The sequence below is a fragment of the Ahaetulla prasina genome, chromosome 4, assembly GCF_028640845.1.
Source record: "Ahaetulla prasina isolate Xishuangbanna chromosome 4, ASM2864084v1, whole genome shotgun sequence".
Lineage (NCBI taxonomy): Eukaryota > Metazoa > Chordata > Lepidosauria > Squamata > Colubridae > Ahaetulla > Ahaetulla prasina.
Window position 1 is genome coordinate 88238477 of NC_080542.1, and position 144179 is coordinate 88382655.

The 144179-nt window shown below is 38.9% G+C and overlaps 3 protein-coding genes across 20 annotated transcripts in view; 1 reads left to right on the plus strand and 2 right to left on the minus strand.

Moving 5' to 3' along the window:
* NEK11 (NIMA related kinase 11) overlaps positions 1-8513 on the minus strand; it is a 290895-nt gene extending 282382 nt beyond the window's left edge. For 4 of the 5 annotated variants that reach the window (XR_009155188.1, XM_058184182.1, XM_058184186.1 and 1 more), the window contains exons 1-2: positions 8412-8513; positions 3955-4206 (exon numbers count right to left, since the gene is read on the minus strand). Coding sequence is in view for 4 of the 5 variants with exons in the window: in XM_058184182.1 (XP_058040165.1) it covers positions 3955-4124 (170 nt within the window). In the remaining variant the exon portion in view is untranslated. Of the gene's footprint in view, positions 1-3954; positions 4207-8338 lie in introns of all 5 variants that reach the window. The other variant, XM_058184183.1, reaches the window with a different exon arrangement.
* Positions 8514-8563: 50 nt separating this feature from the next.
* On the plus strand, positions 8564-18391 carry ASTE1 (asteroid homolog 1). Its single transcript, XM_058184181.1, has 5 exons — positions 8564-8675; positions 11004-12334; positions 14045-14255; positions 16156-16351; positions 17986-18391. Exons 2-5 carry the CDS (start codon positions 11024-11026, stop codon positions 18272-18274), a joined length of 2007 nt encoding a protein of 668 aa, XP_058040164.1. The 5' UTR covers positions 8564-8675; positions 11004-11023; the 3' UTR covers positions 18275-18391.
* Positions 18392-20117: 1726 nt separating this feature from the next.
* Positions 20118-120409, minus strand: ATP2C1 (ATPase secretory pathway Ca2+ transporting 1). Of its 14 annotated transcripts, XM_058184167.1 has the most exons (29): positions 120243-120408; positions 120040-120081; positions 119484-119668; positions 93775-93885; positions 85425-85541; positions 84364-84453; positions 81498-81533; positions 80342-80403; positions 69243-69351; positions 68268-68423; positions 67506-67574; positions 64272-64347; positions 64096-64162; positions 61440-61564; positions 59634-59731; positions 58859-58954; positions 58693-58782; positions 56778-56882; positions 41214-41370; positions 40494-40664; positions 33895-33992; positions 32517-32567; positions 31325-31491; positions 28630-28698; positions 25450-25566; positions 24767-24914; positions 22937-23032; positions 22321-22462; positions 20118-20983 (listed from the first exon to the last, which is right to left on the minus strand). In XM_058184167.1, the coding sequence occupies exons 3-29, from the start codon at positions 119487-119489 to the stop codon at positions 20850-20852; spliced, it is 2763 nt and encodes a 920-aa protein (XP_058040150.1). In that variant the 5' UTR covers positions 119490-119668; positions 120040-120081; positions 120243-120408; the 3' UTR covers positions 20118-20849. The 14 variants fall into 14 exon arrangements, with proteins under 14 accessions (XP_058040150.1, XP_058040153.1, XP_058040149.1 ...); XM_058184170.1 differs by lacking the exon at positions 120040-120081 and having other exon boundaries at positions 119624-119668; positions 120243-120409; XM_058184166.1 differs by lacking the exon at positions 120040-120081.
* Between the last annotated feature and the right edge of the window lie 23770 nt (positions 120410-144179).

Sequence of the window (144179 nt, forward strand, 5' to 3'; positions counted from 1 at the left end):
ATTACACCTCCCCATCTGAAAAACACTCTGATGCTAATAAGTTAGACTGAGGGAGAGAAGGGGATAAGATAGGAGAGGCCTCTGTGGAGCAAGCCTGAGGGAGAGAAGGGGATAGAAGAGGAGAGGATCAGTGGGGCCAGCCTGAGGGAGAAGGGGGATAGGAGAGTCTTCTGTGGAGCAAGCCTGAGGGAGAGAAGAGGATAAGATAGGAGAGGCCTCTGTGGGGCAAGCCTGAGGCGGAGAAGGGGATAGGAGAGGCTTCTGTGAGGCAAGCCTAAGGGAAAGAAGGGGAGAAGAGAGGCCGATCATAACTACTCATTAATTTTCGAACTATAAGAGTCGATTTATCAAGCCCAATCACATAGTTTTGAAGTGGAGCACGGGTATCGAGCTAGTATGCAAATATTTATATATGACTGACAATTTCTAAAAAAGATTTACCTTTTCATCTTAATATTTATTATCATGGTAATACAACAATACCTTGGAAATGTTGAGGAACTAAATGGTGGGAATATAAATTCTAAATACATAAACAATGTCAACATATAAATAATATGGGATGAAATATACAGGAGCTACATGGGCTGAATGAGGTCACAAGTAGGTATTATGTTATTACAATTAGTAAAATAGCAGATAATAGTTTCTTTCTATATAGAAATGCAGGTACTCCTTGACTTATAACAGTTCAATTAGTGACCATTCAAAGTTACAATGGCACTGAAGAAAGTGTCTTACAACCATCTTGAATGAGAAGTGAAACATTTTCAAAGAAAAAGCAGAAAGTCCAGTTACCTCTTGAAAAAGCATCTTTGGGACAATCAGGACCTGGATGACTGAGAATCTCCATTAACATATCTTACATATGTTAACCAATTTCATTGTATACATGATGTACAATGACAATAAAGGCTATACTATATTATGATCATTTTTCACACTTATGACTGTTGCAGCATATGTACAGTAATGTGATTTACATTCAGATGCTTGACAATTGACTCACATTTATGACAGTTGCCATGTCCCAGAGTCATGTGATCTTACGACAAGCAAAGAAATAAGATTCACATAACCAGTGTGTTACTAATTTAAGAACTGCAGTGACTCACTTAACAAATGTGGCAAGAAAAATGGAGCAAACTCACTTAATAAATTTCTCATTTAGCAACATAAATTTTGGGCTTAGTTGTGGTTGTAAGTTGAGGACTATCTGTACATGACATAGCCATCATGTTCTGAGATCTAATAGGAGCTGAAATAGCATACATGCAGCACCATATAAATTCTATATCAATATTACAATATAGAAAAAAAATTTCAGATGTATTTTTAATGATTGTCATAAAAGAGGAGGCATTCTTTGGGAGAAATGATACAACTGGATCGAAAATTGAAAAAAGGGAAAATAGTAGATTTAGTAAAAACGTATAGAGTACAGGTGAATACTAGTGTGATGATATGTAAATAGTCATAGTTATGCACAAGAGTTGAATAAGAATTGTTTAATTGTAAAAACTCAATTAAAAAATTAAAAAAGAGGAGGCATTCCTGAAAACAATAGTTGGAATGTTTTAGCAAAATGGATCTTGAGCTAAAATAACTCAGGATTTTCAGCAATCCATGTGACAATTCCTAGCTTTTTACCAGTTTTGCTAAATGACACAATATTTTCTTAAATTCAAAAATAAATATTAGTGGAAGATTTTCGGAAGCATTTAATATTCAAGCAGAAATAACACTGTATCTTTTCCTTCCCTCAATGTAATTTAGTTCAACTGCAAAAAAGAGTAATTTGAACATTAAAGAGATTGAAGGTCACTTTTGTTAAAAACTGCTGTGCCATCTTAGAAATGTCAGCTTTACTATTGTACAGAACTTTGGCTCCATCAAATGGTAGAGTGCTAAACTGCAGGTTTCTGTAAGCAGAAAAGTGTTTGCCTAAGTTAATGTTGATTTTTGGCAATTGCCTGGTCTACAATCTATAGTTTTCTTGACAATATTAGAATGAATGAGTTGGAAGGGACTTTGGAGGTCTTCTAGTCCAGCCCCTTGCTAAAGTAGGAAAACCTATACTATTTCAGATAAGTGACTGTCTAGACTGAATGTTTTCAGATTTGGTTTGCCTTTAGGGCTGAGAGAGAAAGATTGGTCAATGGTCACCCAGTTGGCTTTGTATCTAAACAAATACTAGAACTCCAAAGTTCCTCAGTTTTCAGCCAGATGCCTTAACTCCTACACCAAACTAGCTCTTTTAGATGCATGAAGAAAACTAGCCGTAAAATTTAAAATTAAAATATACAATTGAAAATGAATGTATAAGGCAATGTTGTTAACGACATCCTTTCTTCAGATTTCTGTGTTTCTTGTTCAGTTTCAATGGGGAATTATATTTTTTGAAATGAGGCAGAACACTTTATATAAACCATGTCTAATTTTATAAATATCTCTATTCTTACATACTGTTTTTTTAAATGTAACTATTCTAGATTGTACTCTTCTCCATAGGGAAATTGAACCAATTTAGCAATAAACTTTGTTGTATTTTTCTTAAACTTTTCCAACTTTACAATATAATTAATGAACTGTATCAATTGGAAGAATATATGGCATTCTAAGAGAAACATGCATAATAGATTTAGATAAAAGCACAAGATCTGGCAATTTATTTTTATCTTTTTTTCTAAGGCAGTCCTCAACTTACAATTACAATTGAGCCCAAAATTTCTGTTGCTAAGTGAAACATTTGTTACGTGAGTTTTACCTTATTTTATGACTTTTCTTGCCACAGTTGTTAAGTGAATCACTGCAGTTGATAAATTAGTAACACGGTTGTTAAGTGAATCTGGTTTCCCCATTGACTTTGCTTCTCAGAAGGATGCAAAAGATGATCACATGACCCTTGGACTCTGCTACTATAGTAGCAGAGTCCAAGGGTCATGTGATCATCTTTTGCATCCTTCTGAGAAGCAAAGTCAATGGGGAAACCAGATTCACTTAACAACCGTGTTACTAATTTATCAACTGCAGTGATTCACTTGCCAAGCATCTGATTTTGATCATGTGACTGTGGGGATGTTTCAATGGTCATAAGTGTGAAAACAGTCATGTCACTTTTTTAGTGATGTTATAACTTTAAACAGTCATTAAATGAACTGTTGTAAGTCAAGGACTACCTGTATTCCTAAGGGAAAGTTTAGTTTTATAGTCAAGGGTCTCCAACCACTGGCCATGAACCAGTACTAGCCCACGCCTGTTAGAAACTGCTCAGTGCAAGCAAACAAAGCTTCATCAACACATGCGGGATGTAGGCAGCATGTGAAACCATGCACAAACACACACCCGTTCCTGCTGCCCAAAAGGTTGGGGGCTGTTGTTTTTAGTAAATACACAATTGACATTTTCATCACACTAGTCACTTTGACCTTAAGATCTCTTTCTGGGTTACACATCACTACCTCAGAAAACTTTATAGATACATAAATAAATTTTGTTATGTTTGTTTCAAAATAAGCAGAAATAATTTATTTGGGGCTGCAATAATTGCTAAGGAGACACAACAGCTTCTCAAAGTTTATTAGCAGAAAACTGAACTGGTAAGCTACTATGCACTAGTTCAGTAAAGATCAAGCTGAATCATTTTACAATGAATGAACTATGAATAAAAAGGAACGTATTACAGAAGAACATATGCAAAATATGTATAATACTGGAATCATATATGTCCTTATCATGACATAACTATTTTGAAGCAGGTTAGGTTATTTTTGACAAGATGTATTTAAGACGAGATGTGCCAGTTTTACCTGTATGCAAATAATACCTGTGAAAATTGTCTAAATATTGTTTATAAATAAATATTATTACATTCTACCATTTTCGCAGAAGGCAATATTTAAACAAAAATACATATTAGCAGTTTTAAGTCAATTCATTTTAGGCAACACTTACAACTGTTCTTCTTCTTTTGCTTTCTTGTCAGAAACCAGATAAACTGTTCCAAAACTTCCACATCCAAGTTTTTGATAAATATTGTATCTTCCTGCAATCAGTGTTTTTGAGTGGATAGAAATAGGTGTAAATGATGTACCATGCTTAACTGCTTCCTGGAATTTCAGCATTACTCCATAGAATCAAGGTAGCTCAATAATTAATATTGAAACTACAACATTAATAATTTCTTGATCATGAAAGATTATTCACCTGCAAGAGGAAAAAGAATATTCAGTATATTGAAATTTATAACATATTTAATAATATATTTAACTTATTTATTTATTTATTTTATTTTATTATTTGAATTTATATCCCACCCTTCTCTGAAGACTCAGGGCGGCTTACATTGTGTTAAGCAATAGTCTCATCCATTTGTATATTATATACAAAGTCAACTTACTTCTTTTCCATTATATTATTGCAACACTAGTGCAGTAGAAAACCTTACAGAAGCAATTTTCTCTTATTCTCACAAAGTATATCACTAGGGGGGCTGATCGGTCATTTGAAGGGCAGGGGGAAGATGCACACTCTTAACTGTATGCGACATGGTCGGTGTTGGAGGAGGAGAGGCGGAGGATCTGGGGGTGCTGATGCTTTGGCCCTCTGCCCCCACTTCAGGCTGCCCCGGATAAGATCTCCACCACCAAGCTGTTTTGAGGGGGTTGCAGATGGCTTTGTAGTACTCGCTAAGTTGGCTCTTCAGCCACAGAACCCGGCACCTATATAAATTTTCTGAGACTGCAGAAAAGGAGGAGGAGGCACGTGGCTAGAGTGTTGCCTCCATGCATTGCGTTTTCCGACGTTTTCCTCCTCAATTCCCTGATGCAATTTGCAGAATCGCGCATCCTCATGAAAACGCAGCAGTGCGGGTTTTCAGCCAGTTCCAAGCAGCACCCTAATGTGAGAATTCCCGCCGCTGGAAAATGTGATGCACAACCTCCGAAGGGTGGGGGCTGGCAGGTGGGCGGGGCTGCATTTGGTGTATAAGACACACCCAGATTTTCACCCTCTTTTTTGGGGTAAAAAGGATAGAATAGAATAGAATAGAATTTTTATTGGTCAAGTGTGATTGGATACACAAGGAATTTGTCTTGGCGCATATGCTCTCAGTGTACATAAAAGAAAAGATACCTTCATCCTAAAAAGGTGCATCTTATGCACCGAAAAATACGGTATCTGATTATTGCCTAATGTAGGATTTTGAAGTCCTACTATGGCTATATTGCCAAAATGACCTGTTACTGAGATGAAATCATACAATTCAATATTTACTTTTTCAATAGGATTGTTTTATTATTATTTTACCAAGGGGGGTAACATACAAACATTGGGCACACAGTAAGGTGCGGGATAAAGAATATGTTATAAAGAATATAAAGACGCCTAGAGAGCAACTGGAGGGCCAGGCGTTCCGAATCTGACCGAACACTAGTACAGTCTTATGTTCAGGCCTACTTAGTGGCGATAGGGACGGCAAAGCGGGAATGCTTTTCCGCCCTTATCGCATCGGCAGATATCGCATCGGCAGATAACCGCCCAGCCGCCTTGTTTAGGGTGACCCACTCTCTGCTTTTCCAGGGAGCTCGGGAGGACCCCTTGCAAGGACGTGCTGAGGAGTTTGGAATGTATCTGCACGATAAAATCGCTCAGATCCGGGACGGGCTGGACGCTGATTGGGTGGATTTGGGTGGGACGGCGGAGGCAGCTCTTGAGAATATTATTTGGGGGGGAATTCGATTCTGTGACTCCCGAGGACATGGACAGGATACTGAGAGGGCTGAATGCTACCACATGTTTATTGGACCCGTGTCCCTCCTGGTTGGTACTGGCCACACAGGAGGTTACACGAGGCTGGCTTCAGAGAATTGTTAACGCTTCTTTGAAGGAGGGTATCTTCCCCACAGCCTTGAAAGAGGCGGTGGTGAGACCCCTCCTCAAGAAGTTTTCCCTGGATCCAGCTATTTTATCAAACTACCGTCCGGTCTCTAACCTTCATTTTGTGGCGAAGGTTGTTGAGAGTGTTGTGGCACATCAGCTCCCTCGGTACCTGGATGAAACTGTTTATCTAGACCCGTGCCAGTCCGGCTTCCGACCTGGATACAGCACGGAGACGGCTTTGGTCGCGTTGGTTGATGATCTCTGGAGGGCCCAGGACAGGGATTGTTCCTCTATTCTGGTCCTACTTGATCTGTCAGCGGCTTTTGATACCATCGACCATGGTATCTTGCTGCAGCGGTTGGGGAGCCTGGGAGTGGGGGGCACCGTTTTTCGGTGGTTCTCCTCTTATCTCTCCAACCACTTGCAGACAGTGTTGGCGGGGGGACAGAGATTGACCGCGAGGCACCTCACATGTGGGGTGCCGCAGGGGTCGGTTCTCTTGCCCCTCCTGTTCAACATCTATATGAAACCATTGGGGGAGATCATCCGTGGTTTTGGGGTGAGTTGCCAGCTGTACGCTGATGACACTCAACTGTACATTTCCACCCCGGATCACCCCAACAAAGCCCTCAATGTGATGTCCCGGTGCCTTGAAGCCATTCGGGTCTGGATGGGGACGAACAGACTTTGACTCAACCCATCCAAGATGGAGTAGCTGTAGATGCTGGCGTCTCGGTACAGTCAGCTAGTTCCATCGCTGACTGTGGGGGGCGAGTCACTGGCCCCCAGGGAGTTGGTTCGCAGCTTAGGCGTTCTCCTGGATGCACGGCTGTCATTGGAAGAACACTTGACAGCCGTTGCCAGGGGAGCTTTTTATCAGGTTCGCCTGATCCGCCAACTGTGTCCCTTCCTGGACTGGGATTCGTTATGCACGGTCATTCATGCCCTCGTTACCTCCCGCCTGGATTACTGCAATGCTCTCTACATGGGGCTCCCCTTAAAGAGCACCGGGAGACTTCAACTGGTACAGAATGCGGCTGCGCGGGGGATAGAGGGAGTGTCTCGGAGCTTCCATATAACACCTCTCTTATGCAAGCTGCACTGGTTGCCGGTGGTCTTCCACGTGCAATTCAAGGTGTTGGTGATCACCTTTAAAGCACTCCATGGCATAGGACCAGGTTACTTACGGGACCGCCTACTGCCACCAATAGCCTCCCATCGACCTGTGCGCTCCCACAGGGAGGGTCTCCTCGGGGTGCCGTCAGCTAAACAATGTCGGCTGGCGGCCCCCAGGGGAAGAGCCTTCTCTGTTGGGGCACCTACCCTATGGAACGAACTGCTTCTGGGGCTACGCCTTCTTCCGGACCTCCGGGCCTTTAAGCGCGAGCTCAAGATTTTTTTGTTTCAACGAGCAGGGATGGCCTAAGAGTAATTTTTAATTGAGTGGTTTTATTTCTTGTTATTTTAATATTCAGCCTTATGGTTTCAGATTTTTAAATTTCAAATATTGTGTTTTAATTTTTGTATATGTCTTTTTAACTTGGCTCTAAACCGCCCTGAGTCTTCGGAGAAGGGCGGTATAGAAATGTAAATAATAAATAAATAAAATAAATGTTATCTGCAATTATCTTAAGAAACAGAAATTTACTCAAATCTGCTCACTAAATAGAGATGAATTTATTAAGGCAGATTTGCCTAGCATTATTTGTCAGATATCATTGATAATCTGTATTTCCTTCATTTGGGATCATAATTGGTAACCTTCCTATCTTTTGCCATTGCTTCTTTCATCTTATTACTGCACAAATCTATCAAAGAGAATAATTATTATTTCAGTTTCTTTTATTGGTACCCCAAGAAGCCACCCACCAAGAATGGCCTTCTTTATTCAAAGAATTTTTATTTTAAAAAAGCAAGATCTCTAGGATGGCTTGTTTGCTCAACTACCAGTGACTATATGGATATATCCATGAAGTTTTCTTGGCAATTATACAGAAAAGATTTGATGAAAGAAAAGATCTTTTAGAATTTTTTTTCTACTTCCCAATTTAGCCTATAGCTGTGGAGTTTCCTAAAGATCTCTCATTCAAGCAGTAACCAAAGTCTGATCCTGCTTATCTAGATGTTGTCACTTGTTACCTGTCAGGAGACCCAAACAATATCAATCTCCTTCTGTAATCTTTCCATGATTTTCATTGCTTTTTTATGCATATGTTAAAATTACAATATCATTTATACTGGCAGGCACAGACGAGGATCCTAATGAAAGCGAATTGCCTATACCGCCAATAAAACTCCATAGAAGAGGGAACTGTTGAACAAAGAAAATTAGGGATGATTTAGGGTCCTCGAGAATCACTACATATCTAAATATCAAATAAAAGCACTTTGGGATGCGCAGGTCAGAAAAATATGGGATTCAGATTAAATCCATTTACTTTGTCCAGCAGTATCATACCGTACTGAGCGGGACGCGAGGATTATATCCTTCGCGTAGCTTCCCTCTGCCATTCCACACAACCAACACTTGCCTTGTTCTCTTCTCCCAATAAAGTTAGCCTTCTCCCGCTTCCTCAGTGTTTAGGCTTTGTTGCTAGGTGAGGGCGCGCTGCTGTGGAGCAACTATGCTTCCGTATCCTGGCTGAGGAATTCTGGGAATTAAAATTCACTGATCTTTCTCAACGCGGTACTGTAGAGACTGGCGATGACGTAGGTATTGTGGCCCGCCTTATTTGTCGCTAGCGTGGCCGCTTCCTCCATTCTAAAAGCCTAGTTCAAGAACGGTTTGCACGGAGGTACGTTGTCCAGGAGGTTAGTGGTGGCTTCGCCCACCACGGTTCTAGTCAAACGTTCGCCTCTCAGCTTCTTTAGAATTAAGGTGTTCGGTAATCCGGCGCCCAATATGCGTACTGGGTCAAAATGTTTAATTAGAAACATGGGTCAGGCGGGATGCTTCCGATGTTGCTGGGAATGGAATTGCAAGGTTTTCTTTGCTTGCAAGCTTACTAGGCAGCTGGAAATTCAGAATTCCAAGTTCATGCCAAAAAAAAAATTATTGCAAAACTTTAGTCTGTTATGGAGGTGTACTGTAAAAATACAAGAGAATCCGGACAAAAAGCTATGGCTTTCTTAAAGGAGGAACACCAAGAAGGAAGTCTTAATTTCTAGTGTTAAGCAAAGGGCTTCTTCAGAGTTACGACAGTCTTAATTTCCACTTTTGTTTTCAACCCCTGTTCACCCGTCTGTTTTAAAACAGGCACGCGAGACAGAAAGCTAAGGATTGACAGCGTTCATTCAGGGCTTGATTGGCTATTTCCATTGCATGTAGCCCAGACATACAGACACAGATATATTTCAGTTCCTTTAAGAATCAAAAGCTCACAACAGTGACTTATCAACAGGTTGCATTTATTTTAAGAATTGCAATCTGCAATAAGTTTTGATGTGCTGGCAATTGCTTAGGGATGGTTTTTTCAGTCATTTAGAAATTGGATCATGATTTAAACAAAATGCTTTTTCTGAAATTATCTTTGAAAGAACATGGATGGAGTGGTGCTCGAATCAACTAGATTTGACTATATTACAAAGGAGGGGAGCTTGTGATCAATATATATGTAGCACCTAAATTTTATTCATTTATATTCTGCCTTTGTTATTTTTACACATAACTCAAGATGGCAAACTTCCAACACATTTTCCTCCTCCTATTTTGCTCACAACTCTGTGAGATGAATTGGGCTGAGAGAGAATGATTAATCCAGTTGGCTTTCATGAGTAAGGTGGGACTTGAAGTCATGATCTTTTGTTTTTTCACCTGGTGCCTTAAATACTAGGCCAAATTGGCTCACAATGTAAGGCATATTCTTCCCCACTTCCAATTAAAATGGCCTCAACCACTTTTCCAGCAGAGCTCCTTTTAGATGATGCTCCCTTAAGATTGCTATAGGTTGTTTTTTTCCAAGGACAGGGATATATATATCCTTAAGTAAAAATTAAATAGTAAAAAAAAAAAATCTGCAGTGTTGCAGATAATCTAAGAGTCATCAAATTGAAGACTGTCTGTATTGCTTTCTCCTTCATTATAGTTTAACATCGAGTGCATATATGACTATTTGGCAGCCTAAACAGACAGGTTTCTGTTCCAATGAATTTATGAACTAAAATGTAATGTGGGGTAAATAGAGGAGGGATGTGAAGAGTTTATATTTATTTAACCTTGCTACGGATGTAATTACAGTAGAATATGGGAACTACTATTTATAGCATATGGCAGTAGACAACACTGGCTTCCCAAAGTAATTCTAAAAACTGATGTCATAATATTTTGCTTTTGGAATAAAAAGCCATGGAAATTGCTTGTACAGGAGCTCTAGATCAAAGTACTTCCCCCCCTGGTAATTGATACATACAATAAACTGTCAGTTTAACATCTAATGAAGGGGTGTCTGTTAGACCCAAAAGTCCATTAAAGGAAAATGGGATTTTAGTCATATATAAAATGGTGAATGGAATTTTTCACTAACCTAAAATGTCATTCAAGAAAACATGCAAAAAAAAGTGCATTTTTAATTTTGAAACATTGAGATTTTAAAAATATTTTTTGAGCCATTTACCCTGTTCTTCTCAAACTGACTAGGGAAATCTGGAAATCATGAGGCTCTGGGATTGCCACAAACCCAGACACTGCTAAGCATGCTTGAGGAAGCATTTATATTTCTAGCCTGAAGCATTAGCTTCCTAATAGCCTCATGAAATTTTGCATTAAGATGGTTGCCAAAACAGTTTTGCAGTGGTAATGGGAACAGAAAGGACTGACTCTGTTGGGCTCATTTTGAGGTAATTAGAAGAATGATAGAACCTTATTTCAGAAAGGGGCCAACTTTATAATTTGATTATTTTTTGAAGCTCAGTAGGTTACTCTCCAAATGAATACATTTCAATTGGCTTTATTCTTACAGCAACAAGTCCATCATGCGTATGAATTTTAGTCTCTAATACAATTGCTTTCTCATGTTGTTCAAATACTTTTAACTGCAGTATCAAATAATTAATCAATGTTGGTCAATTAATTCCACACCTTCTGCTTTTTCTTTGAAAGATTCTTTTTTTTTTTCTTTTAACAGGTACACTCCAGCTAATAAGAATGGGCATTCATGGTCTAACGAGTTATATAGGGGAACATAGTGAGTTCTTTGTTGATCTGCAGCTGAGAAGCACAGATGTAATAATTGATGGAAATAATTTATATCATCGCCTTTATTTTGATTCAAATCTGGATATTCGGCATGGTGGGGATTATGATTCCTTTACAGATATCACACATCAGTTTTTTCAGTCATTGGCTGTGTGCCACATAAAGCCATATGTTGTATTGGATGGAGGTAATGATGCATCTAATAAAAAATTTGCAACTTTAAAGGAACGAGCTCAGGAAAAGATCCAGGCAGCCCATTCTCTTTCTCATGGTGGTGGGGGGAGTGTATTGCCTTTGCTTGTCAGAGAGGTCTTCAAGCAGATTCTAATGGAACTACAAGTGCCTTTTGTACAGTCATTTTCAGAGGCAGACAGAGATATTGCATCTCTAGCCAATCACTTGAGTTGCCCTGTGTTAACTTTAGATAGTGATTTTTGCATTTTTGACCTCCAATCAGGCTATTGTCCTCTAAATTATTTTCAGTGGAGAAATCTTTGTAAATGCAAAGACTCAAAAGAATGCTACATCCCAACACGGTGTTTCTCATTAGAAAGATTTTGTAGACATTTTAACAATATGAACAAAACCCTGCTGCCTCTTTTTGCAGTAATGAGTGGCAATGACTACATAAATCTGCCAGCTATGGAAGTGTTCTTTAGTAAAATACAGCTTCCTATAGAGAAATCCCAGCGAAAGAGAAGAAAGCATGACCGCATTCAGGGACTGCTGAACTGGTTATCTCATTTTGCTGATCTTTCTGAGGCAATGGAAAATGTATTGAAGTATTTTAAAAAGCATGAAAAAGAAGACATACGACAGCTTCTCTCTTCTTTCATGGGAGAATATGAACCATCTAATGTCAATCTCAAAGATTTTTTCCAGAGTGGTTTGTATGAATCTGAGGAAGTGAAGAAATTACAATTACCACAGTGGATTGCAACACACTTAATTAAAGGACATCTAGCACCATTTGTTAGTGATGCTCTTAAATTAAGAAGAACAATCCTTCCTGTTCAGGTGGAGAATATGCAGAGAAATAGTGCGCATTCCATAACTCTGCCAGTTAGACAAATTATCTATTGGTTACTGTTGAACATTTCACCAAGTTCCCTTAGTCCCTCTTTGAACAAAGAGCCAACTTCATTTTCTCCTGTCTTCTATGAATTTGATAGACTCCAAAAATCACTCAAGAAATCATCTGTTTGTGTAGCAGAATTGGCACAGAAATTTCCAGACAGTCGGTTGGCTACATTAAATGAGGTAAATATCAAAATGATGTGCTTAAACATTTCCAATGCAGAAAACATATGAAACATACTGGGCAGATTGATAACAACCACTTTTGAAATCATTTTTCAAAGTTAGATTTTTACCTCTATAATTGAAGATACATATTGAAAAGCATGAACAATCCTGATATTTAAGAATGCTGATGCTTAATGCCCTGAGAGATAGCAATCAGTTCTCTGGACTATGATTCTTTTTTTCTATCTATGGCTAGCAAAATAATATACGCTTATGCTTTTCATATAAATTACACAACTTTTCAAAATATCTTCTACATTAAAGAAACTAGGGAAAAATATTTGCCATGGTTGCAGAACATTTCTTAGTGTAAAATTGAATGTTCTTGCAAAAATTGTCATCTAAAAAGAGTCATGTACTGTAATTAATGGATATGTTAAATAAATGATATACCGTATATACTCGAATATAAGCCGATCCGAGTATAAGCCGAGGTCCCCAATTTTACCCCAAAAACTGGGGTAAACTGGGGACTCGAGTATAAGCCGAGGGTGGGAAATGAGGCACCTACCGGTTGGGGAAACCCTCCCTCCCTCAGCTGAGAAGGCTGGCGGCTCCCTCGCCCCGCCCTCTCACTGCACCGGCAGGGCTTCCCCGCGCCGTCCGGTAAAATGTGAAAAAAAACAAAAAACAAAAACTCGAGTATAAGCCGTATATACTCGAGTATAAGCCGAGGGGCTTAAAAAAAAAACAAAACTCGAGTATAAGCCGTATAGACCCGAGTATAAGCCGAGGGGACGTTTTTCAGCACAAAAAACGTGCTGAAAAACTCGGCTTATACTCGAGTATATACGGTAATCAAGAATGTTTCAGTAACCCATGAGAAAGGATTTCCATTAAAACGTCTTTTTCTTGATTTCTCTAAATAGTTTTCTTATAAATCCTTGACTGGAAAGGACAAAATTTATAAAGAGATATCTGTGATAGTATTTTACAATAAAAAAGAAAAAATCTTGTGGGACATCAAAGACTAAAGCTTTATTAAAGTAGCTCTCAATACATTTAATCAGAAGTACAGAGGGAATTGGAGAGAAGAACTCTTTGTGGTTCAGCAGATGGGGTATACAAAGACAACTGTTTTTTTTTGGAGGGGGGATTACAGAAATGAAAATTTTCAATAAAAATACTTAACAGTTTTTGCACTATGTTATTTTTGCCATTTTTTTGGTACCAAAACTTTATGGGAGTCCAGCATTCCATAAATGCCAATGAATCTATTCTGTGACTTATTGTCCTGATAAATAAGCATATTTACATTTTTTAAAAGAAGAGATGGGAAGATTGAAACAGTGACTTTGAAAATAATTTGTAATTGATATCTACACTCCAAAATTTATACAGAAGTCCCCTTTAACTATTGCTGATAACTGAACAATGCAGCAGAATTCCTTATGGAATATGTATGACATAAAAGATAGCAATATTTGGGGTGGGGGAAGAGATTGAGGGTAATTTACTAAGACAGAATGTTTATTATTGTTAATAATTTTCTTAACTCCCCAAAATAGGTGAAATGGAAGAACTAATCATATACAAGTATTAATATTTCTGTAAAGAACCTTACTTTGAACTTGTAGATCCACTGAATAAAATTATAAATAAGTTTAAAATTAAAATTACTTAGGAAACAGTATTTTTCATGAAAGCTTTATCGTTTATTTGTAGGCACCCATTGCAGAGCGTCTTCTATTTTTTTTCGAGACGTTCGGAGTATCAGCCTGTATCCTTGAACCAGTTCCTTGTTTGCTGCAGCTCACTATTGCTGTAACCTGTTACTGGGCCCAGTTTTCAGAACCCAAAGTGACACTACAGCACATCAAGGCTTTACTTCTTGGAATAATATTTGGGGAATTAGATAAAATGTTGCACATTCCAGGTAGGTTTAGAGGGGATCAGGTTTAGTTGACACATGGATTTTTCCAGCTATTTCAGCCAAAGGCAATAGTTCATTTGATTCAATTTTGTTGGTATTTGATATATTTTAAGTAAAATTATGAAATGCATGTCAAGAGGCTTTGTATTATGTAAGCAACTTCATATTAAAATACATCATAAGAAGTTGGGCAAAACATTTAAATGTTATAAATATCCAGTCCAACTTTTCCTAAGTGATTACTGTTATAGAAATTATAAATTATTCTTCCAAATAATATTCTATTTTACTGCTCCTATTTTTGTTTTTAATCATGCTCAGTTTACACCCCGGAGCATGCAGAAACATTCTTTCTGATCCAGATTAGCCAGTCCTATTTCAGGATATCCAGTATTGTGGGCTAATCATGTGAGACATCGATAACAGTGTGGTACGGTGAGGAATTGCAGGCTAGAAGCCAGCTGACTAAAAGAAATGTTTTTACTTACTCTCCAAATGAAAATATAGAAATCATTTAACATCTAATTTAACATCTAATATTTAAAGCTGATGTAAGAATACTGGAGAATTTGATGTTTGTATCATGCATCTCATTAGAATTATTAATTCTAAAGTATACCTCCACTTTGTAGGATGTGGACAACAGTATATTGTACGGGTGTCAAACTCGTGGCCTGCAGGCCAGATGCATTACGCGCTGGCCATGCCCACCCCCAGTTTAATGGAGGGCAAAAAGTTGCGAAACGTCACATGACGATGATGTGACGACGTGAGTTTGACACCCCAGGTATATTGGCTTGTAAGTAATCAGTAAATTTGTCTACTAATTTCCCTAGAATATGCTTGTAAAAAAACAAAACTTGGGTTGCAATTGTAGCATAATGGCTGAAGTGCCAAAATTAATCAGTATTATATCTTTAACATTTAGAAAGAAGTGTAAACATGATATGGGTACTACTAAGGCTGGTAACCTGGTCCTATGTCTTACCATGAAGCATTATGTGATAGCCTTCATTAACCAAAACTGTGATGGGTAGTGGAAATCAGTATATACTGACCGTCTAGTAATAGTAACAACCATAAGAGATGTTTATGGTGATTTAGGTCATAGGTGTATCAAGATTTTTTTTATTTTGAAAAAGCTACTGGACTGTTTTTTTGAGGGAAAAAAAAGACATTTCGGTTCCTATCCTGAAATACAACTGGTGAAGCTTCCAGGATAGGAAGCAAAATGTCTTGTATTTCCTCAAAAATCAGTCGAGTTGCTTTTTCAAAAAAACAAAACAAAAAAAGAACCACTTTTGATGTAACCATAAAAGATGTAAATTTGTGAAATTAAAAGGAAGGGAGATGATATATCCCATAAATGAAAGTCTGATCTGCAATTGAGTTGATGACATGTATATTTATTTAATTTTTGTATCATGGTTCTTAGTCCATGTGTGCATTAATATCTGTGTGCATGTTGCCAACTTAACAGAAGAAGTAGCAGATAAGAGAAAAACTCATTGATACTACAGTTGGGTGTAGTAAGTATATATATTTGTATAGCAAATGGATTCTTTTCACAGCCATCCTGGAAAAAACTGTTTTGAGAAGGATTTTAAAGATTACAGGATATTATATAAGCTGTTCATGAAAAAAATAAGGATTAGCTAAGTAACTATTTTTCAGTAAAACTTATCAACAGTAAAAAAAACCAACAACTTTTCCAAACTTCCTTTGTTTTTGTAACACTATTCCAACATAAGGAGAGGTATCCAAATTTAAGATAGTAAATAAGGAAGAGCTATAATTTTGATATTCTAAAAATTTAGAAACTTTGGTATCAATTCTTACTTAGTATGCATTCAGAAAATAAAATAATTCAGTGTTCAGGAAATGTTTTTTTCTTTCAATCTAGATCCTGAAACACCACATGCTGAGGTCAATAAAATTGTACATGACCAATTTTTGAAATGGAAAGAAAAGAAATCCCCAAAAGATTATTTGGAATTAGATGTTGCACACAATTTCTGCCAATGGCAGTGCTGCCTGCAAGTAGGATTGTATCTCAACCAGCTGCTTTGTAGACCTCTCCCTGAGCCAGATCTCACACGGTAGGTATCCCCAAGAGATCATATTGTAGTGATTATTTTAAAGGATGCTCCTCTAATTTCAACACAATACTAGATTCTGCATATAAAAATGTTATTCAGAGGTTCAGACTTTTTCCAAAAGTATAGTTGTAATTAATTGCACATTTGTGGCATTGTACTGTTTCTGTACTTTTCAGGCTGATGAGCGGTATTGAATTAATAACTTCTAGCAGCAACAATACTTTCTATGATTACAAAGCCAAAAATGCTATTATATAAAGCTAAATCTTTTCAGTAGCAAATTTGAAGAAAACAGTATAAATAATTGAATTAAAAATACAGTATACAACTACTGTGGAGTCCTTGGTGCTCTCTGAGCTTGTTTGTTTGCGTGCAGATGTTTTATTACTTGACTAAGTAATAGCATCAGTTTCTCTGATGTTAGGTAATGAAATGTTTGCAAGCAAAAATGCAGATACGCTCAGAGTGCCAATGACTCCATAGTTCAGCCCTGAGCTATAGATATTTGCTTCTATTTTCTAGCACCACTACTTGCCAACAGTATCATTTTCTGATTTGTATCTATCGCTAGTAGCATTTGTTAAGCTAGTAGCATTTGTTCAGCTTTCTCCTTTTTTCAAAGATTGTTCATGTTTTGCTTTTGGGAAATCCATGATAATGAACATATTTTTAAACAACCTATTTTCTATCTAGTCTTATATAATGCCATTATGAGCAACTGTTCAAGATTAAACATACAAGCATGCTTCCATATCTTATTTACAGATTTGCATTAAAAGTTTCAGAATGTCAAGAGTAAATGTGAAACACAATGGCTTGCTTCAATTCAAATAGTTGGCCATACCCCATTCTGGTGCCATGGTTTAGTTTTTTAATTCCAGAAAGCTTTTTATGGTGCTTATTTCTTACCTAGATGTAATGGAATTTTCCTACAGAAATTTTAAAGTATGGGAGACAAGTCTCATTCTAAAATGTAGAATAATCCTCATAAGAACAGTATCTTTAGTTCTTTTTTTGAAACCTGCCCTAAAAACAGGCCACTCTATTCTCCATCTCCCAATGGTTGATGCTACTGAATAGGGATATTCAATACTCACTGATTTGGGATACATTTATAAAATTCTGTTTTCGCTGTCATTATGGGATATTGAGTGTAGATTAATGAGAAAAAAATATTTCGACTGTAGAATCAGGCTGCAGCACAACAAAATTGACAAAATGAAGGGGGTACTGAATACTTTGTGAATGCACTGTAGCATTTTCCCAAACAAGGATTCCCAAACAACATTTTAATTAGTGTTTATATAAAACCCAGTTAGGGCACAGCAACTTCAAAGATCTTGGAAAGCTAAAACTAGCAAATATGGCTAATTGTGGAATGGAACACCAATAGGAAATTCCAGAACTGAAGATCGATTTGGAAAGTGTGAATCATCTCAGAAAAAAGCAGTAATAAGTCACTTCCATATTATATAAAACAAAGCTTTAGTTCACCTTAATGCAAGAGAGTTTAGTTCTAAAACAAATCTGAAAAGGCGTTTGTTTGATTGATTGATTGATTGATTGGGTGTGGTTTTAACACATAGCTCCAAGTTCTCCTATACAAAACCACTTTTCTTTTTCATCTTTGACAGGCTTTATAATGGGACCCTTGTCCATAGGTTGTATCATCAGCTTAAATCCAGTTCCATACCAGAGAACCTCCTCAGTACATCCCCAAAGATCTACAAGCTTTACTGCAGCATGGTACAGATAGTCAAAGATTCAACACCACCAGGTTTCTTTCAGAAGAAGTCAAAATCACAAAGGAAAAAGGATAAGAAAATTGTTAATAAATTGCCAGAGACAAGAGTAAGAACTATGATGGACACTTTACCTTTCTGTAGTACTAACAGATTTGCAACACTGGCAATAGAGAACTGAAAGTTCAGTATTCCAGACTGGTTGTTGATATTTTTCTGTCTTTGGGTTTGAGAAGTTATTTCTCAAAAAAATTAAGGAAGTAATGCTATTACAATGGATTTATTCCTTTGATAGTTAAGGAACATGAAAAATTGCTGAATTGTTTCTAATAATGGATAAATTTTCAGAAGATATTTAAAAACTAATCTTACTTTGGAAATGTTTCTGAAAGATATTTCAAAGATGCCTACCTATTGTGCCATCTTTTTCATTGTTTTGTTGTATGCATTTATACATTTAAGGAAATTATGTACCTTATTTATGTTGTAATAATACTGTAGATATTTTGATTTATTATTTTTTTTTTGCTCTACATATCTTGTAAATCTTATTGAATTGTAAGACTACAATGGGATATATTAATGAAGAAATAAAGAAAAAAGCAGAACCATTGCAAAAGAGACACCTTAGTCCAGGAGTGTGAGGAAAATTGAGGAAGAGATTGAAAGCAACTCTGTCATAATCACATAATCACATAAATTGATCTGAAGAACTATTTTGACAGACTCTCAAGACTGTTACATTACCCTACTAGCAGTAAAGCTCTTTTCAGAAATCCAAGTGATACTTGTTTTCCGAATTTCATAGATTAAAACAGGGGTAGTCAACCTTTTTATACCTACCGCCCACTTTTGTATCTCTTAGTAGTAAAATTTTCTAACCGCCCACCGGTTCGTGCTCACTCTCACAAATCTAACTGCGTACTGACCAATGCAACTGCAAACAAAAGACCCTGCTCCGTATATCATTGTCTGCACATGCCTCTCACGCATCGTGGATTGGGTTTTGGGGGGGGGGCAGCTACCACCTCTGCTTGTCTGTTACAGCCGGGGGGAGTTGCGTGAGCTATTCTGGGACAAGGCTCTTTGTTTGCGGTCGCACTATAGCGCCATTTAGTTTCACTTATGTAACATGAACTAAACTTATGCGCAGGCGACACAAATAGTATATTTTCAGAAATTTAAATTGTCACGGGGAATTTTATGAAAACCTAATGAAAATGTTTTTAAATAATGCTATGAATTATTAGCATTAGTAATTAGAATTATTAGCATTAGAATTATTAGCACTAGTGGGCGATAGGGACCACGTTGACTACCACTGGATTAAAAAATGAAAAAATACAGAAGTCTGCTTTTTAAAGGCTTTAAAAAAAAGATCAGAAATCTTGAGTATCAAAAAACTCTGACATGCAGGAAAGACTTTTGTGGTTTAAAATTCTTCTGCTGAATAAAAAAAATGTACTGGTTTCTATCAGCCATTCAAGGTTAATCAGGAAACAAACTACACAAGCAGTAGTAGAACTCTACTTGCAAGATAAAATAACAAATTTGTGCCATAGACAGAATTTCTCTCCTTTTTATACATAAAAAAATCAAAGTAAGGTAATCCTAAATTGCTTGTTCACTTTCTTCTCTTGGGGCTAAGCTGCTGTTTATGTAACCCTCTTGCATTTTCCCTTCAAGTTTATATTAATAGTCCTTTACTGTGTCTCTGTAAAGTCAGATAATAAATCTATCTCCGTGATCAAAAGAAGTGTATCTCTGAGTACAAACATTGATGTGAGTATGCTATGGTGTATGTGTCCTATATTTGGGCCTCCAAGATATTTGATTGGATGCTGTGAGAATAGAATGTGGAATGGATAGACTTTTCGCCTACAAATCTTTAATTTGAAAGATAGGAGAGTAGGGGGACAATTGAAAAACATGGGTTAGTAACTTTGATTAAATAAAACATTTAGATTACCGTGGAAGTGAAAAACAATTTTGTGATCCAGTTCTATATAAAATACAATCACATATTTTAAGAAAAGCAAACATTTACTTGAAAATTGCAATATAGACTTTTCAATCACAAAAAGAAAGAAAAGACAGTGATCTGACAGTTACATCCTGTGCAAAAAGGATCAGGATACAAAAAGGAAAACCCATGGTACACAATGCAGAATAATGGAAATAAACACAGGATCTGAAAAATGGCACTCTTGTAATTCAGTCTAGATAATTCAATCTAGACCAGGGCTGTCAAACTTCCAGCCTACGGGCCAGATGCATCACAAGCTGGCCATGCCCATGCCTGGTTGAGTGAAGGAGGGGGAAAGTCCCAACATGTCATGTAATGCCACAAGTTTGACACCCCTGATCTAGATAAATGGAATGCCTCAAATATTTCCATAATCAAATCCCATCACCTTCACCATAAAACTTATTTCATCTAATTTATATTTCTATAGACATACTTCTCTTAACAAAAAAAGCTGTGCCAAACTCTTGACATAGGTTTCTTTTTATAGTAGTCTTTCTCATATTACAAAGTTCCATCAATCTGGAAAGTAAAATTACCTTTGATGAATTTTTTTTTACCAAAGTTGCATAATTTATTACTCCCTACCTGGAAGTTTAGAATTAAACAGTCTTTAATTTAACCAAAGTTCATTATCCTTCAGGGAAAAGGGTTTATCAAAAGCCCTTTCTATTATTTCTCCCTTGTACATAAACAGCAGTTTCTAGTTACGCAAAGAATGCAATGTGCATCATACGTCGAGAAACGATCCCAAGTGTTGTGATCTACCATGCTTCTGAGTCTTCTCCCTGCTTTTTTCAACCTTCTTTATGATCTCTGATATTATACACACGGAAGAGGTAAGGCCCAGAAGAAACTGCAAATCTAAAAATAAATGAAAACATGGCTTTTCAATTCACAGTTACAAAAAAGAAGTTATAGTTTGCCTATTGTTTAAATTGCCAAGAAATTAAAAGACGCTTGCTCCTGGGGAGGAAAGCTATGGCTAATCTAGACAGCGTACTAAAAAGCAGAGACATCACCCTGCCAACAAAAGTGCGTATAGTTAAAGCTATGGTTTTCCCAGTTGCAATGTATGGCTGTGAAGGTTGGACCATAAGAAAGGCTGAGCGCCAAAGAATTGAGGCCTTTGAACTCTGGTACTGCAGAAGACTCCTGCGAGTCCCTTGGACTGCAAGGCGAACAAACAAGTCAGTTCTAGAGGGGATTAACCCTGACTGCTCTTTAGAAGGCCAGATCCTGAAGATGAAACTGAAATACTTTGGCCACATAATGAGAAAGAAGGACTCACTGGAGAAGAGCCTAATGCTGGGAAAGATTGAGGACAAAAGAAGAACGGGACAACAGAGAACGAGGTGGCTGGATGGAGTCACTGAAGCAGTAGGCATGAATTTAAATGGACTCCAGAGGATGGTAGAGGACAGGAAAGCCTGGAGGAATGTTGTCCATGAGGTCGCGATGGGTCGGACACGACTTCGCAATTAACAACAACAACTTTTTAAATAACTAAAAGGATTGATGTAAGATTGGGTTTTTAATTTTAACCTGGAAGGAGTTACAATTTTTTCTTTAGGACTATTGAAAAATTCAAAATTATTTTTAATGTACATTAAATTGTTTTGGATAACTGATCAATTCAACAGTTTCCCAAAAAAATCTCTATGTCCTGAGTCTAATAACAGAAGTTGGTCAGAGGAATAGACCAATGCTGTTCTCAGAGCAAGCTAATTTTAATGAATTACCACAAGCTCATATTGCTGAACAGTCCAAAGAATAGAAGGGACATAATAACCTCCTGGTTTCCCATTTGTGAACATGCAAGAGTCCTCAGTATGCATGCTTTATTCACTCCTATCCCTCAGATCCTAGTTCGAAATAAATCATAATTTGCCATTTTTTAGTAGGCAATCTTCCTACAAATGGTAAAAGAAAAACTGCGACATGAAGAAAGAAGATAAAGCTTTTCCCTCACTTTTAATTCATGTAATGCTAAATGTGCAAGAAGGAAGAGGAAGAAATAATTTCAGGGAACAAACAGTAAGAGAGAAACAGGAAAATATAATTTAAAAGGACAACAAGATTCTAATACAAAATATGATGCTTTATATACAGTTTTATACATGTTCGAATGCCTTACTAATACAATACATCAAAACTAAAAAAATTCATTCCGAGAAAAAAACTTGGCTATGCTTCCTTACCCGTTATGCTTAGACTTTCTGTCTGAAAAACTTTCTGAAGTGGAGGGGAATAGATTACCAGCAGCTGACCCATTATAGATCCAAGAACTGCATAACAGAACATCTTGTTGCTGCAAAGTCCAATCTCAAACACTGATTTAGTCTGGAAGTTAAAAAAAGAAATTCCAGTTATATATTCCATAGTTAATTGAAAGCAAAATTCTTAATACACTAAATATAACAAAACATTTTCTATAAACTCCATAGAAATGTGAGCTAACTATGGTCTTAAACATACTAGTGATGATTTATGTATCTTAAGTTTTTCCAAAAATATTATATAAAATTTTCAAATTGTTCTGAACAAGGGTCCTTGAGTGGCTCAGACTGCTAAGACAGTCTGTTATTAACAGCAGCTGCTTGCAATTACTGCAGATTCAAGCCCCACCAGGCCCAAGGTTGACTCAGCCTTCCTTCCTTTAAAAGGTAGGTAAAATGAGGACCCAGATTGTTGTTGACTTTGTATATAATATACAAATGGATGAAGACTATTGCTTGACATAGTGTAAGCCGCCCTGAGTCTTCGGAGAAGGGCGGGATATAAATGCAAATAAAAAAATATCAGATGAACACATACCTGAGATCTAGAACTCAATGCATTAAACATATCAAAAAATACAAAGCAAGTGAAAGTCATTGTTGTATCTCTGGGTGTTATTACATTGTCTCGTAGCTGCCAAAAAATAAAAGAAAAATCTTAATTTATAAAGTTCAATAATAGTTTATGAAAACATTTTGAATGTAACTTTTCCTCAAGATTTGAGATAATAGCATCATAAAAAATATTTAACTTTGGGGATTTCCCACGACTGATTTGGGAGCTAATACTACTAGTAATAACTAACATTAATAATATTGTGATGATGATGATAATTATATCCATTTACTTCAAGTGCTTTGTGCAGCTCTGTTACAAGAACAATACTGATTTTCAGCCTTTTATCCTAAATTATGCACCTGCTCAGTCCATAAAGTGCTACTCTAGTGAGGGCTAACCTTTTTGCCATTATGTGCCAGGAGGGGGAGGGGGGGTTCATGGACATGCCCACACTCATAATTCTATGTGCCACGCCCCTGCGCATGCATACACGACCCCCCCCCCACTGCCAGCACACAATGGCCTGGTAGGCCCGTTTTTCTCTCTCACGTGGCTCCAGAGCCCTGAGTCTGGGGAGGGTGAAAATGGCCTTCCACCCCCCTAGAGGCTCTCCGGAGGCCAGGAATGGCACATTTGCCAACTTTTGATTGGACCGACATTGACTTTTTTGCAGTTCCCAGCCTCCAGAGACTCCTAGAGAGGCTCTGGAGGCTAAGGACAACAAAAAAAAGTCACTTCCTGTCCAACCAGAAATTGGCAAACAGTCCGTTTCTGGCCTCTGGTGGGGGGGAGGAAGGCCATTTTCGCCCACCCCAGACTCAGAGAGGCTCTGGAGCTAGGTGAGAGAGAAAAATGGGCCTTCCCCACCCCCCCAGGCTCTCCAGAGGCAGGAAACAGTCTGTTTCCCTACTTCTGGTGGGCCCAGAAGGCAGAGCTGAGCTCGCATGCCCACTCCTATGGCTATGGGTGCCACCTGTGGCACGCATGCCATAGGTTCAGCATCACGGTGCTACTCTATCTAGAGTCAAAGATTCATCTGATTGTAGTATGTGTGTGTGTCAAAATAGCCACTCTGTCTTGACAGATCCTTCCCATTCACACCCTTAGAGCTTCTAGCATTGTCAGCATCATCACTGCATCTGTTAGTATAGCTAACAATTCAGAATTTGCTTTATAAATCAACAAAGTATTCCATATATGTTTGACTAATTCCCCATTTTTTTAATTTCTATTTTCCCCACATTTTCTTTTACCTATTCTTAGACTGAAACCCAAACATCTACAGAGTGTAGAATTTTGTTTTGTGTTGTTATAATACATGATAGCTATTTCTTTCAACATCATGTAATTTAAAAAAATAAGCTATGAATCTATCAAATCTCAAAAAACTGCATGCTGGTCTTTCTCAGGCCATATCCTTTTTTTAACAAAAATCTGTCTTTAGTTAAAAAAGAACTTTAGGAAAATTTAACTATCAAATGTACTAGCTGGCATTCAAATGTGATTGTTGTTATTCGAAGAGCTGCTTGACGTTCCTTTTTCAGAAGTTAATATTTTTTGTATGTATTTATATTTTTTGTATGATACAATCCCATATTATTTCAATACTAATTTTGAAAATATTTCTTCCCTTAGAAATATGACATGGACATTTAAGGCTGTTGTTCAAACATCCTGAATCTATAGCACAGAACATATTATATGGTATTTTAGATCTCAGTCATAGCCTATCTATTTTTATATTTGTATTTCCTGTCATATAAACAATATTGCAAATAAATGTTAGCATTACAAACAGATGGTTCCTACCTCTCTCCAGAAGACAAATAGTGTTCCACATACAATAATTATAGATGAAACTAGAATTTTACTAATCAGATTTTTGGTCAAAATGCTGTCCTTAACATTTCGTGGAGGTTTTCGGATAACATCTTTATCTACAGGCTCAACACCAAGACTAAAAATTAAGAAAGCAAATAATTTTATAAAAGTTTACTTTATTAATATCACATAAATCAATTAATATTAAATTTGATATAAACTTTAGTTGTATATTTGTCAATCACCTTATCAAAATAGCCTGAATCCAGACTAGATTAGTTACTGGAATCAATTAAATGTGAATGTGACTATTCTGGCTTTAATCCAATTAACTTTATCTGATGCTACCTGCAAAATTTATTACCTATGCAATCTCACCATGTCAATATTTCTTAAAAGCCATCTAACCATTAGTAATTTAATAATTTCCTTCAAATGTCCTGCACTCTACTTGTGATATTAAAAAGCAGTCTTTTGAAAATGATGCAGAAATAAATATTTAATGCAACTATTTTCAAGTGCTGTCTTGACAGCTAAACCAAAAATTTGTTATAACTGCCTTTTGAATGCAGGGAATTGTAAAAAGTTCAACTATAGACTGCAAATTATATAAGACATCTTTAAAAATGCATTAGCTTTAGTTATGCAACCCTGATATATTAACAAAATACCTTTGAGCTGGAGGTCCATCCATGATAATGTTGATCCATAAGATCTGCATAGCATTGAGAGGATTAGGAAAGTTCATTAATGTGGCCAATGAGATTAATGTCAATGCAGCTATACTCCTGTTGAAAAAAGTTATTTTAAACAGCTGTCAGTATAACCAAAAAAAGGGAAGATGAGGGAGAATGTAGAACAGAAAAATATAATATAAATGAATAGCAAATAAATGTACATACACAATAAAAATCCAATTGCTTTAAAGCAGATCACATAAGTAGGGGTGTTATTTTGGGCAATATAAATTATAGCTTTCGCATTCAGCAATTCAGAATTTACAGTATCCTCTGCTACTGAAATAGAGCCAATGATGGTTTTGTCTACTTGATAAGAATATGCATTTTGTAACAACTGAAATAAACTGGACTTTTTCATGTTTATAAGAAATCAAGGAACATTTAGTTTACGTGTTTGAAATCAAATTTGAAGGCAATTCCAAACTTGGATATGCTTAGAGAATCTCTCCCAAAGCATTTTGATACATTATAAAATACACAGTGTTTTCCAACCTTGACAACCTCTCCTAAAATGCATAGACTTTCACCTACTTCCTGTGAAATTCTTCCTGTGAAATATATCTGGAAGTTGCCGAAGTTGAGAAACAATGTTATATAATTTCAAAAGGATGTTTGAAAGCTGTAACATATTACTTGACTCTTTTCTAGTCTATGAAAATTATAGCCAACTTTTTAAAAAAGTTATTTAAAAAGTTCCTGGTTTCTTTGTGAAACCTATGAAATACTGTCAAAATGCAAAATGTTTGGTGTATTTTTAATCTTAATAATTACTACATTGATAACATGTTTATCTTTGCCCTTTAGTAAAAAAAAACACTATATATGCTCCTTTACAAAAATCAGTGTAATTAAATATGTGTCCTCAGGCTCATAATAAATAAAACTCCAAAATGCAAACGGAAGACAGTAATAAGAAAAGACGAAAGAAAAAACATGATGGTGATGTCAGTTGTCTTGAAGCATGAATCAATATTTTATTTTCTGAGTCTATTCAGATTTGCATTGCATCACAGCCTCTTCTTGAGTTCATTCACTTTTCTCCTTTCTGTAATTGGGACTTTCATTATTTTTGCTGCCCCTCCCCCTGATGATTCTTCAGAAACTTTTTTGATAGCATTTAAGAAAGATACCAACAGTTGACTCACAGCAGTTTACTAAATTATTTTCCAACATACACCCATTTTCTGCTTTCTTTAAGGCTTATCATCAAGTGTGAATAGTACTGTGCTTTTTCTCATATGCACACCTGCCTATTTCAGAACTAAAACAAATAAAGCCTATGCAGCAGAGGGAATGAGAGGCATCATAGATATTAGTCAGTATCATAGTAAGTTTCAAGACAGATATGATGGTAGTGGTTTTTTCCATTCTCTGAATTCTGAGGTTTCATTTAGTACCTATAATTAATAAATCATCTAGCAGGAGCAATTTGTTATAAATAGAATACTGCTCCTTTTTACATAAAAGATCAATTAGTACTCAGAGAGTAATATTGTTATAGAGCTGCAAAAACAAGCTAGAAATCTATTGTAATTTCAAATTAATACATCTACTGTAGCAAAATCTTTCGTATATCAGATGGATGAACAACTTGGGCGTCCTCCTGGATGGACGGCTGTCTTTTGATGAACACCTGGCGGCCGTCGCCAGGAGGGCCTTTTACCAAGTTTGCTTGGTTCGCCAGTTGCGTCCCTTCCTTGACCGGGATGCCTTATGCACGGTCACTCACGCTCTGGTTACGTCTAGGCTGGATTATTGCAATGCTCTCTACATGGGGCTGCCCTTGAGGTGCACCCGGAGGCTCCAGTTAGTCCAGAATGCGGCTGCGTGAGTAGTAACGGGAGCCGCTCGTGGCTCCCACGTGACATTGCTGCTCCGTAGCTTGCACTGGCTTCCTGTGGTCTTTCGGGTGTGCTTCAAGATTTTGGTAACTATCTTTAAAGCGCTCCATGGCTTAGGACCCGGGTACTTACGAGACCGCCTGCTGTTACCCTTTGCCTCCCACCGACCCGTACGCTCTCACAGAGAAGGTCTCCTCAGGGTGCCGTCCGCCAAACAGTGTCGGCTGGCGGCCCCCAGGAGTAGGGCCTTCTCTGTAGGGGCAGTGACGCTCTGGAACGAACTTCCCCCTGGCCTGCGTCAAGTGCCTGATCTTCGGACCTTCCGTCGTGAGCTCAAAACATATTTATTCATTAAAGCGGGACTGGCATAATTAGTGATGAATTTTAATTGGGTATTCTTAATATTTTTAAATTTTTAAATTTAAATTTTAATAATCAGCCTTTAAAATTTGCTCTTTTTAAATGTTGTTTTAAATTGTATATATTTTGTTTTATTTTGGCTGTACACCGCCCTGAGTCCTTCGGGAGAAGGGCGGTATAAAAATTTAATAATAAATAAATAAAAAATAAAAAATAAATATCACAAAATAAATGTTAAGTCTTCAAGGTATTATATCTACCTCAAACAAAATATCTGTAGATTTACTGTTTTCTATCATCTTAAGAACATTGCTTAAGCAATAGGATGTAAAAAGAGCTTTGATTATGAAAACATCTGAGTTTATTAAGTTTCATATCAAGCAGTTATCATGTAATAAGACCAACCATTCTTATACAGAAGTGAAAGTACTTTCAGAGGGCCTTATAAGCCCTGTTCCTATTGAGCCCGTCTGCTACAATGTGGGGAAAATATGTACCTTATCAGATAGACAAAACTATCCAACTCTACAATTAAAAGCTGAAAAATCTACTGCATATGTATTATAAATCCAACATTTATTAATAAAAATACATAATTTATATCTGATTATTCATGCAGTTTAAATATAGGCTGCCAAAATTAAGTTTTGTCTGTACAAATACTTGGTTCAAAATCTTATGTGAATAACTTATATACAGATTTGAGCTGCAGATATGACAGTGAATTTTATTACTTAGAATCATTATTAGGAAATATTGCAGTTAGGGCTAAAGAGCAAAAAGCCTGCATGAGAAGCAATAAATTCAATTTATTTCAAAACTAGTTATGCCAACATCTATGTAAATGATCCTGTAAAAAAAAATCAAAATTTATAATAAGAAATATCTGACACTGTGTTTTCAAACTTACGTGCTAAGTTGAAATCTAACAAAATTTTTAATATTATTATAAATTCCTTTACCCTCTTCAATAGCAAACCTGAAATACAAAAAGAAAGATAAAAGGCTTAAAGAAAATGAATAGTGAAAAAGTAAAGAATTGGACATCATCCTGAAAACTCAATGCTGTCTTATGTTTTAATGTGTTCAAATAATTTTTTTTAAAAAAAATTACTTTATATTCAGTGTTATCTAAGAACTTAAAAAAATTAATTTGGTCTCTTTTAGCTTCTGTATATAAAAGTAATCAAAATCTGAACGAATGTGGTAACACTGTATATAATTAACAAATTTTATTAAAAGGCATAACACTTTGCCTGCTTTTTCTGAGATTCATTCATGACCTTTTCATTATCTGGACCCAGAAAAATAATTTCTCATTCAAATACATCAAGACTTCAACAATTTCAGCCCCCTCATCAACCTTAGCCTTTACTTGTATAATAAAAGGTTACAATATAAATATAATATAGGAAGGCTACAGACTGCCATGCATATTTACATGCTTTTTTAGCTTAAACCAAGAAACCAATATCATATTTGTTCAGAACCAAACTCTATGCTACAACTGTACTTGATACTGGATTAATCCAGTAAGGGATTAATCCAGTAAGAGTATTTTTTTAAATTAATCCATTAAACATTCAGTAGGTTAATGTATCCACCCAATGAAATCAAGTCAAATCAATTAAGCCAAACTGATTCCAAGGAATGAATTACCTATTAAAAGACAGATCAACAAAATCAAACATCAAAGCACCACTGTCTGTCATCTATAGTTCACAATTTAGGTCTCTCAATTAAGTTACAACCAAAACTAGATAATGACAGTGCACTTTCTGAAGGACTAGGTGATAGGTTCATACTTGTAAGCAGATAACCAACCAACCTGAAGCAAATTCTCACAAGAAACAAGCAACAGAATAATGATGCCAAGATGGAAATTTTAAATTTGAAGTCTTTAGTTTGCACCTGGTAATAACTCACAGCATAAGCATGGGTCTGCCAGCATTATATAGCATATTCTTCCATTTTTTGTATGGAAGGCCCATACAAAATGGGTTGTAGGCCCATTATAAAGTGACCTCAGCAACAAACTCTCACATTTGCCTCCACATTTACACCAATAACTTCATGATAGCCCCCCAACTTTATTCACTACATTAAAAGTATTTTCAAATCGTTTTCATATTTTGTGAGAGATCCTATTTTCTACCAGCAATGCTCCTTTCATTCTATACAGGACAAATAGGCTACACCTTGCACAAAATAAATTAATTGACACAAGTTTGATATCAGGACTCAAGACCAGGACACTTAGTATCAGAGGATTTTTAACTTCCCAGAGCATTCAGTACAGATCACAAAGTAGTTATTATGAAATAAATAAAATTTTCCAGCACAATTGAGCAAGTTTGCTGAACACACACCAAAAGATTTCAGCCTATCACAGAAAGTCTCAACAAACACAATGGCTTTTTAACACAATTGTTAATTGACAAGGAATTTACTGTGCAATCATCCCAATTTAAATCCTGTATCAGTTGAGCCATTCAATGCATCTAATGAAATAAACTGTAACTTAAAATAGCTTTAAATGCCTTTTAATACATTGTGTTAGTCTAAAAAGGTGGCACTAGATTTTTCATTTTAGCAGCAATGATAGCTATTTCCCCATGATGTGATAAAAGTCACTATTATTTCAGTTTTTTAACAGTGTTTCAGGAACGCAGGTTTTATTATCAAAAAAACATAAATATCGAAGCTATAGATGGCCCTATATTGATATTTGTTCCCAATATGATGTAAATATATTTAAATACATTTAATTTTTTAAAAGAATGAACTTTTGTTCAAATGAAAGAACTTAAAATTACAGAAATAAAGTGACATTTCACTTTGTATTTCTCAACCATGAATTTTTATTGGTTTATTGGAATATATATTATTATAGCAATATAATTTATCTGTAAAATAGAACAGAGAATGTTAAAAATTAATCTTTTCAGACCTAATACACTGAAAAACTTTATTTTATCCATTATTTTTTCTTCTTGTTCTATAATTAGAGATAAATCATTTTTCTTTTGGGCCTTGTACTTGATGACTTGATGATTTTGAATAGGATTAGGATTATTATTATTAGGCATTGTTACATTAGTCAGTAGAGTGCAATGCTATTGCAAAGTAGTAGCTTTGCTTCCTATTTACTAGGTTCGTCAAGTACACATTTGCATGCTTGCTATGGTGCACCAGAAGAGGACAAGCTAGCTTTGCACCAGAAAGACACAGCAGTGTCATCCAAACCCTCTCCTTCCCTCAGAGCTGCCTTACAAATAGGTGCCACAATGGGAAGGTAGGAAGCTACTGCCTGCACAGAGCACCAACTCATCTCTCCACCAAAGTGGTGCTCGTTTATCTACTTGCATTGGGAACTGCTAATGGAAAGAAGCCGAGGCAAATGGTGGGAATTCACCCTGGCATGCAGAACTAGAACTTGAACTGCTAGAGCAGAGACCATCTCCAGCATGATTAAGCCACTTAGCCACCACGCCTCTTTGAGTAGGATTATTCGATGGAATGCCAATTACTTCTACACAAATGACACCATACAAATAATAAAATTATTATGTTGCATACAGAATGACCCTATAATTCAAACGTACATTATTGTTTGAAAGTCATCATCCACCAGGATCATATCAGCTGCTTCTTTACAAACATCAGTGCCGGTCTGCCCCATTGCAACTCCAATATCTGCAGCTTTTAGTGCTACCGCATCATTAACTCCATCTCCTGTCATAGCAACTACTTCACCATTATTTTGAAGTGACTAAGAGAAAAAAAACATTCCAATTATGTCAAATATTTTACTAATCTAAGATTTTATAATGAACATACGCATTTAAACACTGCCTACCTCCTTTTATGAAGATGCATATTTCATGAACTCTCTCTACTATACACATCTATATACTAGTAAAACTCTTGTGCCTTTTTGCTTGTAACATCAACTCAGCCAAATCAACTGGGTTAATGTGGAAAGTATTATTAAACCAGGGCACCTTAAATGGACTAACTTATAGAATGCTGGGACCCATGATTCCTGTGGGAATGAAATTTGGGGAAATTACGGCCATTCTACAACACTGGATTTCTACCACTTCATTACATGTTAGTCAGTAGCATGTTTCTTATTTCCAGTGCTCCCTGACAACTTCCCAAAAGTCAATGGAGAAGCCAGAAGGAACTGTAAAGTTGATTGTTATTGCAAACCCTCCCTGCCACTTTCCCACTAGCAAAGCCTTTGCATTGAGAAGCTGGCAGAGAATGTCAGCAATGAGGAAAACAGCAGGGAAGGTCATCTGGCAGCAACCACTTTCCTGCGAGAAAGCAAAGGAGAGGAGAGGTAACAGGAGGGGAGGGGAAGGGGAAATGGAAGGGGAAGGAGAAGGAAAAGGGAAGATTTTTGATGCTTCCTGCAAACTTCCCACCGGGAAACTCATTGGGGAAGGCAAAAGTTGCTCCTGATTATTTTGCCTGACTACGATCATTCTGTTTCTCTGTTTAGATAAAGAAATATATCTGAAACAATAACCCAACAAAGAATGGGTTGTCTAGTATGAGATAAATGTATTTTATTAAAAGTTATTTAATTTTGTTTTTTGAAATTAATTATATAAATACTGATTAGCTTAAATCAATGTTTTAAAGAAAACATTTTAATTTTAATTATCCCAGGCTATTTTTAATATTGCCCTTTAAACCTAAATAGCAGCATTCTCTTCAACAGCTCTAAAGAATTTCAGCTGGTTGTTTTTGAACTAAAGAATGCTTGTTTTGAAAGTAGATACATACCTTAACAATTTTTAATTTATGTCTGGGGCTGGCTCTGTAGAAGACTGCTACCTAAGAGGTGGAAACATTAAGATTTTAACTATTGTAAAAGTTAGGCTTTACAACTCTTGCCTAGGGAGACCTGCAAACAAGAAGACAACTCAGTGGAAAACAGAAGACGTATTTTTTCCAGTTCTAAATATTCTATTTCTTTTTCTCTATATATGAACTACATTCATATGGCCTACCTAGTCTCTCTCATTCTGACATCTCCTAAAATGATTCCAGTGGGGAAAAAATTTGTTAAATGTCCCAAAATCTATAATGATACTATTTTCATTTTAAGGAAATACAATGCTCTCAGTAGGAAATATAAATAATTCCATACAATAAGAAATTTTTCTGAGTTAAGAGTTCCTGTATACATTACCCTAAAGGACTTTCTGGGAAAAGAGCAGTCTCACATAAATTGAGTTTATAAATATTTACAAAAATTATATAGTAATAGCATTTACATCCATACGAGTATAAAGAAATAAACAGAGGAAGGTCATAACCACTTTCTTTCTGTGAAATGATATGGAACAATAGTTGTTGTAGGGCAGGGGGTGTCAAATTCAAGGCCTGTGGGCCGGATCCAGCCTGAGATGTGATCGGATCTTGCCCACAGGCCCATCCTGGAAAATGTAAGGAGCCGGCCTGCTTCTCTTTGGCCCCAGTCTACCTGCATCGCTTTGCCCTGATCTACCTAATGCAAAAAGGAAATATCAGGCCAGCATCACTTCGGCCTGGTCTACCCAAGAGGAAACATAGGGCCAGCGTGGCTTCGGCATGGTCTACCCAGTGCAAAGAGGAAACATGCCAGCAGTTTGGAGAGTGGTGTCAAGCTGGCCATGCCCACCCAGCTGGCAACCCCTGCCCAGGTCAACCACAACCCTAATGCATCCCTCAATGAAATTGAGTTTGACACCCATTGCATGGGATGCATTATGTCAGTCAAAAAACAAAAACAAAAAACCCTCTTAAATCATTCTTACTGAAATATAAAAAAATATTCATCAAGATAAAAAATTAACAGGGTCCTCTGGGTAAAGAGAGAATATTTTACATTTGCACAATTTTGTCAAATGTGATTTTAAAGAATATTGTGTTACATTACTGAAACAAATGTTGAAAGAGAACATAAAACTATATTTATTTGTTTCATAACTAACAAAAATCAGAAGCTGTAAGTGAGAAAATTATTGTTTAGCTTTTTAATTAGTTAAGTAATACATTAATATGCATAAGCATAACTAATATATAGCTTTACTTAAATTGTAAAGCACTGAAATCGACTTCTGAACAAACTCAAAATTAACTATCCTGTAAGATCATTTCCCCTCCATTTATAATTAACCTTAGGTGCTATTTGTGAAAGTTGCTGTATATCCAATGCATCCACTTCTTCACCCGAGATTGATTGAGAACTTTTAGAATACAATCCCAACCGACTGGCTAGAAAAAGGAAACAAAATAAAATTACTTAGCAACTAAAGGACCCAATGGACTTGGATTCAGTGGAATTGCTAAATTCTCAGTAATCATTTGTTATCTAGTCATATGTGTAAAGACATTGAAAATACACATTCTACTATATACTAACATGTGTAGGTGTACTATCTATGTGTATTTGCGCGTGCACACACATACACACACAGAGAAATTTCCTTTCAGTATATCGTTAGAAAAGAGTTTAAGAAATATTTATAGTTCCACATTGTCTTTTGAAATAATACTAGCAAATGCACGTATTCTTGTAGTAGGACAAAAGACAATAATAAAATATAATATTTCACTTTGCAAGTATAAAATTAAATTATTAAAGAAGTTATCATGGAAATTCCTCCTGCTTGTACAATTGATTGGTCGTTTAAGAAACAGGTTCAAGTAGGTCTATATCCTAACTGTCTTGTAGCTTCAGAAATATTAAAAAATAGTTTCTTCTTAGTAACTTTCAATAACAGAATCTGAGACAAACGAACTAAAGGTGGTCCTTAAACTCTTACTGGTACAAGATAAAAGAAATGTGTAATAGGAAGGACAATCATTCTTATGAATTAGGCGCCTATAAACTCATCTACTATTCCAGATACGTTGAGCTAATTTCAGTACAGCAAGGCAAACCAACATCCACACTTTTCTCTGTTCTATGAATGTGGGATATTACCAATGGTGAAATGCACTTACCTTAACTACCGGTTTGGGAATGTGAGCATGCGCACCTCTTCTGCGCATGTGCAGAACATTCTGCACATGCGCAGAGGGTCAAAAATGGGATGTAATGATGTAATGACATCCCGGCGGGTGGGCAGAGCCTCCCATTGCCAGTCCTACGGGATTTCACCGCTGGATATTACAGCCAAAAATGCAAACTTCCAAAATTCTCTCTGGAATAGTGTGTGATCTGGAGACTGCCCATGTATACTCTAAACATCAGATTTTAATGACAAAAATTGACAATTTTGCGGCTGTTTGTGATCAGCTGGGAATCACGGGTTCCATTGTATTCTGAGAAAGAAATGCAGCCTTTTATAGAGTTCCATTTAAACACTTTGGAATTTTACTTTTTAGACTGCTTTTCTAAGCTTGAAAAACTTTCAGAACTACAAGTCTACCAACCACTGGGCAACTTTCCTTTCAATTCCTTAAAAAAGAAAGAACATTATTTTCAGCTTTGTAAAATCTTTATTTTTTCAGAATATACAACAAAGGGTGATTTAAGAGTTGTTTAGGGGAAGATTATAAATATGAAGGCTTCCTGAAACTAATTTAAAGACGGAAATTAATTAAAAATATCCTCTCATGTGAAGATGCATTATTTCAAGATTAATAGACAATTATATAATTTATAAATTATATAAGAATAGAAAATCTAACAGAACGGACAAATGAAATGGGTTTTAAGAATGAGAAAAAAGTAAAATTTCTGGTGTCACTATAATAAATATGAATTATGTTATTTCAAAATAATTATGTTAAGACATGAAATGAAGTTTAAAACTGGAAGAAAGTACAAGTATTATTAGGAGAATTTCTGTGATTAAAAATAAATTGTCTAGAACAGGGGTGTCAAATTCAAGGTCCACGAGCCAGATCTGGCCCGTGGGGTCCTTAAATCTGGCCCATGGGGCTGGCCTGGAAATAAAAAAAGAACCGCCCCACAGTACCTCTGTTGTCTCTACAGTAGTCTGGCAACCAAAAAGGGGTTTGGGGCCCATTTGTGGGCCCCATGGCCTCCTACAGGAGTCTGGCAGCTGAAAATGGGTCACAGGGGACCATTTCTGGGCTGTTTTTGGCCCCCACAGCTTCCTACAGCAGTCTGGCGGTCAAAAACAGGCTGCGGGAGGGCGCATTTTTTATGTTTCTTTCTCAGCCTCATGCACTCTATCTTCCTTCCGGTTGGATGTTTACACACGATTCCTGGTTTCATCCAGTTTAAAAATATGGAACAGACCTAATCCAAAGAGTTTGCTCACTTATCTGTGGCTGTAATGTAAGTTGCTTGATTTTGACTTACAATTGGATTGTGTTATCTCCCCCATAGTGCTCTGTAAGCAATATAGTGAGCCTAAAAACTTAAAATACAGAACATGATTGGATGTAGGATATGATAGTATGCACAAACTATAAGTTTTTTTTAAATGCAGTATGTCGTGTGACATCCAGCGGTTATTTCTAAATTGTGATTTAATGTGTAAAGCACAAATGGCTGAATTTACAGAACACAGAGAGTCAAAATCAAATCATATTATGACTGGATAGTGTGCAAATCTGGAAGAAAGAATGCAGTTTTTGTAAGGTATGCATAAAACTCAGTGAAGTCAATGAGATTTAATTGTGTCTCCAGTTGTAGTCCAAATAAACCTGGAAATGTTTCCACACAGCATGCATATTTTCTGAATCTTTCTAGACATTTAGCAATATATTGTGATGATTGTGTTGTGTTATACAGTGTTCCTCTTTACAATGGATATCTGGAATAAAATTTTAATGTTTTCAAAGAACTCTATTAAAAATGAAAAATGGGAGGGTCAGCTAAAGTATTCTACATAGTTAATATTTCAAAGGACAGATTCAACAGGGAAAAGAGAAGCTGAGTTGATATTGCCCAAGCAATAACAAAGACTGGTGGTCCGCAAGAAAATTTTGGTGGTCCGTAGAAAAATTATTTGCATTTTAATATTGCACTAAATACTATTTATCTTTTTTAAAAATTCATATTAGTGGTCCGCAGGATTTAAAATTATGAATTTAGTGGTCCCTGAGGTCCGAAAGGTTGGTGACCTCGGCCATAAATAAGGCAGACAGATTAATACATGAAGACAAAAAAGGAGATATGGATGAATTAAAGAGAAATGAATTGTTTTGTTTAAAAGTATTTTAATGTTCTAAATGTTAATTTATCATTCAACTCAGTAACTATAAATATAATGCCCTGGATGTTGTTTAGGTTGTTTTAATTCACATTAAGCTTTTGAACATCTCTGTTCTGACAGTATTATGCACATATTCAGATCTGTTCCTATACAAAAGAATCAAGCCCCATAGCAGCTGGGGATTCTAAATGTCCTTTATCTCTACATTATGGAATTGAGACTATTTGTGCCAGAAAGTAAATCTCCTTTGTTTGGAATAGCTGTTTTGATTGCAAAAATTGCATCTTGAGCCTGTGTCAAACACCCACCATGGCCACACCCATCCCAACCATGCCCACAATGACCACACCCACCCCATCCATGACCATCCTGGCCTCCAAAGTCAAACACAACCCTGATGTGGTCCTCTATGAAATCGAGTTTGACATCCCTGGTCTAGAAAGTGTTTTTGTTTCAAATACATGTTTTGACAACTGATACACTATTTAAACAATGACAGAGAGATGTATCTAAATATGTGTGGCAGAAGAATACAAGTTAAATATATGGTGTTGCAAGATGAAAGGGAAAGAGGATTGGATTTATCTGATTGTAACTGTATTTTGGTTTTTTTGTATGTTTGGATGAAAGGGTCAGTCCTGACTGCTGAGAAATAGAAGGCTCTTGGAGTTAGAAAAACATGAGCTGAGATTTGAGGGACAGAAATATTTGTTACAAAGTTAACAGTAAGGTGGATTTTAATAATCATTATGTTAGTCTAGTCATGCGGTATTGAGTATATAAAATAGATACAAATCCAGGCTGTGCTGGAAAACACATTTGTGGCTTTCAGCACGAGAAGCAGAAAAAAAATAAGCAAACATAAATAGCTAACTTATCATGAGGTACTAGAATTTTGTCAAGGGGAATATAAAACAAAACCAGAGAAGAACTGGTGGCAGAAATAAAATATCATTATAGATATTAATGGTTCCATTAATTACAATTATTTAAAGTAGACAAAATAGTTTAGCTTTTTGAAAACAAATATAATTGTTTATGAATGATCAACATATAATTGGTAAAACGTATAAACTTTTAATGAAATTTGAAATAGAAGAAGAAGTGAAATATTGTTTCACTTCTATTTCAAATTTTATTAACTTAAAATTCAAAAATGGGCTAAAAAATTCATTTATCACTTATGTACTTGTTGCATAAAACAGAAAAAAGTACCTTAGGATTTATGATTTTGATCATTAGATTGAGTACATTATATTGTAATCATAGAGTAAGAGATAAACTTATAATTGTATTTATATATTTATTGTATGTATGTAAAGAAAATCAGAAGCTATTTCATTGTATCTTTTTTTGCTCCTTTTCTATTTTTCCTTCTTTCCTTTCTTGAACTTTCAGCTTCCTCTTTTATTTTTTATTTTTATTATTATCTTGTATTAGTTTTTAATCTCCTTTTAAAAATAAAAAATACGCATCAGTGGTGGGATTCAAATTTTTCTACTACCAGTTCTGTGGGCATGGCTTGGTGGGGCAACACCTTGCTGTGAGTGACATTGAGCTGGCTACGCCCACTGTCACATGACCCCCACCAAACCACCCCCACTAAGCCACCCCCACAGAACCGGCAGAAAAGGCAACTCCTGCAGCCTGTCCTTTTATGGCTGCCTTCTAAGCAGATCCACTGTGACGCTGTCCTTCCAGCGCAGCCAGCATTTTCCTGGTTAGGTCTGGCAATGGGGTGCAGCCATGCATGCGCACCAGCAGGCAATGGGGTGCCTGTGCGTGACCGGTTGGAAGAACAGGGTGGTGACAGGACTTCAGGCCTCTTTTTCAGCCTATAGTTTTCATCGCAAGAAGCCTGCAGCCACCGCCTCTTTTTCGGCACAAGAAGCCTCTTTGCCAGCCAGAACCAAGCCGGTAGCAATGGCTAGAGGCTTCTTGTACCAAAAAAGAGGTGGCAGCTGCAGGCTTCTTGCACTGAAAACTAGAGGCCAAAAAAGAGGTCTGAAGAAGTCCTGTCAACCCCCTGCTCTTCGCACCAAAAGCGCACGCGCCCACACCCATTGCCTGCTGGTGCCATTCATGGCCTGCTGAGCAACGGAGCTGCCTGGAAGGCAGCCGAAAATTACTGGTGGGTGGAGGCTTGCTGGCCGAGCCTCACCGGGGATCCCCACCCAGGTGCGGATGAAGGTGAGTGAGGCAGAGAGTGAGCGGGTGGTATGCAGGCAGAGGCCCTGGGGAAGGCCAGAGCCAGGGAATGGCACATTCCCCAACCTGGCCAAGGCAAATGGTGAACGGGCAGGGGCTCCAGGGCAAGGTGGGAGCTGGGGAATTGTGCATTCCCCGGCCAAGGTGAATGGTGAGCAGGCAAAGACTCCAATCGGGACCCCGACCCAAGGCGAAGGGAAGCGGGCAGCATGCTTACCTTTGGTGAGCAGAGTGGGTGAGGCATGGAGGTGAGGTGATTAGCTGGGCCATGTGCTGAAGGCAACATATATAGGGCAGGGTGTTCTGGTCTAAGACCATAATAATAAATTGTACTTGTACTTATAGGGCAGGGTGGGGCAGGGTGAGCAGGCGGGCGGGGGCGAGCGGCGACTGGGTGGGTGGGGCTGAGGCCAGCCAGAGGTAGCATTTGCCGGCTCAGCGAACCAGTTAAAATTTCCGCTACCGGTTTGCTTGACCTATCCAAACAGGCTGAATACCACCTCTGATACACATGTGTGTGTGTTTGGGTGTGTGTTTGGGTGTGAGTGAATGAGTGAATAGGTGAGTAGGTGAAATGTTGCAATTGAGGAATAGGCAATAATAATAAAAAAAATATGTACGTTTTAATAAATGTAACACAGAAGCATATGGAATGTGATGTTCTATTTTAAAAAAGCTTCGCATGGTTTTTTTATTCTACATTTTATAAACACAGAATTAAAACTTTTTAAAAACAAGCTTTACTGGCCATTATCCAAACAATTATTTATTATAATGAAAGATGTTTTTACTTGCCCAGCATTGTTGGGTTTTTACTATGAATAACTAAACTTCATATTGTATTTATTTATTTTTATTTATTTATTTATTTTATTTGAATTTATATCCCGCCCTTCTCCGAAGACTCAGGGCGGCTTACATTGTGTTAAGCAATAGTCTTCATCCATTTGTATATTATATACAAAGTCAACTTTTATTGCCCCCAACAATCTGGGTCCTCATTTTACCTACCTTATAAAGTAGGTAGGTAAAAAGGATGGAAGGCTGAGTCAACCTTGGGCCTGGTGGGACTTGAACTTGCAGTAATTGCAAGCAGCTGTGTTAATAACAGACTGCTTAGTCTGTTGAGCCACCAGAGGCCCTTAGTATTCATGTTCATAGAGTATTTCTATAGCTATCCACAAAGTGTTTTCTCATGCACTGATGGAGCTGCTTAAAAAAACACACACAGCTATGAAAATGTTTCCTTAGGCGCATGGATTTGATTTTACAGTTCCTGTCCCCAGTTTCAAAATCAACTCAAAACCAACATATACCAGCAAAATAATTATTAACAAAAATTCACAAAAGGACAAAAAATATCTGTTCATACCAATGGCAACTGCAGTCTCCTGTGAATCTCCAGTGATCATTTTTATTGCTACTCCTGAAGTAATAAGCGCAGCAACAGCTTCTTTTACACCAGACCTAGGAGGATCAATAATACCAACCAGACCGAGGAAGGATAGCTGTCCAAGCTCAGGACCAGAAGCTAAAGCCAGAACTTTCAAAATAAAAGAAATAGTATTACTAACTGTGCCACTGATTTAAGGCAACAGAAAGTATATAATCATTTTCCTTCAATTATGAGAAGAAGAATGTTAATAGAATAACATGCAGATAGTATCACAAGAGACTCCAAGAAATTACAAAAAATATTTTTTATAAGCAATCAGTTAATGTTAATGTAACAAGAAATAAAACTAATGTGTTCTCCTAACCTATGAGGGAAAATATTATAAAAATCCATATTTCTGTTCTTATTTAGTAATTTTCTTTAATCTAGATAATTCTATACAGAGTTTAATCAGACTTCCAAGTATTCAACTCTCAATTTTAAATATAAATACATAAGACAATGCTATAAAACTAGTTCCCTGATTAAATGGAAGCTTTAATTTAGCCTTCTTCAACTCATTCTCTTTTTATATTCTGGAGAGAAATATTAAAGTTACATTGCCACTTGGTACAAGCTTGCTCAGAGTTCACTGTGTGCAACAAATAATTTGTTTTCAAATCACAATTCACAAAGAATAATGAGTGAAAACATTACCTCGAAGCCCTGCAGACCCCATAGATGCTTTCTCTTGCTGATAATGATCTCTTTCTTGTTGGTTAAGTGGTAAACTGTGCCCTTTGTTGTTGTAAGTTGTACAGTATCGAATCACTTCTTCATAAGCACCTTTCATAAAGCAAATCTCTGGTTTGTCCTAAAAAATATTTATTCATGCATTCATTTCTTCAGTTGTATACCATCCCAATTATATTGTTTGGGAAAAACATAATTAAAACACAAATCATAAAAACAATAACAAAAGTGCAGCAACTATAATAGCCGAACAAACCATTTTAAGGTTGATACTCTAGTCTTCTAAAAGAATCATCTTAACTTACTTCATAAAGATTAAATCAATAAGAGTCATCCTGATCTCTGTTAAAAGTTCTTCCAGGGCTGACACAGAGAATGATTATTTCTCAAATACCTCTTTAAAGGCCAAAAATACATAGGAAGCTCCTAATCCAATTTACCTACCTCAATTATGTTTTAGAGCAGATATTTCAGATACCTAGGACTCAGGTCATAAAAGGCTATATACTGTAGATAATAATGAGAAGTTTCACTAGTTACCTCAAAACCTGCTATAGTGCCTCTAATATAGATGTTATCCTCTAAAAGGCTTTTAGCTATCAGCATATAGACAACTGCATTTTGTATCGAGTGAAGTCTTCAATAATAGCCTTAAGGAGAGTGAATTATAGTAATTCTAACATGGGGTGGTTGAATGCATGAGTAACTATAATTAGCACAATCTGTTCCAAAAAAGATTGGAGTTGGTGCCCCCATTACTGTCAAGAAAAGATTCCCCTAGCTATAGCCACCAATTGCTACTGAAGTAAGAATACTCCCCATAATAAATTTTCTCCTTCAGGGATATTATGATTCTATCCAGAACCAATACGGGAATTACCATGGTGCTTCTAACAAACAACCACTGTGTATCTTCTCAGCCTCAAAACTTTAGATTAGCACTTCCCCATATCTTTATCTTGGTCTCAAAAGAATTGTATAGCTAGTAATAATCAACATGCTAATGACACTCAGTTCCAAACTAACAATTACCTCTTGCAGCAGCATAATATAGATATTAAATAAAGTTAAAAACAGGGGCACCTTGCAAAGGAGTGGCCAGGCACTTGATTTTTTACCCTTATCACTACCAAAGGAAATTGCCTGCTAAGGAAGGAGTAGAACCACTGAAATATAGGGATGCCTTCAAAATTTAATCCCTGAAAGATATCCATAAAAATAATACGAAGTTGCTGAAGGCTGTATTCTTTTTATCAAGACTTTTTATTTATTTATTTTATTTATTTGTCACAACAGTATATATAAGCATAAGCATGAAATAACTATATGATATATAAGCATATATATAAGCATAAGTATTTAATAACTATATTAATTGGATATAACGAAAGGAAGCATTAGGACAGGAACAGTAGGCACGCTTGTGCTCTTATGTACGCCCCTTACAGACGTCTTAGGAATGGGGTGAGATCAAAAGTAGACAGTTTTTGGTTAAAGCTTTGGGGATTTTGGGAAGAGACCACAGAGTCTGGTATTGTATTCCAAGTATTAACAACTATTACTGAAGTCATATTTTCTGCAATCAAGATTGGAGCGGTTAACATTAAGCTTAAATCTATTGTGTGCTCATGTATTGTTGCAATTGAAGCTGAAGTAGTCTTCAACAGGAAGGACATTGTAATAGATGATTCTATGACTTAAACTCAGGTCATGTTGAAGGCGACGTAGTTCTAAGTTTTCTAAACCCAGGATTTCAAGTCTGGTGGCATAAGGTATTTTGTTGTAATCATAGGAGTGGAGAACTCTTCTTGGAAAATATTTCTGGACACGTTCAATTGTATTAATGTCTGAAATGAGGTATGGGTTCCAGACAGGCGAGCTGTATTCAAGAATTGGTCTAGCAAATGTTTTATATGCTCTGGTTAGTATAGTAGTGTTTCTGGAGAAGAAGCTACGCAAGATTAGGTTTAAAATTCTTAAAGCCTTTTTTGCGATGTAGTTGCAATGCGCTTTGGCACTTAGATCATTTGATATCCAAACTCCAAGGTCTTTAATAGGGTGGGGGTCATCTGTAAGGTAATGTCCATCAAGCTTGTATTTAGTGTTCAGATTCTTTTTTCCAACATGTAAGACAGAGCATTTGCTGGCTGAGATTTGGAGTTGCCAAGTTTTAAATTACATGATAATTTTTTTCTGAAACCAAATTGTTTATTAGAGAGTGGGTTGTTTGTTTCTAGGTGGAGGATAATGGATTGGTTGATGATAGATTCCATTACTTTGCAGGTGACGCAAAGATCTTTTGATACAAAGATCGTTTTGTAGGTCATCTGTAAGAACAACTAAAGCAGACTTATCACAGACAAACAGTCTGTGACTTAAACACTTAAAAACTTAAAGACTTAAAGACTTAAAGACTTAAAAACAGTCAATATAATCTGCTTCATTCAGGCTCCTCTAATTAAGTTGGAATCTTCCCAAGAAAAAGAAAATTGGAAAATGGGAAGTTGATTTGATTCAGATAGGAGTGTATCATCATCTTTTTCAAGAAAACAGATACAATCCCTTTATTTAATAAAATATTAATTACCCCTCACATTCAGAGACTCTCCTTGGCAGCTAGTCAGCCAGGAAAAGCAGGAATCTATTTCACAGGACATGGTGGTGTTGTTGTTTTTGATGTTGTTGTTTTTGCACGCTGTTTAATGGATTTAGAGCCAGAGAGCCATCTACTGGAGGAAGAAGATTACTGCAGTGTGGGAACCGAAATGAAAGTGATACTTGCTTAAGGTATACAAAGAATACACAAAGAAAAGAAGTGAAAGTAAATAACACCTGGAAGGCCATTTGACCTTAATTCTATTTTAGTAGGTGACCTGGACATTTGGAAATAACTTTTAAACTGGTACAAAATGATTCAACAGGAGACAATAAAGTTCTATGAAGAAATGTCAGTGATGGTTACTAGTATTTATGAAAATGTGACAAAGAATCATATGAAGATGATGGGATTGTTCAAAAAGAAAGATGTGAGTGTAGGACCCTCAACCAATGGTGGGAAATGATGAACATAACATTCAGAAAACAGATGGGAAATTAGAAGGAGTGGCGAAGGAGACAAATCAAAATAAGTTATAAAGACAAAAACACTAAATAGACAGTAATAATAAATACTAAGAATCAAATAGATAATTCCTTAACAGTTTACAATAGAACAAAGAGAGAAAAAAAGGAAGATTTTCCCAAAGTAATGAAAGGGTTATGGATGAGTATCCAAATGAAGCAGCAGAAGGAAAGAAGGGGTAAGGCAGAGGGAACATTCAATATGTGCAAAAATGTTAGAAAGAAATATAGGATCCCAAGAGAGAAATATAAAAGAGTTACTAAAAAGTCAATAAATGATGAAATTCTAAAAAGGCTAAGATGACGGATAGAAATATAATAACTAGTGACTGTAGTAAAAACTAATAGAAAAAAGTACAAAGTACAAATTGGGAAAATAGTAGTACACATATGGATATATATATAATAGAATTTATTATAACCACAAATATACTAAGGTTAGGAGGTGGGAGACTATGATTAGGTATATTTAAATGTACTATTATGAGTAACAGTGTGTAAAAATATATTGGAATTTATAGCTTTCAAGGACTATAAATTTAGGGAATTTAGAAATATAATCCCAGGACTGATTAAACTTTATTAATAATTGGTTTTATTGGTGTTTATAGAAAACTGTGATATTGGAATTATGGGGGAACAATGAGTAATATACAAAATATTAGTGATTCAACAGGGGTCAATAAATACATTGAATGAAGAAATGTTATTGATATTTAAATATATTTATGGTGAAAGTGATAAAGAATCATAAAGATAGAATACTACTATTTAAAGACAAAGATGTGAATATAGAAGAACCCCAACAATTGCAGCGGTGTGTGAAGAAATAAGTACAAATTAGGAAAATAGTATTTATACATAAAATATATTATAATTATAATTAGCATATTAAGATTAGGAGTTGGAAGACAAAGACTTCCATGTATGTAATTGTATTACTATTGTTAGCACTGTGTAAAAGATATATTTATCCAGTCAATACACTGTCCACAAAGTATGTTGGTTGTTAAAGGAAAATACAAAAAAATATATACAAAAAAGAGGAATCTATTTCATAGTCATTACCCTCACACTACAGTGGGTCCTGACCTCTTTCCTATTCTCCATTGGCTTAAAGAAATCTCAGACAACCTCACAGGGTAACACCACAGTCATACCATGGATTCTGTTTATGTCATATCCAGTGCCAAGTATATGTGATTAAAAAACTAACAAGCAAGACAAAGCAGCCAGTAACTATCTCTTTCCTCCTTCCCTCCCCAACAGGAAGCCAATCACATTAAACAAGGCGGCTGAATGACATTCTGCTGACAAAGAAATTATCAACACTTCATTAATTTTACAACATTATACATCTGAACCTGGACTTGGTCAGGTATACTTTTCATATGAGTCTGATCTTTTCTTTTGCCATGTCCACCACAGCTGTTTTTCCTTATATTCTGCCTTTGTTTCTGTTGTTTTTATAATGTTCTCTGTTTTTACAGCCTGCAGCAATTTTTCTGTACTTTGGTTTACATAATCATTCAAATTTCGTTTTTCTTCTTCCACAGTTGGATGGATTTGCAATAGTCCTCTGTCCCCTATTTTTCTTGGCAGGTACAACCTGTTGATGTCACTTCATGGATGTAAAGCGTGGTACATATTCAAAACTTTGCGCGTTTTCCAGTCCAAGTTTTCTAGTTCAGCCAAAGTCAGTTGATGATTCCAGTTGAGTAGCATATCACTGGAACTGCTCATGTATTAATGCCTTTAATTATGTTTCCAACATTCAGCTTTGATTTTAAAAATTTGCGGATCTCCTGATGTATTCCTTTTGCGTTGACTCTTTGACTTTTCCATTCAAGATGTTATCTGCTTCCAATATGCCTAGGTATCTGTAGGCATCATCCTTTGCTAATGCTTTTACTATGTTTCCATTTCCCAGTTCTATTCCTTCTTTTTTTTTTCATTTTTCCTTGCTGCATGGATAATATAGCACATTTTTCAAGTCCAAAGTTCATTTTGATGTCGCTGCTGAACAGTTGAACTGTGCTGAGTATTGATTTAAGTTCAGTGGGGCTTTTCGCATACATTTTTAAGTCATCCATTCGAGTAGATGGTTTATCTTGCCAGGCTGGCTTGAGATTTGGTATCCCAGTTTTGTGTTTCATAGGATTATTGTCAATGGAATTAATGTGATGTTGAACAGTAGTGGTGAAAGTGAGTCCCACTGGAAGATTCCTCGTCTGATGTTGACTTCACCAATGTTCTCCCCATTTGCTGCTAGAACTATTTTCCATTTTTGCATATTTGCTTTCAAAAATGTACAAATATTTTTGCTGATTCCAAAGTTTTCCAGACAGGTGTTAATCCAGCTGTTGTTGTTGTTATTGTTGTTGTGATTCGCATAGTCAGCCAGATATTCAGACTGTGTTTTGCATTTTTGTGTATCTATCGAGTCCTTACCAAGGACCTGGGATAGCAGATTTGGATGTTTGATGGTGTTACAGATATTGTCACAGGATGGAAGCTATTCCAAGTAAAGCAGCCTTCTGCAATTGACTGGTGGCAAATTTGTCAATGCCTATGGTGTTCAAGTGGTGCTCCAGTTGTTTTGAAATTGCACCCAAGACACCTATTACTAGTGGTACTATCTTTGCTTGCCTTTGCCACAGTCATTCTATTTCTATTTGTAGGTCTTTGTATCTTGTATTTTGTTATCTTCTCCAATTCTTTCTCTTCTATTCTGCTGACTCCAGGCACTGCCACATCCACTTTTTTGTTTTTCTTATCGACAATTGTTAAGTCTGGGGTTTATGTGGCAGGTGCCTGCCTATTTGAATTCTAAAGTCCCAAAGCAATTTAACTTCTTCATTTTCTATTACTTTTTCTATTTTATGGTCCCACCAGTTCTTGCTTGCAGGTAAATAATAATTCTTGCAGATCTTCCAATGCACCATTGCTGCTACTTTGTCATGCCTCTGCCTCTAGTCTGTCTATGCAATCTTCTTGCAGTAACTTACCAGGTGGTCTGCTGTTTCGTCAACTTCTTTGCATAGACAGCACTTACTGTCTGTTGCTGTCTTCTCAATTCTGGCTTTGTATATATTTGTCCTTAAGGCTTGATCTTGTGCAGTCAGAATTAGTCCCTCAGTCTCTTTCTTCAACTTTCCTTCTCTTAGCTATTGTCTGGTCTTGTTGTTATCTGCTTTTCCTGCTATTTTTGTTAATGTATTGGCCATGTAGTGCTTTGTCTTCCCATTCCTCAATTCTGTTCTTCATTTGGTATTTATTGTAGGCTAGTTTGGTCTTTTCAGTAGTCAGTAAGCCTTCCTGATACACTAGCTTCAGTGCATCATTGTCCTTCAGATATTCTTCCAAAGCCATTTTTTCTTCTTCAACCATCTGATGTACTTGCAACATTCCATGCCCATCTATTTAACTTGGTAGATAGAGTCTATTAATGTCACTACATAGATGAAGGGCATGATTCATTGTCATTATTTTTCTGGTCTTCCTATCCATTGCTTTTAGTTCTGCTTGAGTCCATTCACTATTCCAGCTGTGTATCTAATGACTGGTACTGCTCAGGTGTTGAATGCCTTAATAGTATTTCCTCCATTGAGTTTGGACTTAAGATCTTCTTCACTCTTTTCATGTATTCACCTCTAATTTTTTTCTTGACTTCAGTGTGCTTGATGTCAGTTTGAAGGATAGCCATATATTTATAGTAATCATCCTCATCCAGACTCTTAATGTTATTTTTGTGGGGCATCTTGATTCCTTCAGTTTTCACTATTTTCCTTGTTTGATAGTGAGTGTTGTACATCTATCCAGTCCAAACTCCACTGCAATATCTTGGCTATATATATGGACAGTGTTGAGCAACAATTTCAGAGGGAGTTTTTCCATACAACTTCAGATATTCCATGTAAAGGAGGTGGGATAGTCTGGCAGATGTTTTTGATGTTTGATAGCCATGCCTGAGTTATTCAGTAGTGTTGACAGAGGAAACAGTGCAGTGACAAATAGTAGTGGTGATAGTGAATCTCCTTGAAAAATTCCTCTCTTGATATTAATTGCTCCCAGTCTATCACCATTGACCTGCAACTGTATCTTCCATTGTGCCATCGGTCTTTGCACAAAGTTTCTGATGTTTCTACAGACTCCTGTTATTTCTAGGCATTTGATTACCCAATCATGTGGCAGAGAATCAAATGCCTTTTTGTAGTCAATCCATGCTACATTCAGGTTGGTCTTCCTTCTCTTGCAGTTTTCCAAAATCATTTTGTCAATTAGGAGTTGATCGTTTGTTCCTCTGCTATTGGGGTGATTTTCTTTCTGTTCAGGTGGAAAGAGATTGTTTTCAATTAGATGCTGTTGGACTGCATCAGCTACTATACCAGTTAGTAATTTGAAAGTTGTTGGTAAGCAGGTCATTGACCTGTAATTGCCTGGTGCTGCTCCTTTTGCTGGATTTTTCATTATCAGGTAGGTTTTCCCAGATGTTAGCCACTCTTCAATTTCCCTCCTCTAGTATGTTGTTAAACTGCTTGGCTAAGAATGGGTATAAACCAGTTAGATGTTTCAACCAAAAACTATGCAGTTCACCTTCGTCTAGTGTTCATCAATTCTTGATTTTTCTTGCTTTTTTCTCTATCATTTCTGCTGTAATTACTAATTCTTCCATTTCAACTTCTTTTTTATTCTTATCCACCTCTTTTAATCAAGCTGTGTCCTTTCTTTGGGTTATCCCATATCTGCACCCAAAACTGCACTGTTTCTTCCTTGTCAGCTACTGACTAAGTCACTGCTGTTTCTCCATTTATAGATTGATAGAAATGTTTCTGATTAGATTGAAATGAGAGATTCTGCCTATAATTTGCAATTCAAGCTTTGTATCTGCTGATCTTTTTGGTTATAGCTGTTTTGCTGCTTTATTATTTCCAGTTCTTCCTTGATCTTCCTTGTTTCTAAGTGGTGTTTCTTGATTAGGTATTCTTTGGTCTTTTTGTTCTTCAGTTTCTTTTCTTTCATCTGTTCTAGCTTGCTTGGATCTGATTTCAACTTGCTGATCTTATTTTCCAGTCTAATCTTTCATTTTTGTGGTGCACTGTTCCGTTTTTTCTTCTTTATTGATTTTGCATCCCAGGTATACAGTTATAACTGCAGTTGTGTTATACATTGGTTGATTTGTTTCTTGCAGTGAGTTGATGCTTATACTTAATATTGAGTATTTGCATCTTTTAATGCTTGTGCTAGCTATTCCTTTGGAACAAGCTTCAATGCAGGCAACGTTATTCTGATGTTTTTATGATGTTCTAGATGCTCAGCTAATCTTTGTTTCAATTCCTTTACTTCTTTAGTTAGAGGGCTTTGTTCTTCCTTAGGCAGAGGAGAGGGTGCCTGGTTTTCAAATGAAAAGAGTTTTTCTGCTGGATTCCTCTACTGCCAACTCCCCCTGGTTTGTCTCTATATTCTGAGTTATTTCTGGCAAGGCTCTGGTTTCTTTGCCCTGGATAAACTTTCGCAGTTCTTCCGATTCTGCTTCTGTGAATACTTTATTTCGTATTATAAATCGACATTTGTTTGCTTGCCTCTGTTCTATTATTTCTGATTCTGGAATGGTGGGTTGTTATCGATTCTGTCCAGATCGTGCAAACCAGTAGTAACAATGGTGGGAGGCTCCGCCCACCCACCTGGACGTCATCATGAACACTCTGTGCATGTGCAGAAGTTTCTGCGCATGCACAGAAGCGCCATGTGCAAGCGAAGCAAGCGTGCGTGCACTCTCGTTGCAAAACGGTAGCAAGGGTAAGTGGAACCCACCCCCATTCTGGATGTTGTTCTTTCCAGAACTGGTGCATTTACTTCAAATATCCTCTTCTTGTAGACTTGATCTGTAATGATAGATCAATATGTCTTCGTTTTCAATCACTGTGTATTTGGGATGGGTAAACACCTTTTCTTACAGTAGTTCTGCAACTGCTGGCCCTGGTTATTCAGCCAACAGTCCTGTAGCCCATTTTTCACCAGATATCCAGGAACTCCAACATCTAGCACAGACCTTGTTAACCTGGGTGACATCCGAGCCGGTATGGCTTTCTGAAATGTATGTCTCACCATATTTTTTTATGGGAGAGATACTCTTTGTGTGACTCCTCTGATGAGACCTGTCCAGTATGGTTGAACCTCTGGCATAGCTCTCATCTTCCTCAGAGCACACAAGCCCCACAACCACGTCAGGGTAGTACCTCACTGGGGGTTGTTGCTATTGTTATTATTATTATCTGTTTTATTCACTAAACATGAAGCTCAGTCAACTGAACATTTAAAAATGTATCACAAATATTATTGATTTGCACTGATAGTTGCTGCGGGTTGCTGCGAGCATCCTAGCTATCAACCAAGTACCTTCTTAAGATGTACAATGTTCCGAGCAGCACAGTTTTTTGCAGTTCCTCTGGTCTTATTGCAGGAAGCTGCAATTTATTGATGTATTTTGTAAGATTCTTGGACATGGTACCAAATGCCCCAATGACAATAGGTATCACGTAATTTCAATGGCCAGGTCGTGATATTTTGTGATTTTTTTTTCCAGTCCTGATATGGCGATATCAGTAAGTTGTACGCTTCAGTTTTCAATAACTATGATATCTGACATGTTGTGTTCCAAATGATCTGTCTGTATTCGAAAGTCCCACAAAATCTTCACCTTCTCATTTTCAACAGCTTTTTCCACTTTATGTTCCCATGACTTTTTAATTACAACAACAACAACAACAACAACAATCCCGTGGCTGGGCCTGGATGGCTATCGGGTGTGGTCTGATGGTTATGGGAATGCCAGTCTTCAGTTCGGTAGTGGCCACCATGAATCAACCCAGGCACCTACCATCACCAATGATGAGAAGAAATCAACAAAATTCCATACCAGATGGTTGTCACCCAGGTCAACAAAGACCACGTCAGATGCTATTGTTCCTGGACCTCTGCCAAAAAATGGGCTACAGGGCTCAGTTGCTACTGCTGGGGAACAAGCGCGTGCAACTGTAAAGCGACTGGGACAAAAGCTCAAAACTTGGACAACCAAGGAAAATCGAGAAATCACTAAATGTTACTACCAGGTAGAACCAACAGCCAGGGGATTTCAAAAAAGAATGATGCAGCTGCATCTGAAATGAAAAACACCCAGAAAGTTTTTTTTTTTTTTTGTTTACATTTATACCCTGCCCTTCTCCGAAGACTCAGGGCGGCTTACAGTGTATAAGGCAATAGTCTCATTCTATTTGTATATTTTTACAAAGTCAACTTATTGCCCCCCCAACAATCTGGGTCCTCATTTTACCTACCTTATAAAGGATGGAAGGCTGAGTCAACCTTGGGCCGGGCTCGAACCTGCAGTAATTGCAGGCTACTGTGTTCTTAATAACAGGCTTTTACCAGCGTGAGCTAAACCGGCCCCTACCGGCCCCTAGTGACATAATTGAACAAAGATTAATGGATCAAAGACATTTCATCATTCATAATAAAGTTTTCACAGATGTGGAAATGCAAAATCTAGAAATATAGGCTAGAAAGAAAACAACAAGTAATGATGAACAGGCTGAAGAAACTATTCCAACACCCGAACAAACTGACCAACCAGTGGAAGAAACCAACATACAGGATGAAGATCTTCCTATGCAACAACTTGAAAGTGTAGAGCTAAGTGATCTAGCAAAAATGCTGAAAGAAGATTGAAAACCACATCAAAGAAAACACAGAAAGAAAAAGACTGCCTGCCATTCACAAAGTACATAGCAAACGATCTACTAAAGATCTACTAAAGATCTTTAGAAAGTAGTAGAAAGATCTACTAAACACTGTGAACAACATTTTAACTTCCATCCCATCCAGCGCACTACGTGAAACAAACCAACTAATGTACAGCACAGCTGCTGTTTATAACTGCACAATTGGGTTATAAAATGCCAAAAAAGAAACCCACTGAAAGTGGAAAAATCGATTTGAAAATAAAAAAAAAAAAAATCGAGATCAGCAATTTGAAATACTTGAAAGAAGGAAAAGTAAAGAAAAAAAGTTGAAAAATAGTTTAAACAAAAAACACAACCTGGAGGAAAAAACAGTAACAGAAATTATGGAAGAACTAAAACAGCATGTAATAGCAACAGCAAAGAAAATCAAAAGATACCAAGGATGAATAAAAAAATATCGTGAAAATGTCCAGTTTAGAAGAAATCAACACCTCTTCTACTGGTCACTTGATGAAAGTTGAGACCATACTAATGTTCACCCATCTAAAGAAAAAACCTTGAACTTTTGGAAACAACTGTGGGAAAACCCAGTGGAACATGATAAAACTATCTCCTGGATCAAAGAAACAAACAACATGAAACAACAAAAAAACAACAAAAAAACAAGCAACATGAAACAAAACAACAACTGATATGGTTGCACAATAAGTAAAGAAGGTCAAGAACTGGACCGCATCTGGCCTGGACAAACTTCATGGATACTGGTTAAAGCACCTAACCAGCCTCCATTACCGCATGGTCACTAAATTTGATGAAATGCGTCAAAATGTAACAAGCGAAGAACTGTTAATAGCTGACTGAACATACTTGATAATGCAAGATCCAAAAAAGGGCACAGAACCAAGCAACTTTCACCCAATTACTTGTCAGCCAACAACATTCAAACTTTTTACAAGTGTACTGGCAAATTCAGTATTCAGTCATCTGATGGAAAACAGTCTTTACCCAGTAGAACGAAAAGGAAATTACAAAAAATCAAGAGGAACAAAAGATCAGCTGCTCATTGACAAAATGGTACTAAAAAATGCAAAAACAAGAAGAACAAATTTAAATATGGCATGGATAGATTACAAGAAGATATTTGACACATTACCCCACAGCTGGATTAACGCCTGCCTGGAAAACTTTGGAATCAGCAAAAATATTTGTACATTTTTGAAAGCAAATATGCAAAAGTGGAAAACAGTTCTAATAGCAATTGGGGAGAACATTGGCAAAGTCAACATCACACGAGGAATCTTCCTAGGGGACTCACTTTCACCACTACTGTTCAACATCACATTAATTCCACTGATAATAATCCTACGAAACACAAAACTGGGCTACCAAATCTCAAGTCAACATGGCAAAATAAATCATCTACTATACATGGATGACTTAAAACTGTATGCGAAAAGCCCCATTGAACTTGAATCAATACCCAACACAATTCAACTGTTTAGCAGCAACATCAGAATGAACGTTGGACTTGAAAAATGTGCTATACTATCGATGGAGCGAGAAAAAAATGGAAAAAATAGAAGGAATAGAACTGGAAAATGGAAGTATGGGGAAAGCATTAGCAAATGATGATAATTACAAATACCTAGGCATACTGGAAGCAGGTAACATCTCAAATGGAAAAATCAAAGAGTCAATGTGAAAGGAATACATCAGGAGAGTCCTCAAAATATTAAAATCAAACTGAATGCTGGAAACATAATTAAAGCCATTAATACATGGGCGGTCTCAGTGATTCGCAATCCAGCTGGAATCATCAACTGAACTGTGGCTGAACTGGAAAACCTAGACTGGAAAATGCGTAAACTTTTGAATATGTACCACACTTTATATCTATGAGATGTCAAATATAATATTAGTGTTGTGACTCGTCCTCCCTCCTCTCCTCAGCCGGGCCCCTCCCGTCTCCAACTGGGCCTTTTATCAGACTCGGAGTCTGATAATGAAGATGAATGGCCTGTCATAACTCCAGCTCCCGGCCCTGGCCCCATGCCCGGAGAGGATTCAAAGAGTGAAAGGAGAAGCCCAATTAAACTTACTCATACAGCGTGTGTTCCTTTGGCTCAGCCTTCAGAGCAGGAAGCCAGCCAGGTGGTAGAATTACCTGGGCCTACTCCCTCTGACCCCTCCCTTTCCCACACGCTAACAGCAGATCCAGCTAAAGACAATTCAGGGCGGGTGGACCCTTGCTTCCGGAGATCTGAGAGGCGACGCCAGCAGAAGGAAGGGTGGGGCAGGCCTGGATAAATGCTGAGTCATGGAGCCACACCCCACAGCCTGTATAAAGGACCTGCTTTTGGCATTCTAACCTTGAGTCAAGCAAAGTCTTATCTAGTTTGCTGATATTGGACCCTATCGCTGAAGTCACAACTTGGACTCCTGCCTGCCCTGATAAACCTCGAAGGAACTTGGCAAACTGCAGAGGCTTCGTTGCCAAGTTTGTTACAGACTTCCTTGACTCGTTCGTCGGAGTGGGAGAGGAACACGACAATTTTCTTGTGAGTTGGTGTTCACTCACTCACCCAACTTCAACACTTTGTTCAAATCACCGCTCCTGTTCAAAATCTTGTCCGGTTGCCCCAGCTTATTGATGGCTGCCATAGTACTGCCATCGCCATTGAGTCAGAGAGCTTTCCTCTGACCTCCGAGGAACTTGCCGGTTCCTCTTGGTCATCCAAGCTGCCTCTCCCTCTTCACCGTCCCTATAGGACAGTTCCGGTCCAAAGACCGCTCAACAGTGGTTCATCGGCCCAGGGAATTCACAAAGCTCAGCGGAGCTCGCTATTCCCTGTCCATCTCAACACAATGCTTCCGGGTTCTCTCCCATGCTTTACATCCATGAAATGACACTGACAGGTTGCTAAGAAGAATAGGGGGCAGAGGGCTATTGCAAATCCATCAAACTGTAGAAGAAGAAAAATGAAGTCTGAATGATTATGTGAACCAAAGCACAGAAAGATTGCTGCAGGCTGTGAAAACAGAGAATATTATAAAAAGAACAGAAACAAGGCAGAATATAAGGAAAATCATTGGATGATAGATTAAATGGATGGAAAACCAAAGCTCTGCATGGACAGCACTTCAAAAACATTGAAGGAAAGTGTGGTAACAACTTGACATGGGCATGGCTTAAGAGAGGAACCATCAATAAAGAAACGGAAGGTTTAATACTTGCTGCTCAAGAAGAAGCACTACAAACTAATGCCATGAAAGTGAAGATACAAAAATCCACTGACAATACAAACTGCTGACTCTGCAACGACAAAGTTGAAACTGTTGCACTCACTTAATATGTGAGCGCAGCAAAATTGCGCAAACTGATTACAAAGCTAGACATGATCGAGTTGCTAAATTATTCCAGTGGTCATAAGGGCCGCGGTGTGGCTCAGGCTGTAAGAAGCCTGTTATTAAAACACAGCTGCCTGCAATTACTGCAAGTTCTAGTCCCACCAGGTCCAAGGTTGACTCAGCCTTCCATCCTTTATAAGGTAGGTAAAATGAGGACCCAGATTGTTGGGGGGGGGCAATAAGTTGACTTTGTAAATTTACAAATAGAATGAGACTATTGCCTTACACACTGTAAGCCGCCCTGAGTCTTTGGAGAAGGGCGGGATATAAATGTAAATAAATAAATAAATAAAATATAAAAGATATGACATACCTATATCTGAAAAGTCATGGGAACACAAAGTGGAAAAAATTATTGAAAATGAGACAGTGAAGAACTTGTGGGACTTTCTAATACAGACAGATTGTCATTTGGAACATAACATGCCAGATATCATGGTTGTTGAGGGCCAAAGATATCAGTTTACTGATATCGCTGTATCAGGAGATGCCATAATCGAAGGAAAAAGAACTGGAAAAAACCATGAAATATTGCAACCTGGCCATCAAAACTACATGGCTATGGATGAAACATGTAACAGTGATACCCACTGTTATCAGGGCACTTGGTACCACGTCCAAGAATTTTATAAAATACATCAACAAATTGCAATAACAGCAGCAAAAAAAATGCTACTTGGAACATCATACATTTTAAGAAGGTACTTGGTTGATACCTTGGATGCTGGCAGCAACCCATATCAACCATTAGCACCAGTCAATGGTATCTGTGATGCATTTTTAAATGTTCAGTTGACTGAGTTTCATGTTTAATGACGAAAGAAAATAATAATACTAATAATAATAACAACAACAACAACACCATATCAACAACATCAACAACAACAACACCATATTGGACAAATGATACACTGTTACAAGGCTGAAAATGGTGCTGCAATATTAGAGATGGTAGACTGTTACACATCGTCCTCAGATGAGTTTACTTATTCTTTTTCTCTCTCAAACAATTATAACATTATCTTCACTTTAAAATGAAGTATAACAATTTAGATTGTATGATTGCCTTTAAATTGTAAACTGCCTAGAGTTGCCTCAGCGAGATGTGTGGCATAGAAGTTTAATAATAAATAAAATAAATAAAATTTAGATCTTTTTCTTTTAAATATAATGGGGCAGAATTTAATCACTGCATTATTAAAAAGAATAGGTTGTAGGAAAATATTAGATTTCATTAAAAGTTTAATAATGGCCATACCTGTTGGGTTCTATGTACACACTTAACAGCCATCCATTTTTGCTCAGAACTGAAAGGATATTCTGCTTTTCTTATGTAATCCTGCTGGATTCCATCTAAACCCATCTATGAAAACAAAAGACATTGTACAACCTACTTCCTTCTGGCAATACATATTCTACTCATTTTACATATGTTATCTACATCATTTCACTACTTCGTTATTTCTTTCAACACAACATTCTTTACTTTTAATTTCCCTTTAATACTTTTTATTAAAGTTATAACTAGAGTTATGTACACTTTCAATTTCTCTATTTTACTAAAATTATTTCACTTGACTAGTAAAATTATTTTGCTAAAATTTGTTAGCAAATGTTAAAACTATAATGAAAGGGTTATTTTTCCAAAATCTTTAGGTGGTTATCAGAATTTTATAGAATCCAGACATGGGTTTTTTGAAGTATACTTTACCACAGTCAAGAACCACTGTTCAATTATTGATGCAGATAAGCTATTCTGTTATATTTTGAAAAATCAAGGGTTGAAATTATTGTAGAGTAATTATAAAAATAAAAAACATAATATATCTGAAGTTTTGCCTAACAGAAACATGTAAAGGTCCAATCTTAAAACCTTTGCATAAAAAGAGTTGTGATGGTATTTTTAATTAAAACTACAGTTTTATAAACACCTTTAATTGCTAATATGCTTTTTTAAGGTAATAAAAAGCCACTGAAAATTTTGTTACAGAACAAAAATGTATCCTCACATTATTGGCTTCTTCAGTGTCAGTAGCTGAACATATTCTGTACCCTATATTTAATTACATACACTTCAAATTTCCACCTAGTTCTTGTATTCTATTGATAGTATTATCTCCTATGTTAACAATGCCTATAATCAAATCATAACAAGATAATTTTCCTTTTAAAAAAAATGCTGTGCCTAAGCTATCAAGTAATTAACATTTAAGTTTTTATTAATTCTAGAACCATTTCAGCTTCTGGAGACTTCAAACCATCAACTATTCTTTATAACTCAAACAGTAATTTAACTGATTAATTTACAATCTAGAAAAACTGAAATTAAAAGCTTCAAATTTCAACAGATAAATTATAATAATCAACAAAATGGTTAAATTTGAAATCTTAGCATTTTAATTCCAAAAAGTGCAAAATATTTCTGGTTCACTATTGAAGAAAAATCAGAATAAAAGTATTTTTAAGGCTCTTGCTAAATCCATTCACCGTTATAAACTACTAGTTCAGTTTTTTAATTGGATTTTATTCACTGGGTTGTATTATATATTTATATATGTGTGTATATGAGCTTGCATATTGTTCTTGCATTGCTTTAGTTTTCATAGTAAGCTTCAACTAATAATAACACTTATACAACAAGTAGTCTTCGACTTACAACGGTTTGCTTAGTGGTCATTCCAAGTTACAACAGCACTGGAAGAAGTGAATTATGACCATTTTTCACAACATCATTGCATATTCCCATAGTCACATGATCAAAATTTGGATGCCTGGCAATTGATTCATATTTATGATGGTTGCAGTGTCCTGGGGTCATGTGATCCCCTCGGCAAACTTCTGACAAGCAAATAGGGAAGAAGCCAGATTCATTTTAGTCAACTGTGTAACTAACTTAACAACTGCAGTGACTGACATAACTATTGTGGAAGAAAGGTCATAAAATGCGGCAAAATTTACTTAACAAATGTTTCACTTAGCAACAGAAATTTTGAGCTCAATTATGAATGTAAGTCAAGGACTACCTGTATTACAATACTTTTATTAGTCTAACGTTACATGTCCCAAACAACAACAATAATAATAATACAATCAGAGCTTATCCTCTATGTTTTTTTAATATGTGTTTTATATTTTTAAATTAGTATCACCCACTGGTTCAGTCCACTTCCTACCTTCATAGCAAGAGCAATTAAGGCTCCTTCAGTTGGTTTTCCCATTAAAGTGTTGTTTCTAATTATAGCATCATTGCACACACACCCAGCCTACAAAGAAAACAAATGTTACTATAATAAGCTGTTACTATTTCAAAAGATAGTTATTTTTTTATGCGAGGCTTACCTCAACAATTCTGCCAATAGATGGTTTGCTAAATCCATGAGCAATATCACCTTCAACAATGACTTCCCCAAATCTATTATAGCCCACTCCAGTAACCTGTGACAAAATAATCAGCACAATTATCAAACCATATGATATTAAAAATAATGTAGGAAAAGTAATGATTTGTGAAACATAAATCCCTTGATTCTCCCTTATTTATTTAGTGCATGGCATATCATACATGGACTATTAACATTTCAAATAGATTGGTAAAACACTATAAAATATAAATGTTTAAAAAAATCTATGTTCAAATAACAATGACTAGGCCATCTAACCAGTGAAGTGCAGCATTTACTTATAGTTTTCAGTAAAAAATGCCAGTGGGAGAAAACTGTTTAATTTAATGACTGCAGCATTTACTTAACAACCAAAGCAAATCATTTTGAAAAACTGTGTCCAGCTATGTGATGCCTCAACTTACAGCTGCTACAACTTACAATCATAATTCCAGGTTCAATGACAAACAAGAACTATATGTATAAATATATATTTTTGAAACAACTATCCAATAGTCCAGGGTTTCTCAACCTTGGCAACTGATAAATGGACCAACTCCCAGAATTCCCTAGGCAATATGTTGTAAATCCACATATTTTACAGTTGCCAAGACTGAAAAATCCCAAATAGCCAGAAGATAATTTTCTCTAATAACAACCAGTCTCTAGGAAAAAGATTTCAGAACCATTACACTTTAGTAAACAAAGAATCTCTGACACTGATGCTCACATACCTCAGCATGTAGTCCATCTGCTGTGAATATATGAGTAACAGTCATTTCATTTTTTGTCAGTGTACCAGTTTTATCTGAACAAATTACATTGCAACATCCTGAAAAGCATAAACAATATTATCAATTCATTATTTGTAAGATTTGAAAAGATAATGGAATATAAGAGCAAAATGTCTATTAAGAATCTAAAATAATAGAAAAGAATCCTTGCTTAGGTCAGTAATAGGAAAAGTCCCATAATCTGTGGCGTAGCCATGTCATAAATCTACTCTAGGGTCTCAGGCCAGTTCATTTTTAAAGAGAGGCCCTACTCTCTCACTAAAGTTTTAGCATAATTCATGCTGGAGCTATTCTTTTCACATTCCAACGGCAACAACTGTAAGGGCAGCTGGTTCCACCGTTCTGCATCTTTGTCCAGAGGAAGAATTGGTATGGCCAAACTAATAAGCACTTGCAGGTGCTCTGGATGAAGGATCTGCAAGTGCTGCTCTGCAAAAGCCACCATTTGCCTTTTCCGTTTAGGAAGATGAAGACTATCATTATCCAAATCTGAAGAAAGAAACATTTCAAAATACTTCTAGTTCGTTTAGTGACTCCTCTCCATGACCTGGATGATTACTTTTGGAGCAGAACTTTGGATTGTGGCCTGACCTAATAACATACTCTAAGCATCAAAAAGGTTCTTAGGTCCAAATTTATTCCTGATTTTTGGATTTAGTTAAGGCAAGTCAATGTGGGGGTCATCTTGTTTTCTCCAGATAAACATACCAAATTCTCTCTTTTACACTAGATCAAACATTTTGTCTATTTAATAAACTTCAGATATCAAACAGATACTCTCATTCAATCTAATGCTTTGATTTTAGAACTGCTGTCTCAAGAGTATAAATGAAGGGGGCTATATAGATCTCCTGAAGAAAGGTTCCACAACTCTAATCATGCAAATATAGTAGAGTTTCCATTGCTATTCTAAAGTTGCACAGGATTTCTATTTGGGTAGGTACTATACACTGTGAAAAATAGTGAATACAGTTAAAGCTATTTTTAATATGGTCCAAAAAAAGGGATGCGGTGGCTTAGTGGGTAAGATGCTGAGCTTGCCAATCGAAAGGTCGGCAGTTCAGTGGTTGGAATCCCTAGTGCCGCATAACGGGGTGAGTTCCCGTTACTTGTCCCAACTTCTGCCAACCTAGCAGTTTGAAAGCACGTAAAAAATGCAACTAGAAAAATAGGAACCACCTTTGGTGGGAAGGTAACAGCATTCTGTGCACCTTTGGCATTGAGTCATGCCGGCCACATGACCACGGAGATGTCTTTGGACAGCGCTGGCTCTTCGACTTTGAAACGGAGATGAGCACTGCCCCCTAGAGTCGGGAACGACTAGCATGTATGTGCGAGGGGAACCTTTATCTTTAATATGGTCCAAAAGCTTCGCTATGGCCAATAGCCATACTGCTGAATTCTGTGCCAGTTCAATGAGTTATGTTTGCTCTTCCAAAAACAAGGCCTCATCAATATATTACAACTCAAGCTTAAGTCTGCCATTTCAACTGCCTGCAGATTGTTTCTTGCAATTTTTAAACACAATAAAAATATTTACCAGCACATATAGAAATCATAGCTATCCTAGAAATACAAGGATAGCTTATATTTTTATAATACTTTTTTACTATAGTGGTCACTTCAGATATTTTGGAGTACTGTTTTTTATACAATAACATGCCATTTATACTCAAAGTATTTTGATACATGTTTAAATTATCCCCAGATATGTTTAGCAGTTTTGCATATTATAGTTAATCTTACCTAAAGTTTCAACAATTGGTAATTTTTTCACAATGGCCTGTTTCTTAACCATTCTCATGACACCAAGAGCCAATGTTACTGTTACAACAATTGGAAGACCTTCCGGGATGGCAGCAACAGCTAAACTGCAATATTGAAAGTATGTGTTAATTAAGTTATATGTCAATATTAAATGCAGAAAAATGACTTATACCAGTGATGGCTAACCTTTTTGTTCTGGTGTGCCAAAAGCAGGGGGAGCACGGGGGGTCGCACATATACATGTCCCCACCCATAATGCAATGCCCCCCCACAAATGTGCATGTGATCCACCCAACCCGCGCATGCACACCACACACACCCGCCTGTTTTGGGTCTGGGAGGATCATGCACATGCGCAGGGAGTTGTATGTGCATGCGCAAGGGGCGGGGTTGTGGCATGTCCCTCCAGCAGTGAAGGGGAGAGCAAGGGGCGTCCGCACAACTCCATCCCACGATCTCTCAGCTTCCCTGTGGTTGTGACGAACATGAACCAGCACAGGGCATAGAAGCATGGGGTAGGCATGCTTCTGCCTTGATCTTCTGCCGGTGCCTATAAGCCTATATGTTTGCTCCATTGCCCGGCTAGGAAGGGACAGGGCAGAGCTCTGCGCAAGGCCCACAAAACTTTTCCCACTCCTGTCGGGTTCACACACAGCTCCTTGCTTTCACTCTCGCTTCCCTACCAGCTCAAAGAGCCCTCACTGCTTCTGCACAGAGAGCTTTTTACTGCACGCCAGTTTCCTTTTTATGGCAACCAGTTTAAGAGTGTTGGGTGTGGGAGAAGAGAGACACACATTTAAACTTAGTGAAAAGTGAAAAGACATGCACAGGAATTGAGAGGCTTTCCTCCCTTCCCTCCCTCCCTCGTTATTCTGCTCCTTTCTGGCCTGCGCATCTGCCCAACGCTTCCCGAGAGCCTTGATCGTCTGGGTGCCTTTAAAGCAAGGCTCTGGGAAAATATTGGGGAACCCAGGAAGGATCTCTTTCTTGCCTTGCTGCTCTTCCTAAGGGAAGTGCCTTTATCGCTTAATCCTCCGGGATTAAGCCTTTCTCTTCAGCTTCTTGGGCTCAAGGCGTCCAAGGAGCAAAAGGTCCGCGGGTAGGTTGGGGAGAAGAGGAGCAAGAGCGGGCAGGCCTGCAAGGGCCAGGGGGGTGAACTTGCCCAGCGCAGGGTTCCTGAATGGGAAGGGCAGGCTGGCTGTCTCAAATGGAGAGAGATCCTGTCCCTCAACCCTAACTCACCGGCAGGCCTTTCCCCCATTTTAAAAGGAGCAAAAACCAGAGAACCATCTCCTGATCACCCTTGAGGATCACATTGTTATCAATGCATGGAAGGGGGTGGTGGAGATGGGAGGCAGGAGGAGACGAAGCCTTTCTTTGTCACAATTTCTTGGAAGAAAAGTAAAAGTGATGAAAGGGACCCCGGAAATCTTAAGAGAGGAAGAGCAGCAAGGCAAAAGAGAGATCCTTCCTGAGTTCCCTAATATTTTCCTGGAGCCTTCCTTTAAAGGCACCCAGGCGATCAAGGCTCTCAGGAAGCGTTGGGCAAACGTCCAGGCCAGAAAGGAGCCCAATAACAAGGGAGGGAGGGAAGACAGCCATCAGATCATCAGACCAACCCAGAGCAGCAACAGCGGCAGGGCGACGGGTAGGAGCTACCGCCCGGGGGGGTGAGAGCAGTTCTCAGCTGCTGCTTCTGGCCAGGAAGCTGGAGGGGAACCACTGCTGCCCACTTGCCTGCCTCTTCTACCAAGGGAGCGCAACTGCTTCCCAGCTGGCGTGTCTCCAGTACAAACTCCACTCCTGCACAGCCCCTGCTGCTGCTGCTCTTCTGGGGCACCCCAGCTGGCCAGGTGCTCTGGACTGCGGAGGTGCATTGGTGCCATGGGCTGGAAGACTGGGGCTGCGCAAGAAGCCCACTTGGGGAAGGAGGGAAGCCCTGGCCCGCTTGTCCTGGCTGGCAGCTCTCCCCTAGGAAGCAACTGCCGGGATCCCTTCTCCATGTCTTTGGGCATGTGAGCTGGTCTTTGTACGCGCCTTCGCACCAGACACCAAACCAGCTGGCCAGTGCGCATGTGTGTGCATGCAGCTACTCTTTCGGTTTCTGATGCTCCTGCACACTTGAAGAGCAGCTGGCTGGTGCACCAGAACCCAGAAGAGCAACAGGCGATGGCTCCGCGTGCCCAGAGAGATGGCTCTTCCGGCACGCATGCCATAGGTTCACCATCACGGACTTATACAGTTAAGTTAAAACAGAGTATTGACAAATTTCACAAATAACTGCATTCAAAGAGGACTGGGGAGCTGACAGGTGTTTTGCTTTGCTTATCTGAAATTTCAGGTTGCTAAAGCAGAAGCATATTGTTAATCCAGAATTAATTCAAGTAGCACTGCCTAACTCTGAAATGTTTCTTGAGGTTACCAGAACTTTCAACTGTTTTCTCTCTATCACAGCAAGCTTAGAATTTAAAAATCTATAAGCAAAATTGAGATTTTTCCCCCCACTTATTTGCTCAGAGACAGAATCTATTCAATATATGGCAGTCCTGAATTTAAGTTCTGTATTTCATGATGTTCTTTAGGGAATGAAATCTGTTTTTTATACAATGTAGTGGATATAGAATAAAAATCTTACCTGACACCAATGGTAAACATGTCAAGGATATGTTTTCCTTGCAACCAACCAACTAACATAATTATTCCTATAAAAATAAACAGAACTTATAAACATGAATCCTTGTGCTGATATTGATACCCTTTCCCACAATGTGTCCCAAATATTTACAATCAATAACTTAATTGATTCCTTACCAATTATACCAAAAGAATATAAGGAAAGCTGCTTCCCTAGTAGATCCATGCTTCTCTGCAAAGGTGTCTTTGGTGCCTTTATTTAAAAAAAAGTGTTATTAATACACTACAATACAAATAGAATATTTGTATACAAATACAAATATACAAATAGAATGAGACTATTGCCTTATACACTGTAAGCCGCCCTGAGTCTTCGGAGAAGGGCGGGGTATAAATGTAAACAAAAAAAAAAAATACAATACAATACAATACAGTACAGTACAGTACAGTACAATACATATATATAATATTTAACTTTTAATTGATTTCCAGTCATTGATTTCCTGAATTTGTAGAATTGTTTCACATTCACTGAAATCATGCTAAAATTAAAGGATTAAACTGTTTTAAGGAATTCCTGAGAAAAGCCTTACACCTGAGAGATATGAAAGAAAAAAAATTATAAATTTAAATTCTAAATCTTAAAGAACCTAAATTCAGGCTAGTATCGACTTCAAATTTTGTACAATGTTTGAACTCATTTTTGTACATCTTTATGCAATGATATAAATAATTTTAAGAGTGTTTATATTAGTCTGGTATGCAAGTTTGAAATTATCCAGGAAAAACATTTATGTATATGTAGCACAGGTAGACTGTAAATTATGGCCCCAATTCGGACTGGAACTTCCATCAGTAAGCAATGCAGTCATTAGGTGAATCACCATGTGACAACACAATTTGTCAGTTCCAGTAGACCCAGTTGTGGTCCTTACGTCAAGACAGTGCTGTTATTAGGCGAGGATCTCACGCTTCTTCTGCCCTGCTCTGCTTGTCTTCACTTCAATTCCCCTCACCCTCCTATCTTCCCCATCTCTGCCTTTTTGTGTGTCCTTCACATCTGCTTCTCCCTGTCATTGCTGCATTCCACTGCCCACAGTTGCTATTTTTTCCCTCTTGCTGGTAGAAGGGGAGCCAGGTGCTTGGCAAAACAACTCTGGGGTGCACACAGTGAGAATGGGGAGAGTCAGTAGTGGTTTTCTGGACTAAAGTGGAGGCCCTTTGGGATGCATTGTTGGGATGGATTTGGAAGAAAGGGAAGATTCGAGTGAAATTTAAAATGTTTCCCTACCAGTTCTGTGGGTGTAGCTCGGTGGTCATGTGACTGGGTGGGTGGGGTGGATGTGCATGTGACTGGGTGGGCATGTCCAACTCAATGTCACTCATGTCAAGGGGTGCCTCACCTGGCCTCCCCTCCCAGCCATTCCTTGTCACACCCAGCCTCAATATATCTATAGTTCTGTAAAAATGTTGTTCACCTTTTTTCGACTTTATTATCTACATCCTATAGATGTGTGATAGGCAACAGGCTTTTAAGGGGCTGCCACAAAGATGGGGGGGGGGCAATGTATTTTCTAAAGAAGCGGAAGGCAAAACAAGAAGCAATGGATGAAAACTGAACAAAGAGAGAAGCAACCTAAAACTGAGGAGAAACTTCCAAACAGTGGAACTGCTTGTCTCCAGAAGTTCTGGGTGCTTGATCACTGGAGGTTTTCAAGAAAAGATTGTACAGTCATTTCTCTGAAACGGTATAAAGTCCCCTCCAAAGTCCCTTCTAACTGTTATTCTGTTCTTTTGACACCTTCCCCAGGTCCTCCACTCAGATCCAAAATGTGGCTGTGATAGTTGATCAGAGTTCCTCTGTTTTTTATGTGCAACAGTTTTAACATTTAGGATCAGAGCTAAGTTAGTTGCTTTTCTATTAATACATAATCCTTAAAAGGGCTCTCCTGTAGGGACTAATTCAGAGGTCCCCAACCTTTCTGGCACCAGGGACTGGTTTCACGGAAGACAATTTTATCACGGACCTGTGTGTGAGAGAGGGTGGAGGGAGAAAGACAAGTATACAGTTTGGGAAAGAGGCACAGACAGAAGTGGTAAATTAAATAGTGGGTGGGCCATGCATGGAGTAAAGTAAGTGTGGGATTGTTACTTAAGGCCTGCCACCAGATGATTTTGCTCCAATCCAGAGGAAAATCAGAATAAACACACGGAAGACTTCACTAGAAAGGGCTTTATTTTGCTTCAGGAGAAAATCAGAATAAAGAACTGGAAAACCCTTCACAGGAAGGGGCTTTTTTGTTTTGCTCTGGAAGAAAATTAGAAAACACAGAGAAATCTTCATTGGAAGAGGCTCTCCTTCCAGATTAGCCCTGTGACTTTCTGCTTCTAAGAAAGTGGAAAGGAAGGTGGGGGAGAAGAAACAATTCTAACTCACCCTTCCAGCAAAACAAACTTCTGGAGTAAGGCAAGGAGTTTCTACCAGCTATATTGTCTGAGTTTCTCAAGCCCTGAGCTGATTTGCAGCTTTGCAACATTTTAGGAGGGCCTGGTAACGAGGTGATAATTACTCTTGGCTGAACACCCAGATATCTCATTTAAGCTAGTTAAGAGCTGCCCGAGGGAAAGTAAAAAAAGTGGCAAAAAGTGTCCATTTATTATTCTACTGTATTTGCTTGCTTTTCTGTTTCTTAGCTGAGGGCAAATGAGACTAAGACTGACCATCAGCTGTTTCTTAGCTAAGCTGAGATAGCTCAGCTGAGATATGGCAATCCACTCTGCTGCAGGAATCAGCTGAGCTAATAAACAACAGAATATAGGAGAGATGAGAGGAGGGGGAGGGCAGGTGGGCAGGGCCAATCAAAATTTTCCCTACCGGTTCTCCAAACCAGTCAAAATTTTCCCTACCTGGACAGCCCAAACTGGTTAAATAGCACTTCTGGAAGGACTGTAGGCTTCCAGGAGTGCAGTGTACCCTTAGCAGCTCACATAGCATCCGCCTTTGCCAGGGAACTGCTCCCTGCCCTCAATGCATGCACCCGGAACCTGGACCACCAGTAGGAGAAGAAAGATAGCTAAGATCAGCCACCAGTAGTGGGAGATAGGGTAGCAGGGGCAGCAGAGGTAAGTGATGGAGTGCAGGACTACCCAAAAGATTGGGGGAAGATAGATGGAGGAGGTGAAGTGCCCCTGCAGTCATAAGTGTGGGTGGGCCCAAATTTTGATAATGTGACTCCAAGGACACTGCAATTGCCATAATTTCAGGCATGAGTTGTAAATCCTTTTATTCGATAATATTCTCACTTCTAACAGTCAACTGAATGAATGGTTATAAATTGATAACTAGTCAGGGTTTATGTTAGTTAGGGTTTACTTTATATTATTTAATATTATTTGTGAAATATTACTTACTTCTTCTGCTTGCATCATTTTGAAAACCTCACCAAATTCAGAGTTTTCACCAGTTCCAATAACTATCCCCTACAAAAAGGAAGCAAAAATATTAAATTGTTTAAGATTGCTCTATTCAGGAAGTCAATTTGGTTTGCCAAAATTTAATTTGTTAGGGAAAAAAATACAAACAAGTACTCAAGGATTCTGAACAGTTAAAGCAGAACTAATCTGTGTTGACTAAACTTCCAAACATTCTTAGAAATATAAAATGTACACTACAAAATGTAATAGATATTGGTGTAGTCTAGTTCTCTTTGCAAGAATCCCAGCAACAAGGAGGCAGTAAGTGACTCCACAGATTCTGACATACAGTGATCCATTTAAGTTTTTAGTTGCATTGATTTAAACATTATTCATTAAATAAATATATATTTCAATTGCTATGACTCCATCTTAATTAAAATATACCGTGTTTCCCTGAAAGTAAGACCCTGTCTTATATTTTTTTGAACCCTTAAATAAGTGCTTGGCATTATTGCCATACACTCAAAAGCCTGATTGGGCTTATTATCAGGGTATGTCTTATTTTGGGAGAAACAGGTTATTTAACACAAAGTTGTGAACAATCCATTTTTCAATACTTTCATTAACAGACAACTGAAAGTATTCATAATATATTTAAAATATATAGCACACAAAGTAAAGAAAATATTTAAAAATACATATTCTAACTCTGATCTTTTTTTTAGAATTAGTTTAATAATCTTTGAAGAAAATTACCTTGGCTTTTCCACATCGAACAAGTGTTCCCATAAAAGCAATATTGCTTCTTGATGTGAGATCTCCATTCATAGCAGCTGGTTGGGGAGAAGTGCATTTAGAACATGGCGTTGTCTCACCTGTCAAACTCGATTCGTCAATAGAGAGATCAATTGCCTTTGAGAGCAAACAGATAAAATTAAAAAGTTATATTATGTATTATACTTTTTTAAAACGGTAGGGGCTATATCCAACAGTTTGAAACAACTGTTCTATTAGGGGATGGAGCATGTTAAGCAAAATGGAGATGTTATTTAAAGAAAGTCCTTTCATTTGAAGTGCCCAATGTTGTACTTATATTATATGTTCCAGGGTAAGTTACTTTAGGTTTCATCTCCTTGACTTTATATTAACAAATCATACTATAGAAGCAACAGAAAAACTACATGTATAATCAGAATTCAGGTAATGCATTACTTTGGGAAACAAATCCTATCTCTGACAGTTTTCACTTTCACTTTTTCACTTATAAATACATAATAATACTGTTAGGAAATTCACAATAAGTTAGCTCTTTAAGATGACTGAATAAAATTAAATCTACCTAGTTGGACTTCTTGGACTGATAGTGAAATCTCTACAAACATTCTGTCTTGAAATATAAATGGTGTCTTTTGAAAATAATCAACAATTAACTCACCTAAACATCCTAAATTAAAACCTTAGATAAGTATCATCACTGTTCCCCAATTATTTACAAATATAATCACATCTGATATTTTCAGGATCACTTAAACCATTAGATGAAAATGTAATAGAATTGGATTATCAATAGTCACAAAAGGAGCATAAGATAGCTCCTACAAAAGGAGGACTTACACTTTTACTTGATACAACATTATAGCATTCAGCTGTTAAAATTGGCTTATGAGTTCATGTTGTTAGAAATTTAAAGAGAAGTCAGTTCTGTTATTTACTAAGTCACTGACTTCTTACCTCAAATAAGCGCAAATCTGCAGGAACTCTGTCACCCACTGATAAGCAGACAGTATCTCCAGGAACTAAATCTCTTGCAAGTGTATGTTCTACCCTTCCTTCTCGAACACTGGAGAAACAAAAATAGATAAAAAACTTAACAGAATATGATTCCTTCGCATTTATTTTAAGAATTAAAAGACCTTTAAATTTAACAGCTAAATAAAACCACAATTTACATTATTCCCATCCTGAGGGTATTCTAAAAAGCCCTAAAGACCTGTAGAGATAGATGGGAATGACCTTGGAAGACAGGAGGAAGAGCCACATACTAGGCAATTATCATGCAAAAGTATCTCAATCTACAGAAACAGAGGAGATGTGGGAAGCATTTTAGATTAGACCCCCTATTAGTTTTCCAGGAAATAGAAGGAAAGGAGGGGAATAGTACTTTTGATTGGCAAGATTTTGAAAATGTAACTTTACAGTAAGGATAGTGTATCTACGTGCTTCTTCACTGGACTACCTCAAACAGCTAATAAGACTTGACTATTTTCCAAAGCTTTGGGTTAAAGTGATTGGAAAATGTCAGATACATTTGCATGTATAGGTGTTGTTGACCAGATTTATCATTTTGTTCTCTCTCCTCTTTTTAAAAAAACATTTCTACTTATATTTCATTTTCTACCTTGTTTAGTTTTATGTAAACTACCCAGAGTCTGGGGTTATGCAATGCCTACACCTAATAAATTAAAACAAAATTCAAGTTATAATCTTTGACTAGCCTTTGTATATACTTCTGGATAAAATTTGCTTGCTTTGCTATACTTCACATTTTCAGATGTTATTTGTTCCATTTCAAGTAGAAATTGAGATTGAAGTTCCATCAATATGAACAGAAATCAAAATGCCAACTATTTTTTCTCCTTTATTAAAATTCCTTTGAAATTTGTATTATGAATGTAGAATATTAAAAAGATAATGTGTTTTTGCACAATTTCTTCATATCTATAATTTGCCAAATTTCTTAATGAACTCTACTGTACAGAACTAAAAGTATGGTCGGGTGCCATTTTATGGAATCTCTATAAAAATATAATTTTAGAGAGGGTTGGATTAAAAGTAGGTTTGTGTGGATTCCTACAAATTGATGGAACTTAAGGTATGCATTTCTGAATCCAGGTGAGTATAATTTAATAGCCATAAATTCTAGCAATTGTTTATAAATAAATGATACAAACCTTTAAAAATATTATATATTTGAAAGACTGTACATTTTTATTTATAGAATTATTTCTCTGCTGATATGCATAAACTAGATTCCCCCTTCAAAAGGGTCAACTATCATCTGGTGGCTCAAAAGTGCTGCAAGTACACACAAGATATGCAACAAGGCATAAACTCCCAAGGGAAGTTCATATCACTGAAAAGTAGATTAAAGCACAAATATTGCAGGTTGCAAGAGACAAAACACCGAAATATAAGGACAAGGAAACTGTGGTATTGAAACAAGTCCAGAGAGGAGTGAGAGAGATGAGAAGAGAATACCATTTTTTGACCAAAATTTTATTGCAGAAAGGCGTGATTTACTGATGGCTAGTACCAGAAGGCCTGGTGTTTACATGGCAACAACAAAAATAGAGAATGAATCACAAAAATGATTCAATAGACAAAGCTAGAGAATTTTATGCAGAATATCTTAAAGAGAAAGAAATGGATACAAGTAGAGAAGTCACACTGGTTGAATTGCAGGAGTCAGAATTGTTAGCAATGATTGAAAAAGAACAAGGCGCTGTGGGTGGCAAGGTGGAACTTAAACCACAAAATGAACCAAGATCGACTAGTAGTATTAGCATTTAGTATTTATTGGATTTTTATACCGCCCTTCTCCCGAAGGACTCAGGGCGATTCACAGCCACAATAAAAAACAATGACAATATACAGATAAAAACAAAGATTAAAAAACTTATTATATGTTTGGCAAAAATTTAAAACAGTATACCGTTAAAAAACCTCTAAAATTTATATCAAATATGAATATTAAAATTAAATTCTTTAAAATTATAAAATTTAAAATTACTAAGCCAGTCCCGCACGGATAAACAAATACATCTTAAGCTCGTGGCAAAAGGTCCGAAGGTCAGGCAGTTGACACAATCCAGGGGGAAGTTCGTTCCAGAGGTTAGGAGCCCCCACAGAGAAGGACCTTCCCCTGGGGGCCGCCAGCCGACATTGCTTGGCGGACGGCACCCTGAGAAGCCCCTCTCTGTGTGAGCGTGCAGGTCGGTGGGAGGTGTTCAGTAGCAGAAGGCGGTCCCGTAAATACCCTGGCCCTAAGCCATGGAGCGCTTTAAAGGTAGTGACCAAAACCTTAAAGTGCGCCCGAGAGACCACAAGCTCCAGTGCAGTCTGCGCAGGAGTGATGTTACATGGGAGCCATGTGCGGCTCCCTCTATCATCCGCGCAGCTGCATTCTGAACTAACTGGAGCCTCCGGGTGCTCTTCAAGGGGAGCCCCATGTAGAGAGCATTGTAATAATCCAGGCAGGAGGTAACAAGAGCGTGAGTGACCGTGCATAGGGCATCCCGGTCAAGGAAGGAGCGCAACTGGCGGATCAGGCGGACCTGATAAAAAGCTCTCCTGGAGACGGCCGTCAAATGATCTTCAAACGACAGCCGTCCATCCAGGAGAACGCCCAAGTTGCGTACCCTTTCCATTGGGGCCAATGATTCACCCCCAACAGTCAGCTGCAGCTGCAGCTGACTGTACCGGGGTGCCGGCATCCACAGCCACTCCGTCTTGGAGGGATTGAGCTTGAGCCTGTTTCTCCCCATCCAGACCCGTACAGCTTCCAGGCACCAGGATAGTACTTCGATAGCTTCGTTGGGGTGGCCTGGGGTGGAAAAGTACAGCTGCGAATCATCAGCGTACAGTTGGTACCTCACCCCAAAGCCACTGATGATCTCATCCAGCGGCTTCATATAGATGTTGAACAGGAGAGGCGAGAGAATCAACCCTTGCGGCACCCCACAAGTGAGGTGCCTCGTGGTCGATCTCTGCCCCCATCAACACTGTCTGCGACCGGTCAGAGAGATAGAAGTAAACGGTGCCTCCCACTCCCAAATATATAGACTAGAACTATAAACCCTAACTATAAAGTATGAATATGGAAGAGAGAAAATGGATAACGATAAACATGATTGGATTGGAACATGATTGGATTTAACTCAGCTCCAAAAGAAGAAAGACGTTTCACAAACTAGAGAAATTAAAATTGGATATAATTTGTTTACAAGAAGTACATATTACAACATGAACAATTATTGATACAGCCAAAATTGGGAAAAATTTTGAAAAATATTCACCTCACTGCCACTGTAAGAAAAGAGGAATAGCTTTATACATAAGAGACACAATTGAGGCGAAGCACAGATGAAAATGGTAGAACTTTGATGGTGGAAATAATAGATAATAACATGAAAGTACTCATAATAGCAGTGTATGCTCCAAAAGACTTCTACAGAAAATTACATATGAAAATCATCGAACTGGACTATGAAAATAGCTGTATGATGGGAGACTTTAATGGTATAGTTGATGGGAAATTAAATTATAGAACACAAAAGGCTACGAAACAAAGTAGAAAGATTCTTCCGAAATCCTTTTTTAAAATGGTAGAGGAAACAAATTTAAAAGATGTATGGAGAGGAAGAAATCCAGAAAGTAGACAATATACTTTTTACTCAAACAGACATTTTGTCTCTTTTACTTTCTAGAATAGATATGATATGGACAACAATGAAATTGATTCTTAATATAGAAGAAATTGACATAGAAACCAATACCTGGGCGGATCATAACCCCATGACGATGAAATGGAAAGGACAAAGGAGAAGAAGCAGATGGACTTTAAATACTACAGTACTAAAAGACAAGGAATTTGTATAGAAAATGGAGAAGAAATTGGCCTTCTTCTTTAAGGAAAATAAAAAAGAAGATACATCAGTACAAAATTGTTGGGATACAATGAAGGCCTATGCAAGAGGCTTAATGATAGACTATACAAGGAAAAGAAATGCTAAGAAAGGACAAGCCTACAAAATATTAGAAATCAGCCATAAGAAACTTGAGAAAGATTTACAGAAACTTCCAGATAAAAAAGATGTTAAAATGAAAATGGAATTAATTAAATACAAAATGGGTTTAATTGAAGAAGAAAATTTAGCATAAAAAATTAGAGGTGCAAAACAGAATTATTTTGAAAATGCTAATAAACCAGGTAGATGGTTAGCATATAAATTGAAAAAAGAGAAAGAATCCCAGAAAATATTATAGCTAGTGGATGACCAAGGTCAGGCTAGGCATGGGAATGAAGAGAAGAAGAGAACTATACAAGAATATTACAGGAAATTATATCAGCAAGAGACTACAAAGGAGGAAAATATCAAACAATACTTACAGAAAGCGAACTTACCTCAGATCTCCAAAGATATTGAAATGATGTTGAAAGGAAACATAACAATGATGAAATTATCTGAATTACTCAAAAAACAAAAAAAAATTGGGAACAGATGGGCTGCCAGCAGAATGTTACAAGACATTTCAGGAGTCATTGAGTCTCCCACTACTGGAAGTTATGAATGAAGTGATGTTAAAGAAGAACTACCTGAGACATGGGTATATTAGAATAGAATTTTAGAATAGAATTTTATTGGCCAAGTGTGATTGGACACATAAGGAATTTGTCTTGGTGCATATGCTCTCAGTGTACATAAAAGAAAAGATACGTTCATCAAGGTACAACATTTACAACACAATTGATGGTCAATATATCAATATCAATCAATATAAATCATAAGGATTGCCAGCAACAAGTTATAGTCATACAGTCATAAGTGGAAAGAGATTGGTGGTGGGAACTATGAAACGGTTAATAGTAGTGCAGATTCAGTAAATAGTCTGACAGTATTGAGGGAATTATTTGTTTAGCAGAGTGATGGCCTTCGGGAAAAAACTGTTCTTGTGTCTAGTTGTTCTGGTGTGCAGTGCTCTATAGCGTTGTTTTGAGGATAGGAGTTGAAACAGTTTATGTCCAGGATGCGAGGGATCTGCAAATATTTTCACGGCCCTCTTCTTGATTCGTGCAGTATACAGGTCCTCAATGGAAGGCAGGTTGGTAGCAATTATTTTTTCTGCAGTTCTAATTATCCTCTGAAGTCTGTGTTTTTCTTGTTGGGTTGCACAACCGAACCAGACAGTTATAGAGGTGCAAATGACAGACTCAATAATTCCTCTGTAGAATTGGATCAGCAGCTCCTTGGGCAGTTTGAGCTTACTGAGTTGGCGCAGAAAGAACATTCTTTGTTGTCCTTTTTTAATGATGTTTTTGATGTTAGCTGTCCATTTGAGATCTTGCGATATGATAGAACCCAGAAATTTGAAGGTTTCTACTGTTGATACTGTGTTGTCAAGTATTGTGAAAGGTGGAAGTATGGAAGGGTTTCTCCTAAAGTCTACCACCATTTCTACGGTTTTGAGTGTGTTCAGTTCCAGATTGTTTTGGTTGCACCACAAGGCTAGTCGTTGGCCCTGTCGTCTATATGCGGATTCGTCATTGTCTCGAATGAGACCAATCACTGTTGTGTCATCTGCAAACTTCAGTAGCTTAACAGATGATCATTGGAGATGCAGTCATTGGTATACAGAGAGAAGAGAAATGGGGAGAGCACACAGCCTTGGGGGGCCCCTGTGCTAATTGTACAGGTATTTGATGTGATCTTGCTTAGCTTCACCTGCTGCTTCCTGTTTGTTAGGAAGCTTGTGATCCACTTACAAGTCTGTTCCGGTACCTGTAGCTGGTTTAGCTTAGTTAGAAGAATGTCTGGAATGATGGTATTGAATGCTGAACTAAGTCTACAAAAAGGACCCTTGCGTAGGTCTTTGGAGACTCAAGATGTTGTAGGATGTAGTGCAGAGCCATATTAACAGCATCATCTGTTGATCTATTTGCTCGGTATGCAAATTGCAAGGGGTCTAACAGCGGATCCGTGATGGTTTTCAGGTAGGAAAGCACTAGCCTTTCAAAGGTTTTCATGGCTACAGATGTTAAAGCAACTGGTCTGTAGTCTGTAGATAAGTTACACTTATCCGGAAAGAGGACACTGATTTGCAGCAAATTAAGAACTATAGACCTATATCTTTGTTAAACGCAGATTACAAAATCTTGCTTTAATACTGGCAGAAAGACTTAAAAGATATCTAAATAACTTTATACATGCTGATCAAAATGGATTTCTGCCTAAAAAACATATTAAAGATAATATGAGGATAATTCTGGATACCCTGGAATACTATGAGGCCCATCCTGAAAAACAGATGGCTTTGATCTTCCTTGATGCATAGAAAGCTTTGGATAACGTGAATTGGCGTTTTATGATATTAAAACTGGAACAGATGGGCTTTGACAGAAAGTTTATTAAGGCTATAGAAGCTATATATTATAAACAAACAGCCAAAGTAATGATAAATGGAGAATTGACTGAATCGATTCAAATAAAAAAAAGGAACAAGACAAGGTTGCCCACTGTCACTTCTGTTGTTCATATTAACATTGGAAGTACTAAATAGAAATATTAGAGAAGAAATAAAAGGCATGAAAATTCAAAAGGAAGAATACAAATCACAAGCATTTGTGGATGACCTGGTCTTTATTATCGAAGATTCATTGGAATCTATAACTATATTGATAGATAAAATAGAAGAATATGGAAAAGTGGCAGGATTGAAAATAAATAAAGACAAAACAAAGATACTAACAAAAAATATGTTAACAAAACAAAAAGCTGAATTGGCAGAACGATCAGAGATGCAGGTCACAAATAAGGTTAAATATTTGGGAATATATTTGACAGCAAGATGTAATACACTTAAAGAAAATAATTATAGTAAACTCAAACAACAGATTGTGTCAGATTTGCCGAAATGGGAGAACCTACAATTATCATTGATTGGAAGAATATCCACGATTAAGATGAATATTTTGTCTAGAATTTTATATCTTTTCCCGACGATTCCAATTAGATTGGGGAAAGGATATTTTGAAGAACTGAATAAAATAATGTTGAAATATATCTGGCAAGGTAAAAAAGCGAGGATAAAATTAAAACTACTGCAAGACATGAGAATAAGAGGCGGCTTTGGTTTGCCCAATTGGGAACTATACTATACTACGAAGCAGCAAGTTTGATGTGGATTAAGGAATGGATAACCTTAAGAAATAATAGAATATTGAATTTGGAAAGACATGATTTGTATTAGGATGGCATGCCTTTTTATGGTATGGGGAAGCTAAAACACAGGGGTATTTTAGAAGACACTTCATAAGAGAGGCCCTATTATTAAACTGGGAAAGGATTAAGAAAAATCATTATTTAAAAATTCCAGTCTGGGTATCAACTATTGAGGCACAATAATATGTAGAAAGGAACAAATTGTTAGATATAGTGAATTGTTGAATGAAAAGGGTGAACTAAAAACCATGCAAGAAGTAGAAACACAAGGTATAAAACTGAATTGGTTTTCATATTTGCAAATACACTCCACATATGACAAAAACTCCAAAACAGAAGGTTTTTATAACAATTTGATTAATTTAGATAAAATGTTAACAAGTACCGATGATAATCTAATTAGGAAATTATATGGATATTTATTAGAGGTTAAATTAGAAGAAGAACAAATTAAAGAAATGATGATTGCTTGGGGAAAAAATTTTGGTCATGGGATTGACTTAGAAGCATGGCAAAAATTGTGGATGCAAAATTATAAGATGACAATGTCTACTGCGTATAAAGAGAATTTGTATAAGATGTTTTACAGATCCAACAAGAATAGCCAAAATGTTCAAGAATAAATCCGAAAAATGTTGGAAATGTCATCAGACACCTGGTTCATATTACCATATGTGGTGGACTTGCGTAGAAGCTGAGGATTTTGTACAGTATCTGTCTGATAAAATCACTCAGATCCGGGACGGACTAGACGCTGAATTGATAGATTCGGGTGGGATAGCGGGGACGGGTCTTGTGGATATTACCTGGGCTGAGTTTGATCCTGTGACTCCTGATGACATGGACAGGTTGTTGGGTAGGCTGAATCCCACCACATGTTTATTGGACCTGTGTCCCTCCTGGTTGGTACTGGCCACACGGGAGGTTACACGAGGCTGGCTCCTGGAAGTTACCAACGCTTCCTTGTTGGGGGGTAGCTTCCCCACCGCCTTGAAAGAGGCGGTGGTGAGGCCCGTCCTCAAGAAGCCTTCTGCCCAGTTACCATTTTAGAACGGTGGGGAGGGAGAAAAGAGAGAGTAGGAGGTAGGAAAGAGGAGAAGAGGAAGGAAGAGGGGTAGAACAGGGAGAAGGAAGGTGTAGGGTGGAGGGAGGAGAGGATGTAGATAAGAGAAGGAGAGGAAGGTTTGGATAGTAAAAGAAGGTAGAAGAGGGGAGTGTTAAAAAGGGGGGTGGTGACTGGGCAGGCCCGACTAAATATATATAACTGTACATTGAATGAATTGTTTGACATGATTGTAAAAATAAAACTTTTTTACTAAAAAAAAAAAAAAAAAGAAGCCTTCCCTGGACCCAGCTGTATTGGCGAACTATCGTCCAGTCTCCAACCTTCGCTTTTTGGTGAAGGTTGTTGAGAGTGTGGTGGCATATCAGCTTCCCCAATACCTGGAGGAAACTGTCTATCTAGACCCGTTCCAGTCCGGCTTCAGACCTGGATACAGCACTGAGACGACTTTGGTCGCGTTGGTGGATGACCTCTGAAGGGCTCGGGACAGGGGATGTTCCTCTGTCCTGATTCTTTTAGACCTCTCGGCGGCTTTTGATACCATCGACCATGGTATCCTGCTGCGGGGGTTGGAGGGATTGGGGGTGGGAGGCACTGTTTATCGGTGGTTCTCCTCCTATCTCTCGGACTGTTCGCAGACGGTGTTGGCAGGAGGGCAGAGATCGACCTCAAGGTGCCTCACTTGTGGGGTGCCACAGGGTTCGGTTCTTTTGCCTCTCCTGTTCAACATCTACATGAAGCCGCTGGGTGAAGTTATCCATGGTTTTGGGGTGGAATACCATCTGTACGCTGATGATACTCAGCTGTACATTTCCACCCCGAACCACCCCAACGAAGCCGTCGAGGTGATGGTCCGGTGTCTTGAAGCCATGCGGGTCTGGATGGGGAGGAACAGGCTCCAGCTCAATCCCTCCAAGACAGAGTGGCTGTGGGTTCCGGCGTCCCGGTACAGTCAGCTTACGCTTTCGCTGACTGTTGGGGGTGAAGTATTGGCCCTCAGGGGGAGGGTGCACAACTTGGGCGTTCTCCTGGACGATCGGCAGTCCTTAGAAGAACATTTGACGGCCGTCGCCAGGGGAGCATTTTATCAGGTTCACCTGATTCGCCAGTTGCGCCCCTTCCTTGACCGGGACTCCTTACGCACGGACACTCACGCGCTCGTTACTTCCTGCCTGGACTATTGCAATGCTCTCTACATGGGGCTCCCCTTGAAGAGCACCAGGAGGCTCCAGCTAGTCCAGAATGTGGCTGCGCGGGTGATAGAGGGAGCACCGCGTTGCTCCCATATAACACCTATCCTGCGTGGCCTGCCGGTAGCCTTCCGGGTGCAATTCAAGGTGTTAGTGACCACCTTTAAAGCGCTCCATGGCTTAGGACCGGGATATCTACGAGACTGCCTTCTGCCGCCGACAGCCTCCCAACGACCTGTGCGCTCCCACAGAGTGGGCCTTCTCAGGGAGCCGTCGACCAAAGAATGTTGGATGGCGGCCCCCAGGGGGAGAGCCTTCTCTGTGGCAGCACCGGCCCTTTGGAATGAGCTGCCTCCGGGGTTACGCCAACTCTCCGACCTCCGGACCTTCAAACATGAACTGAAGACTTTATTATTTCATTGTGCGGGACTAGCCTAAGTGTATATTAATTGTAATTTTAAAGGGGTTTTATGTCGGTCTCTGACCGTTTTAGTTGATTTGGCCCACTAAATATTTGTTTTTAATTCTTTTTAAATTTGTTATTTATATCCTGTATTTTAATATGGCTGTAAACTGCCCTGAGTCCTTCGGGAGAAGGGCGGTATAGAAATTAAATTAATTATAAATAAATAAATAAATAAATAAATAAATAAATAAATAAATAAAAAAATAAAATAAAAAAGATACTGGACAAAAATCCACACATGGTTGGAAAAAATGATAAAAAAATATATAGACTTTAAACCAGAAGTTTTTTTATTGGGGATAATACCAGAAACTTAAAATAGAGTTTGTTATTGTAGTCACAGCAGCTAGGATTGTATTTGCTAAGAATTGGAAAAGTGAGAAATTACCATTGCAAGATGAAATTATTAAGAAAATAATGGAATATGCAGAAATGAGTAAATTGACATTAGAAATTAGAGAACAGGAAGATAAACAATACTATAAGGTATGGGATTCATTTTACCAATGGTTAGAAGGGAAAATATGCTAAAAAAGATTTGAGAGAGGTTTTATAAGGAATGGATTTTTGAATGATACAACTGATTTAAGATGATGGAATAAATGATGTAATAAGATAAAATATTAATTTAGAAAGGAGAGAATAAACTACTATAGTCAATTAAAAGATGAATTGATTAAAATACTTGGATGTATGCTACACTGACAAAATGTCAGAATAGATAAATTAATGATATGTACATGTTGAAGTTGCACAAAAGATTTGTAATCAACCTATTGAATATGGATTGAATATGTTTTTATGTTCATTTGTATTAAAAAATAAAAAAAGTGCTGCAGTCACTATTCTTTCAATGACACAAGAACATAAAAATCTGTCATTTAAAAAACCACTGTTCATAATTTATTTTCAAAGAATATTTCATACTATTCTTCACTGTAATGTGCAAATGGGATTACATTTTACAATTAAATTGAAATCATTAAAATAATTACTGCTAAACAGAAGCCAATTCAAATAAATCAAGGTTCAGCCATTTTGCATAATAGAAATTAGATGTGCATCTTCAGATATGTCACATACATCTAAAATCAAAATAAGCTACTCCTTACCAGTGACATCCTGGTGGTACAAGTTTACTCAATTCTTCAAGAGATTTTTCAGAACGATATTCCTGCAAATACAAAGCATGAAATTGGAGACAAGACTTTGGTATATGCACAAGATTTGTGAATGTCTGTACTTCTGTAGTTGATCTGGTATTTTCCACATGTGCAAAATTATTAACTTTTTTTTCCCCTAAGAGCCAGGATTAAATTTTCAGCAGTGGATAAAGGATCTTCCCAGGTCAGCCTAATCCTAGGACAGCATGTGACTTTCTCATGGCAGCTGGCTGCCTTCTTTGAACAATCAATGTGACTGGTTATGGCGTGAACTGCCCAGCTCATTCCATGTGACTTACACTGATTTCTCCACTCCAGAGAGCTCTTCCATTTGGGTAAAGAGATCAGTACACTGCATCACTGCATGCTGTTACTGCTTCCAAAAGATCAGTCACGATTCATTTTAATTACTTGACAGTGTTAGCATTCCATGAAGAAATGACATCCAGAAGTTTTGTGTAGCACTAGTATCCTGTGTAGCGTCTTATACAGTGGATATTACTACAATCTGTATTACATGCTTATTAGCAAAAGTGGTATCTGTTGATTATCAAGTATTGATAAGCATCATACTACATTTGCATCAACTATGGAAATAAAAAGATGCTGCTTAAAAACTGCTATAGGTGAACTTGGAAGAATTTCTCATGGGAAAAAGAGAATTATCCTAAGCTCTGAGAATTAGTCTCCCAATTCCCAAATATTCTCGTTGTTAAATTTTATTATCCAATTTGGGGCTAGAATGGAACCCAAAAACCCAAGCTATATTTTTCAGTTTTAATTAGAACGTACTTTTTCAGTGCTGCTATAACTTTGAACGATCATTAAATGAACTGCTATAAGTCAAGGACTACCTGTATGTGTATGTATAATATGTCTCTGTCTGTCTGTCTGTCTCTCTCTCTCTGTGAATGTATATGATTATATGTACATGTACATGTATGTATGTGTGTGTGTGTGTGTGTGTGTGTGTGTGTGTATGAGAGATTCAATCTGGATAAAAAAAAATCAACCTACAAATAAACTCTTAAATATTTTAATTGGCATAACAATTGTAAATACATAACAAATAGTGACTGGAAAGAAGCAAATGAGAAATCCTTACCTGAACAAAGGCAACTGTAACAACAATAAGTATTGCCTGTATGAAAAATGATAAATGCTACTTATAATATATTTTAGAATCTAAGTAAATATGCAAGTTAACCAAATTTAAAAAGCAGACAACTTCAGTTACAATTTTCATTAATATTCCAGTATTACTGAAACAAGTGAAAAATTAATTATATTGTCATTATGTAAAAGAACAGAAAATGTAATGAATTAATTCTGGGATCTTTTAGACTACATCATTATTCACATATTATTTTTTTAAAGTCTCTTAGACTTATCACCATTTTAAATATATTTGAGTTTTTTCCAATGTGTCTAATAGTATTTTTACATAAAAGTTAGGGACACATCATTAATGGATGTACACTATGAAAACAAAAAACATTTTCCAAGGTTTTATTGTTTGCCAATATCCAGACAAAGATTTTTTTTCTTATCAAGTCTCATTCAAAAGAAAACCTGAACAAATGAAAAACATGTAATTTTTTCCTTTTACACCATCTATTTCTTAAGCTAAGTTACATACTGTAATTTAGTAAAATATAAAATTTAAATTCCAAAAATTGGTAATATGCAAAACAATCATTCATGAACCATTCCATGATGATTCCAGATAATCTGGAAGGTTATAAGGAAGGCTAGTTGAATAGCCAGGCCAATGTCCTTAGCATCAGTTATATCATAACCAATTCTCTTTAGGCTTCTTTCTTAATCTTTCCTTAGCTGCTGCTAAAATCTTTGGGTAGGCAGAAAAACAAAAGTGCTGGGGAAAAGTGGAAGGTGGGGTAAACACATCAATTGGAAGCTACATATATGAAGCCATGGTAAGGAAGGCAGAAGGCAGAACTGGAAACATTTGGCCAGGATGGGCCAGTTCAATATGCTGGACTTAAAAATAACCCGCAAGAGCGGCAAACAGAAAACAATGTACAGGTAGTCCTCAAGTTATGAATGTAATGGAGAATGTAATAAAGGCCAGGGGGCTTGAGGACAGCTTTGGCAACGTTTGCGCATGCCCTTCCAGGCCTCCTTTCTTTCCGTCAAAGTGCTTGAGGATCGTGTTCCTGTAGGATTCAGCAGCCCTTTGCAAAAAGCCTTTGCTGGTAGGAACAGAGCTTTGGAGGGAGGAATCTGCCCCTCCCAAGCTTCGCTGGTGCCGACAAAGGCTTTTTGCAAAGGGCTGCCAAAGTCTATAGGGGCACAATCTCCCTGCAGGCTTCAGCAAGGAAACGGCAAACAGAGTGAAGGCCTGAAGGACCAAAGCCTTCCCTCTGTTTGCAAATGTCCAGGCCTCAATTCACAGAGAATAGAGATCTAAAGTGTGAGATCAAACGACATCAGTAGCACAGGATCTTTGCATGATCTCGCGGTACATTAGGCCTCTGTTCTCTATGAATGCACCTAAAATCTGAAGCAATGAAGTAGGCAAAGAAACCATGGCAAAGAGATCTTCCCAAGGTAAGTGAGTCTCCACAGGCTGTGAAGGCCTAGCGGGGGAATATATAGGTAGGGTGAATGTTGGAGAGCCTCTGCGGTCGTTCGTAAGGGAAAACAATTGCCATGATGCTGCAACATTCATAATTTCGGGACTTGTTCGTAAATGCTAAGGGGTGCTTATCGCGTAACTCCAAACATTCTTTAAACCCGGAGATTTCCTGTACTAGCAAAATGTGTGTTGTGACCCAGGTTCCTGGACCCAGACTCCTGGACTCGGATGATTCAGAAAGTGAGGGAGAAGACCTGGCCAGCCCTGCTTCTCTTGAGCCCTCTCCCTCCCTGGCACCCACTCAAAGGGAGGAGGAGGGGCCGGCAAGGCCTGATTCTCCCGAGCCTTCTTCTGATTTGGCAACGCCCCAAGAACAGTTTTGGAGTGATGCAAGATTACGAAGACGTGATCGACGTGCGCAGCAGCGGAAGAGTTGGGACAAAGCCAAGTCATAATTGTCATGCAGTGACATCTGCAGAGACTATAAATAGGAGGCGGGACTTCCTGGTTTTTTGTCTTGGACAAAGCAATGAATTTGGGCGGGCAAACTGTATCAATGGAGGGAAGAATATATTCGTGAGTAATTCTGGCCTTATCTATAATTTCCTCGTTATCTCCAGAAACTTGGCAGGCCCGTGGGTAGACGTGGCCAGGACATGTATCTATGTAAATAAAAGGAGAAAAGGAGGCCTCTGACTGACTCTTTGCTGGGAGTATTGGGGGAGGGAAACAGAACAGTGTGTCAGGCAATCAGGTGGATACAGTCAATGCAGAGGAGAAAGGGAAATATAGCTAAAGTACATAAGCCTCGCCCATCCCATATGTTCTAGAATTGATTTAAACTATACAAGTATTTTTAATACATTTAGTAATAGTTAATGATCTGAAAATTTTACTTTGCCATGTATACAATCCAAAAGCTTACAGAAAAAAAGGCATTCTTAAAATTTCAGATGTACTGTACATTCTTTATATATATATATATATATATATATATATATATATATATATATATATATATATATATATATATATATATATATATATATATATATTCTTAAAACTAGTTAAAATGCATGTTTCAGTAAAACATATTATATGGAATAGACAAAGCAATTTGGGATGGCAAGCAATACAAAGCAATTCCATTTGATCTACAGCAAATAACTTTTTTAAAAATAGCTGAGAATATCTAAATACATACATATAGAGGACTGTGTTTATTTCAGCATAGACCTGAAACAGTGGCCCTCTAGATGTTACTAGAACTACATTTTTCATTATTTATAACCATTGACCATGATGGATAATGTTGAAGGAAGTTTATCATAGGTTCTATACCCTTCATTTAAATGCAAAATGACAATCTTACCACAGTGATACTGACGGCATCATCAAATTGATGCATTATAACACTGATGACTGCAGAAGCCAGGAGGAGCATAATCAGAGGATTTTTAAACTACAGAGAAAAGGGGGGGAAAATCAGAAATATCTTGGAATAATAAAGAAAATTCCTTTTCCTATTACATCAACAATGATGGTAACTTTATGGGAACAATTACCCGAAAATAACTCCCAAGTCCTAATGCCTCAGAAGAGAGGGCCTTAAGCGATATTATTAAAAATGTAACTGTGCTGGATTTTAATATGTTTTATTAATCAAATGTAATTAATACATCTATAAATAAAATATTTGAAGAAAAGTTTTATACAGGTAGTCCACAACTTACAAGAGTTCGTTTAGTAACTGCTCAAAATTACAACGGCACTGAAATGGTGGTTTATGAGTGTTTTTCACACTTAAGACCATTACAGCATCCCCATTCAGTATGTAAAATTCCCCATGCTGAATTTTGATTATCCCCATAATCAAAATTCAGACACTTGGCAAAAAACTCAAATTTATGACAGTTGCAGTGTTTCAGGATCATGTGATCATATTTTGTAACTTGTAACAACTAAAGTCAATTCACTTAATAATCATGTTACTAACTTAACAACTGCAGTGATCATTCAACAACTGTGGCAAGAAAAGTTGTAAAATGGTGCAACATTCACAAATGCCTCTCCTAGCAATGAAAAATTTGGGCTCAATTGTATTTATAAGTTGAAGACAACTTGTATGCACTTTTGTTATTAATCAGAATTTTATTTAGAAATATAATCATCACAAATATTGTGTAAATATTTATTTAAATAAGATTCGAAAGAAGAGGAGAAGAAAAATTCAAAGAGTCCAATCCTAAAATGATCTGAGTAGTGGGTGGAAACTATCTTGGAAGATTAAATCAGCTGTAATACATTTCTCCATTTACCACCATCATAGTACCGCATCATTAGCTGATTTTGATCCCATCATTCTTAGCTTGCATGAAGGTAGTTCATTTGGGTACTTAAAATAATAAAAGTGTTCTTGGAAAAGATTCTTACCTGAGAAATATATTTTTTCCATAGTGGTTCATCTTCAGTAATATCAAATTCATTCCAACCATGAAATGCCCTTCTATGGCAAACTTCACAATTTTTCAAGCCATTCTGAATATCAGCCTACAAAATATATATATATATATATATATATATGTATATGTATTTTAAGAGATGTATTTAATCTACACATTCATGTGAATGTATTCTTTCTGTTCAATCAAATAGTAAAATTCCATAAATCCGTATTGTATGAATACTATACTTGGGTAAAAGCCTTTTATCTAATTTTGTTTCATAATTGTGTACTTTAGGAATCAGAATGACACAGCAGAAGTTCTATTATTAAAACAAAGAAGACTTATTCCTGAATTGCTGGGTTTTTACTAACAAAAAGATTTAATGTTTACTTTCTTCTACTATTTTTTTATTTTTATTTATTTATTTTTCATATTTATATACCGCCCTATCTCCCTAAGGACTCAGGGCGGTTCACAGGCAGTTAAAATACATATAAATACAATTAAAAAACGACAATTAAAAAACTTATTCTATAGCCCAAATTATTAAAAACAGTATAAATAGTAAAAACCCCTTAAAACCAGTTACTTTAAAATCTAATCCAGTCCCGCGCAGATAAATAAGTGTGTTTTAAGCTCATGACGAAGGTTCGGAGGTCCGGAAGTTGACGAAGTCCTGGAGGGAGTTCGTTCCAGAGGGTGGGAGCCCCCACAGAGAAGGCCCTTCCCCTGGGTGTCGCCAGACGGCACTGCCTAGCTGACGGCACCCTGAGGAGTCCCTCTCTGTGAGAGCGCACGGGTCGGTGAGAGGTATTTGGTAGCAGTAGGCGGTCCCGTAAATAGCCCGGCCCTATGCCATGGAGCGCTTTAAAGATTGTCACCAACACCTTGAAGCACACCCGGAAGGCCACAGGTAGCCAGTGCAGCCACGAGGGGCTCCCTCTATCACCCGCGCAGCCGCATTCTGGACTAACTGAAGCCTCCGGATGCCCCTCAAGGGGAGCCCCATGTAGAGAGCATTGCAGTAATCCAGGCGAGGCGTCACGAGGGCGTGAGTGACCGTGCATAAGGCATCCCGGTCTAGAAAGGGGCGCAACTGGCGCACCAGGCGAACCTGGTGGAAAGCTCTCCTGGAGACGGCCGTCAAATGGTCTTCAAAAGACAGCCGTTCATCCAGGAGAACGCCCAGATTGCGCACCCTCTCCATCGGGGCCAGTGACTCGCCCCCAACAGTCAGCCGAGGACTCAGCTGACTGTACCGGGATGCCGGCATCCACAGCCACTCTGTCTTGGAAGGATTGAGCTTGAGCCTGTTTCTCCCCATCCAGACCCGTACGGCTTCCAAACACCGGGACAGCACTTCGATAGCTTCATTGGGGTGGCCCGGTGTGGAAAAGTACAGCTGGGTGTCATCAGCGTACAGCTGGTACCTCACACCGAAGCCACTGATGATCTCACCCAGCGGCTTCATATAGATGTTGAACAGAAGGGGCGAGAGTGAGGCGCCTCGGGGCCGACCTCTGCCCCCCTACTAGACCGGGTTTCAGCAATCTGCAACTCTGGAGCCACTTGTGACTCTTTGACCCCTTTCCTGTGGGTCCCTGTCAACTTGGTCACGCAACGTGCTCTCCGCCCTGAGACACTGGCCCAACCCAGCCGTGGCTGACGCCAACCTTGCTAACACGAGGGTTAGAGGAGTGGGAAGGGGATCCGAAAGGAGGGTACAACAGAAAAGGGTCAGGCCCGCAGCTGAGGAGACAGCATGAGCCCAAAGATGACCCTCCTCTTCCTTCTTAAGCAACCCCATGGCCTACTACTGCAGGGCCAGGAAGGCACGCACGAGTGGGGATACCCCCCCTGAAGTGAGCGGCCGGGCTTGGCCAGAGTGCAGCAAAGGTGTGCAAAGCAAGTAGGTTGACTGGCTGACGGGCGAGCTTCTTTGGCGAAGGCATTCATTTTCTTTGAGCCCGATTTCTGGGGTGGGTGTGCAAGGTTTGGTGTGGCCAGCCCCCTTTTCCTTGTGCCAGCTTCTTTACTTGGCCAGCTGAGCGGTGCTAGCATTGATTGAAAAGCATTCTCCAGACAGCGAAAGTCCCCATGCAAGATCTAAAGCCACTCGGAGGACGCTTTTTAATCAGTGCTGCCGGCAGCACCTCTCCGCTCACTTGCGGAAGGTATCCATGAGAGAGAGGGGGGGAGAGAGAGAGACAAGACAGAGACAGAGAGAAAGACAGAGAGAGAGAGACCCATTTCCCACAGAAAACATTGGGAGCCACAAAACCTGGGAAGGCGTGGCTGGGGGGGAATGATATGATTGGGTGGGAGTGACATTGAGTTGGCCACACCCACCCGGGTTTTGTGGCTCCCAGTGTTTTCTTTTCTGTGGGAAACAATCCAAATGGGTTTTTGAATGTTTAAGGTTGCAGACCCTGTACTAGACTAATAAAGCACTGTATTGTATTTGAGATTCAAGGGACTGAATCCAATTTCAATTATGTGAACTTGCCCGTGCAGGGAAGGGGAGAATATTTTCCAGCCTCCAAGCTTCTTTGTTCTGGGAAAAAAAAGATGTTCTAAAGGACCTGGTACTCCTTTAGAACATAATTACTGAAAATCATTTGGTTTTACACCATAAATATTAAAATAACCTTGTTAACTATTTAAAAATGAACATTCCTTTCCCAAATCAAAAATAACCACGACCACATCCACTTGGATTATTTATTGCTGTGACCTTTGGGCTTTTCTCAATGTTACACCAGCTATTCAGTCTCTCCATCAAAAATCTTCCATCTTAAAGGTTAGTTCTCACAGCAGATAAACTATAGGAGTACTATTCCTAGAGAATATTTCCCTTATGGATAGGAAAATAGATTTTCTGCAGATTTTTAGAAATCTTTCTTGCTTCTGCAATTAATTCATTCAATTTGCCATCTATATTATTTAGTATGAATTCATCAGGTCAGGAAAGAGCATTTGGAGAGAATCAAGGTAAACAGACACCCATTTAGATGAGAAAATGTCTTTATCTTAAAACATGACCGATGTATTAAAAGTTAATGATGCACATTTCTTAGACTGCATTACAGAATGTAACATGGCATTACTATTAGCATTATGTTTGAAGAACTGAAGGATCAGATTACTTTTAATTTAATTTTTTTTCTAGTTCCCTCAGTAAACAAGTCCCCATATTTTAAAAAAGAGAATCTTTTTAGAAGGCATAAAATTTATCTATCAAACCCATAGCATGAACTAACTGGTTATATACATAGGCTTTAAGCTGTTAGTCAAATTTGTTAACAGCGGCCTTCTGATTATCTATCTTTTTATCCGCCAGTGAGCTTGACTGGAAAGTTTATTATTGAATGAAGGTTTACTGTTAAATCAGGGGTGTCAAACTCAATTTCATTGAGGATCAGATCAGCATTATGGTTTCCCTCAAAGGGCCAGGTGGGTGTGACTGGGTGGTCACATGACTGGGTGGACATGGCCAACTCGACCTGGCCCACTCAATGTCACTCATGTCAAAGAGCACCTGTGATGGGCCAGACAACGCTGGGAAGGGTGATCCAGAGTGAGTGGCAAAGCCTGGGGGGAGCAACTGAGCATTGGTGTTTGCGCACAGCTGGGGAGGGTGACTGGGGGGGGGTGTCAAATGGTGCTAGGGCACAATTGGGGAAACAGCCGAACTGCCCATTCGGTTTTAGGCTGTAGTCCAGGTGCAGACACAATGGGGAGAAGTCAAAATGGGAAGCCTTTGCCCATTGTTGCCTGCCCATTGCCCGTGGAGGACTTCCCATTTTCAAACCCCCCCTCCCCGTTGCAGTTCTGGCAGTACTGTTCGACCCCCCAGGCACCCTCCTCATCTTTGCAAATGCTTTTCATGCTGTCCCAATCTTCCTCTGTGCTCAGGAAGGGAGAGAGAGGGGGAGAAATTGGCAGTGCTGCCACCAACCATGGCTTTCCCATATGGGGGTGGGGCAGTCCCAGTGAAAGGGGGCTGTGAGGCCAGGGTTAGGGTTGCAGGGCATGGAGGCTCTGGTGTGGGTGCAGCGATCTACAAGTTGTGGAGACAATCCAGGCCTGAATGCAGTGAGCCTTAGATCCAACCTGCGCAGCCACTCTGGAGCCAGCGAGGCAACCCCATTGCCTCGGCCCATGACCCCTGGGCATGCATACAAGAGATGGCAAGCATGTATGTCCTGGATAAAATGGGAGCACTTAGAATGCAGTCAGTGTGTGGGATAAGATGGAAGCCAGGGCCCATGCGTGCTCACCACCTCCTGTGAGCCTCTCAAGTCAGAATGCTGACTGCGTTTAAGCCTGGATGGCCATAGCTCGGTTGTAAATCAGCGCCCTGTCAGTCTGGTCTGGGCCAAGGTGTTGCAGGCCAGTCCTTTGTGGTTTCCAGGTCAGCTTCGTGAGCCAGATTTAACCACATTGTGGGCCAAATCCAGCCCTGGGGCCGTGGGTTTGACACCCCTGTGTTAAATTAAGAGACACTCCTGCACTCAAAGGAATAGAAATTAGATATTGTGACAGGCTTATAGGATCATATGACACTATATCATATACAAATTTTAGCAGCCTGAAAAACAGAAGTGAAAAAAGCAGATATTCTAAACCAAATGTTCAAATCTATTTCATACAGTTTTGATGGTCTCCACTTTCTGTACAGATAATCCTTAGATTATGACAGTAACTGGGAGTAGCATACAGCAAGCAGACACTACAGCAGGGGTGTCAAACTCAAGGCCCGCAGGCCGCATCCACTCCACAATGTGGTCGGATCTGGCCTGTGCAGCCACCCTGGAATTTGTAAGGGTCTGACCCACATGGCTTCAGCCTGGCCCATCTGGGCATGCGTACGGGCACACAAGAGGTGGTGAGTGCACACATGCACAGGTCTGGTGCATGCCATTCTGGCAGGTGAGCATGCGCACAGGAGGCAGAGAGTGCACGCGTCCCTGCCTGGATGACATGGGCTGGGCCTATGTATACATGCACCCATCTCTGAGTGCATACGTGCCTGCCTAGATGGCATGGGATGGGCTTGTGCACACAGGAAGCATCGGGCCAGAATTGCCTCGGCCCAGCCTACCCCATTTCGGCGTGGATGCCACCAGGTTACAAATAAGCACTGCACCCGCACCAGCATCTCCGACCTTTCAGTTGAGTGTGTGTCTGTGCATGCAGATGGTTTGGTAGTGGGCAGGGAAGTGCTGCATCTTCCCCCTCTCATTTGTGCTGTATCTGTTCGTGAAGTGCCACTCTAGTGCACTGAACACACCTCAGCACCACTGTGGGGCCGAGGTGCATTGGGTGCACACACTCCATGCTCAGGCCAAGGGCAAGACCCGAGAGGCAGCCAAGATGATCAGCAGTGACCTGCTTTCCAATCGCAAGCCAAAACAAACAGTGGGACCAAGTAAACAAATCCAGTTGTCCACATCTCATTCCTTCCCCTGCTTCTGCTGCTTGGACAGCCAGCTGCGGCTATAGCAGGAAACCATTCCCTGCCCCATACACAAAGGGTGGCGAAGGTGCTATGGCCAACGGTTGCCAGCTGTAGCTGCCCCATCCCCTGCCTCACCTTACCTTATATTGTGGGATGAGCCTCCTACCTACTGCCCCACCCACCAGAGACCCTTGGATTCCCGCTCCAACCTTGCTCAGCCCCCACAGGCACCACTCACATGAGTGACATCAAGCTGGCTACGTCCCCGGGCCACACCTAATCAGTTGTGACCATCCCAGTCATACCCTTCCTCACCCACCAGCCCCCAAAGGACAACCACAATGCTGATCCAGCCCTCAATGAAATCAAGTTTGACACCTCTGCACTACAGGGTATGACATCTACAGGCCACCTGAGGGCGTCTTGGGAGGAAAAAGTGGCAAGAATCGGAATGACCTGCACCCTTCTGACAGCTTTGGCATCGACTTTGCTTGTGGGAAATGTGCAGGGAAAGTTGCAAATAGTGATCACATGATCTTGTAATGGCTGCAATTTTAAGGACTGGTCTCCCTCCTGTAATGTCATTATAACTTTGAATGGTTACCGAACAAGTGATTATAACCCGAGAATTCCTAGTTATTCCCAAATATCACTACAAGACCTGAATATACTACACCCCTCTAGCCTTGTTATTATTATAGTAGGAAGAATATGACCCTGAATCAATAATTGTACAATAAAGATACATACATTGTTCCAGGTTAAAGTCCAAGTACTTGGAATTAATCAAGATATTAAGATTGAAGTAACTAAAAAGAATCACTATAAAATACTGCAAGCTAAGGTCTATATCAAATTGCAGCAATGGACTACTGATGTGTATTGTCAACATTTTAATTAAACCCTTTTTGACAAGGACTTTCAATCAATGTAGTCAAATATTTTGGAATTCTTCTGTTTATAATATAACTTCACAGCCTTCCCTTCCCTCCTGAACAACTTATTATTGTTAGGATGGTTACTGATACTTACTCATGAGTTGTGTGAGAACACCTATCAGATAATATTTATTGGAAATTAAGAAGCAACATAACATAGGGCAATTGTTGGGAGAAATTCCGAAAAGAAAAGGTTAAACAAGGGAGCATTTTAGCATTTCTATCTCATCACTATATAGGTTCATTCATATACAAATCATGTTAAACATTTGGTTGTATGTATCTTAAAAAGTATGGTTGACTCAATTCCTCTATACACATGATGGCCATTATGTCCTGATAATTTCCTACAGATATTTGAGACAAGAGAGTTATTTCAATTATTTTATGGAACACATATGTGCTAACTTCAAGGACATAGGTTCAATCTAATCTAAAGCAATTCAGTCTAATTTCCTACAATGTATTGTGATGCTAGGAATTGGTTTGTCTTTTCAGGCATGGTTAAGTTTATTCCTATGTTTGGATTATTACTGAGAGAAAAAAAGCATATATTTCCTATGAAAAATCCCTTCGCACACAAAACTGGCTCCAAAGCCTGGGAACCTTCCAAAGCAAACCAAAAGCATCTAGAAGGACAGAAGAATGAGTAATAGGTCTTTTGTGCTTCCATTACAGCACCTCTGTGAATCTTCATCTTCTTCTTTTAATGACCCCATAATCTTTTGTGGGGTGGAGTCTGGGCAATTGAATGCAGCTAGCAAAGTGTTTAATGGCCAAATGCCCTTCCCGTTGCTATAACACCTCTGTGAATGGCACTGTATTATTGGTTTTCATGTTTTTGGGAGCATTTGAAACATATTTTTATTATGCAAAGTTCCAAGACCTTCCAAAGAGGGTCCTTGGTGCTCTCCTAACTTGGTGATTTTCTTGAAGATGTTTTATTACCAAACTAGGTAACATCATCAGTGCTAGAAAGGAGTAGAGTTTATTCTTATTTTTATATACTAGTAACTTACCCAGTCAGTGTTGATGATTCACTTTCCAAAGTGAATCAGAAAATGTGCCCATTTAACAAATAAAATTCATTGATTCTATTCTGATTTTAATAATACTTGAACAAATGAGCAGTGTAGATCAGTGTTGAGTGTGGAATTCTGGAAGTTGAAGTCCATACATTTGAAACTAGTCAGTTGAGAAATACTGGTCTAGATTATTATATTAACAATACAAATAATAGATTAACTTGTGATTAGTATGTTTAAAATGGCAGATAAGCAAGTTTGTTTAAAGCGGGTCTAGGACAATTTGCTGCAGCTGACTCACCACAGCTGACCTGCTGTGGGACAACTCAACATGGGATAAATCAAAAGACGTAGCAGGCCTTTAACTTTGAACCGTCTCAATTTAGAAGTCCTCAAGGCTGGGTGCAATTCATCTGTCCCTCTCTTGAGTTATCCCTCACTGAATTTTTCTGTGGCGAGTTGGCTGTGGCAAGACGGCCATGGCAAGACGGCTCTAGCAAGTCAGTAGCAACAAATTATCCCATTTCTTAAAGCAACCCTTCCTATTCCTAGATGCAATCAACAGTCTGAACTAACTGAAGTTATAGGAGTTATAGTATCAAATCTTTGTATCAAGCTGAGTATGATTGGTAAAAGCAAAATTTTTCTAGCAAGACTAAAACCACTTCTCATAAAAACTCAAAATGGATCTGCTTTATCTATAAGTTTAAAGTTTAATCTAACTGTCCAATAAGTATTTACCAATCAACTATAAAGAAGTAGTCTTTAACAATTTTTAGCAAACCAAAGCATTATTTAAGCATCATAAAGAAATAGATTAACTAGCAAATTATTAACTGATCAGACATATGAAGTTAACAAATACTCAAGAATATTAAGAAAATGTTTTTACATATTCAAGTTGTTATTTACCTTAAGAATGCTTGCCACTTCATTGACTGGTAATTCACTTGCTTTTTTGGAAGTTAGAACAGGAATCATTATTTCATTTTCATCCTTAGGCAGCTGTTGAAAATGTGCAACCTAAAAAAAAAGGAGCTATCCATATCACTAGATACCATAGTTCAGCAGTTCCAGTAAAGAATATCTAGCAAAACAAAAATTATTATCAATTGGAACTATGTGCTCCTTTTGATTTGAGTACTAACACTTTAGAGCATTAAAAATACATTAATCTATACTGAGTAAATTGTATCTTTTAAAAAAATTAAATCATATCCAAATTGTATGTTATATATATTTATAACAACCTAAACTAAACATGCATTCTAATTAGCAATTAGTATATTTTTTTAAAAACATGATCAATTTAATGCATAATACAAAAAAAAATAATTTCCTGTCAAGTCGTGTCTAACCCTAGGAAGGAGTGTTCATTTCTGTTTCCTAGCCAAGGGCGCCACTTTAAATTTCTAGGTTCTATCATATCGCAAGATCTAAAATGGACAGCTAACATCAAGAACATCATCAAAAAAGGACAACAAAGAATGTTCTTTCTACGCCAACTCAGTAAGCTCAAACTGCCCAAGAAGCTGCTGATTCAGTTCTACAGAGGAATTATTGAGTCTGTCATTTGCACCTCTATAACTGTCTGGTTCGTTTCTGCAACCCAACAAGAAAGACACAGACTTCAGAGGATAACTAGAACTGCAGAAAAAATAATTGCTACCAACCTGCCTTCCATTGAGGACCTGTATACTGCACAAATCAAGAAGAGGGCCGTGAAAATATTTACAGATCCCTCACATCCAGGACATAAACTGTTTCAACTCTTACCCTCAAAACGACGCTATAGAGCACTGCACACCAGAACAACTAGACACAAGAACAGTTTTTTCCCAAAGGCCATCACTCTGCTAAACAAATAATTCCCTCAACACTGTCAAACTATTTACTAAATCTGTACTACTATTAATCTTCTCGTTGTTTCCATCACCAATCTCTTTCCACTTATGACTGTATGACTGTAACTTTGTTGCTGGCAATTCTTATGATTTATATTGATATATTGACCATCATTTGTGTTGTAAATGTTGTACCTTGATGAACGTATCTTTTCAAGGTACAACATTTACAACACAAATGTTGTAAATGTTGTACCTTGATGAACGTATCTTTTCTTTTATGTACACTGAGAGCATATGCACCAAGACAAATTCCTTGTGTGTCCAATCACACTTGGCCAATAAAATTATTATCCGAAGATACTTCCGTGGTTATTTGGTCAATATGATTATATACTGAGGCACATAGAACCTTTCCCACCAATGTGCTACCTATGTATCTACTTCACCTGCACATGTGAATTGTTAGGTTGGCAAGAGCTGGGACAAAAATGGGAGTTCATCCCATCAGATGTACTTGGGTCTCAAATTGCCAACCTTCTAATCCATAAACACAGTGTCTTGACCACCAGGAGCAAGCTATTCCACTGATTAATTGCTCACTGTCAGAAAATTTCTTCTTATTCTAGGCTGGATCTCTCTTTAACAAGCTTCCACCCATTATTCTTGTCCTACCCTCAGATACCCTGGAGAATAAGTCAATCTCCTCTTCTTTGTGACAGCTCTGAAAGTACTGAAAGACAACTACCATGTCACCTCTAATCTTTCTCTTCAATAAGCAAGGCATACCTAGCTCCCTTAATTGTTCATCATACAATTTGGCCTCCAAACCCTTTATCATGCATTATTATGTTTTCAAAAATGGATTGGACAACCATTTAACTTGGATGTTGTAAGGCTTTTACCTAAGGCAAGGAGTTAGACTAGAAGATTTCTTAGGTCCTTTCCAACCCTATTATTCTATGATCTAGTTTGTTTACCAGGAGATAATTAATGGATCTTCTTGGAGATAAATCTAAGCCTTTTTGAATTGATTAACTGGATAAATCCAATGAATTTTTTTAGGGGTTTTGTTATATTTAACAAATGGCATTTACTATGGCATGCAGCCTTTAAGAAGTAACAATAAGCAGAACAATCATAAAATTGCAATTATAAGAAGATAACCACAATCTAAAGAGCTCACTTAAATGTACATAGAAGATTAGGCCATCACAGACTGCTGACATAAAAGTCATGGCTTCATTTTAACATTGATTGAACTGTGGCTTTGAATGCAAATCCTCACTGAAATCTCCCTCTTCAAACTAAAGCCACAGGAATTTTAAAAATTTCTCAGTCCATTCTGTATGGTGCTAAGTCAGAAAAGTTACAATTTCTCTAAAGGAAATATGGAACTTGAATATTCAGTGTTTTTTCATTCCAAAATGCAAAATAACATGAAAATATTTTTGAGGAGTATATTTCTAGGCTACTAATAATTAGCACATTATTTTAATATAGATGGTAGTGAGATGGAAATTGGTCATCTTGTCAACCATGAGTTGATTTTATTTCTCATTATATTTTATTCCATCTACTATAACTGATTATTCTAAAACTCTTGTGATTGTTTTTCAAAAGGTAAACTTATTAGAGTAAATAATGCAATGATTATGTAAATATCATTTCTATGCATCACTAGATAGTTGATATAGATAGCAAATAGCTGAGAGAGGGATGACAGTAGATATGAGTAGATAGTATATAGATAATAGTATATAGTAGGTAGTAAATAGTAGCAGCTATCTATAAATAGGATAAATATAAACAGTTGATAGCAGATAACAGATAATAGATGATCATAAATAGATAGTAGATAGTATATAAATAATAGGTAAAAAATAGGTGGCAGATAAGTACATAGTAGGCAGAAAGGCAGATAGTAGATAAGATTGCAGATGGTTGGAGAGAGAGAGGGGGAGAGAGAGAAAGATTACAAAGGCACAAACATGAGAATGGCAAAGTATTTTTCCTTGCTATTGCCATACAACAGGAGTGTCAAACTCAAGGTCCAGGGGCTGGATTTGGCCCACGGGGTGCTTAGATCTGGCCTGTGGGACTGCCCTAGAAATAGCAAAGGACTGGCCCACGGTGCCACTGTCCGTGAAAACTGAGTTTGGGAGGGCATGGAGCCCTTCTAGCCTCCCTTTCTGGCTGCGACATCTCCTGCTGTCCTCTGCCAGCAAAAACGAAGCTCAGGGAGGAGGGGCATATGTGGCAGGAGGCCATCACGGCTGAAAATGGAGCTCAGAAGGCCGTTTTCGCTGGCAGACCACTCAGGCCACTTCAGATGATGAATGATGTCAAGCTAGCCATGCCCACCCCGGACACACCCATCCCGGCTTCTGAGGTCAAATACAACCCTGATGTAGCCCTCAATGAAATTGAGTTTGACACCCCTGATCTAGAGTAAGGTTGTCAAACTCTATTTCATTGAGGGCCACATCAGGGTTTTGTTTGACTTTAGGGAGGCATGGCCACAGTGGGTGTGGCCAGTTCGACATCACATGATGGGGGCACCTGTGGTGGCTCGAGTGCTCTGCCAGCGAAAACAGGCTCCAGAGCTCCATTTTCAGCTGCAATGGCCTCCTCTAACTCTCTGCAAGCAAAAACAGAGATTGGGAGGGCTGCAACGTTTTTGCTGGCAGAGGCACCACGGGCCGGTCCTTCACTATTTCCAGGGCATTCCGCATTCCAGATCTAAGCACCCCACGGGCCAGATCCAGCCCCTGGGCCTTGAGTTTGACACTCCTGCTATAGATACTATTCCTTTTGAGTCCTACTACTAGAGAAAATAATCTCTTCTAGTTGCTTTATTTCCACACACAAATACGCTTTCTCTTACCAACACACACATATATGTACAAACAAACACATATAAAGAATGTGAGAGGGCAGCTATTGACCTGCCTTTTTAAGCTCTCTCCCCAGCCAGGACAGCAGTGTTAACTATAAAGCTGTACTGAGAGATGTAATGGTATTGGTAGTGTGTGAGTGCGTGTGTGTGTGTATACTTTTTTAAAAACTAATTTTCACTTGTGATATAAGATGCTTTGTATAGCTAATGCATGTCCAGGCATGTACTCACAGCATATTACATAATATGGGCATGCTTAAACTGGATGGATGCTGCCTGGAAAGACTACTAAAACAGCTCACAAGGACAAAGGCTACTCATTTTCTTGGTGTCAGTTCCCATGCATTTTGATATGATTGTTTCAAGGCAAACATTGTCTATTTACAATTTATATAACAAGCCGGATATAGACTTATTATAGGATGATTAAATAGTGACAGAATGAATATCTCACCAACGCCAAAACAGCCATGATATACTGTATTTTTAGGACTATAAGATGCACCAGTGTATAAGATGCACCAAGATTCCGAAGAGGTAAGCAAGAAAAAAAAAGTGTTTGCCCTCCCCTGCCCCCAGGAGCACTCTGCAAGTCTCCCAAACCCTCTGCGTGTCCCATTTTTCACAAAAACCTTCGGCTGTGAAGTTGCCTGATGCCATGGTAAGGGCTGGGGCTAGCAAGAGTGCACTAGAAACATCTCCTGGCACCCAGAGAGACAGAACTAGCCTTCGCTGGATCAGCAGATCCACGGGCCGTGATTAAGGGGCCCAGCAGCCATGAGGTGGCCTCCTGCACCTCAAAAAAATTAAGACACCCCCAAAAAGAAGCCCTAGCCGGTTTTTGGGGGGGGGGTTAAAGTATAATAGTAATATTAAACACAATAGTCATTAATAGTCATAATAATAATAATAGTATTTACGTCTCTCTCTTAACATATTTTCTATATTTCATTAATCTTCTTTTATTTCCCTATTTCTAACTTCTGTTTTTATTTTCCAACCATTGAAAAAATAATTCCCATGCTGTATATTATTCAGTTTGTTCTTTCTCCTTAATTGCAAGTGTTAATCTATTCATTTCTGCACATTGTAATATTTTCCTAATCACATTCTCATCTGTAGGGATCTCTTCACTTTTCCAGTTGTATGCAAATACAATTCTAGCTCCAGTTAATACATGAATAATTAGATATGCATTCCCCTTACTATAGGTTTCAGGTAAAATCCCCAACAGAAATATTTCTGGTTTTAAGTCAATATGCTGTTTTATCATCTTTTCCAGCCATGTATGTATTTTTTTCCAGTATTATTTTGCTTCTACACATGTCCACCGCATATGATAATAAGACCCAGTTATTTGGTGGCATTTCTAACATTTATCTTTAAACATCTTTGCCAAACTTGCTGGCGCAAAGTGCCATCTATAAAACATCTTATACAAATTTTCTTTATACGCAGTTGACATTGTTAATTTATAGTTCTTGTCCCATATTTTTTGCCATTTATCTAGTTCTATTGTGTAGCCAAAGTTTTTTGCCCATGCTATCATTGTCTTCTTCATTTGTTCATCTTCCAATTTGATGCCCAGTAAGAGCTGTAGCTTTTCTTTATCAATCTTTCTTCTGTCCCTGTTAATATCTTATCTAATTCTGTCAATTCTTTATAAAAACCATATAGTCACAGGGGTAGTCAACCTTTTTATACCTACCGCCCACTTTTGTATCTCTGTTAGTAGTATAATTTTCTAACCACTCACCGGTTCCACAGTAATGCTCCATGTATTGTCGTCTGCGCATGCCTCTCACGCATCATGGATTGGGTTTGGGGGGGGGCAGATACCAGTTCTGCTTGTCTGTTACAGCTGGGTGGTATGGGGGGGAGATGCGCGAGCTATTCTGGGACGAGGCTCTTTTGTTTGCGGTCGCACTATAGTGCCATTTAGTTTCACTTACTTAACGGGAACTAAACTTATGCGCGGCCAATACAAATAGTATATTTTCAGAAAATTAAAATGTCACAGTGAATTTTATGAAACCCTAATGAAAATGTTTTTAAATAATGCTAAGATTTTTTTTTTAAAAAAGTCAATTAAATTAAAAAAAAGGAAAGTGCTTCAGTATCGGACAAAACCCCTACCGCCCACCATGAAAGCTGGAACGCCCACTAATGGGTGGTAGGGACCAGGTTGATTACCACTGATTTAACATCTTTCTCATATCTAGAATGTAGCTGTACTTGTGAATACCATGCCATATCAATCCCTTGATCATTCAGTTCTTGTTTAGTTTTAAGCTCCCCCTTTTCATTCAAAACATCTTTATATCTAACAATATTTCCCATGTTAATAATGTTTGGGTGAATCAGTGCTTCCATTGTTGAAAGCCAAACTGGTATCCTTAAGTAGTGTTGCTCTCTGATTTTCTCCCATACTAACAGCAGTGTGTTCTTAATATAATGTATAATAAAAGTAACCATGTATCTTACTTTTCCCATACAACAAGAAAGCATGCTAACCCAATTGCTTATCATGGCTCTCCAAAGTCAATAGTCTTGTATGCCTCAATACTATCCATTCTTTTATTCATGTTAATACTGCTGCCTGATAGTACAACTCCAAGTTTGGTAATCCAAAGACTCCTCTATTTCTTGAGTCCTGCAGCATTTTTTAAAAAATTCTTGCCTTTTTCCCTTGCCAAATATATTTTAATATTATTTTATTGTTCCTCAAAATATTTTTCTCAATTTTATCAGAATTGTTTGAAATAAGTACAGTAATCTCTGCAGTATATTCATTTTAATTGTAGCTATTCTTCCTACCAGTGATAGTTGCAAATTTTTCCAGGACAACTTTAATTTGTTGCATCAGTTTATAGTAATTATCTTCCTTAATCATTACACATTTTGCTATCAGCTGAATCCCTAAGTATTTTACTTTCTTAGTAATCTGAATATCTATTATCCCCAAAGTCCATTCTTTTAGTTGTGCTAGAATAAATTGCCAGTTCACATTGTCAAATGCTTTCTGTGCATCTAGGAAAATCAACACCATCTGTTTCTCTGGATGCACTTTATAATATTCCAGTGTATTTAAAATTATTCTCATATTGTCTTTGATTTGTCTCTTAGATAAAAAAACACCATTTTGATCTGAATGTATAAATTGATTTAAGAGTCTTTTTAGCCTTATTGAAACTTATATTTTATAATCAGTGATACATCAATTAGAATAGAATAGAATAGAATTTTATTGGCCAAGTGTGATTGGACACACAAGGAATTTGTCTTGGTGAATATGCTCTCAGTGTACATAAAAGAAAAGATACGTTCATCAAGGTACAACATTTACAACACAATTGATGGTCAATATATCAATATAAATCATAAGGATTGCCAGCAACAAAGTTACAGTCATACAGTCATAAGTGGAAAGAGATTGGTGATGGGAACTATGAAACGATTAATAGTAGTGCAGATTCAGTAAATAGTCTGACAGTGTTGAGGGAATTATTTGTTTAGCAGAGTGATGGCCTTCGGGAAAAAACTGTTCTTGTGTCTAGTTGTTCTGGTGTGCAGTGCTCTATAGCGTCGTTTTGAGGGTAGGAGTTGAAACAGTTTATGTCCAGGATGCGAGGGATCTGCAAATATTTCATTAATGGATGAAGAAGAAACCCTTCACCATCAAAATGATAAAAAGAAAGTGATTCAAAATTACTATGAAAAATTATATGATCAGGATACAATTTCAAAAAATAAAATAAAACAATATTTAGAAAAATTGGAACGACCTAAAGTACCTTAAACAGTGAAAGCTATGTTAGATGAACTCATGATGGAATTAACAGAAGCAATTAACAGAGACAAAAGAATGGTAAAACACCAGGCCAGATGGTCTACCAGCAGAACTTTACAAAGACTTACAAAATATTTTAAGTATACCAATGCTGGAAGTATTTAATGAACTATTGTTAGAAGCAAAAGTATAAAATTCATGGATGGAAGCATATATTACTCTCATACCAAAAGAAAATTTTGACTTTGTTGTTGTTGTTAGTTGCAAAGTCATGTCCAATCCATCACGACCCCATGGATAACGTTCCTCCAGGTTTTTCTGTCCTCTACCATTCTCTGGAGCCCATTTAAGCTCACACCTTTTGCTTCATTGACACCATCCAGCCACCTTGTTCTCTGTCGTCCCATTCTTCTTTTACCCTCAATCTTTCCCAGCATTACGCTCTTCTCCAGTGAGCCCTTCCTTCTCATTAGGTGGCCAAAGTATTTCAGTTTCATCTTTAGGACGTGGCCTCCTAAAGAGCAGTCAGAGTTGATCTTCTCTACGACTGACTGGTTTGATTGCCTTGCAGTCCAAGGGACTCGCAGGAGTCTTCTCCAACACCATAGTTCAAAGGCCTCAATTCTTTGGGGCTCAGCCTTTTTTATGGTCCAACTTTCACAGCCATATATTGCAACTGGGAAAACCACAGCCTGACTTTACACACTTTTGTTGGAGGGGCAATGTGTCTGCTTTGTAGTATGCTGTCTAGATTTGCCATAGCTTTCCTCCCCAGGAGCAAGCATCTTTTAATTTCTGGACTGTGGTCCCCATCTGCAGTGATCTTGGAGCCCAGGAAAATAAAATGTCACTACCATCATTTCTTCCCCATCTATTTGTCAGGAATTGAGAGGGCTGGATGCCATGATCTTAGTTTTCTTAATGTTGAGTTTCAAGCCAACATTTGCACTCTCCTTCTTCACCTGCATCAAGAGGCTCTTTACTTTCTACTTCCTCTTCACTTTCTGCCATTAAAATGGTATCATCTGCATATCTGAGGTTGTTGATATTTCTCCTGGCAATTTTAATTCCAATTTTTGATTCATCTAGCCCTGCCTTTCTCATGATGTGCTCTGCATATAAGTTAAATAGGCAGGGCGACAGTATACAGCCTTGCCAGACTCCTTTCCCAATTTTGAACCAATCAGTGGTTCCGTGTCCAGTTTTCACTATTGCTTCTTAACCCGCATATAGGTCACTCAACAGACAAATAAGATGGTCTGGTACTCCCATCTCTTTAAGAACTTGCCACAATTTGTTGTGATCCACACAATCAAAGACTTTAGCATAGTCAATGCTTTCAGACCGCCACCCAACACCGCAGGGAGACGGGACCAATACGGTGGTTCCGTCCTAGGTGCCTGATGGACCCAGAGAGGTTCCTGACGGAGCTTGGGCCATTCCCTGAGGATCTTGCCCATGGCACGGCTGAAGAACTAGTCACGGCTTGGGAACTGGCCGGGGCTTTAGACCGTGTCATGCCTTTGCGGCCTCTGACCCGGCATAGGTCTCAACCAGCTCCTTGGTTCTCTGAGGAGCTGAGGGAGATGAAATGCCGGAGAAGACGGCTAGAGAGTGTCTGGAGATCCAGCCATTCGGAAGCTGATCGGACACTAGTTAGGTCTTTTAGTAGGACCTACCTAGTGGCACTGAGGGAAGCGAGGCGTTCTTACGTCTCCTCCCTCATTGTGTCGGCAGATAACCGCCCGGCTGCCCTGTTTCGGGTGACCCGCTCCCTACTTCAACAAGGGGTGCGGGATGACCCGTTGCAAGGGCGTGCCGAGGAGTTTAGTGGTTATCTATACGATAAAATCGCTCAGCTTTGGGATGGTTTGGATCAAAATTGGGTGGATCCAGGTGAGATGTCAGAGACCCGTCTTGTCGAGATTGTTTGGGATGGATTTGATCCTGTGGCTCCCAAGGACATGGACAGGTTACTGGGGAGGTTGAATGCCACATGTTTACTGGATCCGTGCCCCTCCTAGTTGGTGCTGGCCACACAGGAGGTGACACGAGGCTGGCTCCGGGGGATTATTAATGCTTCCTTGTTGGAGGGAGTTGTCCCTGCCGCCTTGAAAGAGGCGGTGGTGAGACCCCTCCTCAAGAAGCCTTCCCTGGATCCGGCTGTTTTAGGAAATTATCGTCCAGTCTCCAACCTTCGCTTTGTGGCGAAGGTTGTAGAGAGTGTGGTGGCATGTCAATTACCCCGGTACCTGGATGAATCTGTCTATCTGGACCCGTTCCAGTCCGGCTTTCGGCCCGGTTATAGCACGGAGACGGCTTTGGTTGCGTTGGTTGATGATCTCTGGAGGGCCAGGGATAGGGGTTTTTCCTCTGCCCTGGTCCTATTAGATCTCTCAGCGGCTTTTGATACCATCGACCATGGTATCCTGCTGCACCGATTGGAGGGATTGGGAGGCACCGTTTATCGGTGGTTCTCCTCCTATCTCTCCAATCGGTCGCAGATGGTGTTGACAGGGGGGCAGAGGTCGTCCCCGAGGCACCTCAATTGTGGGGTGCCGCAGGGTCGATTCTCTCGCCCCTCCTGTTCAACATCTATATGAAGCCGCTAGGTGAGATCATCAGTGGCTTTGGGGTGAGGTACCATCTGTACGCTGATGATACTCAGCTGTACTTTTCCACACCGGGCCACCCCAATGAAGCTATCGAAGTGCTGTCCCGGTGCCTGGAAGCCGTATGGGTCTGGATGGGGAGAAACAGGCTCAAACTCAATCCCTCCAAGACGGAGTGGCTGTGGATGCCGGCATCCCGGTACAGTCAGTTGCAGCCGCAGCTGACTGTTGGGGGCGAGTTACTGGCCCCAATGGAAAGGGTGCGCAACTTGGGCGTCCTCCTGGATGGACGGCTGTCTTTTGAAGATCATTTGACGGCCGTCTCCAGGAGAGCTTTTTACCAGGTTCGCCTGGTTCGCCAGTTGCGCCCCTTCCTAGACCGGGGTGCCCTATGAACGGTCACTCATGCGCTCATCACATCTCGCTTGGATTACTGCAATACTCTCTACATGGGGCTCCCCTTGAAGAGCATCCGGAGGATTCAGTTGGTTCAGAATGCAGCTGCGCGGGTAATAGAGGGAGCCCCTCGTGGCTCCCATGTGACACCTCTCCTGCGCAGACTGCACCGTCTACCTGTGGCCTTTCGGGTGCGCTTCAAGGTTTTGGTTACCATCTTTAAAGCGCTCCATGGCATAGGGCCGGGTTATTTACAGGACCGCCTGCTGCCATCGACTACCTCCCACCGACCCGTACGCTCCCACAGAGAGGGACTCCTTAGGGTGCCGTCCGCCAGGCAGTGCCGACTGGCGACACCCAGGGGAAGGGCTTTCTCTGTGGAGGCCCCCACCCTCTGGAACGAGCTCCCCCCAGGACTGTGCCAACTTCCTGACCTTCGAATCTTCCGCCGCGAGCTTAAGACACATCTATTTATTTGTGCGGGGCTGGCTTAGAGTTTAGTTTAAAATTAGTTTTAAATGGGGTTTTGTATTATTTTAACGATAGTTTTAAATTTGGCCTAATGTAATAAGTTTTTTAAATGTTGTTTTAACTTGTATTTATTCTTATGTTTTTTATGTTTTATAAGGCCGTAAACCACCCTGAGTCCTCCGGGAGATAGGGCGGCATAAAAATTTGAATAATAAATAAAAAATAAATAAAATCAATGAAGCAGAAGTAGGTGTTTTTCTAGAACTCCCTAGCTTTCTCCATGATCCAGAGTATGTTGGCAATTTGATCTCTAGTTTCTCTGCCTCTTCAAAATCCTGTCTATACTTCTGGTAGTTCTCAATCCACATACTGCTGGAGCCTAGCTTGTAAGATTTTAAACATAACCTTACTAGCATATGAAATGAGTGCAATGGTGAGATAGTTTAAACATTCTTTGGCATTGCCTTTCTTTGGAATTGGAATGTAAACTTACCTTTTCCAATCCTGTGACCACTGTTCAGTTTTCCAAATTTGTTGGCAAATTGAGTGTAGCACTTTTACTGCATTGTCTTTTAAGATTTTGAATAGCTCAGCTGGAATACTGTCACCTCCACTAGCTTTGTTGTTGATCAGACTTCCTAAAGCCCATTTGACTTCACTTTCTAGGATGTCTGGTTTGAGGTCAGTAATCACCTGATTGTGGTTATCAGGGATGTTAAGCTCATTCTTGTATACCGTATTGTTCGTTGTATAAGACGCACCTTAATTTTGGGAGAGGAAAACAAGAAAAAAAGAATTCTGCCTAGCAGAGCCATACCGGTCTACTTGCCTTTTTTGGAATGTGCCAGTCTACCTTTTTTAAAAATAGAGGCACAAGTCTACTCGTTGCCTTTTTTGGGGAGCGCACTGGTCTACCTTCTTTGAAAATAGAGGCACTGGTCTTGTTGTGGCTCCTGCCCCTGAACCTGGCCCCATGCCCAAAAATGCCTTGGAGCCGGGCCTGTTGCCAGAAACTGACTCGGGGCCGGGCCTGCTGCCAGAAATGACTTGGACAGTGAGGGGGAAAGGCCATCAGGACTTACCTCGGAAGCACCGGCCTCCCTGGCTCAGCTCCAGGAGCCAGAAGCAGGCCAGGTGAAAGAGATAATGAGGCCTCCTTCCCCTGACTCTCCCCCCCACACACACACCTGCAGACCCAGCTGACAGCAATCAGGCTTGGCTGAATCCTAGGTTTCATAGGCAGGAGAGAAGGGAACAACAGAAGCAGGGGAGGGGCAGGCCTAGGAAGTGCTGAGTCATGGAGCCACACCCCACAGGATATAAAAGGCAGCAAGAGCTGGTGTATCTCTTTGTATCAGGCAAATCCACTGATTGACTAGAACTGAAGGTTGTGACTTACCAGCGTCTTGGCAGCTAAGGGCTCTTGGCAGACGCTGGCTCTTTTGCTGCCAGAGCTGATAAGAGCCGGCTAATTAAGCCATTGTTCGGACGGAGGCGAAGAGGACAGAACAGGTCTACTCATTGCCTTTTTTGGGAGCACACCGGTCTACCTTCTTTGAAAATAGAGCCACCAGTCTACTCATTGCCTTTTTTGGGGAGCGCACCGGTCTACCTTCTTTGAAAATAGAGGAACCGGTCTATTCATTGCCTTTTTTTGAGAGTGCACCAGTCTATCTTCTTTGAAAATAGAGGCACTGGTCTACTAGCCGCCTACAGTGCTGATCAGCTGTAGTGCGGCCCTTTGAAGTGCCGCGGCAGATGCAAGACCCTCTTCATGAGGACGTGCGGCTGTGCAATGCACAGAGGCCGATAACCTCTGAAGGTGGGGGGTGGCAGGTAGGTGGGGCTACATTCGGTGTATAAGACGCACCCAGATTTTCATCCTCTTTTTGGGGGTAAAAAGGTGCATCTTATACACCGAAAAATACGGTAGTTCTTCTGTGTAATTTTGCCACCTCTTCTTAATTTTTTCTGCCTCTGTTAGGCCCTGCCATTTTGGTCCTTTATCATGCCCATCTTTGCATGAAACGTTCCCTTCATATCTCCAATTTTCTTGAACAGATCGTTGATCCTTCCTATTCTATTGTTTTCTTCTATTTCTTCACACTGTTCATGTAAGAAGGCATTCTTATCTCTTCTAGCTATTCTCTGGAATTCTGCATTCAATTGGGTGGATCTGTCTCCTTGTCCTTTTCCTTTCGCTTCCCTTTTTTCTTTAGCTTGAGCAAAGCTTCCTCAGACAGCCATTTTGCTTTCTTGCATTTCTTTTTCTTTGGGATGGTTTTAGTTGCTACATCTTGTACAATGTTGCAAATTCTGACTTACAACGGTTAAAAAACTATAGACCAATATCTTTATTGAACTCTGATTATCTCATACTGTTTCTGAGCTTTTAAGAAAAACTGTGTACCCTGCTTGATCCCATCCAACTATTTTCTCTTTTTACTTTCCTCATTTAGTCTAGGAATCTCTTTTGCTGATTCATAGTCTGGCTGCACTACATAATCAGGCTGCATCAATGGCCAAAGTACACAAGTTTCTTCAAATATCAAATATCTGACTCATTCTTGATGCTTTCCGTAGTAGCTTTAATAATCATTTCCAGGTTATTAATAAAAACATCTACCTTGTTTTCTCCAACTTTTCTGTGTCCAGCTATCAAAATCTTACATTTAGTTTCTATAGTAGCTCTTCAATAACATAGGTTCCCTAGAAGAATCACAAAAGATTCAGGAAGAACTCTTAGCATAAAGAAACCCCAGTCATACCTAAGACAAGGAACTTCAAAATAAACCCAGAAAAAACCTGCAGCACACCATTCCTGTAATGTTGCCAAGAAGGCTGCATAGACATGAATTCATACATACTTTAGAATAGAATAGAATTTTTTATTCGCCAAGTGTGATTGGACACACAAGGAATTTGTCTTGGTGCATATGCTTTCAGTGTACATAAAAGAAAAGATACATTCATCAAGGTACAACATTTGCAACACAAATGATGGTCAATATATCAATATAAATCATAAGGATTGCCAGCAACAAAGTTACAGTCATACAGTCATAAGTGGAAAGAGATTGGTGATGGAAACGATGAGAAGATTAATAGTGCAGATTTAGTGAACAGTTTGACAGTGTTGAGGGAATTATTTGTTTAGCAGAGTGATGGCCTTCGGGAAAAAACTGTTCTTGTGTCTAGTTGTTCTGGTGTGCAGTGCTCTATAGCGTCGTTTTGAGGGTAGGAGTTGAAACAGTTTATGTCCTGGATGCGAGGGATCTGCAAATATTTTCATGGCCCTCTTCTTGTTTCGTGCAGTATTCAGGTCCTCAATGGAAGGCAGGTTGGTAGCAATTATTTTTTCTGCAGTTCTAATTATCCTCTGAAGTCTGTGTCTTTCTTATTGGGTTGCAGAACTGAACCAGATATAGAGGTGCTAATGACAGACTCAATAATTCCTCTGTAGAACTGGATCAGCAGCTCCTTGGGCAGTTTGAGCTTACTGAGTTGGCGCAGAAAGAACATTCTTTGTTGTCCTTTTTTGATGATGTTTCTGATGTTAGCTGTCCATTTTAGATCTTGCGATATGGTAGAACCTAGAAATTTAAAGGTTTCTACTGTTGATACTGTGTTGTCTAGTATTGTGAGAGATGGAAGTATGGAAGGGTTTCTCCTAAAGTCTACCACCATTTCTACGGTTTTGAGTGTGTTCAGTTCCAGATTGTTTTGGTTGTACCACAAGGCTAGTTGTTCGACCTCTCGTCTATATGCGGATTCGTCATTGTCTCGAATGAGACCAATCACTTTTGCGTCATCTGCGAACTTCAGTAGCTTAAAAGATGGATCGTTGGAGATGCAGTCATTGGTATACAGAGAGAAGAGAAGTGGGGAGAGCACACAGCCTTGGAGGGCCCCTGTGCTAATTGTACAGATATCTGATGTGATCTTGCTTAGCTTCACCTGCTGCTTCCTGTTTGTTAGGAAGCTTGTGATCCACTTACAAGACTGTTCCGGTACCTGGAGCTGGTTTAGCTTAGTTAGAAGAGTGTCTGGAATGATGGTATTGAATGCTGAACTAAAGTCTACAAAGAGGACCCTTGCATAGGTCTTTGGAGACTCAAGATGTTGTAGGATGTAGTGCAGAGCCATATTAACAGCATCATCTGTTGATCTATTTGCTCAGTATGCAAATTGCAAGGGGTCTAACAGTGGATCCGTGAGGGTTTTCAAGTAGAAAAGCACTAGCCTTTCAAATGTTTTCATGACTACAGATGTTAAAGCAACTGGTCTGTAGTCATTCAGTTCCTTGATGATGGGCTTCTTTGGCACTGGTATGATGGTAGAGCGTTTCTAAAGCTTTTTTTCATGCAAACTTCCTTCTCATCCTAATTCTGTTTACATTCCTATAGACAACAGATTCAGTATGCTTACAATTCATCAGTCATATTGCTTACAATCATATACGCTTTCAAATTCTTGTCACTCCCAAACCAAAGTTTGAGGAAACGATACTACTAATTTGGTGTTCAGCACCTTTTCTAGTAATGATTGCTGAGTTATCTTTTAACTAAATAATTCATCACAAAAATGTTAAATTTCCAAAAGATTTGATAATTTTATTTTAATTAAACTAATGCCGAAGTACATAAAAGGGGTAAAAATTCCTTTCTTATCATTTCTAATGTTACCACCATCTTGTTGCTGGGGAATATAGTCATTATCTTGCCTACCAACTAAGATTACTATACACCTGTGTGATTATAACTATTGTCCTAATCTATCCAATTAGGATAGGCAGGTATCCTAAAACATCAGGAATGGTATAGCAATAACAGTGACAATTTGGATACAGAACAAGCAGTAACCAGGAAGCATCACACAGAATACACAGAAATATCGAGGAACTAATGCCTTTATACCACACCGTATACATCAAGATCTGTTCTCCGAGCTTGTGGGTTGGTTTCCGAATGTTTCATTACCAGGCTAGGTAACATCTTCAGTGGGGTTTAGGAGATGTCATCAGTGTTCTTCTGTATAAACATTATATACAGAAGAACACTGATACTATTCTAGAGACCAAATAGCAAGAGATAGGTGTTGTGGCCATATTTTTTGGAGTATAAGACGCACTTCCCCCCCCCCAAAGAGGCTGAAAATTTGGGTGCATCTTATACTCCGAATGTAGTCCCATCCACCTGCCGGCCCCCACACTTCAGCCTCTGCGCATCCTCTTCCTTGCTGCAGAGATTGCCACTGACAATGACTTACCCATTTTGGGCATCACGTGTTGAGTTTTCAGCCTCCAAACACTCCATTTGAGAGCCCTTCTAGGCTTCGGAGATTGCCAAAGCACATTGCTGCAGATTGCCACCTGAAAATGTGACACATTTGGAGGCTGAAAATGCAATGCACGATGCCCAAAATGGCTACCCAGAACAGCTCCTGCCTTCTCTTACCCCTTCCGTGCTTTACCTGCTTTAGTCACTGGAGCTCCCTCTGACGATTAGCTGTTCTTTGGAAGTTGTATTTCAGCCCCAACCAGATGAATACCTGGTAGTAGAATTTTTCCCCCCTATTTTCCTCCCCAAAAACTAAGGTGCATCTTATACTCCGGTGCATCTTATACTTTGAAAATATGGTACTCAGATTAAATAAATCTGATGTAAGGAATCACAAGATCCCTAGGGAGAAGCATTTACCAAAAATCAATAAGGATTAAAATTCTAAAAAGGGCAAGAGATTATGGATAGATATAGAATACTTCTTTAATAGGGTGGCTATCTTATTAAGAATTAGAAAAAAGAGGTAGAAAGTAGAAACTGGGAAAATAGTATTATGTATACTGATATATAATAGAATACATTATATTACCATGTATAGACAAATGTTAGAAGTTGAAAGATTATGATTATGTATAGCTAAATAATATTATTAGTAGTAGTAGTACTCTGTTTAAAATATATTGACCCAGACAATACACTGTTCACCAAGCATTTATGGATGTTAAAGAAAAAACTACTGATATAAATAAAACTACCGTATATACTCGAATATAAGCCGATCCGAGTATAAGCCGAGGTCCCCAATTTTACCCCAAAAACTGGGGTAAACTGGGGACTCGAGTATAAGCCGAGGGTGGGAAATGAGGCACCTACGGTTGAAACCCTCCTCCCTCAGCTGAGAAGGCTGGCGGCTCCCCGCCCGCCTCTCTCACTGCACCGCAGGGCTCCAGTCGGGTAAAATGTGAAAAAAAAAATAAATAACTCGAGTATAAGCCGTATATACTCGAGTATAAGCCGAGGGGCTTAAAAAAAAAAAAACTTGAGTATAAGCCATATAGACCCGAGTATAAGCCGAGGGGACGTTTTTCAGCACAAAAAATGTGCTGAAAAACTCGGCTTATACTCGAGTATATACGGTATATAAGAAAAAAAATGATAAAAATATGACAAATTCTGTGCTGAAATAAACTAATTACAAACTTCTTTTCCCAGATTTTGAGAAGATAGAAATGGGAGTCTACTAAGAAGGAGTAGCATATCAATTTCTACCCTTACTGTGTTGTTTTTTATATCAAAAAGTACACATCCCAGCCAATTTATTGACAAATTTAACAGTGCGACATTAGTGTGCTTTAGGAAAAAGTGTATGTAGGCTGCAGAGTGCCCACTTCTAGAATAGAATAGAATAGAATTTTATTGGCCAAGTGTGATTGGACACACAAGGAATTTGTCTTGGTGCATATGCTCTCAGTGTTACATAAAAGAAAAGATACGTTCATCAAGGTACAACATTTACAACACAATTGATGGTCAATATATCAATATAAATCATAAGGATTGCCAGTAACGTTATAGTCATACAGTCATAAGTGGAAAGAGATTGGTGATGGGAACTATGAAACGATTAATAGTAGTGCAGATTCAGTAAATAGTCTGACAGTGTTGAGGGAATTATTTGTTTAGCAGAGTGATGACCTTCGGGAAAAAACTGTTCTTGTGTCTAGTTGTTCTGGTGTGCAGTGCTCTATAGCTGCTTTGAGGGTAGGAGTTGAAACAGTTTATGTCCAGGATGCGAGGATCTGCAAATATTTTCATGGCCCTCTTCTTGATTCGTGCAGTATACAGGTCCTCAATGGAAGGCAAGTTGGTAGCAATTATTTTTTCTGCAGTTCTAATTATCCTCTGAAGTCTGTGTTTTTCTTGTTGGGTTGCAGAACCGAACCAGACAGTTATAGAGGTGGAAATGACAGACTCAATAATTCCTCTGTAGAATTGGATCAGCAGCTCCTTGGGCAGTTTGAGCTTACTGAGTTGGCGCAGAAAGAACATTCTTTGTTGTCCTTTTTAATGATGTTTTGATGTTAGCTGTCCATTTGAGATCTTGCGATATGATAGAACCCAGAAATTTGAAGGTTTCTACTGTTGATACTGTGTTGTCAAGTATTGTGAGAGGTGGAAGTATGGAAGGGTTTTTCCTAAAGTCTACCACCATTTCTACGGTTTTGAGTGTGTTCAGTTCCAGATTGTTTTGGTTGCACCACAAGGCTAGTCGTTCGACCTCTCGTCTATATCGGATTCGTCATTGTCTCGAATGAGACCAATCACTGTTGTGTCATCTGCGAACTTCAGTAGCTTAACAAATGGATCATTGGAGATGCAGTCATTGGTATACAGAGAGAAGAGAAGTGGGAGAGCACACAGCCTTGGGGCCCCTGTGCTAATTGTACAGGTATTTGATGTGATCTTGCTTAGCTTCACCTGCTGCTTCCTGTTTGTTAGGAAGCTTGTGATCCACTTACAAGTCTGTTCCGGTACCTGTAGCTGGTTTAGCTTAGTTAGAAGAATGTCTGGAATGATGGTATTGAATGCTGAACTAAAGTCTACAAAAAGGACCCTTGCATAGGTCTTTGGAGACTCAAGATGTTGTAGGATGTAGTGCAGAGCCATATTAACAGCATCATCTGTTGATCTATTTGCTCGGTATGCAAATTGCAAGGGGTCTAAGAGCGGATTCGTGATGGTTTTCAGGTAGGAAAGCACTAGCCTTTCAAAGGTTTTCATGACTACAGATGTTAGAGCAACTGGTCTGTAGTCATTCAGTTCCTTGATGGTGGGCTTCTTCGGCACTGGGATGATGGTAGAGCGTTTGAAGCAAGAAGGAACATAGCACATCTCTAGTGATTTATTGAAAATATGGGTGAAGATCGGGGCCAATTGGTCAGCACAGACTTTTAAGCAAGAAGGAGTTATCTTGTCTGGGCCTGGAGCTTTTCCTGGCTTTTGTCTGTGAAATAGGTCCTGCACTTCCTTTTCTGTGATCACTAGGGGTTGTGAACCCAATGAAATGGGGTCAGTTGTAGGAGGCTTGGCTGTTGTTGGTGTGTCTGAGATGGGGGTTGTGGAGATAGGTGGCTGTAGTTTCCTTTCAAACCTGCAGTAAAACTCATTCAGGTCATCTGCCAGTTGTTGATTACCTTCAGCCTGGGAAGGAGGTTTGCCATAGCCGGTGATATTTTTAAGAGTTTTCCACATGTTTGCTGGTTCATTTGCTGAAAATTGATTCTTTAGCTTTTCAGAGTAGCTTCTTTTGCTGCTCTTATCTCCTTGTTAGTGCATTTCTGGCCTGATTGTACAGCATTTTATCACCTTTTCTGTAGGCTTCCTCTTTGGAATGTCGTAGCTGCTTAAGTTTAGGTGTAAACCAAGGTTTGTTATTACTGTGTATTCGCAAGTTCCTTGTAGGTACACATAGGTCTTCACAGAAGCTGACATATGATGTTACAGTATCTGTGAGTTCATCCAGGTCTGCAGAGGTATCTTTAAAAATATTCCAATCAGTGCAGTCAAAACATGCCTGTAGCTTTAATTCTGAATCCTCCGTCCAGGTTTTCACTGATTTAATTATTGGTTTTATGGCTTTAAGTCTTTGCCTGTAAGCAGGTACAAGGTGAATCATGCAATGATCAGAGTGTCCTACAGCTGCACGTGGTAAAGACCGATAGGCATCTTTTAGTGTTGTGTAGCAGTGGTCTAGAGTATTCTTGCCTCTGGTGGGACAATTGACATGCTGAAAGTATTTTGGTAGTTCTTTCCTTAAGTTTGCCTTGTTTAGATCTCCCAAAACAATGGCCAGTGAATCAGGGTGTTTGGCTTCAGCCTCCATGATTTGGTCAGCTAGAGTTCGTAATGCCTCGTTTACACAGGCTTGTGGTGGGACATAAACAGCAATTGTATAGACATATAGTGCCAGATAAATCTATCTAGACCCGTTCCAGTCCGGCTTCCGACCCGGATACAGCACGGAGACAGCTTTGGTCGCATTGGTAGATAATCTCTGGAGGGCTAGGGACAGGGGTTATTCCTCTGCCCTGGTCCTATTAGACCTCTCAGCGGCTTTTGATACCATCGACCATGGTATCTTGCTGCGCCGGTTGGGGGGACTGGGAGTGGGAGGCACTGTTTATCGGTGGTTCTCCTCCTATCTCTCCGACCGGTCGCAGACGGTGTTGACAGGGGGGCAGAGGTCGGTCGCGAGGTGCCTCACTTGTGGGGTGCCACAGGGGTCGATTCTCTCGCCCCTTCTGTTCAACATCTATATGAAGCCACTGGGTGAGATCATCAGTGGCTTTGGGGTGAGATACCAGCTGTACGCTGATGATACTCAGCTGTACTTTTCCACCCCAGGCCACCCCAATGAAGCTGTTGAAGTGCTGTCCCGGTGTTTGGAAGCCGTACGGGTCTGGATGGGGAGGAACAAGCTCAAGCTCAATCCCTCCAAGACGGAGTGGCTGTGGATGCCGGCACCCCGATTCAGTCAGCTGCAGCCGCAGCTGACTGTTGGAGGCGAGTTATTGGCCCCAAAGGATAGGGTGCGCAACTTGGGTGTTCTCCTGGATGAACGGCTGTCGTTTGAAGATCATTTGACGGCCGTCTCCAGGAGGGCCTTCCACCAGGTTCGCCTGGTTCGTCAGTTGCTCCCCTTCCTTGATCGGGATGCCTTGTGCACAGTCACTCATGCGCTCGTTACCTCCCGCTTGGATTATTGCAATGCTCTCTACATGGGGCTCCCCTTGAGGTGCACCCGGAGGCTTCAGTTAGTCCAGAATGCAGCTGCACGGGTGATAGAGGGAGCTTCACGTAGCTCCCACGTAACACCACTCCTGCACAGACTGCACTGGCTACCTGTGGTCTTTCGGGTGCACTTTAAGGTTTTGGTTACTACCTTTAAAGCGCTCCATGGCTTAGGGCCTGGGTACTTACGGGACCGCCTGCTATTACCTCATGCCTCCCACCGACCCATACGCTCACACAGAGAGGGACTTCTCAGGGTGCCGTCCGCCAAGCAATGTCGGCTGGCAGCCCCCGGGGAAGATCCTTCTCCGTGGGGGCTACTACCCTCTGGAATGAACTTCCCCCGGGTTTACGCCAAATACCTGACCTTCGGACCTTCCGCCGCGAATTGAAAACACATTTATTTATTCGCGCAGGGCTGGCTTAAATTTTATTGGTTTTAAATTTTTATAATGAATTTTTAATGGATTTTAGTTTTATATGTTCCAAAGTTTTAGGCCAATTATGTAATAAGTTTTTTAATTCGTATTTTAATTGTATATTGCACTGTTTGTTTTATCTTGGCTGTACACCACGCTGAGTCCTTCGGGAGAAGGGCGGTATAAAAAATCGAATAAATAATAATAAATAATAATAATAAAATATCAGCAGAAATGGCTGACATTCAAACATATACAGGTTGTCCTCGTCTTACAAGTTTATTTAGTGATTGTTCAGTTACAACGCCACTGGAAAAACTGACATGATCATTTTTTAATTACACCCTTTGCAGCCTCCCCATGACCATGTGATCAAAATTCAGATGCTTAGCAATTGGTTCATACTTAAGATAGTTGCTGTATCATGTGATCACTTTTTGTAACTTTCTGACGAGCAAAGTCAATGGGTAAACCAGTTTCACTTTACAATCATGTTACTAGCTTAACAACTGCAGTGATTCACCTAACAGCTGTGACAAGAAAGGTCGTAAAATCATAAAATCAGGCAAAACTCACTGAACAAATGCCTCACTTAACAACAGAAATTTTGGGCACAATTGTGGTCATAAGTCGAGGACTACCTGTATGCTTGTAAAGGAAAAGAAAGGCTTCCTTATCTAAGAGTATATCTTATCTAATCTGCCCCAACAGATACTTTGGTTATTTACAGGACAAAAGGCTGGGCCAGCTTATCTACAACATAAAAGACCTTCACCCTCAGGACATAATAGAATTAGTCCTCTACCCATCTCACCACAAGGCACCTGGGAAAATTGCATCACCCAGCAAGATTCAACCAAGCATGGGAGTCTGACAACCAATCAGGATATATTTCTTGCCACAGGAACAGGAAGCAAATTCAAAACCCAAGAGAGTTGTCTCTCACCCATGTGCTTTTTTTTGTCCAGGACCTCAAATCATGTGGTTCTGTCCACCATTAAACCCTCTTTCCAACCAGTCTCCATGTCTCCAGTGTCTTTCTTCCCACTTGGAACTGAACCCAGATGGACATTTCTTCCAACAATTTGGCACCCAAAGATGGGACTCCAAGCTAACCTGACCAATGGACCTGGCCCAGGTAAGCTTCCCTTACTGACAGCAGACCCACTGAGTCTGTAGCTGAGTTTTCCTGGACCTTGGCCATTTGGAACAAAGGTTTTAAAGGGGTTTTGAATGTTGAGCTCAAAGGCTGCTTGGAAAGGTGAGTACCTCTAAATTTTAACTTTTTAACCTCAGAAAAGTATGGGAAATGTGTGTACGCCTGTGTGAGTGAGATGATCCTTTTCCCAATCACAGTTGGTCTTGCTTCCTGTGTGTGTTCTATCAAGAGAGCCTGGAAAGTATAGGGGTCAGGCCAGAACACAGGACCTTCTGTTAGGGAAAGGAGGGTGTATGTGAAAATGGAATGGAAAAGTGAATGAGAGAGGGTAACTAGGTGGGAAGTCATTGAGCAAAGCCCTGTGTTAGAAAGTGCCCGTACTCAATTGCTTAGGAAAAGCAGCAGATTCTCCCAGACCCCCGAGGGTCTGAAAACTAATGGCTGTGTTAGGAGGTTCCTGTACTCATCTGTGTAGGGGGCAGCAGGTCCTCCCAGGCCCCTTTTTGGTCTGAAAACTGACAGCTATGTTCTCTAGAAAGGGGCTGCCCATACTCTGAGAGAACCAGTTTCCCCAGATCCTTTTTTTTATCTGAAAACTGACAGCTGTGGCCCAGCTAAGCGAATGTCAACCCCACGTCTGAGAGGGAACATGGGAAACTGTAGCTCAAGGGTAATGATAGGAACCCCCTAGAAAATTTAGGAAAAAGATGTGAGCAAATTGTGTAAAGAGTGGGCTTTGCTCAGGGACAAGATGAAGCTGGGAAATAAATTTGGCTAAATAAAGGTACTTAAAAGAAAAGGGAAAATGTTGGGGTTTTTTGTTTGTTTGCCTGTTTGTTTGTTTGTTTGTTTGTTTCGCTCTCTTCCTCTCTGTCTTCCAAGCAACCATGTAGTATGCTTGTTAAGATTTGTGCCTTCCCTAATTTAACTGAGATTTATGATGGGAATGACAAATGTATGTAAGCCTGAGAGTTCTGTTTTCCTCTCTTTTTCTTCTTGTGTATGTGTCAAAGTCTTTGTGTTCCCTTGAGGTGAATGTAACTCTTAAATGTCTCTGATCCCTAGGAGGAGGAGAATAATAATTAAATTGTTGGAAATAATGTTGAATTAAGCAATGGAAATGCCTTCACACTGAACTTGCCTGGCCAGCAGAACAGAGTGAAATTTTCTTCCTTCTCTGTCCTTTTAAGAACAGCCCAAGGTTATTAAGTTAATTTACAGGAAATTTTCCATCTTAAATTTACTGTGGTTTCATCTGTCCATCCTTTTTCTGAAGCATGTGAATCCAGTTTTTTCCCTCATCTGTGATATCCCCATTTTGTTATAACTGGCCTATCTGTTTAACAACTGTAGTACTGATTAGTTTTTCTGCCTGCAAGCTATCTACCCACCCCCACTCCATCTATCTCTTATTCTCCTACAATGCCTTTCCTCACCCACAAAGGGGGGAGGGGATCTTGTTCTCTGTGACTCTGCAACCTGTGGAAGCAGAAAACCCTGATCCAGATGCTTCCTCCAGAGGAGACCTTCCATCCATTTGAGTCAGGAATTGGGTTTCATCCATTTGAGTCAGGAAGTGGATCCAGCTCTCCACTTGAAAGTCATCACTGCAACCAGAGTGCAGCAGACCTTTCCAAGAATGACTGACCACCCTTACCACCAGGCCAAGCCTAATGCCACCCAGCAGACATGAAAGAAAGGACCCCCGAGATGGACAAGAAAAACTGAAAGACTCTTTTCAATCCCCAAAAGACAGCTGTAAAGACTATGGAGGGAGGGTGGAAATTCATTGTAAGGTTTTCTCTTTGCTTCATTCGCAATTGTAACTGATCAGTTAAATGGATTCATGAAGGGATGGCATTTGGGAGTAGTTGACACACAGCAAGTTCTAAACACCTTAGATTTCTGTCTGGTGGGAGGGAAATTTGTCCAGAATGTCTATATTGCCTATATTTTAGAAGTAGCTGCATACACAAACACACACACAGAGACATACCATTCAGAATTAGACTAAGGTTATCCCCTTAGACTAAGGTTATCCCTTTAGACTAAGGTTATCCCCTACCTCCATACAAAGCTGCTCCTAGCTTGCTGTTTTTTTTGTTTTTGCTCTGTGATACTAAGGCCCAGGCAATCATATCTTAACCCTTCCTTTAATGTGAACTTTCACATTAATTTGATGGTATTATTAAAATACAAATGAATTATTTTTATTAATATTAGACTAATAATGATATATGAAGCTAACTGGCATTTCTGGAGCTTGGTTGGACTAAACTAATTAGTGTAGAATCAGCCATGAGATCAGCAATTTCAAACTGTTAAGTTGTTATTCCCATATGATTATTTTCAATTTTATTGAAAATGCTGTTTATTTTAACATCTTGAGTTCCTCAAGAATTTCCAACTAAAGAAAGAACAGATAAACAAGCTGAGAATAAGCCACTTCAGCAAAGAATTTCTAATGACCTAGGTTTGGTACAGAAAAGAAAAATTTCATTTCTATTTTCAAAATTTTGAGACTAAAATTCAAAATACATGAAGATTTTAATTAATTTAAATAGAATTTTAATCATATTCAAACTTTACTTGAACAACAAATATATAACAGAAATCTTTAATCTTTTCCTAACCAATAACAACCACCAGATGTGATCTATAACTGATCACACTTGATTATTTTAAATAAACCACAACAAAAGAAGCTATAAAACAAGATTATGGTTCAGACAAAGCACTAGGTTTTATTAATTTAAGGCAGAACTATTGCAAAACAGAGATCCAATAGTCTACACAACTTTGTCCAACCACTATATGAGTTTATACAAGCTTATGTCTCAAGAATCACACCTGAAGACAGATTAAACAAAACGTAATTGCTGTGCTTTTGTTTCTTTAAGGCAGTTATACTGTTTTCCCCAACAATCCCCAAATAAACTCCATCCCTAAAATATTTACCTTCATTTTCCCATTGAAACCGCACTTGGGTTGATGGCTACAAAGACTTTAATAACAGCAACAAGCAGCCCAATGGTTGTGATTGAGCAGAAAAGTGCAGAGACCCCTATATTCCAGGAAGATGCTTTGTTCCCACTGACCTCAAACACAGCAACATCGGTGAGAACAGGGTAAGTGATGCAACGCTAGCAAAAGAAAGGGGAGATAAAGACATAGGAAACAAAAACGCTGCATATCCTGGCCATTCTTTCTCATCAGGAAGGCTCCAACTGGCAGAAAGCTCCCCCCTCCCCCAAGGTTTCAAAGGGAAACGCTCTGCAACCCAGCAGCTCCACAAACAGAAAGGCTCTTCGGAGAACCACCCACTGGGGACCTCTTCCGACTGAATCCCAAGCCTTCTCGGGAGCGCGAGCCACCAAGATCCTCCCTTATCCCGAGGGATCCTCAGGGATCGCTCTCCTTTCTTGACACCTGTCACTCGCTCCCCTCCAACCATCCCCAGCGCCCGCCGCCTGCTCCGGCTCCTGCTCGTTGCTAGCTCAGCCAGGACACCCACCTGGAAGGCGGATACGAGAAATCTGCTGAGAAGGGAAATTTCCTAAAGAGAAAAGCAGAAGGGATGGCTGCGGGCATGCACCAAGATCTCTCGCGAGCCTCCCAGTTTCTTTCACCAGAAGAAAGGAGGAGCCACTGGCACCCGCCCTTCCTCTTGTAGGCCATTCTTCAATTGCCCCATCCCTGCTACGCCTCAGAACCCACCTCTTGCAAGTTGTCGGCCACCTCTGCTCAGGGAAAGATTCCTTTTTCACTGCCTCGGTTCGGGCTCCTCGCCACCGCAGCAGCAGCAGCAGCGCCGCCAATCCAAGCGCATCCCCGCTTCTCCCTTCCAAATCGGGTTCTTTCGGTCTTCCTCTCCAACGCCGGTTCACTTCCGCTACCAGTCGCTGGCACGGAGCGGAAGGGCTTAGAAGAATGAGCGCGAGGCAGGCCGTCCGGAGGAGGTGCGCATGCGCGAGGGAGGAACCAGGCGCCGCCAGACAGACCCAGTAGGTGGGGCGTGTTTCCTCGGCGTTGTGGTGGTTGTTGATCAGCGCTTATTTTCCGCCGTCCTCCGCATCATCCCTTTCGAGGCGGGGTGAAAGGGCTCGGAGAACTTCCTGGTTTGGCCAGGGCGGGCGTGGTATCCGGAGAGGCATCCGTTCACAGCGTATTGGCCTTTAAACGCAACAAAGGCTACTGCCTTGTTCTGCTTCACAAGGCGGAGAGATCCCATCAGCCTTGTGTGGTTTGCCCTCGCTTAAAGCGAGAAAAGAATTGAACTGAAAAAGTAACGCGGGCCTGCGTTCATGCCCTTATATGCGTGCCTCGCGGCCCGGAACGCAAAATTAACACAAAACTTTTGTGGAAAAGGGGGAAAGTATGGTTGTTTTACTGACAGAGGCCAGTAAGGTCACACGAAGGCCTTTTTTTAAAGTTTTGGGTTAGCAACTCCAATCTGTAATAGAATGAAACTGCCCTTGTTTCTCTGGCTCATGTTGCAATCCATTATGCCTTATTTCTGTGCCTAAAATTGAATGACTTGCCTTGATAGAAATCAGAGCCCAACGGTTGTTGAAGACTAGACCAGTGACTTTTCCAGTAAGAGAAAACATACTGCATATGCTTTCTCAAGCACTGCATTCTCTTCATGTAGCAGTCTTCTCCCAGCATTGAAAATATTTTCTAAATATTATCTAGCCAGCTAACAATTCTGTTGTTAGACAGCAAGACGGTCGTGGATAGCGTGGCTCCCAAATCCCAGCCAACCCTTCTTTGTTAGGAGTCCTAAGGAGCTAAAGTCACCCTGGAGCGGGTGACGAAGAAAGGAGGGATGCCCTGCTGATCATGGGAGAGCAGCATGATCCATGGGAGAGCACCCTTTTAACCAACGAAAAAGAGAGAAGCCATTAATATACGTTGTCATTTAAATCATCATATCAATAGCATTCCCATCTACAACTTCAAAAAAGCCAATTATGACCTTATAAACAATGATCTTTTATTTCTGGACTGGCAAAATCTGTTCTCAACCTGTACAACTGCTGAAGACCACTATAGAGTTTTCCTACTCGCAATCAACAGAGTCATCGAACTATACGTACCACAAACTACCACCAAGATCAGGAAAAACAAACTACCCATATCAATAAAAAAGCTTCAATCTAAAAAAAGATCCCTCTGGAAAAGAAACAAAAAGGGCTATGTAGCTAATTTTAAAAATCGCTACAGAACTATATGCAACCAAATAAAAACTGAATGCACAAATTACCACACCAAGCAAGAAGAGGATCTTCTGCGCACTAATTCCAGTCGTGCCTTCTATAATTTTGTCAACAACAAGCTTAAAAACTCTAGATGCATGCCACCACTAAAAAATTCTGATGGCAATGTATACAATGATGAAGTAACTAGAGCCAACCTCTTTAACAAATTCTTTGCATCAGTTTTTGTCAACAGTGATGGCACTCATCCCACATTTCCTAATTGTACAAGCAATGAGCATGACAACTTAACTAATGTTGATTTTACAGAAGAAAATGTTGGTAAAGCTCTAAGTAAATTGAAGCCATCTCTATCCATTGGACCTGATGGACTTTGTGCTTACTTTTTAAAAAAACTCTCTAGTAATCTAGCAGAACCCCTAAGTATAATCTTGAATATAGCTTTTACTACCAGTTCCCTTCCCAGTCTCTGGTCACTAGCCACAGTCATTCCAGTTTTCAAAAAAGGCGACCCCAGCTTAGTTGATAATTATAGACCAATCTCCCTATGTTGCGTCGCCTGCAAGGTTATGGAATCCATCATCAACCAATCCATTACCTTACACTTAGAAATACACAACCTTCTCTCAAATAAACAATTTGGCTTCAGGAAAAAATTATCTTGCAATTTACAACTTCTCCACTGTAAAAACCTATGGACTACAAATCTTGATCTAGGTAAATCAATAGCTGCAATATACATAGACTTCTGTAAAGCTTTTGACTCAGTAGTACATGATAAACTTCTAAAATTAAAATCCTATGGCATTTCAGGACCCTTACACAACTGGATATCTGCTTTTCTGTCAAACAGACAACAAATAGTTAAAATTGGTAATGCTCTATCAAATCCTGTTCCTGTCAAGAGTGGTGTTCCTCAAGGCAGCGTTCTTGGATCTACTCTCTTTATAATATACATAAATGATCTTTGTAATCATATCTCAAGTAACTGTGTTCTCTTTGCTGATGATGTCAAACTATTTAACACCACATACAATACATCTACCGTTCAAAAAGACCTTGATCATCTAACTGCTTGGTCTAAAATTTGGCAACTACAAATCTCAACCAGTAAATGCTCAGTCTTGCATATTGGAAGAAAGAACCCAATCACAAAGTACATGCTTGATGGACATTGCCTCGCAGATGACCCCCACCCTGTCAAAGACCTTGGAGTTTTTATATTTAACAATTTAAGTTCCAAAGCCCACTGCAACTATATAGCTAAGAAGGCTCTAAGAGTTGTTAACTTAATTTTACGTAGCTTCTTTTCAAAAAACACCACGCTACTGACCAGAGCATATAAAACATTTGTTAGGCCAATTCTTGATTACTGCTCTCCTATCTGGAACCCATACCATATATCTGACATCAACACAGTTGAGCGTGTCCAAAGGTATTTTACGAGAAGAATTCTCCACTCCTCTGAAACTAATAAAATACCTTATTCCACCAGACTTGATAGCTTGGGTCTAGAAAACTTGGAACTTCGTCGCCTTCGACAAGATCTGGGTTTAGCATATAAAATCATCCGTTGTAATGTCCTTCCTGTCAATGACTTTTTTAGTTTCAATAACAATATCACAAGAGCTAACAACAGATTTAAACTCAATGTCAACCGCTCCAGTTTAGATTGCAGAAAACACGATTTCTGTAACAGAATTGTATATGCTTGGAATGCATTACCTGACTCTGTGGTTTCTTCTCAGAACCCCAAAGGCTTTACTCAAAAACTGTCCACGGTTGACCTCACCACTTTCCTAAGAGGACTCTAAGGGGCGTGCATAAGAGCACAAACGTGCCTATCGTTCCTGTCCTACTGTTTCTTCCCCTATGTATATATATGTTTTTAGTACCTCGTTTCTCCTCATATATACGTTCATATATTATATAACCCTTTATGCAACGCTTGTATATATATATTGTTATATTGTTATGACAAATAAAATAAATAAATAAATAAATAAATAAATAAATAAATAAATAAATTAATTAATTAAGGCCACACCGAAGCTGGGGCAATTAAAGAAGAAATACTAATGAGCTGGAGTGGTTTGTGAACAGAGGATTGGAACTAGGTGAGATGATTTTCAACTTCTAAATTAGAAACTCAACCACAAGTAAAATAATTTTTGAAAGAAAGACTCTTCAAAGCAGTGAGTGAGCACATGGAGATAGACCCAAAAGAGAAATGAAATTTTAATGGAAGACAATGAAATTTTAAAATATAGAAAGACTGGACTGGAACTCGCAGTACTGTGAAAAGTGATTAAATTTTACTAATAATATTGTTTGACTACTGGGGGAAATTGTAAGAAAAATGGACCTTTTGATCATTTGACAATCAGCTGTTATATCTTCCACTTTGTTTTAATGTTGGAATTTAGAGCTGGGGTGCCATCTCCTGATGAAAAAATATACTATACTACTAAATGGTTGAAAAAGAGTTTTGACAGGAAGCCAGAATTGATAAGAAGATGGGAAACAAGGTGAAAGGCAAACAAGACCTGGGAGACTGTCTTTTTATTTTTTGTTCTACATCTATTTGCTTTCTGGATGTTTGGGAACTGGTGAGCCTTTTGAAGATCTTGAAAGTAGTGTGGATTATAACAATTGCCCTTGAAACTGAATATTTGACTTTATGGATTAATGAGACATGGGAAATTTGGTGGGCCATTCTGGATTATAAATATTGTTTGATAGAACATCTTACAAGGCAAAAGAAGAAAAGTTCTTTTTTACAAATTTGGATAATTCACAGGGAGTAAATTGGCAGATTTTGAGGACTATAAAAAGTGTGGATTCTGAGGAACAATTCTGGGATTGAGCAAATTCTTCTAATATTGGCTTTTTGGTGTTCTGGGCAATTGGGATATTGGGATTTGAGTGGTTTATTGAGTAACTTTTAGCCCATTAAATTAAAGCAACAGGGAAAAACAAATGCATTTCAAAAAGAAATATTGTTGAAGCTTCAGTGTATTAAGGAAGCTATGAAAAGGAACCATAGGGTGATGAAGAAACTGATGCATAATACTCTTGAAAAAAAAAGTAAAAACTCTTGAAATGTAGTATTTTAAAAGGAGCTTATTATTAAGCAGAAGTGACAGCAATGGATTCAAAGCACCGTCTGAATACCATTAGGCAAGACAAGTAGGATTAAAGCAGTAGAGACTCTTCCCTTAAGCCAGAATGCAGATTTTAGCCAATACTCAAGTGTGAAAATGTTTTCTTTACCAGCTACCCTGAGAACCAGATAAGTATGTATTCCCATCGTTATCCCCCATTATCCTTTAAAGTGAAACAGCCCACATGGCTGTCATAAACAGGGGGCAGAGATCGACCCCTAGGCAACTCACTTGTGGGGTGCCGCAGGGGTCGATTCTCTCACCCCTCTTGTTCAACATCTATATGAAGCCGCTGGGAGAGATCATCCGTGGTTTCGGGGTGAGCTGCCAGCTGTATGCTGACGACACTCAATTGTACATCTCCACCCCGAACCACCCCAACGAAGCCGTCAATGTGATGACTCAGTGTCTTGAGGCCATTCGGGTCTGGATGGGGACGAACAGGCTCCGACTCAATCCATCCAAGATGGAGTGTCTGTGAATGCCGGCATCCCGGCACAGTCAGCTTACTCCATCACTGACTGTGGGGGGCGAATCGTTAGCCCCCAGGGAATCGGTGCACAATTTAGGTGTTCTGGATGCACGGCTGTCTTTAGAAGACCATTTGACAGCCGTCGCCAGGGGAGCTTTTCATCAGGTTCACCTGATTCGCCAATTGCGCCCTTTCCTGGACCGGGACGTGTTATGCACGGTCACTCATGCCCTCGTCACTTCCCGTCTGAATTACTGCAATGCTCTCTACATGGAGCTCCTCTTGAGGAGCACCCGGAGGCTCCAACTGGTGCAAAATGCGGCCGCGCGGGGGATTGAGGGAGCTCCTCGTAACTCCCATGTAACACCTCTCCTGCGTAGGCTGCATTGGTTGCCGGTGGTCTTCCGGGTGCGCTTCAAGGTGTTGGTTATCACCTTTAAAGCGCTCCATGGCATTGGACCGGGATATTTACGGGACAGTCTGCTGCCGACAGTTACCTCCCATTGTCCGATACATCCAGTGCGCGCCCACAGGGAGGGTCTTCTTAGGGTGCCGTCGGCTAGTCAATGTCGGCTGGTGGCTCCCAGGGGAAGGGCGTTCTCTGTGGGGGCCCCGGCTTTATGGAATGAGCTGCCGGTGGGACTCCGTCTCCTCTCTGATCTCCGGACCTTTAAGCGCGAGCTCAAGACTTTCTTTTTTCACCAGGCGGAGCTGGCCTGATTGATTTTAGTATGGGGATTTTAGTGGGTTTTTTATAGGGTTTTACCTAGGTTTTAGTTTAGGTAAATTTTAGCTAATATTTTAATGTTACAGCGATTGAATCAATTTTTTTAATTTGATAGTGTATTTTAAATTTTGGGGGATTTTTGTTGTTTTATTGGCTGTACACCGCCCTGAGTCTTCGGAGAAGGGCGGTATAAAAATATGAATAAATAAATAAATAAATAAATAAATAAATAAACGTTCCTCAACATTAAGGAGATCTCAGGGCACTTTGGTGCCAGGATATTGATGTAAAATATCTGTTGACACAGGCAAATCGAATTTAAGCCTCCCCCCCTTCTCCCAATTGAATGGCAGTATCACTTTTAGGGATCTGACATGCTACCTTCCTTAGAAAACGAAAGGGTCCACTGTGAAAAAATATAAACAAAAAATTCATGCTAGTATATTAACAAGGTTTGTTAGGGCGTTGGGAGTGAAATTTTCTCAGTAAGGTTGGAGCCCTAACATGGTATTTAGCAACCCATTCGTTTTGGGCTGAGGGTAAATGTTTCCAAGCAACTAAGTATTGGATTTTCCCTCTGTGGATCCTAGAGTCAAGGATTTCCTTGATTTCAAAGTGTTGTTCACTTCAATCATGATGGGAATAGGTGGTGTAGATGCAGGATGAGGTTACCTCTCGTTTGAATAAACAAATGTGGAATACTGGGTGGACTTGCCTGAGTGTCTTTGGAAGGAGTAGTTCAATTAGTACTGGACTGATAATCCTAGTGATAGGGAACGGTCTAATGAAATTTGACCCTAGTTTCTTTGATGGCTGTAATGATTTCAGGAATTTTGTAGATAAGAATACTCTATTTCCAACATGAAAAGATTTGGGTTCCATCCTTTTCTTGTCATCTTAAATTTTAAAAGCCTCTCTAGCTTCCTTTAAGGCTAATCTAACTACTGGCTATGTGTTCTGCAAATTATCTATCCTTAAGTGAGTGGATTTTTCTGTGGGTAGTTCAGGCATGGGGCTGAAATCCTGGCCTGTCACTACTCTAAAAGGGGTAAAACCAGTGCTTGAGTGTACAGAGTTATTAAATGCAACTTAGCAAAAGGTAAAAGTTCGGTCCAGTTATCCTGTTGAAAATTAATAAAACATCTTAAATATTGTTCTAGCACCGAGTTCAGTTTCTTAGAATTTAGTACACACATGATGTGAAAAGTTCAACCCCTGGTCAGTACCAAGTAAGTCCAAAAATGCCCTCCAAAATTTGGAGGTAAATTGAACCTCTCTGTCAGAGATGATCCTTTGTGGAACTCCATGAAGCTGATAAATGTGTATTAGGAATAATTTGGCTAAACTTTTAGCAGTTGGGATCTTTTGGCAAGGTATAAAATGTGCCTGTTTTGAAAACCAATCTGTCACAACCCAAATGACAGTATTTCCTGCACTGTCTGGCAATTCTACAATAATATCCATAGCAGTTTCCATGGCGCTGAAGGCTCGGCTACTTTCTGCAAGAGACCTGGGGTTTTCCCCTGATGTCTTTTTGCTGCTGCACAAATGGGGCAGCTAGCTACATAGCTTTCTATGTCCTTTTTTAGTGATGGGCACCAAAATTGTCTTTTAATTAGGTGTAAGGTTTTCACAAAACCAAAACCAAGCTAATTTGGAGTCAAGGCACTTTGCCATTAAGCATAATCTTTGTGTTCTGTTTCCCCCCCAACACTCCCAAGAAAAAGTCAGTCAAAGGCCTTCTGCCAACATTTATTTACACTTGGCTGGATTCCTTTTGGCACAGAAATGTTCTGTCCATGTTTCCCCACATGCCTGCCAAAATCTCTGAAACAATCTGTTATCGAGGTAACCAGAAAATTACAGATAAAGCAAAAGTCACTCACAAAGAGATTCTTCCATCCATGAAACAGAGTGCCCGTGAAATTCGTAGCTTTGTCCAACACAAAGAGCCAAGAAGCTCCTCCTCCTGCTTTTATCCCCTGTGGGTGTCGCTCCATGACTCAGCACTCCCTGGGCCTGCCCCACTGTTTCCTCTTCTGCGTGCGCCGATCACATCTTCGCATTGAGCCAAGATTGGTCTTGGGGCGTTGCCAAATCGGAAGAAGGCCTGGGGGAATCAGGCCTTGCCAGCCCCTCCTCCTCACTCTCTGATTCATCCTCCTCCAGGAGGCCAAGTCCGGGGGCCTGGGTCACAACTTTATCTCTCACCGCAGGGCCTTTCTGCCGGGGCTGGCGGCCGGGTTGGGTTCTACTCATGGAAGGCCTGCACCAGGTCAGGGGCATGAACGTGGGAGGCATCTACCCAGGAGAAATCAGTCTCGTATCCCTTCCACATGATCAAATACTGGAAACGCCCCTTCAGCCAGCGGGAGTCTTGAACGCTGTGAACTTCGTATTCCTGCGACCCATCCTTGGCGATGGTGACAAGTGCAGCCGGGCACCGAAGGGGACTCCGTGTGGCCTCAGGGACAAGAAGGGACCGGTTAAAGAAGGGGTGGAGCCGCATGGATCGCAGCAGGGTCAGCCGATAGGCCACCGGGTTGATGACCGCCTCAATGGGGAATGGGCCAATGAATCGGTGGTCCAACTTCTTTACTGGATGGTCGGACGGGAGATGTTTGGTGGAGAGCCACACCCGGTCTCCAACCGCCAGCAGGGGCGTCGCTGTAGTCCTCTTTTGCCCAATCCAGCTGCCGACGTACCAGCTGCTGGACCGCGTGCAATTCCGTTAGGAAGGTCTGCGTTTTGGGAACAGAAGAGTCTGGTGGTGCCAGAGGGAAGAGCCACGGATGGTATCCCACGTTGGCAAAGAACGGGGTCGTCTGGGTGAAGGTGTGCTGGGAGTTGTTAAAGGCAAACTCCACCAGGGACAGGTAATCAGCCCAATTAGAGAAAAGTGGGAAAGAAAGAAAAAGGAGAGAAAGAAGAAAAGGGAAGAAAGGGAGGAAAATACTAAGAAAAGGGGTCTGGGAGAGACTGAAAGAAAATGGTTAGAGATAGAAAAATGGACCAAAGAAAAGGAATTAAAGTAGTGATAGATTTGCTTCCTTATCTTTATTTTTCTTTTTTTGTGTGTGTGGGGGTTAATGCATGGAATGAGGGAAAACTAAAGTTGATGAACCAAAATCCAGCAGAGGAAATTCGGAATGGTACAGTTTATAAATGAAGATAATTGAATTTTAAGATGTAAAATGGGATAAAATTGAAATGTTAGTAAATGATGTATATTGTTGGAAGAAAATAAGTATTGAACTTTGAATAGAAATGTTAAGACAATAAGAGGTGGAAAGTTATATTAACTGATTATATGATATAAATGGAATAAGATGAAGATAATGTTAAGGTTTAAAATATAGGAGAGGAGGTTGGAAAAATATGCGTAATAAATAAGATAATTGGGGATAGATACAGCAAGAGATAGAGATAAGGAGAAGGTGGAAGGGAGAAAGAGGAGAGAGAAAGAAGAAAGGGAAGAAAGGAGGAAAATACTAAGAAAAGGGGTCTGGGAGAGACTGAAAGAAAATGGTTAGAGATAGAAAATGGACCAAAGAAAAGGAATTAAAGTAGTGATAGATTTGCTTCCTTATCTTTATTTTTCTTTTTTTGTGTGTGTGGGGGTTAATGCATGGAATGAGGGAAAACTAAAGTTGATGAACCAAAATCCAGCAGAGGAAATTCGGAATGGTACAGTTTATAAATGAAGATAATTGAATTTTAAGATGTAAAATGGGATAAAATTGAAATGTTAGTAAATGATGTATATTGTTGGAAGAAAATAAGTATTGAATTTTGAATAGAAATGTTAAGATAATAAGAGGTGGAAAGTTATATTAACTGATTATATGATATAAATGGAATAAGATGAAGATATAGTTAAGGTTTAAAATATAGGAGAGGAGGTTGGAAAAATATGCGTAATAAATAAGATAATTGGGGATAGATACAGCAAGAGATAGAGATAAGGAGAAGGTGGAAGGGAGAAAGAGGGAGAGAGAAAGAAGAAAGGGAAGAAAGGGAGGAAAATACTAAGAAAAGGGGTCTGGGAGAGACTGAAAGAAAATGGTTAGAGATAGAAAAATGGACCAAAGAAAAGGAATTAAAGTAGTGATAGATTTGCTTCCTTATCTTTATTTTTCTTTTTTTGTGTGTGTGGGGGTTAATGCATGGAATGAGGGAAAACTAAAGTTGATGAACCAAAATCCAGCAGAGGAAATTCGGAATGGTACAGTTTATAAATGAAGATAATTGAATTTTAAGATGTAAAATGGGATAAAATTGAAATGTTAGTAAATGATGTATATTGTTGGAAGAAAATAAGTATTGAACTTTGAATAGAAATGTTAAGACAATAAGAGGTGGAAAGTTATTAACTGATTATATGATATAAGTGGAACAAGATGAAGATAATGTTAAGGTTTAAAATATAGGAGAGGAGGTTGGAAAAATATGCGTAATAAATAAGATAATTGGGGATAGATACAGCAAGAGATAGAGATAAGGAGAAGGTGGAAGGGAGAAAGAGGGAGAGAGAAAGAAGAAAGGGAAAAGGAGGGGAGGTAAGGTGAGGGAGAGAAGTGCAGGAGAGAAGTTTAGATAGGGAGGAAGTAGGGTGGAGGAGGAGAAGGGAAAGGGAAGTAGGGAAGGAATAGGAGAGGAGGGGAGAAGAAAGTAGGAATGAAGAAAGGAGGGAAGGAAAGGCATGTAAGAAAAGGTTGCTGTGAAAAGGAAATGGAGAAATGACAACCCTGAAAATATTCAAAGAATAAAAATTGAAATAGTAAAAAAAAGAAAAGGAATGAAAGGGAATGAATATGAATAAAAATGGAGAAATTAGAAAACGAAGGTCGAAAAAAATGTAATTTAATAAAATAAATATTAGGAAAGGAATAAAAAGGGGAAAATAATATTTTGGCAAAAATTGTAATGAAGAAAAATATGTTTGAATAGTTTGAATTGTATAAAATAAGGTCACTACTTTGTTTATGAATTGTGTTTGTGTGGAGGGGGGAAATAAAAAAATCAATAAAAACTTGTATTAAAAAAAAAGTGGATTCAAGATCCCAAGGGAGGAGCATGGGAGATTTGTCAAAAAGTCAATAAGAGTTGAAATACTAAAAAGGGCAAGAGATGATGAATAGATACAGTATACTTCTTAATCTGGGATTTGCTTTATTAAAGGATAGAAAATAGAGGTAGAGATTAGAAATTGGGAAAGTATTATGTATACAGCTACATAATATATTACAATTACTATGTATACTTAAATGTTAGAAGTTGAAAGATTATTACTATGTATACCTAAATAGCATTATTATTGTTATTAGTATTGTGTATAAAGTAAATTGGCCCAGACAATACACTGTTCACTAAGCACTTATGTATGTCAAAGAAAAAACTATAAATAAAATTATATATTTAAAAAAATTCTCTGCGTGTCTCCAGCCATCTGTCTGTCAAATTTTGTTTAAATTCCTGAAGATTAATTTGTGAACTAGGAATATATTTAAAAAGATTAAAATTTTAGTTTCTACTCTGAGTAATTTCCATGAACAGGGATTTTTCATCATGAATATTTTCTAAGGTGGGCTAATTATTCAACACTAATTTCTTACTTACTTCCAAACTCCATGAGCTGTTCCTTATCTCAGAACATTTTCCATTTTTCATGTGTTGGCAGCAGTTTAAAAAAATCATATTTATCAAGACTACGAGGTACCGTTTAAAGTACATTGGGTTTACAGTGTTTGGAGATGAAAAATCATTAGAAATAGCAGGTCCCTAATTAAGTATCAGCATCATGCAGAAAGTCATCAAATTGTAGTATTAATTTGAAGATTAGAAGAACTTATTTTACTATCGCTGCAATGTTATTACTAGTTATATAACTACCACTTCTAAGCATGTATGTGTTTGCTTAGTTTTACTTGCTTCAAAAGACTATTCATCAAGCAAACAACTCAGCAATAATTCTCTTTGTGTTTAGGACCAAAATGTAAAAGTACTTACTCGTGAAACAGCATGATACGACTATTGTGGTTATCACCATTCATGTCACAATCGTAATAAATTGCAGATATAATAGTTTATATTTTTGGTGCTAATAAATTATATTTGTTAGCCACTTGATTATTTAAAAAGTTTACAGAATTTTGCGTGATTTAGTTTGTTTAAAATATTAAAAGACTAAAAGAAAATTATAAAATAGGATACATACAATCCAAAACAGCAAGCCCCAACCTTTATGGCTTGGCAGTCCGGCTGGGAGGAGAAAGAGGCATGAGAGTGGACCAGCGTGCACGCGCATAAGCACGCAGTTCAAGTTGAGCGAGAGGCGGGCTGGGGCACACAAGCATGTACATACAGCTGAGCTGTGCTCATGCATGTGTGCATGCACACCAGCCTGCCGCTCACACAAGTTGAGCTGCATACACATGCACACCGGCCCATTGCTTATGTGGCTCAGTTCCAAATAAGCCATGGACTGGTAGTGGGCCATGGTCCTAAAGGCAGCTTAAGTCACCCTTACCAAAAGCCTATACCTGTGATGGTGAACCTATGGCACATGTGCCAAAGGTGGCACACAGAGCCCTTTCTCTAGGCATGTGTGTTGTCGCCACCTGATCTTTGAGTTTCCAGTGCTCTGGCAAGCATGAATACCAGCTGGCCAGCGCATACACTCGCGCCCGAGTACTGGAAACCCAAAGACCAGCTGGCCAGTGCATGCATATGCACTGGGCAGCTGGTCTTTGGGTTTCCAGCACTCTGGAAACCCAAAGACTATGCTCATGCACATGCACACATTCTGGTTTGGGCACCAGTGCCGAAAAGGTTCGCCATCACTGGCCTATGCCATTTGAACCAGCTGTAGGGTAGAAGCAGTTAAAATGCTGGGGAGAACAGACATCCCAAAGAACAGATTCTGCTACAGAGAAGACACATTTCTGGATTCCTGACAGGCATCTTTTTTCTATTTTTCTATTTTTATTTTATTCAAAAAGGGTAAAATACAAATATAAAACTTCAACTATTTTTTATTTCAAAAAAATTGACCCAGAACAAACAAAACAGCATGTCTGTTTGTTTTTTGAATGACTATCTGGAAGTGTGCCCACCATTCCAAATCAGATTGGTCAGGGGGATACAATAGGAGACAGAAAATCTCTCGAGTAACCTAGCCCTATCCATATGGCCGTATAAGCAATTACTACCAGTAGCACTTTGAATCACAACTGGAAACACTGGCAATGTGCAGCTTGCAAAGGAGAGGTGTATGTAGGATGTAATTCAAGGTACTGGGTGTCATCTTTAAACCCGTACATAATTGGGCCCAGGCCAAGGGTCTGCAACCTTAAATACTCAAAAGAGCCATTTGGACCCGTTTCCCATTGGAAAGAAATCACTGGGAGCCACAAAACCTGGGTGGGCGTGGCCAACTGGGTTTTACTCCCAGTTGGTCACTCATTCACTCCCACCCAGTCACATGACACCTCCCCACCGCCACACTTACCCAGGTTTTGTAGCTCCTTGTGTTTTTTTTTTCTGTAGGAAAGAATTATCTCTCTGTGTGTCTCTCTTTCTTTTTGTCTCTCTCTGTCTCTATCTCTCTCTCTCTCCCTCTCTTCCTCTCACATCTCATTCTCATCTGTGTGTGTGTGTGTGTGTCTCATGTGTGTCTCACGCATGTGTGTGTGTGTGTGTGTTCCCTTTTGAACTATTTCCAAAAACAATTAAGGGTTGGTGTATCTTTTTTTGCTGATGTTCTTTCTTCTTTGGGTGTTTTTTTTTTACCATATTTAAATCAAGAGTCATTTCAGGTTCCCAGATAAATGAAGCTCTTTTGTCCCCCTGCTGTGGCTCCCTGTTGGCTGAACCCACCACTGGCTGGCCCCGCCCTTGCCCTCCCTTCCCAGTCACTCCTCACCTGGCCTGCGAAGGTAAGGGCGATGGAGACTCACTCCATATTCCAGACCGGAAGTGAAGCACCCCTGTACTTGCCATATCTCACAGGTGCTTCTTCCGGCCCTTGTTGGTGCTGTGCACACCTTAGTCCAGAGGTGGTATTCAGCCAGTTCACACCAATACACACAAACCATTGGCGGAAATTTGGTCAAGGTTGCTGAACCAGTAGTGATGGCCAGCTGGCCATGCCCCCGAACTGGTCGCCCCTCGCTCACCCTGCCTGCTATATTTGTCACTACCATGTTCTTTATGCACGCGCATCCCATTGCCTTGCAAGTCCAATGGGATGCGCATGCAGAAAGAACATGATGGCAATGGCAGCAGCTTTTTCCATGACATCGGGTACTTTTCAGCACTCTGCGGACAGGTGCTGCCTCTTTGAGAACTGCTTTGTGGCTGTGGCGGCTGGCTGGGGGCCGCCAAAAACTCCAGTCAGTTTGCCTTACGGACTCTGTACCAGCCGCTGTGGAAGGTAAGCAGCCTGAACAAAGGGGGGGAGGAAGCAGGGCTAGGACCGGGGCTCCTAAAGGAGGGGAAATGGGGGCAACTAGCAAAGGGAAAGCAGGGGTAGATAGGTGGAAATTCCAAAAATTTTCCTACCTTTTTCTGTGGGTGTGGCTAGGTGGGGGGCAAGTGACTGAATGGGCATGGCCATGAGTGATGTCAAGTTGGCCATGCCCACTCAATCACTTGCCCCCCACCTAGCCACGCCTACCGAACTGGTACCAAAAAGTTTTGAAACCCACCACTGCCTTGGTCACTTGGTCACGCAACTTGCTCTCCATGCCAAGACACTGGGTCGGCCTGGCTGAGCCAACGCTGCTGTTATTGCCGCTTCCATAGTCTGCCCACTTCTCTCAGAGCGCCTTGTGCAGCAGAGTTAAACTTAGCACGCTTCACAATGGAGGAAACTGTGTCCCCACCTCCTCCTCCTGGAGCTCATTATGCTGCAGAGCATTGGTTGGAGCCGGGCTGAGCCATAAAATGAACTTCCTGTCTCGGTTTGTCTCATTGGAAAATATACAGGCCAAGGCACAAGCCTGAAAAAGCTATATTTGGCCTTCAATTTGGTGAATTGCCAGCCAACAGAATTTTGCCTCGGAGTACTTATTTCCAGTCAAAGATAAATAATAGGCAGGTGCATCCATGGCCTTTCTTTTGTCTTTGACTGGACACATTGCCTCAAAGGTGCTTTTAAGAAAGAGAAGATCATTGAATGGGAGGGATCTGAGAGGGAATGAAGCAGCCATCTCTCCTTCCCAGAGAAATTGGCGAGTCTTGATTTGATTTGATTTCTAAGAAGCCTCAAATACCCCTGTATGTGATTTAAGCAGCTTCTTAATTAATTACTTTCCTTTGTGAGCTAGAGATAAGCTAGCAAAAGCATGAAAAGAAATGTAAAGGCCCTTTAAAACAGAGGTCTCCAACCATGGCAACTTTTAGACTTGTGGACTTCAACTCCCAGAGTTCCTCAGCCAGCAAAGCTCCCAGAGTTCCTTAGCTAGCAAAGCTTTAGAAGGATCTTAGTTGTAAAGTACGGGTAGTAAAAAGGGGAAAAAAGCTGAATACACATTATTTCAGTCCCACCCCAGAACCTGTGATTTAGCAAATATTCAAGTTGCACATAAACTCTCTCTACCTGAAACTATTGTATGTGACTTGTCCACCAACACCACACTTAGATTCATACTATGCTACAGAGCCCCTGACTACGACATCGCTCATGCAAATATGTTAACTTCGCTACTAACACAGGCTACCTCTTGCCCATATCCTCTCATCTTTCTGGGAGACCTAAATCTACCTTCTATAAACTGGATAACAAATGAATGTACAACCGAACCAATCCATACTACACTATACAACGCAGTTACAAACCTAGGTCTTGAACAACTAGTAACTAACAATACTAGACTCATGAACTGCCTTGACCTCATCTTTTGTAATAACACGAACTCAATTTATGGACTACAAGTAAAAGAACCCTTTTCCAACAGTGACCACTGCATGATAGACTTTTATCTAAACATACACCCTCGCATAAATCGTCACAACCAATAGTACTCCAAACTACAATTTTAAAAAAGCCAACGATGACCTTATAAACAATGATCTCTCATTTCTTGACTAGCAAAATCTATTCTCAACCTGTATCACTGCAGAAGACCACTATAAAGTATTCCTATTTGAAATCAATAAAATCATCAAACTATACGTACCACAAATCACCACCAAAATCAAAAGGAAAAGCAAATTACCCATATCAATAAAAAAGCTGAAATCCAAAAAAAAAAAATCCCTCTGGAAAAAAACCAAAAAGGATTATGTAGCAAACTTCAAAAACCGCTACAAAAATATTTGCAACAAAATAAAAACAGAATGTAACACTTACCACACCAAGCAAGAAGAAGACCTTCTACACACTAATTCCAATCGTGCTTTTTATAATTTTGTGAACAATAAACTTAAAGAAACAAGATCCATTCCACCACTAAAAGAACCTAACGGCAAAGAATGTACTGACGAAACAGTTAAAGCAAACCTCTTTAACACATTCTTCGGCTCAGTCTTTGTAAACAGTGATGGTTCATATCCAACATTCTTCAAACGTACCAAAAATGTTAACAATGACTTAACACATATAGACTTCACAGAAGATAACAACGACCTAACACATATAGACTTCACAGAAGATAATGTTGAAAAAGCCCTTCGCAACCTGAAACCATCATTATCTATTGGACCAGATGGACTATGTGCATACTTTTTAAAAAAACTTTCAATTAATATAGCTGAACCCCTAAGCATAATCTTCAATAGCCTTCAAAACTAGTTCCCTTCCAAAACTCTGGTCTCTAGCCACAGTCATCCCTATCTTCAAAAAAGGAGATCCCAGCCTAGTTGAAAATTATAGACCTATCTCTCTATGTTGTGTCTCATGCAAAGTAATGGAATCCATCATAAACTAATCCATTACACTCCACCTTGAAACAAACAACCTTCTCTCTAATAAACAATTTGGTTTCAGAAAAAAAATGTCTTGTAACTTACAACTTCTCCACTGCAAAAACATATGGTCTACCAACCTTGATCAAGGAAAAGCAATAGATGCAATCTACATAGACTTCTGCAAAGCTTTTGATTCAGTAGTACATGATAAACTACTCCTCAAACTAAAATCCTACGGCATTTCGGGACCTCTTCACAATTGGATAAATGCCTTCCTGTCAAACAGACAACAAGTGGTCAAAATTGGCAACGCTATATCAAATCCTGTTCCTGTCAAAAGTGGCGTTCCCCAAGATAGTGTTCTTGGACCAACGCTCTTCATACTATACATAAATGATCTCTGTGACCTCATCTCAAGTTATTGTGTTCTCTTTGCTGACGATGTCAAACTATTTAATACCACTAACAATACTTCTACCCTTCAAGAAGACCTTGACTTAGTTTCCGATTGGTCTAAAACTTGGCAACTCCAAATCTCAACCAGCAAATGCTCAGTCTTACATATTGGAAAAAAGAATCTTATCAACAAGTACAAACTTGATGGTCATTACCTTACTGACGACCCCCACCCTGTCAAAGATCTTGGAGTTCTCATATCAAGTGACCTTAATGCCAAAGCCCATTGCAACTACATAGCAAAAAAGGCTCTAAGAGTTGTAAACCTAATTTTACGCAGCTTCTTTTCCAAAAACTCTACACTACTAAGTAGAGCATACATAGAGCCAGACCTATTCTTTTTTTTTTTTATTGAAAGAGTTTTAAAAAAACAAAAACATTTTTCCCCCTTTTTTCCCCCTCCCTCCCAAAAAAACAAAAACAAAACACCCCTCCTCCCCACCCCCGGCTTCCCGGGTCAATCACAAGGTAAAGTTATACATAAACCAAACATAGAATAAAATTTTCCCTTCCAATCCAAATAACCACATCCAAAGCTTTTCGTCTCCCAACCCCCTCCCCATTACATAAAATAACTTTCTAATTATTCAAAGGCAATCTGATATTTCTTAATCTGATATCTGTTTTGTAAATAATCAATCCATTTTTTCCATTCAATTAAATATCTTTCCTGCGTATTGTCTTTTAAAAACGCTGAGATTTTAGCCATCTCAGCCAAATTAATAACTTTCAATATCCATTCTTCTATTGTAGGTATCTCTTCTTTCTTCCAGTATTGTCCAATCAATAGTCTTGCTGCTGTTATTAAGTTCAAAATCAATTTAGTCTCAATCCCTGTACAATAGCCAGACCTATTCTTGATTACAGCTCATCCGTCTGGAACCCATACCACATCTCTGACATAAATACAATAGAACACGTCCAGAAATATTTTACTAGAAGAGTTCTTCGCTCCTCCGAAAACAACAAAATACCTTATACCACCAGGCTTGAAATCCTGGGATTAGAAAACTTACAACTCCATCGACTTCGACATGACCTGTGTTTAACACACAAAATCATCTATTGCAATATCCTTCCTGTAAAAAAAACTACTTCAGCTTCAATCGCAATATTACAAGAGCAAAAATAGATTCAAGCTTAATGTCAACCACTTCAAACTTGATTGCAGAAAATATGACTTCTGTAACAGAGTTGTTAATGCTTGGAACTCATTACCTGACTCCATAGTCTCTTCTCAAAATTCCAAAATCTTCAACCAAAAACTGTCTACTATTGACCTCACCCCATTCCTAAAAGGACTATAAGGGGCGTGCATAAGAGCACAAAAGTGCCTACCGTTCCTGTCCTATTGTTCTCTTCATTATATCAAATTAATATAGCTGATGCATATTTTTTTTACATACATACATACATACATACATACATACATACATACATATATATATATATATATATATACTTCAATATATGTTGTTTTATTTATGACAATGTTTGTGTATACTGTTGTGACAAAATGAAATAAAAAAAAAAATAACCCACAAGTTTCCCCAGGAAAAAAATAGTGGACATTTAAAGGGATAAAAATCTCCACAGATCTGGAAATAATGTTTAATTGTATATATGTGTGTATGTGTGTGTTTGTGGAGTCATTTCTAAGACCTGCAGGGGACAGGGCTAGTTAGCTTTTTCTTAGTAATTAGAAGGACAAAGGAATGTATCATCCCCAACCTTTTCTAACTGGAATGTGTGAGACAAAGAGGGAAGAATGAAAGTCTATGTAAAAAATCTGTTATTAGTGCAAAATTTTCAGCGTGTCTATAATTTTATTTATTTATTTATTTTTGCTAACTCACTGGTTACATAGTATTTGAGATCTTTTCTGAAGGAATTGTTTTCTATTCTCCCTTTCCTAAATTATGAAACATCTGAATTATGTTTCTGGGTGATTGCTTTGGAGATTTTCTTTTCTCTCTTGGTAAAGTCTGAGTATGATTTTTTTTTCTTTCTGTCAAAAGACCCAAGAGATGTAGTTAATATGAACTGCTGGATAGCATGTTCAAGGTATTGTAAATCTCATTTTGCCTTTGAAATTGTATCTGAATAGGAAAAAGGGGTACGTTTTTTTTTTCCTCTTCCTTTTAACCATTTTTTTCCTGCTTACCCTTTTGCCGGAGAAGGGAGGGGTACAGTGGTATCCAATCTCTTCTCTCTCCCTGTCCCTGTCCCTGTCCCTGTCCCCCCCCCCTCTCTCCCTCTCCCCCCCCTCTCTCTCTCTCTCTCTCTCTCTCTCTCACACACACACACACACACACACACACACAAGTACTAAAAGACAGAACAATGAGCAATAGCTGGAAACTAATCAGAGAAAGAACAAATTTAGAATTAAGGAAGGTTTCCTGATTATGAGACTAATTAATCAATGAAATGATTGTCTCCATAAGCTGTGGGTGCTTCAGTACTCGAGGGTTTTTTTTTCTGAAAAAGTTTTTTTTTCTCATAAGCATATCTTAAATGTACAGTTTCTTATCTAACATACATATTTTCTTTTAACTTTCATACTAATACAATCTTCATCCTAAACATTTTAAATATATTCTGGGTTGCTCTTCTACCATTTCATCACCCTTGTTTTACAACAATCCTTTTTCTCCCTCTCCTCTCTTTCCTTTTCCTCCCATCCTTCATCTACTCTTCTAATTTCCTCTTCCCTCTCTACTTCCCCTCCTTTCCCCCGCACCTCCCTACTTCTTCCCTTCTAACCTAACCTATTTTTATTTCCCTCTCTTTCTTCCTCTCCTTTTCCCTTTCTTCTTTCCCGCTCTCTCCTTCCTCTCGTCTATCCCTCTCCATTCTCTCTCTATTGTTGTATTCATTTTCAATTTAATATTTTCCAAAGTGGTATTCAAGCAATCATGATTTACTTTTTTTTCAATTACTTCTTCATTTTACTAAATTCATACGTATCTTAATGTACACTTATATAATAACATTTTCTTTCTCCCCCCCCCCCCTTTCCCTTTTTCCATTTACACAGTGTCTTCTGGGTTTCTATTTCTTTTTGTCTTCTCTCTCACTTACTTATATCTTATCTAATTTATTTCTCTATAATTTTTACTCATATTTCTTTTCTAACCATAATCAAATCGTCGCCATGTCTTGAAATACATTGATTCCTCTTTAACTTTTATTCTCAATGTTAATCTATTCATTTCTGCACATGCTAAAATCTTCTTTATTACCTCTCCTTCTGATGGGATTTTTTATGTCTTCCACTTTTGTGCAAATACAATTCTCGTCGCTGTTATTATATGAATATTCATAACATAACATAACATAACATAACATCAGAGTTGGAAGGGACCTTGGAGGCCTTCTAGTCCAACCCCCTGCCCAGGCAGGAAACCCTACACCATCTCAGTCAGATGGTTATCCAACATTTTCTTAAAAATTTCCAGTGTTGGAGCATTCACAACTTCTGAAGGCAAGTCGTTCCACTTATTAATTGTTCTAACTGTCAGGAAATTTCTCCTTAGTTCTAAGTTGCTTCTTTCTTTGATCAGTTTCCACCCATTGCTTCTTGTTCTACCCTCAGGTGCTTTGGAGAACAGCCCGACTCCCTCTTCTTTGTGGCAGCCCCTGAGATATTGGAACACAGCTATCATGTCTCCCCTAGTCCTTCTTTTTGTTAAACTAGACATGCCCAGTTCCTGCAACCGTTCTTCATATGTTTTATCCTCCAGTCCCCTAATCATCTTTGTTGCTCTTCTCTGCACTCTTTCTAGAGTCTCAACATCTTTTTTACAACATCTTTTTTACATTGTGGCGACCAAAACTGGATGCAATATTCCAAGTGTGGCCTTACCAAGGCATTATAAAGTGGTACTAGCACTTCACGTGATCTTGATTCTATCCCTCTGTTTATGCAGCCCAGAACTGTGTTGGCTTTTTTAACAGCTGCTGCACACTGTTGGCTCATATCTAGATGGTTATCCACTAGGACTCCAAGATCCCTCTCACAGGTACTACTATTGAGCAAGGTACCACATATACGGTACTGGTGCATTTTGTTTTTTTGGCCTAAATGTAGAACCTTACTTTTTTCACTGTTGAATTTCATTTTGTTAGATAGCGCCCAATGTTCAAGTATGTCAAGATCTTTCTGTAACTTGAGCCTATCTTCTGGAGTGTTGGCTATTCCTGCCAGCTTGGTGTCATCTGCAAATTTGATGAGTTTCCCATCTATCCCCTCGTCCAAGTCATTGATGAAGATATTGAAGAGTACTGAGCCTAAAACAGAACATTGGGGTACTTCACTGCATATTTCCTCCATGTGGATATCGTTCCATTGAGGACTACACGTTGAGTGCGGTTGGTCAGCCAGTTACGAATCCATCTGGTGGTGGTGCTGTCTAACCCACATTTTTCTACTTTATCTAGTAGTAGGTTATGGTCTACTTTATCAAATGCTTTACTGAAGTCCAAGTAAATTATATCAACAGCATTCCTCTGGTCTACTAATTTTGTCATTTTGTCAAAGAATGCGATAAGATTAGTCTGGCATGATCTGTTTTTGACAAACCCATGTTGGCTTTTGGTTATTACTTTGTTTGCTTCTAGGTGTTCGGTGATTCATTGCATATTCAAATATGTATCTTTCCCCAGTAATATACCCAATAAAAATACCTCTGGTTTTAATGCTATTCATTGGTGCAACGTTTCCTCTAACCATGCCTGTATACTAACCCAATACTTTTTTGCTTCCATATGTCCACCACATATGATATGGTCCTGGCAATTGAAAACATTTCCAACATTTAACTGATTTATCCTTAAACATTTTTGCTAATCTTTCTGGTGACATATGCCATCTATAAAATGTTTTATATAAATTTTCTTTATATGCAATTGCCATTGTTAATTTATAATTCCTTTCCCATAGTTGTTGCCATTTCTCTAGTTCTATCGTATAACCAGTTTTTTGCCCATGCTATCATTGTCTCTTTTACTTCTTCCTTTTCTAATTTGATTTGCAATAAATAATTATACAATATTAAATCATTTTTTGATCTGTCCCAATCAATATCTCATCCAATTCTGATTTTTCCAAACTAAAACCATACTGTTTCAAATCTTTATCATATCTTGATTGTATTTGCAGTCCTGTATACCAATATGTCTCAATCCCTTTTTTTCTAGTTCTTGTTTCTGTTTTAGTTCTCCCTTCTCTGTTAAAATATCCTTATATCTCACAATATTTTTCATATTAATCATATTTAGATGTGTCAAAGTTTCTATTGTTGAAAGCCACATTGGTATCTTCATTAATGTCTTTCTTTCACTCTTTCCCATGTTGTTAGCAAACCATTCCTTATGTAATGTCTCTGAAAATACCCATGTATCCTACTTTTTCCATACCATAGTTAAGCATGCCACCCAGCTTGCAAATCATGTCCTTCCAAAGTCAATATTCTCATATTTCTCAGTAAAATCTATTCTTTAATCCAGGTTAATGTTGCCACTTGATAATATAATTCCTAATTTGGTAGTCCAAACTCGCCTCTAGTTCTAGAATCTTGAAACAGTTTAAGTTTAATTCTTCTTTTTTCCCTTGCCCTATATATTTCCACATCATTTTGTTCAAATTCTCAAAATATTTTTTCTCCAACTTTATCAGTATTGTTTGAAAAAAAAACCAAGATTCTTGGTAGAATATTCATTTTAATTAACGCTATTCTTCCCATTAGTGATAATTGCAGATTTTTCCATTTCTCCAAGTCTATTTCAATTTGATTTCTCATTTTGTAGTAATTGTCTTCCTTCACCGTTACACACCTTGAAGTTAATTGAATACTGAAATATTTCACTTTCTTCACTATTTGAATGTCTAATTTCTCCATTAATTGCTTTTTTGTTTTTCTCTCATATTTTTAACTATGATTTTTGTCTTGTCTATTTATTTTCAATTCCACTACTTCTCTGTATTCCTCTATTTGCTCAATTAACTTTGGACCTGTTTCTGTTGGTTCTTCCATAATAAACACTAAATCATCTGCAAGCCTTGTAGTTTATATTCTTCTTTTTTTATTTTTATTCCTTTTACTTCTTTATCTTTCTGTTTAAAATTTCTAATGTCAATATAAATAACATTGGAGATAATGGACATCCTTGTCTAGTTCCTTTTCTAATAACTACTTTTTCTGTGATTTCGCCATTCACCATCAATTTTGTCGATTGGCTTTTATATATATTTTTAACCATATTTATAAACCTATCCCCAAAGTCCATCATTTTCAATTGCGTATTCATAAATTGCCAGTTCACATTATCAAACACTTCTGCACATCCAAAAATAACAACACCATTTGCTTTTCTGGATGTGCTTCATAGTATTCCAATGTGTCTAATATAATTCAAATATTATGTCTAATCTGTCTTTTAGGTAGAAAGCAAAAAAAATTGTAATCCACATTTAATAATGTTGTTGTAGATCCAATTCTTCTTATGGTGTAAGAGTTATATATGCTTCTGTCCATGAATTCGGAATTTTGGCTTTTAATAATAAGTCATTAAATACTTGTAACATTACATTGCTTAATACATCTTGCAACACTTTATATAGTTCTGCTGGCAATCCATCTGGTCCTGGTGTTTTACCATTCTTTTGTTTCTTAATTCCCTCCATCAATTCTATCATCGATA

Excerpts from the sequence above, each read along its gene's own strand:
- ATP2C1 (XM_058184166.1), bottom strand. Across the intron at positions 64,348-67,505 it reads AAATGATGCAAGCAGAAGAA|GCACCAAAGACACCTTTGCA; the intron begins GTAAGTAATATT and ends TTTTAAATAAAG. Across the intron at positions 41,371-56,777 it reads GTGTACATAGAACCCAACAG|GACAAACCAGAGATTTGCTT; the intron begins GTATGGCCATTA and ends AATATTTTTTAG.
- ASTE1 (XM_058184181.1), top strand. The coding sequence starts at position 11,024 with ATGGGCATTCATGGTCTAACGAGTTATATAGGGGAACATAGTGAGTTC. Across the intron at positions 12,335-14,044 it reads GGTTGGCTACATTAAATGAG|GCACCCATTGCAGAGCGTCT; the intron begins GTAAATATCAAA and ends GTTTATTTGTAG. Across the intron at positions 14,256-16,155 it reads TAAAATGTTGCACATTCCAG|ATCCTGAAACACCACATGCT; the intron begins GTAGGTTTAGAG and ends CTTTCAATCTAG.